The sequence below is a fragment of the Melospiza melodia genome, chromosome 3 (assembly GCF_035770615.1).
Source record: "Melospiza melodia melodia isolate bMelMel2 chromosome 3, bMelMel2.pri, whole genome shotgun sequence".
Taxonomy (NCBI): Eukaryota; Metazoa; Chordata; class Aves; order Passeriformes; family Passerellidae; genus Melospiza; species Melospiza melodia.
Window position 1 is genome coordinate 105,145 of NC_086196.1, and position 144,179 is coordinate 249,323.

The 144,179-nt window shown below is 39.7% G+C and overlaps 2 protein-coding genes across 3 annotated transcripts; one reads left to right on the plus strand and one right to left on the minus strand.

The window, feature by feature from the left end:
* Positions 1–33,028: 33,028 nt before the first annotated feature.
* Positions 33,029–86,076, minus strand: IBTK (inhibitor of Bruton tyrosine kinase). 2 transcript variants are annotated; one of them, XM_063150565.1, is made up of 29 exons: positions 85,938–86,076; positions 77,720–78,387; positions 74,340–74,436; positions 73,884–74,008; positions 72,937–73,047; positions 71,581–71,751; positions 70,370–70,487; positions 68,496–68,676; positions 67,027–67,150; positions 64,088–64,265; positions 63,211–63,385; positions 61,793–62,386; positions 60,353–60,439; positions 59,356–59,438; positions 59,218–59,255; positions 57,348–57,441; positions 56,859–56,960; positions 55,998–56,115; positions 54,278–54,338; positions 53,457–53,584; positions 52,032–52,144; positions 51,293–51,441; positions 50,940–51,103; positions 49,701–49,793; positions 48,428–48,580; positions 43,427–43,579; positions 36,910–36,978; positions 36,677–36,809; positions 33,029–34,396 (listed from the first exon to the last, which is right to left on the minus strand). In XM_063150565.1, exons 2-29 carry the CDS (start codon positions 78,041–78,043, stop codon positions 34,271–34,273), a joined length of 4,062 nt encoding a protein of 1,353 aa, XP_063006635.1. In that variant the 5' UTR covers positions 78,044–78,387; positions 85,938–86,076; the 3' UTR covers positions 33,029–34,270. The 2 variants fall into 2 exon arrangements, with proteins under 2 accessions (XP_063006635.1, XP_063006634.1); XM_063150564.1 differs by having other exon boundaries at positions 48,428–48,583; positions 85,938–86,075.
* A 25,392-nt stretch (positions 86,077–111,468) lies between these two features.
* Positions 111,469–118,723, plus strand: TPBG (trophoblast glycoprotein). The gene is made up of 3 exons (XM_063153553.1): positions 111,469–111,495; positions 111,681–111,781; positions 112,193–118,723. The coding sequence occupies exons 1-3, from the start codon at positions 111,469–111,471 to the stop codon at positions 113,466–113,468; spliced, it is 1,404 nt and encodes a 467-aa protein (XP_063009623.1). The 3' UTR covers positions 113,469–118,723.
* Positions 118,724–144,179: the final 25,456 nt, after the last annotated feature.

Below are 144,179 nucleotides of genomic sequence, written 5' to 3' on the forward strand. Positions count from 1 at the left end.
CTACATCTCAGTAAAGTTGATGGAAATTCACACAACTAAGACACAAAACATTTCAACAGTAGAGTTCTCAGCTTCACATTCTTTCCTCCTGCTCTACTTGTGGGAAAATAATGGAAATCTAGCATGAGATCTAAAGTTGCACAAATGTGGAGTGGAGGCCTGGCTGCTGGGATTCAAACAGGGACATGACCCTTATAGAGATCATCATAAGCTTATTCTGAGAAGTGAGGGATATTGTGGTATAGCTCTGACACATCTGATGACAATTCAGAGCCACCAGAGATTCTGACTCAGTTCTCACCACAACTGCCACGCCTGGATGGCATCCAGCAAAACAGATTAGCACTTGAAAACTAGTTGCTAGAGATGTAGGTGGGTAGCAGATCACAGTTCCCACCTCAGAAGAAACTTCGTCTTTGGAAAAGAATTAGTAATTTTATATCTCCAAATTACATCTGCATGTGTCCCAAGTGTAAACAATGCTGCATACTGGGACTTCCACATAAAAATTGTGCAACTTCTTTGCTAGCCCTCTGTCATGAATGCACCAACACAGAATTAAGCAACAAGAGCAGCAGACCAGGGGTGTACCAAACAACCAGACACTGTCTGTCCATCCGCCTAAGACACGATCACTCTCAGAAGGTCTGACAGTTCAGATTTCCAAGGAAAACATAAGAAAAGGCGTGGGTGATTTAATAGCTGTGACTTTTCCTTCTGAGTAATGGTCCAATTCAGTGGTTCTTTCAAAATGAAGAATCTTTCCATTGATGACAACAGATGTTGACCATCACGCCCTGAGAAAGAGATGGTGAAACTTCTTGGTCTCTGTGACTACACTGGTTTTAAGAAACAGCCCAGTTTCCTTTTTTGGCAAGCCTTGACTTGTGCACTGTTGCTTGGTGCTAACAGTTTGCCATGGCTGCTGAGAAGGGGACCAGCCCTCACTGCAGGTCTCTACAAATTTTGTAAACCAGCTGATTGCTGTTCAGGACATGGAGGCAAACACTGTGCAGCATTTCAAGGAAAGGAGGTCACAGAAAGAAACTAGGGCTCTAAAAAAATGAAATGAAAGTAAAGAAAAGTGATTGCAAATAACAGAGTTGATTGATGAAGTCACTTTAAGTAAAGATCCTGCTAAGAGTCAGAGCTGTCCCTTACTAAAACCAACAAGATGTTTTTACATAAACCTGGTAATCAAAGGCTACACAAAAGTTGGATTTCCTGACTCAGATTTTGCACCACACTTTGCACCTCCCTTCCATACCCCATCTGCCTCTCTTTTCTCCCACAAAAGAGTATTCCTGTCCAAATTATTTATCAGGAATTATCCTGGGCCATAACATGCCTGTATCATATCGGAGTACTACTGAGACACATGTTGGTCACTAGTGACCAAAATCATGCCTGAGAGCATGCTGGCAGTCCAAAGATCAAAGGACAATTCCCTAACCTCTGCCCCAGGACTCCCCTCACCTGCTCATAGAGAAATAAGCAGGAAAAAACGGGGGGAAAAGCCTTGTGAAACCAAGTGCTCCTTACTTGTCACCATTGGGTGTTAAACTGTACTGCTGTCTGCACTTCAGGAGGTTTCCAGTTTCACCTCAGCTTTGGCTTGAGGCACCAGTTCATTCATTCTGAAGCTGTTTTAATGTGGAATGAGAATATAAAAACCAAACAACGTGTTCACACCTTTAAAATTTTGCTAAATAAAATAATAATCAATTCTCTCATACCCAGTAAGGAAGGATCACACCAAAAATGTGCACTTGGCCAAAAGACCCCTTGGGGACACAGATTAAGGCTGGGCTCCTGCCTCTCAGAAGCTGTGCAGCCAGGAACAGTGTGGTGGCATCCCCAACTCTAAGTTTGCTAGCCAGAGTCTTTAACCAGCTGTTTGAGATATTTGAGAAAAGACACAGCTAGCAGGCTGCTAGAAATTACATACTTTATCTTATGACAATAAGGTCCGTTTTGAAATTTTGCTCTGAGTATTTCTGTGGGAATAACAAGGAAAGACAAGCATTGTGAAGACAAAAGAGCACTGGAGTTTCCATTTCCATAGCACTTTATAAAAGCTGTGATTCTATATGGTCACTTTTTGAAAACAGTTTTAAAGGAAAGGAAAGTTTCCAAAGCAAATGTAGTGGCCATGTTCCAAACAGAGGAAGCAAGGAGATTTCAACTTACATTTGAAATTTACAACTCTACACTAAGCTTTGGCACAACTTAGAGCTGCTTTTTCGCTGGAATCACCAGCTTGGAGGTTCCTTGGTTGTTGGTTTGATTTTTCTTTCATGTGATGCTCAAGTCCCCTCCTGACACAGTAATTTCACCTTTCTATTCCTTGGAATCTGCTCTGAAGAGAATATGTTCATTATAGAAAATGACAGACCTGAAACTTGACAATTTTGGGAAAAGAATTAAAGATTAGTGTCAAGATCAAGTGAACTTTCAGGACAGAAGGAGTACCCTGCTACTTGACATGACTTACCATGAACTGCTGCTTCCACATTGTTTGGATGCTGGCATTTGTTCAGCTGAGTTTGATCTGTTATCACAGCTGGCTGTCAGCCTGCTGCAGCTGCTCCTTCTTGACCTTTCACTTGCAGTATATTTTCTCCCCAAAATCTGTTAGGAGGCACAGGGCTGGGCAGCACTTCCCTGGGGATGACAAATGTCATTGGCAGGGCCTTCAACACCTGCAAGAGGGATCCTTCCTAGTATGATGTACATTAGCAGAGTTCTACACAGCAGAGCAAAAGGAGTGAAGAGGAAAATATCTACTGTTTCAGGTTGCAGCTCTGTCATCTAAAAAATTGAGAAGAAAGCAACAACTGGAGAAACCTCGAAAGCAGCTACTAGAAAACAACAAGGGACAAAGATGACACTGACAGGGCCTATGGGAATGCAGTATTTCCCAACAAATAACTAATTAACAACAGCTTGGTATGGTGGAAGGGAGAGAAATTTGGACTGCAATGCTACTGAGAAAGTCTCTCTTTTTTCCTTCTCCTCTTTCTGTCTGTCTCTTCCCTTTCTGCACCTTAAGGCTCCTCTCTCCCTGGTAACTGCAGGGTAGCTCACAGCTGATGCCTTCAGAAAGGAGGGTTCTTTACTATTGAAACAGATCATCTCTGGTCCTTATTGTGACTGGAATATAAATCACATGTTACAACCAATGGAATGTCATCACATCTCTCTCAGGGAGAGGGAGTAGTAATTCACTCTGTAAAATCCAGCCTTACCAATAGCTAAGGTCAAAAATCAAATCAGTCTTCTGAGGGTACCACAGCATATCCCATTTTGATCTCTGTAGGGGAACTAAAGCAAAACAATATATGCCTGTCAGTTTCTGGGCTCCTTGTTTTGGAGGGCTCCTAAGGTGACTCAGTGAGGTAGCAACAAGTCAGTGCCCCACACACCAGGGATTAGGGCATGGGCGCCAGAGAACACACTTACCTGCACACATTGGCATTTTGTGACAGAATCTCAGTTAAACAGTGAACAAATGTCAAATGTTAAATAATCCCTCAATTTCAAAAGGAAAAATTGCTATGAGCAGTTGCAACCTCTTATGTCAGAATTAACCACATCTTGAAGAGTTCCTCCCCAGGTGCCACAATCACTCAAGAAAGGATCCTTAGACCCCAGTCACATCTCCACCAGGAAGGCCAAGAGCAGATCCACTACAAGGGGCAGGATGGGGCTGCAGTGGGCTCAGCCAAGACACTGCTGCAGCAGGCTGCTCTGTAGCTGTGGGGCTACAGACTGTCCTGACCAGACATCCTGGTTAGCCCAGGAAATCCAAGAATTCCAGATGGGGACAGGGGTGACACAGAGAGAGCCATGCTGCAGCTTAGGGGAGGGTGAGGCTGATAGTCCCAACAGAAATGCAGCTTCAGTGGAAGGGGGGGAATCTGCCGACACATCCTCATCCCTCATTGCTCCCCAACCCTTTAACGGTGCCCACTCAAAGCTTCACAGCTTTTGGGGGAGAATCCTGAATGTTCTCTCTTTGCATTTTTATTGTTAAACATGCTAAATATTCTTCATGTGTTTTGAAAAGCTAACACATTTTCTAGCCCAGCCCATCAAGCTGCAAAATTAGATGATGTTGAGCTTTGAACTCATGTCAGTGATGCACCCCTTCATTTACAGTCATAGCTGGGGAGACAGATGCTGTCATACATGTGTGCTCAAGATGCTTCTGCACAGAACTGAAATGCAAGCATCACAGTTTGTGCCTTTTTTTGCCTCCTTTTTTCCAAGCACAGTCAGATACTAGATTAGGAGAAGAAAATTATTTAATTCTATAAAATTTGTATTGAGTTGCAGGGAAACAAGTCAATCCAGGCAGCAATGTAGATATATTTAACTTCTATTTATCCAGCCATCAGTATTCTGTTCTTGCTGTTGAAGCACTCCTCTAAATATTAGGTATCTAATGAACTTGTGCCTCTTTAGTGACATCAACATATTGAAAACTTGTAGATTTGAATTCACTGCCATATGCTTTTCTCTTATAGCTTTTGCAATTTGATAATATTACTCAAAATGTTCAGTGAGAGAAGGGGACAGTTTTGGGGAAGAAGAAGGTGTAGGGGTGAGTTACATATATTAATATGTATATATTCAACGAGGCTTCATTTCTGAGCATTCTGTCTGTAATTCAGCAAGACAGCCAAGAGCATTGCAACCCAGCAATACGAGGGAACATGTATGCTTAGAATTAGATGCAGACATAAAAAGCTTCCAGAACTGGAACACATAGCATCTGTTCCACTCTAAGTCCCCTAAACAATGAAATTCAGGAAGCAAAAATGCATTTTGTAGTTTATGGTTCTTTTTCTGTCAGCATTCCAGGAGCAAAAGCAAAGAATAACTGTGGGAAAGAACAAGTGCTTAAAAGCCTCTTCAGAAAGGATATTTAGTCCTTAAAGAAAAATATATATTAAAAATAATCCCCATCATTCCAGCATTTCACAATACACATCTCTTGGTCATTTGCATTAAATATAGTGTTCTGAAAAGCTCAAAGAATCACATGACTGTGAGATTGGGAGAAAAAGGCATTTATATGGTTATACAAAAAAAAAAAAAAAAAAAAAGCCGTTTATTTTATATCTTGGGACCACATCCTTGGCTTTATTCAATTCCAAGGTTTTTAAATACAGTGTATGGAAAAACTAGAGATATGGTTTATCAAAATTCATATATTTTCACAAGCTGGATACACGTCTTAGAGTTGTAGGAGAACCATAATTCAGAGTAAAGAAAGGAGCTGAAAAATGCTGTTTGAAAATTATGCACTTTTTATACCATTCATAGTTATAGTGGAGCCCTAGTTTAATAGAAATACTACCTAAAAAAATTTAAAAACCAAACCAATAAACTTCACCTTAGAAACAGCAAAAGATTTTCTTTAATAATTTATCTGAAGCCTGCTACACAAAGTTAAATTTTCAGAGCAGCAAAATCACAGAGAGGGTGTTACTTTAAAGAATTTCTACAGGAAATTCAAAGCAAAAGCTGTGTGCCTCTAAGTATACTATGAGTTTCCTGGCATTTGCTTGTCTGGTGCCAACAAGAAAGCTTAGGAATGCCACTATTCCAAGAGAACTGGCTAGAAAGCGTCTCATTTTTCCAAGGCAATAAATCCTCTCCAGCATATCAGATAAGAGAGAGGTCTTTCTCTTGACATGCAGACCTATCTGTTCTCATCCAAGTGGTGAGCTGGAAATCTGAAGACATCCATTTACTCTAGGCCAAGAGTCCATAGAATTCCAAGAAATCTCTCTGGAGCTTACCTCAGAAACAGAATACCAAAGCAGAACAAAGAAAATAATTAGGAATTTGCTTTGCCAACAAATACAACATCTCTTTATTCTGCAGCTAACACAATCTCCCTTCCTATTGGCAGCATGCACAGAGTGAGAGAATATGAACAATATGAAGGATTAAAGATAAATTTGGAATTTTTTCCTTTGATTAAACAATGCTTGACTCCCTTTCTGAAACCAAACAAATATAAGAGCTAGTGGCAATGACCATGGGGAAATTCTGTTGAGCTCCCAGCCCCCTTTTTTTCTAGAAATACTGAATGCACATGATAATAACATCACAAAAATCTCATAAGCAAGCTGGAAAAAAATGAAACTTTCCTCTTACGAAGATGAACACCATCTTGGCTCCTTTAAGTTGCCCCCACTCAATCATTTCCCTCCTAATTTCTTCCTCTTCTTCATATTTCCAATGTAATTTGGATTTTATGTAGTCCATTAACAATAACAAGAAATATGCCCAAAAGGTTTGCAAACAAAAACTCCCCTGGACTTTGGTCTGAATCTTGACCTCTCTCAACTCCACCATCATGCTCAAACAATTCATCCATCATGGCCTGAAATGTGCATGGACAGACAAATGGGATTGCAAGAGCTCACAAGAGGAGAAAAGCAAAACGGCTGACAGACAAACACTGGACAGTTTCTCCCCTGAAAGAGTTAGCTGGAAAGAAAAGGCAAAGGTAAACACCATCCATCAGGCCTTCTCATTAAATGAGAGCTCCTCTTGTCACACAGTGGTCTCACCCATCTGAGCTAAATGCACAAATTTAACTGTCTTCAAAGTCCTACAGCAATTGGTTTTGTTTTATCTGTGCTACTTACTACTGACAATCTATGTTCCATTACAAGATCCCTGGGAGAAGAAATCCCCATTCTGAAAAAATAGGCATAAAGACCAACAATGCTGAGGGTAAATGGCATTTTTTTCTAGTTCCAGAGGAGCCACAGCACTGCAATCCCCATCCAGGGTAAAAGTGAAATAGTCAGGTTTGAAGCATACCTCAAATTTCCATAGGAAACCAGAGAGTAGAGCAAAGAATTAAATTCAGTATCAAGTGAATAAATTTCATTCAGGACTCAGGTCAGCTCTGTCTGACCAGCATGTCTTGTTTCCTTGAGTTCAAAACCCAGTTTGATTATACCACAGAATCTGCCAGAGAAGCCCTTCATTCTATTTGCAGTATCCACACAGTGGATGGGATACATTTGACTAAATAAACTTTCTCAATCAACCTAAACTCAAAGAACTCTTTCATGAAGATAAGGCAGACTTCAAAACCCATCCCAATAAAATTCAGCCCCAAAGAGTGGACTCTGGGATCATTCATTTTATGGTCAGTAATATCTGGTTTTGGCTTTAGATGAAATTATCTCATCTGAACACTCATCTAAAGAACTGCACTGACATTCCAGAAGTCTGTGAACAAGATTATTTTATGGAGTTCAGTAGCAGACAGTGCAGAACTGTGGGTGCCTTGGGAGAGGCAATCCCAGCTCAGCACACACCTAAGGTTACACACATGGATAGAACTGCTGAAATTGGTGGCTTTATCTGAGTGTTTACTTATTTAACTTTCAAGTGGGTGCAGGCCAGAGCAAGAACAAACAGTGAAATCTTGATGTGTTGTAATCACCAAAGGTCCCACTGAAGTCAGCGCTGTAAAGATGCCATCTGTGGCAGCAAGAATTACAGCCAGCAATTCCTGCAGACTTGGGAAGCTCTCCTTAGTGCTGCTTTCTGGTCTGTGCCAGCAGTACTGAGCACATGCTTTTGTTTCATTGCTTAACTTCTTTTTCTATTTTCCTCCCCAATAACAGAACAGATCTGAGACATATAATTTGCATTACTGCATATTCAGGGATTTTTCTGGCATTATGAAGAAAGTAATGCAGTCTATATATATTGCCCACCCAGGGATTTTCTGGAGTTCTGAAGAAAGTCATGCAATCTATATTAAAAAACTCTTTCATTAGGTACATGGTGTTGTTACCTTATGTTTGCCATGAGATTCTAGAACAAATCTGAATAGTTGCAGTGACTCAGATGCTCACTGTTACCTTCTCCCCTCCTGGAGGAGGGGAGATCTCCCAGAATGTGTGCAACGTTGCCATCTGTCTCCCTGCCCTCTCTGCCTGCTGATAACTCGCAAACACCATAAGTACTACATCCATTTTAACAGACAGGGAAACTTTTCTAAAAAGTTTCACATAGCACGGCAGATATTGCTGGAGGGCACATCAGGTCCATCACGTCCAGGAGAGACCCCTCAGCATATAGGGTTCTTTTCTTATTTATTCCCTGATAACAATTTTCTTGGTGTCACAGGTTCAATTTCAGAATCTAGTGAGGCTCCAATATCTGCTGGGCAAGGCACTCTTGCATCTTAAGACTCAACAGTCTCAAAAATCATTTAGTGGTACACTTGGTAATGAACACAATTCTGCAAACCCACTAGACATCAGTGTGCCAAAACTATTCAGATGGCTTGTCCACAGCCTGGTGAACAGACACAGTGACAAGGGTGTCTGGGTAGCCCATATTTTGCATTCAGGGACATCCCTACAGAGATTTGGCTTAAACTGCATTCCAGGCACTGACTGCATAGCCAAGGAAAACACAGCTTCAGAGAGCTATTGTTCCTTTTCACTTGATTTATTTCAAAGTATGCATACATGCATACAAAACTCAGCAGATAGCTCCAACCATATATCTTTTCATCTGTGGTCAAGCAAAAAAAGACAAGATCCCTATGGTGCAGAAGGCACAGACAAGTATCACAAGATATTTTTCCACTGGAGCAACCGTCATCATCTACCACAAGCAAAAAATGGTGATGCCAAAAGCATCACACAGATGCAACTTTCCAAGTAGCCTCATAATCTTCTAAACTTAAACATTTTCTAATAAGGAAGAAAAATTTATTCCATTGTCAGTCTCAATCATTGACTTCAAAAGAATATGACAGTCCAGGAATGAAAAATAGGCAGCAGCTTCTAATGATTCACAGCAGCTAACCAGTCTAAAACTTAAAGCCCTGGGTTTGGGTGCTTGTAATTGTCTGCCAATTCTTGCTTTCCAGTAAAAGAAGATATTTTCCATGGTATGTAGGAGATGTATAGTGTCAAGGCCCACATACAAGCATAAAGTTATAGAACCGACTGGGTTGGAAGGGATCTTAAAGATCATCTACTTCCAAACCCTCTGCTGTGGGCAGGGACGTCTTCTGCTGGACCAAGTCGCTCAAAGCCCCATCCAACCTGGCTCTGAGCACTTCCAGGGATGGAGCATCTCACACTCATTCCTGCCATTGTTAAACATTTCAGCAACCATTTCCCCATTTCCTCTCTAAATTGTTTCCTTCCATAGAGGAATAGGAATCCTGAGAGTAGCACAAACCACCTTACATAGTGCTAGGGTATGTGTGCAATTGTAAACACAAGGCGAGAAGTACAAAAAGCGATAAGAGTGCTAAACATGTCAAAGCAATGCATCTGTAACTCGTGTGGAAGCACCATCCCAGCACAGGCTGAGTTGTCCTCCCTGCTCCCATTGCTCTTCTGTGGGAGCCAGAGGTCTCAGAGAGAACACAACAGAGCCTCTCACAGTCTCCATTGTTCAACCCATTTCTCCTCTCTGGATTCGCTCCCTCTTTAATCTGCTGATAGCTGTTTTGACACAGAGTAGTATTTCACTTCAAACCCCTTCTCAGTGCTTCAGTGGCCAAAGCATGGTGGTGCATCAATATAAATCAAGGGAGATAAGCTGAGAGTTGTTAAGAGCTACAGCTGACATCTGACACCCTCAACAGCTCAACAATTCACACATAAACAATAGCCACATTTCCTGGTTTTATGTTTTCATAAGTTAATGAAAAGAGATAGGTTTCCCATGAGAGGTGCTGGAGCTCCCCGCAGCATTATTTACCCTTCTTTCAAAAGCACGATCGTTGCCAGCGGAAATTACTCAGAATGCAGTAAAACATGTTTTTCTAACAAAATGAAGTCCAAATCCTGCTTCCTGGACCAACATGAACTTTCCAATAGAGGACAATAAAGCTACCTCTCAGACCAGGAAAAACATTTTTCGGGCCTTTTTCTGAACCATCCAAGAGCGGTAAATTAATATGTAGAGACAAACATTTCACCTCATTATGCTTTGGTTTATGGGGAACTGGGATGGTGCATGCACAGGAAGATTCTTTAATGATCTCAGGTTGATACTGAACAGACCACGCTGAAAAGCTTTTTCTGATTCACTAATCCCAATCAAGTAGTGATGCTACAAATATCTTTCAACAAAAACACCCACATCTTTGTCAGTGCTTGCAAAAAAATTAGCTATAGATCACACTAACATAGATATACCATAAAAAAAAAAACAAAATTAGGAAGCAATTTTTCTTTCCTGTATATTTTTAAAGTGTGTACAAGAGGGGTTTTGTGGCTTAAACAGGCAAAAGACAATTTTTCTTTCTAATCTGTCTGCCTCTATACTGTGGAGATCATTTCCAACTTTATCATTTCATGTCTGCACTAGAAAATTTTACCAGTTTTTGTACTGCAGGGTCTGAGTGGGATGATCTATTTCTTTCTTAAGTGACAAAATTGTATTGGTTTTTCAATTCCTCCACAAGAAGGAAATTACTTTAGTAAAGTATTCCTCAAGTGTATGCTTACAATGCCATGAACTTCTGCAGGCAAAATTTTTATGTTGTCATCATAAAATATGTTTACCTTATATGAGTTCAGCATTCTGGTTAGAGACAAATCTTTTCTGATGAGATTATGAGGCCACTAAAACTTTTCTTATGCATGAATTTTGACACTGTTTTTAAACAGAAACTTATTTCTGTTCAAATGGGCTCTTTATGGAGCATTTTCTCATATTATGATTGCAGATATTTGAACCCAGCAAGCAATAAAAAACTAAGAATGTTTAGCTCTTCTCACGTACCTTCAAAAAAAGACAAAGTTTTAGATTACCCATTTTTTTAATTTTAAAATCCTAAACAACCAAAATCATAGGCAGTCTCTGACAGTAATAAGGACCAAACATGGAAGACTGGGGATGACTGTTTTTTTCCTGCTGTGCAAATATTACTTGTTTAAAAGTCAAAAACAATAGCCAGAAATGGTTGCTGGGTATTTAATAGACCATCATTACTCTTCTTCAGAAAAGAACCCCAACATAATAAACAAACACATCTCAATAAGAAGTGTTTCACACCAAGGTCATTGCCTGATGTCCCAGACTCTCGGGCACCAAAGCCCACGGCCACCAGCAGACCTGGGAGGGCAGAGCAAACAGAGCTTTTGCACCACGATAAAAGCTGATGACTGAACAAAAATGGTGTGTGATTTTTCAAAGGCCAGATGAAGTGTTTTATGCAGATGACAACTCTGACCTGGACTTCTACCCTCTAAATTGTTTGACTTGTGTTTTAAAAGTTTGCACGTAGATGCAGACAGATGAAACAGGTGAGTTTACTTACATAAATACCCACAAGCATTTCTGACATTACTAACTCTTGAAAATTCCAGAGAAAATCTAGTTCTTCAAAAGTTATGGTCTCTACTCACAGTTTCACTAAGTCTCTTCAGCCAGCAATCATGGTGACAAACAAATTCTTGCTCTCTGCAGACAACTTGCAGTGAGTCCTGATGGGAATTTTTGTTACCACAAAGCATTTTTGGCACAATGGGTAAAGTTTTTCAAGCATCAAGATGGACCACTTGTTGTGTGCAGGTTGAGCACTTGGAGTTTTCAGAGGGTTTTGTGCTGAATGTGGGCTGAAATGGTGATGCAGAGTCCTCTAGCCATGCACATGTACCGTACAGCAGCACCCTGGCCCAGACACCATCCCAGCTGCACTTGATAGGCTCAAAGTCTGTCATGGCTCTGACTGCTCTGATAAGCAGCTCAGCTGCTCTTCCTTTGCCATGGAACCTTTTGCAGTCTAGAAACTAAATAAAAATAATAAACAAATAGAAAGAAAAAAAGTAATTGTTTACCTCAGAGTAACTGAGACTCTAAGATGAGGTGTTAGACTCTACCTTTGAGGGCTTATTCAGTTCAGGTAACAAAGATTAGGCTGCTTTTGCACTGCCCAGAGGAGTGTCCTGCCCTATAAGAACACCTGACCTGCTCCTATTCCTTGCAGATTCAAGGAGCCCAGAGGCACAAGGATTTAAAACCAGGAAAGGTTACTAATCCACCCAAACAAAAGCTGCTGAGAAAGCCTGCTTGCTGTAGGTTGAGTAGCCCTCCTGTATCCCTTCAGCAGTTGCCCACATGGACCCGACCTACCAGCTCTTGTAACACCTAATCAACACCTGCAGGACTCCTTAAACATGATCTCCTGAAATGGGCACCCAATCCACAGGGAACACCAGGCCACGTGGGAAGCATTCAAAATACGAATCAAGACCCACACAAGTGCTTTAGAAATTTCAGGAATTCACTTGTTTTTCAAACCAATCAACTGATGCTCTACAAAGGATGCATTTTTAATGTGTTTGTTTTGCCTGATGATTTCAATTTGCTACGATGTTCAGAAAATCTAGAAAACATCCGTTTCAGAGCCATCCAACCTCCAAAATGGAGCTTCCCCTCATCTTTAATTTGATGTCTTCCTGTGCCATGGCCTCTCACTGCTGGTATGTCTTCAGATGGAAAGGTTTTAGGTCTTGGGTGCTGACAGATAGACTGGGTGGTTGAAGAAAGCCTATCCCCTTATTTGAAAAACATTTTAAAGAATTTCCCTTTTACTAAAGATATTACTTAACATATAGACCTAGGTCTAAATTTAAAAGATATAATATGTAGAATATTGAAATAATTTTTACAGCATCATGATCAGAAGAAAGTTCACATAAATGAGAAATGTACTAATTAGTGGACACAAATGAGCTGTATAAACTAAGAGATGCTGCATACCACAATTGCACTGAATGGCAATGTGATCTAATTTAAGAACAAAACCAGCATGAGTCTTCCAGGTTTGAGGTCCCAGGTGAGAGTTTGAATATCTTCCATGACAAATAGCCTGTAACAACTCCAGTAATTGTGTTTAAATAATTTTCCAACAATGAGCTTGGAGGTTTAAAATGTTCTCTATTTTACTGCACAGACTTGCTATACATGTTAAGGAATACAGAAGTAGATAAAAATGAGGACAAACTTAAAACAATAACAATGAATAAATGGGATCTACTTACTAAAAGAAAAGGATATCCAAATTACAGAAAGATTCCAATAAATCAAACCATATACTCCTTGAAAGAGAATTTTACTGTCTCAATGGTGCTAACCTTTCAATGCCCAGTTAGCCATCACTTCATCAAAATTTCAAGTAGGAGAATTACTGGCGTGCTCAGGCTGTCTTCATATTTCCTAGTATTTTCTCATTAATGTTAATATGCCATTAGAACATTGTGCACTTGAATTAGTGACTCATGACATTAGACATAGCCCTATGGCAATCAAGAGCCACAAATGTCTCGTAGCACACTTCAGTAGCAGTGCTCTGTAAAATATCCTTTGCCTCTGAAATTCATTACTTCCTCAGCAATCTCATTAAAATGTCAATTTTTAGAGGTGCCTGCAGCAATGCAGGCAGAGCACAAGCCCTTCTTCCACAGGTTACTTCCCAGTGCTGTTGTTAGCATTCAGTGGTGGAGCTGGCTGGTAGGGAGAAAAGCTCTGACATCTTGTCATGTTGCATCAGTCACTGCTGATACAAACTGGTGAATAACCTAGGACACAGCCAGAACTTCTGCAGAGAATGGCAAAACATCAAAACGACAGCAAGGTCATTACTGAGGGACACTCATTTTATAGTGTGTTTTACTTAATAACACTGACAGCAGGTAGTTATTTTAAATGGAATTGAAGTAACAGTTTCTTGGTGTCAGCTGAAAATGAGACATTGTAGGAATCCCAGCTTATGAAAAAGGAAGCAAACAACCAAGTTTAAGACACCTTCGATGGAAGATGCAAAATGAAAAAATTCCTTTGATGGAGGAAGAAGAATGCAGAGATATCTCCAGTTCCACATGACACTAACAAGTATTGAGCACTACAATCAGTGTGGAAAGGAGATTAGAAAATGTTATCTGCACATCTGCCAGTTGCACACCTTTCCCCAGGCTCTACTAGTTTTTGTTTATATAGAAATATTCTTTTTCCTTCTGTGCTGATTACATTAGTGTTATTAACAGTAGTGTTGTTCTGTAATCATTGCACTCATTCACCCAACTGCAAAGCACCAACTTCCTGCACACACAGAGACTTCCCCACACAGCACCAAATCTGATAAGGAAATAAAAGAGATCCTTAAATTGCCTGTGCCTTCAAAGTAATCTGGGAGCCATGAATTGTGCAGGAAAAATTGAAGAACAGATTAATAACTCTAATTACAAAATGGAGATTATCCTTAAATGTTTCAATCTGAATGGGTAATTAACTGAGATAATGGTTGCAAATACATATTCTGAAGTGTTCTTACCTTTCATGTTCAAGTAAGGTTAATATCCTTAAGGAAGAAATGTCCTCAAAGCATGCTTACCATATTAACTCAGTCTTCCCCACACCAATGTGAAGTTCTTCTTCTCACCCAACTCTTCAAGCAATAGATTCCCTACAATGATTTTGCTTGTTGGTTTTCTGCTGCATGAGTTTCAGCAAGATTAATCTGACTTCAAAGCAGGCAGTGCTCTCTCAGTACTCATTTGCATCGAGTTTTGTAGTGTAGAAATAAAGTTATGCTGCATAGCTTGCTTGAACATTAGTCTTCCATCAGCCATTTGACAAAGACTGAAAATAAACTCTGGTTAAGAAATTTAAAAAAAAAGACAAACAACAAAACAAACAGTTCACAAACACAACTGCCTTACATGGGCATGACCCAGTTTTTTTATTTTTTCCCAAATGCACATGTTAATAAAGACCAACAAAATTTACTGAGAGGATATTGCCTTTTTTATGTTAGTAGGATAGCTAGACTGGGAACTGCACATCTCATCTCAGCAGCCCAGGGGAACCAACCCTGCCTTCAGACCTGCCCCTTATCCATGGGATATTTTCTTATTCTGTTATTTTCTTACTCAGAATTATGGCTTTAAGTCAATGTGGCATGAAACATTCCAGAAATTTGACTGTATCTTCAGACCTGAACTTGGTTACTCCTGCTCACAGCTACTGATGAGGGCACTAGGTACATCCTAGGTTACCTGAGATGTATCAAGGACAAATCCATTCTTACCTGGAAACTTTCCCACCCACTCCACACTTCTGAGAAACAGAATCATCAGCAGGCACAGAGAGGCTGCTGCCCACCTTGAGTTCACAGCTGGGGACTAATTGGCATAAACACACCCAGAAGGTGTTGTCACTCCCTTTGGCAGTAAAAGCAAAGAGCCCCAGACACCCAGGCTGCTCCATATGCTCTTTGTGGCAAGCTGAGCGCTGCAAACCCCAGCTATGCACCAGCCAGAGAGGAGCTGAGCAGGGAAAGAGTCATAACGTGCTTTGGCTTCCAGCTGCTCCCCTACAGGCTGACATTTCTTAAGTAGGTGTGCATTTTGTGAAATAACACCCTGAGGCACTCAGAGGAGCAGGAGGTTGTTTTCCAGAGCAGCCACCACCGGTCCCTGTATGCACCACAAAATTGCTGTAAGCCTCACTGTTTCACATGACTGCCTCAGACTTGGTAAAAACCCTTTGGTTATATTAAACATGAAGATATTGAACATACCTGCTGGGAGACTGGAGGTGTGAGATATGAGATACAGCAAGCAGAAAGGAGGGACCTTTAAAAATTATGTTGTTTTTTGTCTCTAAAACACATTTCTGGAAGCACAACAAGGAAGAAATAGTTACTGTAATGGTAAGATGACAAGAAATGGTAAGAGAAAAGGCATCACATAGGAAGGTGACGGGAAAAAAGATATAGCAGGAAGGAAAATGAGGAAATACAGCAAGAACTCAGACTGGAAGGAACAGCCAGAAATTTTGATTCCAGAGGCAACGTTCATGGTCAGGCTACAGCAGTAATAGGTTTGAAATGTATTTAGGATGTGTTCAGCCACAAAGATCAAAACCACTTTGCCAGCTTTCTTTCCAGCAGTTCCTAATGCCAGTACACAGAGCCTTATCCCTGCACTAGGCTTCTACAGCCACCCACATCTTAACCACTGGACTGTCTGAGACCTTTCCTTACATGATTTAGAGGGCATGCCCATGAATTGAGGCTGCACCTTTTACCACTGGTCAGGTGTTAACTGGGTTGGTGGTTTTTGAGGGGCGTGTGTGTGTGAAATGGGGAGGGATAAAGAGGGAAAGTACAGCCACAGGGTCTTGCTCTCGGCTGCCTTGTCTGAGCCAGTTTCTATTGCAGTTTCCAGACCAAGAACTCACTGTTTGTTCGTGGTCTGTGGAAACCTAACTTGTGAAAGGCTTTTAGGCTCTCCTCCTCATTTCCACTAGCTAAATTGCCATGAAAAGCAGTCATGTTATGCAGGGATTTTCACCTTTGGCATTTCTGAGATGTCTAGCCTTCTTGTTTTTAACATTTCTGCCCTGTGTCAGCAAGTGGTGTGGCTTCAGGACACAATCTGTGTAGTCATGATTAGCAGAGAAAAAGTCCTGTGGAGCTGTGAACTGTGAGGCCAAGAAGCAAGTGTGATCCACTGCTGGTTTGGAAAAGTCCAAGAGAAAGTGAAATTAAAAGAAAATTCTGATTTCTCAACTCTACTGGAATGTGTCAGTGGTGCTGGCACAGAGAGATTCAAACCCTTCAGAGACCCCTGCTCTGGCCCCAGCCTCAGAATCTTCTTCACCTCCAAATTCACAACTGAGCCTCACTGGTATAGGCTCCTGATTCAGAGGTCCACTAAATCTCTCAGGAGCAGGAGGCAAAAAGATATGACTGGACACCAGGGAAAACCACACCTACACCATTCTTCACAAATATCTTCAGCACTTAGAATCTAAATAAACCTTTCCAGAACTGTTGGTGGGTCCAACTCTCGCAATAAGGGGAAAACAATAGATCTGCAAAGTGCAGATGTTCTTAGAGGGACGTTGCAAGCTCAGCTGTAGTGGAGGTAAGTGGGGTGACAGGACAAGAGGTCTAAAGGCAGAAAGGAAGTTTCCTCAAGGCAAAGAGGATGTTTTTACTGTAGATTTTGCTTTTTATTCAAAACTGATTCGTTTTGTGCATGCCTTATCCATAGAGCAATGCAACATTCCACTGCCCTGTCAGACTTCTAAACATCCTCCTTCATTGCAGTGTCCCCTCACCCACCATGAGATCAAGCACAGGTGGATTGCATTACTCTGGGCTGATACTGATGGTACATGTGGTAAAATCTGAGCCTGTGCACTAAATTCATGTGCTACACTCTCTGTCTCACAATGGGGTCCAGCCCAAGCAGTGTCAAGCTGAAACATTGCATTTCTCTGGTGCCCTGCTCAACATTGCTCTTGCTTTTCTCAAGAGATGCCAGTTTCTTTCTTTCACTTAAGCTTCATTTTTGAACCTTCTTAGTGACACTCAAAAGAGGGGGTTGGGGGGATAAAATAAAATCTGCCACAGTTACTTTGACTGAGTTAACTATAACTACTAGTGAGTAGAAAAAACTTGGGAAACCATCACCACAAGAAATACACTTAAACTAAAAATATTACAGTACAGTTTCATTGGGTCTTGATCTGGGTTTCACAGAAATTTCTCTTTTATTGTTTTTTTTTTCAATAAAAGGTCACTAGAAAGTCAGCTATTATCTACAAACTCTAAGTGATTTTGTGATTTCTTACCAAAACAGTCTCATGCCCTCTGTTTTACTCAGGTGAAAAGAATTTAAACTGGAACCCACAGCTACCACACCTAATTATGAGGTTCAGCACTGCAGAACACTTCCCATAGAATGGCTTCATTTCTGCTTCTGTAGATGACTTGACACAAAAGAAAGCGCTAAGAAGCTGTCCAAAAATTAATTCTGAGCAACTAAGGGGTGTGGGAACACTTTATGAAGAGGATCAGGGCTAAAGAGACTATGTAGTTACTACAAATTGTGGCTTGCACATCCATACTGCTCTTGTAGTAGTAGTTTTCTCCACTGAAAATCAGGCATTATGTCCTATACTTCTCCTTCTGATTGACAAGAAAAAAGCACCTGGTTCCTGCTTCAGTTACTGAACTGAAATCACAGTTATCCTTTTTTAAGAACATAATGGGGTTTTTAAAAAGGATGTTTTTTGCAAATTCACACAGGCATAGTAGAGTTAATACATAATTTTCATCGAGACAATGCCAAGCTCTAACTACTTTAAATGCCCCTTTAAATAAATAGATGAAAATTAAAAGCCACTTCCAGAAATAAACTGAAATAATTAAAGTAATTTCTGACCATGCTTAAGGAAAAATAATTTCCAAGCAGTAAAAATTGATAGTCAAATCTTGCTATCCAGCCATGGCACTTGAGATTTATGTTTTGATGTCTATTAGTTCTGTAATTGTTTTCCCTCCAAGCATTCATTTCTGGAGATTTGGTAGCTCTCTGGAGTTGTTATTAATTACTCTAAAATAATTTGTTCTGAAAAAATTGCTAGTGTTCTTAATAAGTGGCAGGTCTGAATGCTTACCTGCATGATTCATGAACATCAAACTAATCACAGCTCATCACTAAAAATACTAAAACTTCATTGCAGTAATTACAGCCTTTAATGCAGAACATTTCATATAACTGTCTTTTTATATAAAGGTCTCAGTTTCATACAGATGTCAGCTGTGGCAGAAAGTGCTCCCTTTTTAGGAGGGTATGATCATGATTTCAGGTGAACTACTCTGCAAGAGGCTGTCTGCACAAGAAGTGGAAGAAATGGCTTGGATGGGAACCCAGATCACCTTATCCTGAGTGGGGATTAGTTACACCTGCCTTCATTCAGCCTATTCTTAAAGACATCAGTGATTAAGACTGCCTAGGGAAGTCATGGCAAGGCTTCATCATACTTATTATCACAAGGATTTTTCAAGTGTTTAAGCTGAGTCCTCAATGGTCCAGCTGCATGGTGCATTTCTATTTCTTTGTAAGATCCACTACTATTATTTTCTTGAGGCTAAAAAACCCCTTTTTTTTTCCCAGACCTCCTTCAGTGGTGGTATTTTCTACATGTGAAATAAGTTTTCAGGGGAAATGTGTCCACGTCATCCAGAAACCTGCACAGGAAAGCAAGTCCAGCCCACTTTTGCAGGCAGAGACAGAGCAGGAGGTGCTCCAAAAGCCCCTGTGACCTCTGGCTGCAACAGGCAGCCTCTGTGTGTGCAGCTAGTGCATAACTCTGCACATTGATGTAAAATCAGACATAAACGGGCAAAAATAAAAGCCACAGTGCGAATGAGAGATTAACCAAGGAAACAGTGATGATGAGAAAGTTGGGATGATGACGGGATTTTTGTACATGTCAACAAATCAGATGAGAAAAGCAGGGAAACGATCTACCTCAGCATTTGGTTATACTGCAATGTCTGTGGAGTGCTGCAGCAAATCACAGCACACAAATATTCACGTTTCAAAGAAGACTTCAAGAAGAAAAGAATAAAAAAATCCAGACATGTTTAATAAAGAGCTCTTAAATAACTAAAAAGATGAAAATCGTCATAGGAATCCCGCACATTTAGTTCACAAAGTTACTCAGTTACATCCTCTGGGATTATAAATACGTTGAGGCCCCGCATACAAAGCAAATGATTGGAAGCTGAAGCTAAAATTCAGAGATAACCAAGATTCCAACTCAACTCACAAGTGTAAAACTGTTCAGAGTGTTTTACTGGACTTTACTGGGTCTGTCAGTTGCCTTTTGAATAGTAGACTGTGCATTAAATGTCAAGGACTGGCACTTAGATCAGGATTTGATTAAGTTAATATTGCAATCTCAAAACTTGCTGAGTTTCAAAATTCTTAATTCACAGGGTTATTTTCAATCCTCAATTTTAATATAAAGCAGTTTCCTTTGCTCAGAACAGAAAAGGAATGTAAGAATATGAAGTGAAATTACTTTATGTAGTAAAGCCCACAAGGAGAGACAGCCCATCAGACTTCCCCGTGCACTGTCTGTCCCTGCCCATGGCACGGCCAGACAGAAATGTTCCTGAGACAGAAACGCACTGCTGAGCTTCCCACAGCAAGCTCTACACATGCTCCTCACAAAAATTCAGCTCCTCTGAAATGATGTGTCAGCTTACACAGGACAGGATAAAGGAGACACGCTTGGTACTGGAGGCTTTCTGCTGGAAGTAGCTGAAACACTTTTATTTTCCTGGTCTGGCAGAGCCCCTCTATTGATTTACCTTATCCTTCTCAAGTCTTGTTGATTTCTCTGAATCTGATTTCACAGATATTTAATTAAGCTTCTTTAAAACACTAGCACTAACTGTTGAAAACTCATATGTGAGATAGTACATTAAAAGGTATCAGATAAGGGGAAATCCCAGGTGTGTATGAAATGGCTTTTAGTGTCCAAATGTGCTGGCTAACAATTATCAACACACTGTGGGAACAGAAAACTGTAACCAGAGAAGTTTCTGACCACAGTTTTACAGGCCCCTGTAGAAGCACTGAAAGATTGTAAACTTCAATCCCATTTCTAAATTGTATTGAAAAAAACCCTTAATCTGGGCTAAAAAAGAAAATTGTTTGCATCTGGAAATAATAAGAAGGCTAGAAAAAAAAGGAGTGTGATAGTGGCTCCCTGGTGAAGCAAAGTTGCATAAAGATTTAGACTGCAAAAACAGACATAAAACCAGGTGCTACAAATATTGCAAAGAAATGCATAAATGAAATATAACCAGTGAGAACCTGTTAGTAGATCAGATTCTTGTTTACAAATAGGTGAACTTTAAAGGGAAGATGTATAACAAGTAGTGTTCCCCTAGATAAAGAGAGGTACCATGCAATTGCACTAAAAAGAGAGAAAGAGATTGGTAGAGGGAAGCAAAGTGCAGTGGAGCAAGGAGCAGCAATTAAAAATTGGTACAAGACAATGCCAGGGCATTTAAATGAAACAGAATATTGTGGGGAGTGAGGGAGAGGAATCCTGGGAACTTTCCAAAAGTATTTAAAGCTGCAGAAAAATGGCATGTGTGAATGACATTTTGAACAGGGTTATCAAGACGTCGAAGGAAGCCCACAATAATATTTTGTCAAGCTAAAAAAAAGTTACAGGCTTGTGTAACTACCCAGTTTCCAGAGATGAACAGATGGCACTAGTAACAGAAAAGGAAAAGGCAACAGCTGAAATGAAAGCACAGAAAGATGCAAACTCTAGCAAACAGTAGAGACTTGCACAGACCTGAGAAACAAGCTTGTACACAAACAAGAACACTAAAGAGAAGGGGGCATGCAAGTGATACAGAAAATAAACCAGCACACAGTCAATAGCAAATGTACAAGATACAGAAAAAATAAAATTAGAAAAGCAGTGATGTCGTGTAGAAAACTCAGTGGAAAAACCTTATGCACAGAATCATCATGTCAGGGGTTTCAGGAACAAATTCAACTGCTGATAACTTTGAGATTTCTCACAGATGACATTATTGAAACACAGTAAGTAAAAAGTAAATGTTAGTCATACCCCACAAAAAAAACCCCCAACAAACAAAAAAAGACAGCAGTGAATGAGCAAGAAAACAGAAACCAAAGAGAAAATCAACACTTTTTTTCCCCATGCTAAAGTGTGCACTAAAATAATGCAAATTAAACCTATAATAAGATAAGTCTGGGAACTTTACTATAAACAGCACTTAGACTGATGAAAAGGGGAAAAGATTGAAATTTCACATAGGGAGGAAAAGCCACAGCTTCTGAATTAAAAAAATGTATATGATAACTAAACCTGAGACATACACTAAAACTAAGACATAGGTAAACAAATAAAATTGTATAAAACCAGCTTATTTACAAGTCAGATACAGTATATAAGTGACACATTGTCTATCATTGACTCCAAAGAGGCTACTACATTATCAGAGCAATAATCTAGGGTACAAAACCTCCTAATATTTTCTCAAAAACCTCCAAGTACATCTGCCACCTGAGACAACAAATGGAGTAAGCTTCTACAGGATACTGTCTCAGCACACTGCAGCTTGAGTGTTGATGGGAGCTGGAAGCCAGCCACCACATCCTGAAAAATAAAGCATGAATGAAGAGGCAATCAGCATACAGCATGAGATCAGCCAGGCAGAGCAGAAATACCACTCCAGGAAAAGGCAGTGAGCTGCTGGATTGCACATCAGCTTCATTATCAAGAGATGGTCAAGAAATACTTGGAAAGAACATCTTGAAATAAATGCCCTCTTGACAAGAGCCAGCCGGAACTTTAAAGAGTAGGTAAAAACTAGTAGCAGAGGATATTAGAGGATAATAGCCAATGAGTAGAGGGGGGTTTTTGGGTTTGCTTTTTTTTCCCTTTTTTCACTTAGCTGGTTAGGGGGTTGTGGGAGTTTTGGGGTGTTTTTTTTCATTCTGTTTCATTTTTAAATGAAAAATATCACAGTCCAAACAGGTACTTCACTACAGTGACTGAGAGGTGGATAGCTAATTGCTGAGACAATGGCCTTGCTATGTGAAAACACATCCACTGAACAAGAACTTTGACCTCACAATCAAACAGAAAACTTCTGTTTTTTCTCCATCTCAACTAATGGAGAATTTTAAGGCAGGCACTAAAAAGACACAGGGAAAAAAAGCAGAGGTTTCAAAGTGGGCATAATTATTATTCTGCCAGACTGACCCTGCCAGAGAGGAATTCCTCTCTGTGCCCATAAAGACAAGAAACACAGAGAAAAGCTGAGTCAGGTTGAAAGCATCACTTAAAAGATGACTGGATCATCAAAAACAAAAGGGTTGTCAAAAGTCTGAGCCACTGTCAGCGGGAAAGCTATTTCCGAAAAGTCAGAATTGCCAAATTCAGCCCATGACACTGGGTTAAGTGGTCATGGTACTTGCAGAAGTCAAGTTAAGAGCCAAAGAGATAATGACAGCTCATAGCACTAGCAGCAGGATTTAGATTTTAGAGTTACTAGTTCCAGAGAATTTTTTACAGGTTAAAAAAAAGAAAAAAATATTGAAAACAGAGGCAAAAATAAAAAAGGAAAAAAAAAATTAAAAGGAAAAAAGAAAGCAGAGAAAAGAAAACAAAAAGAAAAAAGAAAAACAGAAGTATTTTATGAGCAAGAAGCTGTGTGGGGTTGAGCTGGTAACCAGGATTAAACCATGACACAAACGTATCAACAAGTCAGCTAATCTACTCTAACAGATGTCCTGATTCTTAAATTTACATCTCAAACAAATATGACAGAGGGAAAAGTGATGCAGTCTCCCTGAACAGGCACTAGGATCTTACATAAAGAAACTGAAAACAACTTTCAGGACTTTTTACTTGGTCAGAACAACAAGTGTGAAAGAAGAAGCAGGACCAGGACGCTGCACTCTTGTGTCTCACTCCTGTCTCACACAAAATAGGAGGAAGCCAAAAGACTCTCTGTGACAATTTATCTGTTTGAAATGCTTTTATCCACAGGGAATGGAGGTAATTTTGCCTGAAACTTCCTCAGCTCATTAGGAAGCATTTCCTACCATAGAAGTGAATATGTGAAGGTGCATGAGAAGGAACTTGGTTCCTGACTTCAGTCAGCTCTCCATCCCCCCCTTCACTGCTTACATTCCTGTACCTCCACAGCACTGTCTAGAAGCTACTGTAACCTCCATGGCATGCATAAAGAGCATTAGATGGTTTAATGAGAAAATAATCCTTGCTTTTTGTTTTCTTTTTTCTTTTAAAGCAAGCTTTCTGGTACTATACAGTTAGTATTTGCCATGAAATACCATCATAAAACCTTAAAACAGCCCTTGGTAATGTTACTACTGCGAGACCATGTTTCAGTTAGTTTAACACATAACACATTAAAATAAACACAACCTGGTTTGGGGTTTTTTCCTCCCTTTCAGCCTGACCCAAAATATGCTAACCTGATAGGAGGAGGCCAGGAGTGTTGCAAAGGCTCCGGCTCAATACATTGCCTCTACAGCCACAGCTGCACCACCACAGGAGAGCACATGAAGAAGCAGCCATACTTTCTGGAGATATTCAAGGCACAGATACTTTTGGGAAAACAGGGCTGGCAAACTGATAAAGTCTGATAAAGTCTGGGAAGCCACAAGGGAAATACTCTACGTGAACAGCTCAACAGGACATAGGATTCTATAACATTTTCCAGTTCTTTCTCACAGTTGGACTTCACAAAACCTAAGACTTACTTTCTCTCCCTGTGAACTGCTCAGCAAGGTTAAAAGGGATTCAGCATCCAGTAAGTGAAATAATTCATCATTATGCTGTCAGCAGTAGAATCCAAAAGAGATGTTAATAAAAAAGAGAGCAAGAGTAAAAAAGCCAGTTCTTGAGTCTGTTGGATATCAGCATACTGCTTCAGAGTCCAAGGCAGCATTACAAGCATCCAACTCTGAACACTTCTAATAAGTTAAAGAAATATTACATTCCTATTCATAAAATCTTCCTTCTTCCAAAATGGACATTGATTGATGTCCTTAATAAATAAAAGATCATCAACTTTTATTCTATGATAAATCTTTCAAATTGCCATGTGTTTGCACTTTTCTGCTCTACCCACTGCAACTCCCCCAGCTGCTATGAGATATTAGCAATATTTCAAGAATGAAAACATGGAAATGTTCTTGTTCCTTCCCAAATGCCAGAACTGACAAAAATGAAACAGAAAGTGACATTTTCAACAGTTTTTACCTGATCCCATCATCCTTGCTGAAAATATGTGTCCAAATAATAATGCACAGCACTCTACTCCTACTTGAGTTAACCTAATTTTTTCTTTGACTGAAGTAGAAAGGGACCTTTCATATGCCAGTCCACAGTTCCTAACCATATTAAATGTCTCTACTTCTCATTTCTCATCTGTAACTTCACTTGGGGTAGGGGCTGGTGGTGGATGGAGCAATGGGTATGACAAAAAAACCCAAAACCAGCTCCAACAAACAGGCCATGAAAAACCCAATCACATAACCCAAAGAAACCCTGAACCATACGTCATAGTTGTTAATATCTGGCCATGATAAGCAGTCCACAATTGTTTACAGGACCAAATTAAAGAGCAGATATGCAAGTTTGTTGTTTCCACATAGCCACATGCCTACAGTTGGGGCAGGTCATGATTCTTGCATGCAAAAACTTTGTGAAGCAGTAGTCTAAATCAGAGAGATTTGCATAGAATTATTTTGCAAAAACATTTCGTTTTTGAAAATATTCTTCAGCTTTGTACCCTGAGATACAAAGCTAAAGCAAACAGATTTACAGTCCTTCAGGAGGACCCAGCTAGACTAAGACAAAAATAAAAAAGCAGCAATGAGTTTAAATGTGATAAGGCAAAGCATTGATTTTCAGTCCACTACATTGCTCCTTTCAAAGGCATCCACAACAATCCTTGCATTGGCTACACAGGGAGATAAGGCTCCTGTGCTTTCCTTGCCTGAAAATAGTTGATGCAAAAATTGTCCTTTCAGAGTTCTTTATCACCAGTATAAACATCTTACCATAGTACCAGTAAGAAGTCCTATCCAAAGTAGATTGCCTGCAACAGTTCATAGATTCATTTTCTTTCCTATTTAAAAAATAAGCTTTAAAAGCTTGCTGGATTTTCATATTTCTGTCCCTGCAGTAAAGCTTCTGAGAATCTGGTCAAGACCTCGCTGCAACAACAGAATCACAGCTGTTGTTGTTATTGTATTGTATTTCATGTTTCTCGAGTCCCATACTATTGTTATGATATTCTTAAAGTCCAGACCTTCTAGCTGGTTTTCTACCATGCAGCTCCTCTCTGCTGTGCAGTTCCTCATGGCTTCACAGGGGCTCCTCCTGGGCTCTCAACCCACCCCCTTTTATCCCAGTTATCTTTGCAAGCCACAGCTGCTGCCCAACTAAGGGCTTCACAGCTGCGGCTCATTTAGAGCAACTAGGACCCACTTATCCAATACGTAGGACTCTCACTACACACAGCAATAGCAGTGAATATATTAGTTAGACAATTAATGAGTAATCTGCTTCAAACTATTGTTTAAGGATAATTCTGACCATGCTGACACTCCCTATCAACAATGCCTTTAGGTAAAGCTGAGAAAGACACAAATGCGGATGTGGGGGAGGTGGTGAACAGAGAAATCTCCTTTCCCACTAATGAAACAACTGAAACAAGTAAACAAAGACACCACCAGTAAGTGAACTCTGACAGCTTTTGTCACCTAACATCTCAGTAACACAGAAGCGTGGAGGCAGGTAGGTGGTGAGGCCTGAGATGGATACAGCCAGAAAAGATCTCTTTCACCCATCAGTGATGTCTCATCCAAACCAAAGGGAAGGAAAAGGCAAGAGGGTTCACACCCTAAATGGGGAGAAATGGAAACACTCCTGAGCAATTGAAAAGGAGACAGTGGTACTCAGACTAATGGTATTGGTTATATTCTACTTAACCTGTTCTCCTGGGTCACACAATATCCTGAGTTGGAAGTGACCCACAAGGACCCTCAAATCCAGCTCTTCAATGGTTGATACAAACCCACAACCTTGGTGTCAATAGCACCCACTGAGCTAATCTCAGCAATCAAATGGTGTTTGTCCCCAAATTTAGGGCCCATCCACTTCAAAGATCCCACTGTTTGATGTTTGAACAGGGCCCTTGGACAGTCAAAAGGGAAAGCCTGTCCCCTAAATATTCCTACACAGTACAAAGGCATGGACATTCAATTTTCTCTTGGTGAGATAATTAGTTTGCCAAAAGGGAACCCCAGGCTACAGATGTGACTCGTCTGATTTCCAGCTCTGATTTCCAGTGTGACAGAAAGGTAGTAGGAGAAGTCTGCCTTATGCTGACCTCTCCAAAACAGGACAAGAGAAAGAGGCTGGAGGCCTCAATTCTTGTTTTGATACAAACAAAAGCATTTTTTATTATCCAGCCTACAATAAAAATGAAATTTAAAAAATCAAATAATAATTCCCACAAAGGTCACAGCAGCATCCAACACACTTGGAAACAGAAGCCAAATGAGAGGTTCACCTGGAGGTTCCTGGGTGGTGGGGCAGAGTGCACTGTCAGCTTGCACGACACCAAACTGGGGAGAGTGACTGATACACCAGAGGCTGTGCTGCCCTCCAGAGGGACCTCCACAGGCTGACAGGCACCTCATGAACAACACAGTACTGCACAAACAGCTACAGAAAAAAATTCATTGTCAAGATTATGGTGTGGAGGAGAAAATAGTTTGTTGTCATATGATCAAAAACAAGGAAACAATAAAAGTCTTGGTAACTTGCACTTCCAACTCCTTTTTGTACTTAGCCCAATTTGCTGAAGATACTGAAATCTGCAGAGGCCTGCTGCACAGGCACAGAAACACCCAAGCGTTCTGCAAGGTGTTATAGTGCTAGTAAAGATTTTCTGTGGAATCTTGCAACATCTTGCAAAAAGACATTTTGTGCTCTAACAAAAGTTTGCACCAGGTCACCAGTTAGGTTTATTTTTCAATGGGCTTAAAATCTGTTGCCATGTGCCACAGTAGCACATAAATCTTTCCATCTCCTTGTCCACCAAAGATTTATCAATACTAGACCTTCAGTTATTACTGCTCATTCTGAAGCTGCTAAGGAGCAGGGAGAAAAAAAACTAAGTAAATCCTGGGTTTATTTTTTTTAGGAAAGAAGATGTCGAAAACTAAAAGATGAGAATGAATAAAAGGTAGCTCAAAAAATTGCAGCTTGCAACTTACAATGGGTGTTCAGCAAAATTTCAGCCAAAACCTCATTTTTGATGCCATCAATGAGAAAAGAGTGTCCTGGGAGTGGAATTTCCACCTCTGCTTGTGGTGCAAGCCTGTTCTTGCAGCAGCTGCACTTGTTTCATAGAGAGGGTCAGAGAAAGAGAGGAACAAATCTTGGCTGAAAGGCATTCAGCCTTTCAGCATTTAGCCTACATAGCTGATTCCAGAAGAGCTACAGGCTCCACATGGGACAAGAAAGGGACAAACTTCCAGATTCTCCTTCAGGACATGACCATAATGTACTGCTTAGCCTTAGACTAACCAGCTTCCTACTTGCCTGTTGACAGCCACCACCTGGAAGCTGGATAAGAGTCCACAGTCAGTGTGCCTCACAAATACAGTGAGACGTAATCGTTAACATTTGCAAAGCACATAGATAAAGTTCAGATGAAAAGGTTCACTACCACTGAGTACGCAGAGATGGAGGGAAGAGATAACATATTACCTGTATTTGATGAATGGTGCAATATAATTCAATTCTACAACCATGAGCAAATACAGCTATGCACACGTGCATGCACACACATTCTCCTTCAGGCCACATGCTAGCAACTGTTTGTGTAACACAAAGATGAGATCCTGGAAACCCTGCTGCACTCACAGCCCAATTCCATCTTTGCAGTATGCATGAACATGGGCAGGGTGTCTTGTCAACATCTTAAAATACACATAGTGGGAAAAGGACTTAGATTTTGCACATTTTTCCCTCCTATTGCAACAGAGGCAGTATAGAGAAGGTCAGGTGAACAAAAATATCTGTATATGTGTATACAGAAAAGAGAAAAATAACTTGAATACATACTTTATGCCTTTTTTTTTTTGCTAACGTATCAGTTGTTCCCAGTATTGTGTCACCAAATGGCATAAGCACAGCTCTCATCACCAAGTGCTGTGTTGTCATCTACGACCTCTGCAGAAATGGTGGGGTCCCCTTCAGTACAAACTTACAACAGTAGATAAAAAATTGGCCTAGAAGCCCAGTGACACTGAAGGCAGTCACAGCTGATGAATCATGAAGACTGCAGAGAGAGGAGCAGGAGGCAGGAGCAAGCAGCTCCCACGGCCTCATCGCCGGCAGCACGGGGGCTGCAGCCGCGCTCGCGCAGCAGGCACAGCGGCTGTGCTCAGAGCAAAGGGCACCTGCACCCTCCCAGCCACCCACCTACAGCACAGGCAGCTATTTCCTTCTAGTCAGGCTACACTGCCTGGCATATTCCTACAGAATTACAGAGTGGCAAAATGACTGCGTGAAGAAGAAAGACCCCTCTTCTACTTTAATGGCATGCAGTCTGAGGAGACAAATCTGAAAACAGCTTACTCCTGTGAGAAATTAGTTGAGAATCCAGGCTTGGGTGTTGTGCTCTCCCTATCTTCCTGAAACAAACTTTAAAATAATATAGAAGGGAGAAAAGAAGAGGAAAAAAATAGAAATCTTACAGTAATGAGAATTATATAAAAACGTCTGTATCCATTTTTCCCTGCTCATGTTCTTATTTGAGAATTATTAATGAAAATTTATGAGAATTATTAATGAAAAATTATGACTATTAAGGAGAGAACTGATTCCGTTTTCCCTCAGCTGTACATTTTTGCTTGAGAGCAAATGCAGGAGATCTATTTAAGTCTGCTGTGAGGTCAACTTGCCTTTGTTTGTTTGCTTGCTTATCTGTTTTTCATACATCCTTTATGCAAATGAAACAGGAAAAAATCCCCCAAGCATATCCCTGCTTTTAACAATTATATTTCCGTCATTATCGGAAAACTTCATGCATGATTTGGAGAATTGACCCCAAACATTAGAAATATGTGTTTTAAAACAACTTTGTAGATCTACAAAGAATTCATTAAATCTAGATCAAGGAGTGTGATGATCTTTCCTAAACCACCACTTGACTCAAACTTTTCTATCTCCCTGGATCAGTTTCCTCCAAGAAAACTGCAGTTGAGCAAGCACATTGTTCTCCCACTCCGTCAGATTATGAATCCTCTTGAGTGGCCTAATTTTGACTGGGTATTTCCTTCTCCAAGACGAGCCACACAAAGAAAATGCACTCAGCACAAAGCTAATGCTTTTGACAGACTCACGGTGTTTCCTGAAAACATGAACCAAGGAATTTTCCTCCCTCTTTGCAAAGGTTGAGACATGCCAATTCAGGCACCTTCACGTGCTCTGAAAGGAGGTGCAGAAGACCCAGCCCAGGCAGGCACCAGGACCTGGAGAGAACTCCCCTGCAGAGCCCTCAGAAGCCACTCCAGAATTGTCATGCTGCCCTTGCTTGACTGCCCAATTCTTTACTGTCTGTGACCTCAGCTCAGTCACCACTCACCAAGGCCCAATTTCATGCTTCAGGCCTGAGCTGAAATCTACACATTGTATAGAAACAGAACACTCAGTCACTTGAATCACAGGAAATAAAGCATACTTTAAACAACACCTTGATAAACCAGAGTGCATTCTTCAAAGCTGATCTAAAGAGCAGACTTTTAACTATTAGTATTGCCAGTCCTTATCTGAAGACATTGCAAATGTTTTCTCTTTTCTCATGTTATTCAGGTGCCACAAAATAAGGGGATAAAAGATAGGTCACGCTAAAGAAATAGTATACTATGTGAGAAATAAAAACAGAAATCAATATAGAGAATGAAAGAGGAATAGAAATAAAGATAAATAGAGAAATAGAGAAGGAAAAACAAAACCAGAAAAACAGAACAACAGAAAGAAAAACCGAAGAACAGAAAAACAGGGAAAAATAGAAAAACAGAAAAGAGAACAGAAGGCAGAACTGTTGCTAGAACAACAGGCACATCACCTGAGGAGTATCTTCATTTCCAGCACATTCTTCACATCCAGCTTCCTTTCCTCCAAGCAGAGTTTACAAGTGCTGAAGGACTAGTGTAATGAGTGTCCCATGCAGGTATCTGAAAGCTGCTATAAAAATGCCATTTTTTTGGTTCCGTGATACACACTGTAGTTCAGGAAGAATTTTACTGGAAAGCAAAAACTTTCTAGGTAGAGTTTGTGTCAGATACCACTCTTGTGAGCAAGAAACATCTCACACAAGCCACTAGAGGGATTCCCTAAACTCACAAGAACTTCTCTGCTGCATCATTGCTAAAACCCTTTCACTTCAAACTCAGATTGCATGTTTGTGGATTTGCTGGCCTTCTGCAATTAATGAAGATTTTTTTCTCAAGGTTAGACACCTGAAACACTACAAAAATAGTCCCTTCTCTCTTGGCATTTCTCAGGTCTGTCACATCTAGAGCCTTTACAGGAGGGATTCATTTTGTATGCCTCAACATCTCACCATTTTCCAGCACATCAGGCCATAGAGAAAACCTTTCCCTTCAGTTTAAGTACCTGGCACTTTAGTGGAGTTCTACAAACTTTTCTTGGAGTGAGAATGGATGGAATACATTCCGAGATCATTTGATACCTTAACTGACAGCTCCTGTTACTACAAAGTGTCTCTGGTGACACCCTGCAAGTCAAGGATTAAGAGCTTAAATTACTTTATTCCTGTGTAAATCTTTTACCTTTATATTTAGAATATGATCTAACACACCAGTGTTCTGTTCTGACTTGTCTTTACATCAGGGCTAGCAATTGTTTGGGTAAGGAGGAGAGTCCAGGTTGCCAAGGAGCTGCAGAACATCATTTCAATGGCAGAACAATCAATGAACACAATCAAGCTGAACACTGTCAAAACAGCTCAGAGTCTCTTTTTATATTGTTAAAAAAAAAAAAAAAAAAAGGAGGGCAGGCATGGGGACAAAAAAATGGACACATTTGAAGTTCAAAAGTGTTCATTTTAAAACATGCAGCTAAAATAATCTATCACCACCCACAAATGATGCTAACCACAGGGTGGGGGATGGGAAATTCAGTTAAAAAATATACAGTAGGAAGGTATCATCAAGATTCATAACAAAAGCTAAATTAGGAAATTCAGTAATTTTTTTGTCAATTCTGTCCTGTGAAAGGTTGCACAATCAGTCCTAATATGGAAATTGCATTCAACAATACTGTCAGATTAGTCACTAAAAACAACCTCTACCCTTGAGGAACAAAAGTAGCAAAGATTCTACACCTGACTGAAGTCTCTCATTTTACTTACAGTGCAGAAGAGTTATGCATCCCTCAAATGCCTTGACACAGTAACAGCAAGTCCTGAAGGTAGCACAGTATTATTAAAATTTTAAATTGTTTTTTTTCCCTCCATTTGAAGGAGGAAAATTCGCAAGTTTTATTTATCCCTCTATTTTTTAAGAAGTTACTGAAGTTGGGAATAATGAATGATGAAGGAGAAAAGACAAAATGCTTATTCAAGGAAACCTATTTGAGAGGATGGTTCATTTGTCTTTGAGATAAAAAAAATACTTGAGTAGAATCCTTTTGTTAAAGTTGTATTTCTTACACTAAATAGCTGCAATACATCTCCTTTAACTTATAAATCTATATGTGAAATATTGTTCTTTACTGCAAACTCTGATGTGCTGCATTATGTTCACCAGAACCTGGGAATTGAACCGTGGTTTTGTGCAAGTTAAAGGAGTTAACAAGCCCAGAAATGACAAAATGTAATGAGAGCTGAATTCATGTCTGGAGTAAAAAAAAAAGGCCACAAAGTTGGGCATCTGAGCTAGAAAATGACGGTTTTCTGTGACACATTTTAGCCTTAACAAAGTTGTTCAATCACAGCAGTTTAGTGTTCTCAACTCCAGAAGAGTGGTACACTGATCATTCTTCACTTTTGTTTATGAATATTACATATAACCAGTGATGATGCCTAAACAAACTGTGACAATAAAACCTCAACTTGAAAGCAGTCAAGCTCTTTGGCATGGTGGAAACATCAACCCTCTTAAAATTTCAGGATAATTTTCAATGGCATATTTTGAAAAAAAAAAAAAAGCAAATTAGCAAATTTACAGCAATTTTACACTTGATAATAAATTAGTTCCCACCTGGAAAAGCCTGCTGCTTCTATAGCTATTTCTCACAGTACACAAGCTTTCTTTTAAACCAGAGGATAGTTTCAGCAGGCCCTAAGGCCCTTTACTGCACCAAGTAAAGCCTTTAATGCAAGTATTACCATCAGTTTAGTGAATGAATTACCAGTAGAATTCAAAACAGAATCAAAACCTACATCTTTCCTGGCCTGTGTAGCTTCAAAATGTCTGCAGTTCTTGTTTCAGACACAGAAGAAATATTTATCAATTACTCTAGTTACCTAAATAATTGATTATATATAGACAGCATATAAAAGTACACTAACTTTGTATAAATCAAGATTTTATGGTTTATTGGTTTTTTTTTACAATTTTTGTGGGGGATATTTTTGGTGTAGCTTGACCTGAAATCATTAAGACATATCTACATCACTTTTTTCAAGATTCTTTTATCACACAGTGATCAATTTTTTACATTCATTTTCTGTAGATCTCTCCATTCCAGTTTTCCAGAGTTCATGAGTACTGACATTACTGAGGAAGCACAAGTTCAAACACACCTATACAAACAAGACAAACTAGACAAAATATTGCAGATAAGGCTACTATTTTTTTCTTTTTTTTAATATCTATAAATTTGTTTCAACCAGGCACAGAGAACTTTGGAACACAATATTGAAAGCCGTCTATGATAATCTTTGCAGCTCAGGTATTTGCAGATTTCCCAGTCAAGCACTCGCCCCTACAGCTTCAACAACGTATACACTGATCTTTGATTTCCTCAGCACTGCAAGTGAATCATCCCCAAACACAGTGGTTCTAAAACCATACCATATTTACCAGAGTTAGACTACAGAAGGGCTAATAAATGGCACCACATCCTCTTGAGCTGTGTGCTTTACTTCAAGACAGAGCTGGCTGCTGTGAGGCAGGGCTCACTCACAGCAGTGACAAACATGCACAGCTGAGCCAAGCACAGGCCATGGCTGGGCACAGCCTGGGGCACAACAGGGAAACGTGCTGGCCACAGCAACCAGGGAACCAGGACTTGCACACATCGCTTAACCAAAACTGCATTGTCAAACTATACTTTTACATGAAGTTCAAGCACAAACTTTTTCCCAATATTCCCAATTTGCAAGAAAGGTCTGAAGGACACACCCCCAAACTGTAAAGGTGTTTAATTCTGCACATTCAATTCCACGTTAAATCACAAAATAAACACTCGCTTTTCACCTGTTAATTTAACAAAAAACCCTTATAATTTAAGATTAGCAAATACATTCCCATCTACAGCCTCATGTACCATTACTAATTATAGGTGTCATTAAAGAAATGCTGTCAAAACATACATACAATAGATACTGTGGGTAAAGGACACAGTGAACACATTATTTCATTCTCTCTAACAAATAGCTAGTGATTATGGGCAGTGTTTTAATGCTGATGTTAAAAATTACACGATTCTTATTCTTCCAGTCCTGTATTACTTGTAAGAAGAATTACAATTTCAAAAGTGCACATACAGCTGTGAGAACTGTGGGAGGGAGGACTGTGAAGAGTACAAATTAGTGCTTGTTCCACATGGGTGCTGCTATAGGTCCCTGTGGAGCCCTTTCAACAGTCACAAATTCTTCAGGGTTGTCAAAAGCTTCATAGTGGACTAGTAAGTCTTGAATAGCACACTCCTCAATCTGGAAGGGAAAAAAGAGCATGTATGTCAGTGTCAAGTCTACATTTACTTTACTGGTCCTGAATGCATCACACCTCCTAATCAGGAGGGAGTAGTAGATGATACATTCTTCAGACAGCTTGAAGAAACCTCATGTTTTCAGGCCCTGCTCCTCCATAGGAAACTTGAGGCACCTTGATATCTGCTGGAAAGGCAAGAGAGCTGGACACAAACACTCTAAGATACCTCCCCATTGGTGAAAAATTCTTAACACAGATGATGAAGGAGGTGATCAAGGGAGACATTCTGATGGATCTCATATTCCCCAAAAAAAAAAAAAGGACTGGTCAGGGATGCGAAGGTTGAGGGCAGCCTTGGCTGCAATGACAATGAGATGCTGGAGTTCAGGATTCTGAAAGCTGGGAACAAGAGAAATAGCAAAAAACTTGAGACTTTAGAAGAGAAGACTGTGAAGGCATCTGCTTAGAAAAATTAATGGGATTTGGCCCCAGAAAGAAGAAAGTTCCAGGATTGCTGGTTGACTTAAAAGATCACCCCTGCCAAGCTCAAGAACAGGCCATGCCAATGAGCTTCCTAGCCAAACAAGAATGGCAGGAGGACCGCACAGCTGAAAAGAAGAGCTCCTGACAAAACCCAAACAAAAAAGGAAGCCTACAAGATGTGGAAGCAGAAAAAAGTCACACAGAAGGAGAACAGAGACACTATGTGACCACAAAGGACAAGAATTAAGAAAGTTAAAGGCCTTCTGTGGTGAAAACTGGCAAGGAATATGAAAGGCAGCAAAACAGGCTTCTACTGCAAAAAAAGACAACATGGATCCACTACTGAATGAAAAAGACATGGAAAAGGCTGGGGACCTTCATCTTGGTCTTAGGTGTAAAGATCATGTCACTAGCAATGCCAGGTCCTGGAGATCAGAACCAGGCAAAAGGACTGCAAGACCACTCTCAGAAAAACCTTTGAAAAATTGTTGCAATAAGGGCTGATTCCTGAGGACTAGGAATCAAGTGTCATTCCTCCCTTTAAGAAGGGCAAGGGAATCTGAATGACCACTAGGTGCTTCCTGGGAAAATGGTACAGCTTAAGTATTAACTAAGAGTTTAAGCGGACAAGCTTAAGAACACACCTCATAAATGCAACGTGAGACAGACAAAACTGGCAGAACTGGTGATCTCAAAGAGGGTGTGACCAGTGGCACAAAGTCCACCACACCAACACTGAGATTAGGACCAGTACTGTTTAACATCTTCATCAATTACCCATCAATTACACACAGTGCACCCTCAGCAAGCTTGCAAGCAGTAGAGAATGGGAAGGAGTGGTTGATATACCAGACAGCTGCACTGCCTGAGAGACTCAGACAAAGCTGAAAAAATGGGCTACAAAGAATCTCATGAAGTTCAAGAAAGGGAAACATGAAGTCCAGCTCTTGGGAAGAAAAACCCCAGACACCAGTACACACTGGGAGCTGACAAGTTGGAAAGCAGCCTGGCATAAAAGGAGCTGGGGTCCTGAGGGACCATTTAGCCTTTTAGCCAGCACTGCTCTCATACTGCAAAGAAGGGTGACAGCCTCCTGTGCTCTATGAAGGACAGCACTGCCAGAAAAATGAGGTGACACTTTCCCTCTACCTAGCACTGGCAAGACACACTTGAAATGCTGGGTCCACTTCTTGAGCTCCCAGTATGAGATGGCATAAAAATGATTAAGAGTCCAGTGCATCTGACACTGAGGAGATGCCGAGCACACTGCACTTGTTTAACATGGATAAAAGAAGGCTTAGAGTGATCATATCAAAGTGTATAAGTACCTGCTAGGAGAGAATAAAGACAACTGACCCATGCTCCTCTAAGTGGTACTCAAAGACAGGAGAAGAGGCAATGGGCACAGACTGAAAACAGAAAATTGCATTTAAAAATCTTTTTTCATGTGAGGGTGGTCCCTGGAACAGGTTTCCTAGAGAGGCCATTAGTCTTCATCCTTGCAGATAATCAAAGGCTGTCTGGCTTTGAGGAACATGCTCTAAACCTCCTCTGAGCAGGGGTTTGGATCAGACAATTTCCAGGGGTTCATTCCAAACTCAACCATTCTCTGAAGCTGCAAATACATTTATCACATTTATCAGCCATTTTGACTTTAACAGACCTTATCAAATAGCAGTGTGAAGTTATCATTAAATTATATTTGCTATCACTATGTAAATGACATGTACTAATACATAATTAATAGCCATTGGAAACTCCTTGTGTTACTTTAGAGCAGCAGTAACTTAGCACTTTACCTGGATCAACGCCAAAGGTTTTTCTCTGCTCCTAATGAGAGCAGCTTCCTGCTGGAGCTCCTCCTCTACAATAGCTGAGAACATGACAGGTGCTGTCACAGGAGAGCTGGCTGGTGATGCTGTTGACCAAGGACTGCAAAAAAAGAAAAACCAAACAACATTATGAGGCAACATCAAGGTCAGCACAACACACAGTAAAAAAGTTCCAGGACACACGCCACTACCAAACTTACTTATGACTCTCCAGCTGTGGAGAATCCAGAACATGGTCTTCCGGACCTGGATTACTTCTAGTGTTGCACCTGGAGAGAGGTAGAAAAGGAAAGAAAAAGTCATTGGCAGAGCATTCTCCTACATCACATTGTGAAATACAAAACTGCAGTAGGAAATCACAACAAATGTGTAGGATTTTTACAGAGGAAAGGCATTAGCATGTAATGTGGAATTTGTTTTTAAGTGTAATACCGAGACTGAAAAAGACACTGATTCTCATTTCTAACTACCAGACCCTAACAGAATTTCATCTTGGGCATTAATTCTGGCATTTCCTAACATTTGAGGATTTGATAAAAGGAGTTCTATTTCTGATTATTTTTAAAAAAAAAGCTCTTTTGCTTTTTTACATGTCAATTAGCCAACTGAGTTATGCACTAACAGCAGTACCCATAAAAGTTAGCAATTAATATGAATGAACAAAAAATTCAAGTTTAAAAGATAAAGAATCAAGATAAAAAACTGAACTGTCCTGCATTCAAAGTAAGTGGTTCATGCAAAAGAGTCAGTGCTACAATCTCACTAGAGTAAATTCTTTGAGTGCAAACCCAGAAATTAGGAAATTTCTGTACACATCCTGTAACCACCTCTCACATTCACAAGAACAGCATAAAACTAAAATTAACAGAATAGAAAAAAAAAATCTTGAAATATTTATGTAGTTCCTGACAGGAAGGTATTTTATTCAGTAGCAAAATGTTAACCTCACAACAAAAAGAAGCTCACATTTGTTACACTGTATTCATTAAGAGACAAGTGTATGTGTCAGAAAAATCCTACGCCAGTAGGAAGAGAGGGCCCTATTCTCATGATTTAATACCTATCTTTGACAGAATAGTTTTGCAATTTCCAGAACCTTAAAAAAGTATTACAGCATAAAGTGACATGCTGGCAAACATTTTTTGAATTATTCTATGACACTGCAAACAACTCTTAGGGTGTTGCTGTTTAAATAAATCACTCTCAATTTTCTTTAATGCTTTGATAATCCTTTGTAAGTGACCACAAGCTCTTGGATAAAACAGAAAAAAAAAAAATCTATAGAAAGTTAAGAGAATTCCAGTAACAACCAAGTTCTCTGTCTGAAATATTTTCCCCAGAACACAATTCCAATGATAACAAAAAACATGATTCCTACCACTAAGTAGTAAGGGCAAGATCTCAAAAAAATCTGAAATACAACATCCATCATCAAAAACGGATTTAAATTAATCGTGTTGAGCTTTTTGTCACAAAACATAATTTTTTCCCACAAAACAAACAATGCACATTGCCAGGTCATGCATCCTTGTTCTCAGTCTGAAAAATATGAACTGAGTAAATGGGACTACAAGATGGGTGGAAAATGGTCTGGAAATGGATTAGCTGTACAAAGTCCAACTGGAAACTAAGTACTAGTGGGGGTCCTCAGGGACTGGTACTGGAACCAATCCTGTTAAGCATCTTTGGTAGAACAGAATAGAACAGAACAGACCCTCAGCAGGCCACAGCTGGCTGGGGAGAGGTTGGGGATGGTGCATATTCTGGATGTCAGGCTGCCTTTCAGAAGCCCTCAAGAGGCTGGAAAAATGGGCAACTGGGAACCAATGAATTTCAAAGGCAAGAGCAAGGTCCTGTATTGGGAAAAGAACAGCCCCATGAGGCAGTACTGGCCAGGACTGACTGGCTAGAAAGCAGCAGAGAGAAAGCAGAACCTGCAGAGTCCTGGCTGACACTAAGTGGAAGATGTTACCAGCCAGTGCCTCTGCAGCAGAGAAAGCCACCTGTGCGCTGGGCTGTGCTAGCTATACTGCAGCAAGGCAGGCAGAGGAAGTTGTATTTCTTCCTCTACATACAGAGTATCATCCTCAATTTTGGCTCCACAATAGAAGAAGGATGCTGTTAGGTTGGGACAGGTCCAGAATTTGGAAGAACGTGTTTTCTTAATCCTAAAGTGAGGCACTTAACTGCAGGACAGAGAAAGATGAAGCAAGAATCTTCTTAGAAGAGCACAATGATAGATTAAGAGGCAACATACAAAAGAGGTAGAATAGTAAATCTTACACAGATAAAAGGAAAAATAAAAATACCATACAGAGATGATTATCCACTGAAACATGCTGCCCAAAGAGTCTGGGGTATTTTCTTGGAAGCAGTCACAACTCAACCAGGCCACGTCCTGCGTAACATGATCTAGTTTCACTTATTTTGAGCAGGAGGCTAAACTACAGAATCAAAATTATTCTGTGATTTCAAAGCAGGGCACTATTTTTCTGCTGCATCCAGCTCTGAGGTTCTCAGCACAAAAACCACATGGACTTTGCTGCAAGTCCAGAGGAGGCCACCAAGAAAATTAGAGGTATGGAGCACCTCTCCATCCAGGGAAAAGCTGAGAGAATTGGTTTGTTCAGCCTGGAAAAGAGAAGGCTTCAGAGTGACCTAATTATTGCCTTCTAATACACGAAGGAACCCTGAAAGAAAGATGGACAGGGATTTTTTACAAGCACATGTAATGTCAGGACAAGGCTTCAAACTGAAAGAGTGCAGGTCTAGTCTAGATTAGGAGGAACTTCTTCACTGTGAAGGTGGTGAGGCACTGGAACAGGTCTTCCTCTAGGGAAGCTGTGGATGCCCCATCCCTGCAAGTGTTCAAGGCTTTTACTGCACTTAAAGGTAACATTGAAAAACAGAAAAGAACCAAAGAAAAGGAAGACAAAGAGGAGATGAAGGCAACCTTCTGTGCTTTTATACTGACGTTAAATGTCAATTTCATCTCTTTTTCCACCTGCTTTTATAATACTCACATTCCAGCACATTTGACAGTATCTGATTTGACAGCTACACTATAAATGAACCCAACTGGATTGCTACACTTAACAAATGTGCCGACTTCTACACAAACAAACAAGACAAAAAACCCAAATAACAAGTAAAAAATCACCTGAGCAGGAATTTCCCAAAACTGGAATTAATAGTTCCAGCATCACAGTATGCTCTAGCGATCAATTAAAACATAAGTAAATACCTATATCATCTCCCTCAGTTAAAGTCAATGGGGCTTTAAAATGTAGGAAGAAGTCCAGGTATTTTGAAGCTGTTTGTACATACGTACATCTGTGTTCCTTGCTAACTCAGTCCAGATATTAAATCAACTGCAGATATTTCAACATCCTAAATTAGTTCCTCAGCTGGCATCAAAATGACTAGAAATGGAATACACAGGAAATGTGAAGCTAGCATATACAGAAAAATGGAAAAAGAGCCACAAAAACATAGAACTTGGAAATCTGGAAGTCTTAGAAATTAAGACTGATGCAGACACATAAATGGTTCTGCATGGAAATAAACCAGCCAAGTATCATCAGTACTGAACCAACCTGATTAACTCAGCTGGCTGAACTTGCCATGACTCTTGTGCAGCCACCAAAATGTCCCAGCCCTGAGCCCCCTAGTGTTTCTGGAGTATTTGTTCATGAGACGCCAAGTCAGGTTTGGTGCCTCCCTGATCTAATAACTGCTCTCAGAAAAAGAACACAAAGCCTGGTCTCCTGCAGAACCCTCCTGGGTTTTGCTGTACCATTTGAGTCATGAGCTACATATTAGCTCATTATTAGCCATGACAGAACTAGGCCATTCCCACACGAAGCTGCAAACACTTGTTTCCACTAAGACGCTTCCCTGCTCCCTGGAGTAACACCGTGAACATAACTCAGGCGGCCACAACTGAGTTAAGTCATGTCAGCCCCATGCTTTGAGCTTGGACTGGGAGCTACACATGCACAGCATAACTCCTAAGGCTGAGGTGCCCCTGGAAACAACACAGCCACATCCACATGCCCCAGCTCTTGGAATGATCTGCCTCTGGATTAAATGCAGTTCAAACCACCACAATTCATGACATGGTTTACCTAAAAAAAAAAAAAGATCTGTACTGCAAAAATTGGCAAGTGACAGCACATAGAAGAATGCTTATGTCACCATCCAAAATACCCTCATCCAGAGATATAAGAAACTGTCATTTTAATTAGTGCACAGTTTATCCAAAGGAGAAAGACAAAGCAGGAACATAATGACATGCAAGTATCTTCAGTGTCCCATCACCAAGTCTCACATGAACAGATGAGGATTGCTTATCTCTATGTTTGTGTAATTTCCTCCCCTTTAAAAGGAAGGGGTAAGGGTGCAGATGATTAATCTTCACATAAATAGCCCTTAAATGCCTCAGGTAAAAAATCAGAGCCTACTCTGACAAAATTGTACAGTCAAAAAAATTACCTCAAACTAGAAACTCCACTCCTAAGTTTCAGACGGAGGAACTAGTCACCTAGGCTCTTCATACCTACTAGGAAAAAAAGGCATCTTCACAGACAATTCAAAAACAACCTGAAATGGCTTTGGAGGCACCTTCTCTTCAAAGTGATGATAGTCAATTTAGCCATCTACTAGTTTTCCACTAGCTTAATGTATCATTTTCAGACATTTAATGTATTAAGCCTGCATTCAGCTAAAATAGTCCACTTTGTGAGCATGCAGACAGGCCAGAGTGCACTGACAAGACAGAGCAATGCAAAAGGAAAAGAAATGACTTTATGAAGATTACAGAGCTGTTGTGACAAAGCTAATAATAGCATCCAGTGCAAATTCTCTTATTACCAGCCCCTGGCATCTCCCATATAATGAAAAGTTTTATTATTGTCCTAGCAACAAAATGAACAATACCTGTTCTGCAAATTTGTGTTTCATGTCCCCACACTTCCACTCACCACAGTAACTTCATCTTTATCAATCTGTTCCTGAGGAATGCCTCCCCTTCACACACACTCCAAATGCCTCCTACCTCTCTTCTCAACACTATCCCACACACAATGTTCCTACATTTCCATCCTCATTTTATTCTTTATATAGCAGTGAAACATGTACTACTTCTGTCCTAGGGAAACACCAGTTTTTATACAAGCTGAATAACCAAAAGCAAGATCCAGAAGAACTTTCTTTTCCTCACAGAGGAGTCAGTTACTGGAAGACAATGGAATGGGAGTTCATAAAAAAACCAGCCAGAAAATGACACAGCTCCTTGTGCACCAACAGCTCTGCAAACTTCTCCCTCAGCACGGCTGTGTAAATTTGAGTCAGATTGCTCTGAAGTTGTGTTGTAAGAAGAGTTGTGTGAAGGATTACAGAAGCTCCCTCTCTTTATGCAAGAGCTTCACTTAAGCTCAGTCCCTCAGGCCTTTCTTGAGCTATGCTGCAGCTATGGCCAAGCCCAGCTTTGCTGTTCCTGATCCTGACTTGATTTGCAGGTTTGACGTCAACCTTGCCTGATCCCAATGCACCTGTCTGTGCTCACTGCCACAGAGCCTGCCCTGCTCAGCTCCCTCTGGCACACTGGGGTGTGCCTTTGCCAGGGAAGCCACCAGCCAGTTGTGCTGTCACACTTGGGTTCCCTACCACTGTGGGTCAGCTGCTCTGCAGTGCTTCCAGACAGTAGGTGACAGAGTCTCAAAGATTTTCAGGCTCTCTGTTTTGTAAATATATTTTAAACATCTAGCATTCAAAGTTACTAATGATAGGGGGAGGAGATGCAGGTGGGTGGGCAGTTCAGTCATACAGACCTTCAAGAATAAGGCTGAGATTCTCTCCTCAGCTTAAGCAGTTATTTTAACCCAGAAAAGAGATTCCATTGGAGGTAGCAAGAGGATGCATGGCTAGAACATTTTGACCAAAGAGCAATATTGTCTAATAACTAGATATTATTCACACATGCCTTATTTTGTCCTCAGAACTGTAGTTATAACTACAGTTCTGAGGACTGTAGTTATACAGTCCTATATATACTACTATATATACTTAGAACAGTAATTATAACACACTGACATAACCAGTGCATCGATGTTTCTGTAAGCCTGCCTAATCCATGAAAAACTGCAGTTAAACAATAAAGTCATCTTATAAGAAAACTCAGATTAGGAAATGCCAGAACTGTGTTTGAATAAACTAGTTTTATCCACTCAGTGGTTACACAAAAATACTTCTTAGCAAAATATTTCATGAATGGCATATCTGAATGCTCATGAATATCTAATTACTGCAGAGGTTAGAAAAAACTGGTTTATCATTTGATACATAGATACATAAGCAAACAAATTCAGATATGTTTTGTTTGGAGCCCGAAGTTTTTATATACATACATACATACATACATACATATATATATACACACATATATATACATATATATTTAAATATATATAAACATGTATCCATCTATATGGATACAAACACTTTGAAACTGAAACCAAGTATTAGCAGTGGCATTAAATTGTTCAAGCCTTTAAGCTTTCTATTCTTTATAGGATTTCATTCATAAAATCTTATTAACAAAATCATCAGAAGAATGCTCTTTTTAAATTACAATTTTATTCTTATTTCAGCAGAATTCAACAGGTCATTGTGCATTCTTGTACAATGGCTGACAAATCATCAAAAATGTATTCTTACCTTATGGTGTTTTGGACAGATGAATCCTCAGATCCTTTATATCCACATCTTTTAATACCGGTACCAGGTGAATTATTCACATTCATACATTTTTCTTCTTCCATCACAAGATCACGAAATGACTTTGGCAAAGCAGAATGTAATGAAGATGACCTTTTCAAAAACAAAAATGAAACAAAATCATTGCACTTGATACTTTCACTTTCCCAGATCCCACATTATTCCATTATTCAGATAGCAAAGAGGCCTTTCTACTTAAATATACAAATAAAAATACATTTATTACTAAAAATACATGGTTACTTTGGTTTTGTATACCACCATTATCCTCCTAGACCCCATCTGTTACAGTAAGTCATTTTGGGTCATATAGATAAAGAACAGGAAATAAATATCTATGAGAAGAGAGGAAGCCAGTAGTTCTGAAATGTCATTAGAATTAAAAAAAAAAAAAAATCAAACCTCACTCCTCCACCTATTCCCCCCACCTCATCTTTTCATAAATTAATTCTTTTTTTCATAGATAGCTTCTCTTAGACAAGCTGCACCTTTTCTAACAGGGCTAGTCCTTGAAAAGTATTTTCATAAATCACAATGCTCCAGGTACTGTTGGTCTAACACAGGCAGTTTACCACCATAAAAGTCAAGTACACCTGATCTTTTCTTCCCAAGATACTGAATGGTTTACTCATACCTGCTTGAGGCTCTATAAACCCTTAATCCACAGTGAAATTCAAAAAAACCGATATCCTCAATTTTCTTTTACTTGTCCAAGCACAAGTTACTGAATTAGAGCCTGCATATTCTTTCAAAAATAAACCAGTAAGAAAACATGGCAATTTAGCATCATAGGTATCATGACCACTTTCTAAACCCAAAACCTCTTTATTTACAGAACCCAAGGCAGTTACCATGAGTCCTTCTCTTACCTATCAAGGCTGTGAAATTAATTCTTCATAAGCACTACAGAAGTAAAACAAGCTTTTTATACAATGACAATTGTTTGTGCAACTGCCATAAGAAGAGCAGCATCCCATGTCAAAGACTTTAAAGCTACATCTGGGTGGGACACAATTTAAGGTAACAAAGACAAGGGAATTTTAAAAGCACAACATTGTATCTGAAATGTTACAACAAAAGCACCTGAAATCTATGCATGATGTGTGGTGTTAGACCACCCTGGCTTAAGTCTGGATCCTTTTCTTTTATTTAAATATTGGATAAGCAACACAGAAGACACAGAAAGCAGAATAGGAACCTCCAGATACAGGGGCTCAGAGTCATTTTGCACATCCTCTATTCCTACCACCAGCTGGCACACAGAAGTTCAGGCAAGTGTTTGACCAGAACTCCCCCAAAACTATTATACTGAGTAGGCATATGGTCCATGGGATCCGCTGTCACAGAAGCTGCTTCTGCTAGTAACATTTTAAGTAGCCTACTTTGATTTGATTTATCCATTTCCATAAAAATTCTGTACTGCAATCAGATCCACTTGCAACAGAGAGCCAAAAACAAAAAACCAACCCACAAACAACATCTCCCAAAAAAATCAACTGAGTCATTCTCAGTTTGTGAACCTATCCAAAACAATTATTTGAGGCTTAAAATGATTTGTTTGAAAGGTGGTACAAAATTTTCCACGTAACAACTCTAAATTTTAGCTTGTCCTGTCTGATACATTGACATTTTTATCTAATTTGCAAAATTAGAAAAACTAGTTTATACTTTAAAAAAACCATAGAGTATGACTATGGTTCTCTAAGATGTAACTGCAAACCATCAAAGCATGGAGTTCCAGCTGCTGATGTTAAGTATAAGCTGTCAAACCAACAACCTAGACATCAGGATCACAATTGTTAATTCTCAAGAGAGATTTCAAATTTCTTCATGCCTCTGGTCTTGAAAAGCCATAGACTCTCCTGAGCTTAAAAAAGGCAAAAACAAGTAAGCAACACTCCCAATTCCTTGATCAAAGTAGGTTTAGAGAACTAATAAAGTCAACATGCAATTAACTTTAGACATTTTTTCACAGTATTACTAGAGCAGCATTTTATTTTTCCCTTCTAATTTTCAGTTCTCTTCAAAGGAAGAAAGAAAGGTTCAGTTTCCAAAAAACTGTGAAACTGGAGGTTTCTCTTGGTGGAAAAGGTAGGGCACAGTGTATAACAGACTTTCAGTCAACCCAAAAAAAGCCAGAAGGTCCCACACCCTTCTGGCAAGTGTGCTTCACTGTGTTCAACATCCAAGTTGAATATCTGATTTCACTGGAACACAAGTTCTATGGGTTTGACTATATTGCAAGTGTGGAAAGCTCAATCGACTGCCAAATGCAGTCGATTAACAGTCCACTGTGAATTTACAGACTAACTGCAAATACAACATTAGCGCAGATGAGTAATAACCATTCTACCTTACACACAAAAGTACTCTGAATAACTAGCAGGGACAATCGAATAATTGATCGCTTGCCTAAAGCAGCTTGACGTTTATTCAATAAATGCTTTCTTCCAGCAGTGAGGCCTAATTATAAAATTTCATAGAACTCCCACTGGTTCTGCGCTTGAACTCTTGAGCTACCAGCATTTTCCAGATCGGCAGTCAGAGGAACGCAGGAGGAACGAGTGGAATCACGCACGGTGACCATATGAGCGTTAGATTGGATTCCATCCTCCTGAAATATACCCTAGCCTTTCCACCTAAGATGGTTTGTGTAACACAGTAGGCCCAGCTCTTTCCAAAACCTGTTTAATCAGAACCTTAAGAGCACAATATACTTTTTGGAGACATTTATCAAGGGATATTCAAAAATCAGTCTTTATTTGCTTTTTAAAAACAAGGAAGAATTCATAGGCAGTTTGCAGTTTAAATAACACTCTATAGGTAAAGAATTATCTATCAGAGAGTAGACGAATAGTATGAATAAGTCAAACTATTCAGGCACAAACTGCCTTTCTTAAATCTATGCTGGCTAGACCTGACCATCCGGTTGTCCTGCACATGCCATGTTAGGCACTAAGGATGATCTGCCCCATGAGCCTCCTGGAGCTGAGCTCAGGCTGACAGAATGTAGTCCCCACATTCTCCACCCAATCCTTCTTTAGATGGGTGTAATATTGGCTCACCTCCAGACATCAGGCCCTCTCTATTTGACCAGGGCTGCTGGTAAATGATTTAAAGTGGTTCAGTGGTCACCTGTGACCAGCTCCCCTGGTACCCTTGGGTTGCTCCCATCCAGCCCCATGGACCTGTGTGTGTCTAAGAGTGTAGCCTATCATTCTCCTTGGATTATGGGGGATTCATTCTAGCCCATGGGGCTGAGTACCTGGAGAATGACTCAACTTACTAATAAAGACTAAGGCAAAGAAGACATCAGCTGCCTCAGGATTTCCTTCATACTTAGTCATTGCAAATGATAAAAGGATGGAGATTCTCCTTCACCTTCATTTTATTTCTATAAACAATTTTGTCTTTATTTCTTAGAATTTTTATATTTAATTGTCTTTATGGATAATTACAGCATTAGTGGTGAGATTACAAACAGTAGATAGAGTATCCCTTTTTTAATAAAGGATAGAATGACTCAGTGTTTACTCTGCTCATCAACATGTGATTCAACCATCAGTTTCTCCTAGTAAATTCTAAGCCTCAGAGCTGTAACAGCCCTGTGACACCTCCATTAGCTAAGGCAAATAATTAACCTGCTGCTTGACCTGCAAAATCACCTGCGTAAAGCAGGTAGTATGTTCTTCAAAGCATTTGAGAGGAGCAGTTTTAAGGATACAAATTCATCCACTCACTAGATTTCAGAAGATGAATCTTGCAAACCTTGTTTCTCCTTTTGTCAAGGTCTCAATTATTGTTCAGAGATCAGGAAAAGTCTGAATCCTTAAACGCAAACCAACTCATTTGTCTTTCCTGTTAAAAATAAAATTGTGGGCTTTGCCTAATATCATAACAGAACAAATTTAAGAGATTGGGGGAGTAAATGAGACCCTAAATTTCAGTATTAGGTGTACATGGATGAAAATCAATTCAGAAGAGAGAAAGCTTAAGAGTGATTGTGATGGGTATGCTGAAACCTTTGCTCCCACTGAGGTACAACCAAATAAGCTACAGGGAGAGGAGACTGACAATTCTTCTAGGGTAACAGTACAAATATAATCTGCAACAAAAGTCTAGACCTTCTTGAACAGGGAAAACTGGAAAAATGGCCACATTTACTTAAATGAACTTTAAATGAACATTTACTTCATGCATAGAGCATGCAAATAGGTTTATTCCTGAGATAATTAAACCCATTAAATTTACATAGTTTGAAACTTCTACGTGTTTTGGTTATGCTTTTATCCAATACCAATAGTAAAAGTGAAGAACAAAGCATAACTTGGGCTAGCACCTTATTATATTTGTTATAAACCTAATTCACTGAACAGATGATAAACTATTTTTGCATTAGTTACTATGATATAAACTCAAACTTCTAAATTGTATGTGATCAGCATTCAAAGTCATTTTAAGCCCCTATGCATCCTTCCACCATAAAAACTGTTAGAAGCATCCAATGCTCCCTCCAGCTCCAAGACACCTAGATAACTTTGTTATCCCTAATTTGGGTCAGTTTTCTCTAGTCCAAAGTCATTCCAGACCTTCCCCCAGGAAGGGCTAACATTTTCCTTTGGTTTGACAGAGAAAAAGCACCATCCATAATGGTTTTCAATAACTTCTTCCTAACTAAGTTTTGGAGCTAGTTCTTCTTCTTCTATGGTTTACTTCAGCACCATCTGCAAATACAACATTGTACACAGGAAAGCACCAGATGGGGTGCAGTCTTCTGACTCAGAGCAAAATTTCAAAGAACTGTTAAACTGCAACCACTGCACTTCCCTACTCCCTTTGCATTTCTAGATTACTTCCAAATGTAGATTCAAATAGATCAGTCTGCCTATTCAATGTAAAACTCTCCAAAGAAAAAGAATTGATATTTGATTTATAACATACCACACATTCCCTAGTTTTGCAACTTTTGTGGGTGGAGGTGGTGCAGTCACTAGAGTGGTAGGCTCTGGGCTGCTAGCTGATCCATTATCTTTTGCTGCCAGGGCAATCATTTTCCTTTGCTTCTGAGAAAGCTTGATTCCATGAGACACCATTCTGCTGTGAATGGACATTGCAAAGAAAGAATTTGTAAGATCTATGTCCTTTGAGATGACTCACCTTTAATCCTGCAAATTAAACTGAGAAATAACTTGTTCCCTAAAAATACTTTGCTTAGAGTGCCAAAAGGCAAGGGGGAAACAAGGGCTCAGATGGCTAGGAAGCAAAAAAAAAAAAGAGGATCAATTAATATCAAGAGTCACAGAAAGAAAACATCACAGAAATATTCTTCACATAGATGTCCATAAATGAAAACATGCAGAGTAGGAATCAAGTCACCAAAAGGGGACTACCACCAGATGAAGACTACTTTCTAATCTTGTCATTTTTTTAGAGATTTTCAAGCTTTGCTCCCTTAAACCGAAAATATTCATACATTAAAAAAATGTATACAATAGCATAGAGCCATTTCTTCTATCTGCAACAATACTCCTTTTCTAACCTATTTGGATTCTTCAGTCTTGGCTGTTTTGTTTGCAGTTTCTGAATCTATCCAGCAAGCCTTTACCAGGTTCCATGAGTACTGTCCTAAGTCTCCTTTATAAGAAAGCCACACCTCAAAGGTCATGAGAGTCACCTCCTCTCCTCTTCCATACGTTGCCACTTAAACAACACTAGCTTTAACACACTGCCTTGTAATGAAGCACATTTATCTCCGTGTCTTTTGGGATGCTTCTGCAAGGAGGAACCCCACTTGCTTCTGTCTGAAGACTTGTTAATATTAAGACATGGTTTCTGGGAGAGGTCAGAGAATGCAAGACAAGAAATGAGCTTCTCAAATCCAGTACTCGTGCACAAGTAATTTCCAAAGTCCAAGGGCAAGAATTAATTCTTTTTGGTCAGAAACAGAAAGGCTCATCAGGACAGGCCACTTATTTAAGATACTAGCTTACTTGTTCTTTTGCAGTAGTTGACAAAGTAAGACTAGAGTAAAATAAAGGAATTCATTTTGTATGCTCAAAGAAAAACAATATAATGAAGTAAACAAAGCTGTTTAAAAGCAAATAGCACAACTTTTCTCCTGCTTTTTTTTAAACTGAAAGGCCTAAACCACTAAGGAAATTCATAACAACTTAGGCCTATCACACTTTTTTATAGATTTTGGTTTTTTACCAACCTTGAATTTGCCTTTGGCGTGGTTCCACATTTCTGCATACTTTCTTCAATTTCCATGATGGTTCTCAGATCCATAGCGGGAGGGCTGGCAGGACTAAATGAAAAATAAAAAGTTACCTTACAAGACACTGATTTTTATTTACATTCCACAGTTCCAGCCTTCACTGAAATCCTCTAAATCATACATAGGATTGGTAACTGGTTGTATAATTTATGTCTGTTTCCTCAATTATGGCAAACCTCAAATAAAATGTTTCTGACAAGACTTTTATAAATATATACATATTCAAGAGCACACTATAAAAATACTTTCAAGACTCATTATAGTATGAAACAAAAAGATGTGAACTATGATTACCTTAAAAAAATTAGAGCCCTAAAATTTAGATACCTAACACTATGATTACTTCAAAAAAATTAGACAGCTAAATAAGGATACTTATTTAGTAGTGAAATGCTCATGCTAAGTTATAGAGAGGCACTGCTTGCAGCTCTGAATGTTAGATTAGATCTCTTTTGAGTGCAGGATTAAAATTATTTCACATGATAAACAAAATAGTTTTTGCAGTCAGAGTGCTACACAAACATCAGTAACATTCTTAAACTTTAGATATCAGTCTCTTTTTCATACATGACCTAACTTTAAACTTCCACAGAAATAAGCATGAATTAAATCTAAACATTCCCAAGCTCTACGAAAACTATAAATTAAAATGTGTGTACTTAAAAGGTATCTGTAAAGTAAGCTGCAATTCAACTCAATTCAGGGACAGGCTTTGGAATAAAATATAATCAGCACTTCCTCCATCTCTCCTTACACACAAAAAACAATACTCATTATACCAAGTGTACCAGTTAAACCTGTGGTGTTGATTTTTACAGCCCTTGTAAGTCTAAAGGCCTAAAATATGTCAAAGTACAGTGGAGATTCTAAAGGCTTCAGGCATGGTACGATTCTACAAAAAACTCTCCTGTATTTTCACAGTATTAACCAAGTAGGTGTTATAAAAACAGATATTAGAAGTACGGAGTGGAAGCAATTAAGAAAAAAGAATTATATATATATATAGCATTGTTTTTCTCAATTAATAATTACAAAATATTCTCCTTTTATTTAATTACCAAGATCTTGAGTTCATGTGTACAATCATTTTGAAGAGCAAATAGCTTTTTAGTCTACACAGACCATTGTTAGCTTTCACTACCAAGTGTAAACCAGCAACTGTAAGTATTACTGCACCTGAAACTGGTTGCTACCCAATTGGGAGGGCTTGCAGAGCTGTGTCTGGCACTGGGAATGGACTGTGGAACAGACTGCATCACTGCTGATGCTCCCTTGTATGACTTCATCTCCTTGTTAGGGTGAGAGGGTTTCACACCCGGACTGCATACTTTGTCCTTCATCTAAAGATCAGGCAGAAAATAGTTGAATAAACACTGCAAACACTAAATTTTATTTTCTTAATCAAATAAACTACAACTCTTCAAAGTCATCTACTCCATTGTACAACAGGTTCACAGAAAGACTCTAAAATAAAAACTCTGCTTTTGATGGACTAGATAAACAAAAAAATTGCTTAGAGGAAATCCAACCTCAGTCCTCTCTGGATGAAATCCTTTTGTGAAGTCAGGGGACTGCAAATCTCTGGGACTACTCACTCCTGCATAACTACCTTCAGAGTCAGATGTTAAGAGTTCTGGAAGTGAGTCTACTGAGTTAGCTTTATCCAGTTTTACTGAGCCTAGAAATACAAAAAGATAGTAGAACTATTAAATCATAAGAGCCAGACTAAACAATGCTTAACAAACACAAAAATTATTAACACCATATGATGAATATAAAGCAATCAGAAGTTTACCTAGTCCAGAATACCAGCCCGTGGTAAGTAAAAGCAAATTTTTTGCTATCCTAAATATTTTTTCAGACTAACATTACTCCTAGTTTTCTTCTTTTGTCTCAGAATATACAAATAACAACACTTTTCCTTTAAATTCTTCTACCATCTTCTCAATAAAAAGTGAATAATTTATTCTTTATGTTTCAGAAAAAAAACCTCCACAACAGAAATGTTCCAATTACTAAAACCACATAAGAAAACGTGTATTATCTTTATTTGATAAAATACATGCATTTAGCTGAACTTGGGTACAATGACAAACACCCTTTCAAAAAAACCCTTATCTTAAGAATTCACTATTTAAATTCAACTATAGTGTTCATTAGAAAAGAAATAATCTTTCTAAGATTTCCTTCTTGAAATACAGACATTGCATAGCATATTACACTGTATGCTCTGTTTTTATACCTGAAAGGAATCTCTTTCCCACTGACCTGTGGAGGCCGGACTCTGAATAATATCTGACAGATTATATCCTCCAGAGCTGTCAGACCGTTTTCTTGGCTTCTTTTTTGCCTTAGTTTTTGCTTTTTTGAAAAGGGCTTCCCTAATAGGAAAAAGACCAAAAAACCCACAGCATGCATTAAAGCCAAAGAAACTGAGAACTCCCCGTGTCAACGTCACCTTTCTCAGTCAGCAGCAGCAGTTATACTTCAAACAGTAGTACCTCACCTCAGCAGCCTGCACTTCCTGCCTGCTCCTCTCTGCTTATGCACTGGCACAACCATTTCATAAATGACTTTGGGGGAAAAGAAGAATCCAGGAGGAAAAGAAAAAAACTCTTTCCAATCTAGATCTAGCCTCTGGACTATTACACTGCACACAGACTTCTGCTGAGACAGTGGAAGATACAGCTGCTGCACAGGCTGGCACTGCCACCTAGGTCAGATTAAACCTGCTACATATCACAGCAACTGACATAAAGCAAATTACATACAATTCTCCACTTTTTTCTCTCTTGCTTTCTCCTAAATGCTATTAGGAAGAGTGAAATCAAATTAAAAAAGGCATCTTTCATTTTAACAAAACTACTAGATATTCAGAATTACATGAAATGCAGCTACATATTCAGAATTATATGAAATGCAGCTACAGTGCACTATTTCAAAGTTTCTTTAAGCAGATTTTTGTTAAGTAACTATATAGCTACTTAACCACTGCTGCAGCACTACCATACTTGGGGTGTCTATTTTTCAATCCTTGGACTACCCAATTCCCTAGATGGTACCACCCTGCCTTGAAAAACACTGGAAGGTTTAAAGTTGAATATAAAACATCCTCTCAGTTGCCTTGATCTACTAGCTCTTACCTACACTAGTTTATTCAGTGCAACACGTACTCAGAACAGTACACAATATTTCAGGCGAGGTTTCCTCTGCAGGCTGACGTTTTATCACACTATTTGGAAGCCTGTTACCAAGCCATTCTATCGTACTACAAAGTGCTGTATTTCACTTGACAAGTCTGTGATAGTTCTTAATATCAAGAAAATTAGATTATCACATTTTTTCATACAGATCTATAGTACATTCAAGTCTGTTTTTTCTTTTGATCTCTCCTAATGCAGTGAAGTACAATGAACTGCACAGCTGGTCTCACACATATACAGATACTCTCATCACATGCACAACCCCCAAACACTGCTGTGAATGCTCATTTTGCAACCTTTACTCATACGCCATTTATAAGCTGAAAGTGCTCTGCTGCAGTTTTGCAACATTTTCAAAGACTTAAGGAAACTGATAATGGTCTTTGAAATCTCATTTCTTAATCTTTCAATTCTGAACTTAAACACAGTCAGGCACCAATACCACACACAGTTCATGTAGTAAAAATATTGATGAAAAACAAACACTTACTGAGAATTTTGTTCTGTATTCATTTCTTCCCTCAAAAAGACAAAGTTCTCTCCATCTACAGGCTCAAAAGAACTTATATCAGGTCCATCTGGATATGGAGTAATTACTCTCCTGACCATAGCTGGAATCTGTAGTTGAAGAAGTTGTTACATTAAGTTTCACTGAAGTTGTATGCTAGCAAATTTATGTAAAGGGCCAAAACTGTTCATCATTTAAAATCCTTTCACAAAACAGGTAATTAATTACCTAACAAGCTTATAAACTTAAGTTATATCTTTAAGCAAAATTGGAGAAGTATCTTAAGTGACAGACACAAAATGCCTATGTTTCATCTATTGTTAACTTATGGCAAAAAAAAGCTTAAAGATTTTGCAAGCATTTATCTTTTACAGTAAGAGAATACTGGATTATAATGGGTCTTGGCTTTCACCATTGCATTACAGTTCAATTTTCACATTATTCTTCTTACTGATTTTAACATCTATATGATCACCCTGAACATTTTAGCTTCCTTCTAAGTAAGGGATGTTCTTTTCCCTAGGTTTTGCTTACACTGTTCCAAGCAACAACTGTTAATTACAGAACATTAATATGTTTCATGTGTATAACTAATTAATTTAAAAGACACAACACTGCAGCAGCAGTAGCTAGTGAATAATGAAATATAGACTCCTTGAGAGTGATAATAGCAGAAGACAACTTTATCTTTTGAGTCAGATGTTCCATTTCAGCCTGTCACCTACAGACTCTTCAGGTACGTATTTATCACATCCATTCTCATTTTACACCTAATCAGCTTACACTCAAGTTGTACAACTTACCATTTTCCTGTAATAAACAGAAAGATCCTTCACAACTTCATCACTTAAGACTTCCAGAGTCCTAAAATAAAAAAATATATATTTTTATCCTTAAATATCACAGTCATCTTAGCAACTTATAAAAAAAAATCACATTAATTAAAAATTCAGATTAACATTTTGGATTAATCTCACCTACAGGTATTATCATCTATTCATGGCAGTCAGAGTCTAAAGGAAGACACTGAACACAAAATAAAAACTAATCAATACCTTTGTTGTAGGGTAGGATTAAACACACAACCTTCCCACCTACCTTCACCTAAGATCACAGCCAAAACAGACCAATATAGTTAAGTTACCAAGAACTGGTAGCTTTACCTATTTCTGCACACCGTCCTCCTGACATGTATCTAAATACTCCAAATCTGTGTAAATTCTCCATAAAAGTCAAACACAACACACAACACAGACATTTATGCCAATAAATAATACTACAGCAACAAACTTGACTCAACAGAACTGTCTTGTCCATGTGAGTAGTTCTCCTTGCAAAAAGCCGTCAGGAGTTAATTCTGTTTCTCAAGGTCTCTCAAATTAAAACCCTTTCTACCCAACACTAACATTTTCAGATTTTCATTAAAATGTAGCCAGACTCCTAATTGTAATAAGAAAATTACATGTAGGCTTAAGAGGAAACTAGTCTGAATTCCAGGTAATATTTAAGGCAACATTACTATATTTTTACTCTTCTCTCCAAAATCAAAGGTTAGAATGTTTATATTTTATAGAGAGGGGAAGAGGGAAATTGCTAATATGAATGAACTTCTGCATCTGGGATGCAAGGGAAGCCACTGCGTGACGTGGCAATGAAATGCTGGCATCCTGAACTGTTTCAGACCTCAAAGAACTTCTCTAAGTGAAAAGAAGTCTGACAAAAAGGACAGAGAGAACTCACAATTGAGATTTTTTTTGGCTTGGTTTTTTGGTGTTTTTCTTAAGGTTTTGCTAGAAAAGAACTTCATTCAGTGCTGATAAGGTTTGCTCTGAGAAGATGATATGTACTTAGGAAACAACTTGACGGCCTGTCCAAATGCATCAAGAGAAGGAAGGCCAGAGCACACCTTCAGCTTCTCAGAACTTTAGAACCACTGTGGAAAGCAAGGATAATAAATAAATTTGTTCAGCTCTCACTGCAGACATTAAAGCAAAAAGACTACCAGAGGACAGGCCCATCCTCTTTGGAAAATGAAGCAGCTATTTAGTACACCTGCTTAAAACAAATCAAATATTCATTGTTAACAACCATGTTTTTAAAAAAAAAATCCACCCAAACAAACAGTCCTAAAACAAACAAAAAATCCCCACAATAATCCCCATCCCCCCAAAAAACAACCTCCAAATGAACGGAAAAGCCCCACAGCAGCTTTATGCATCTTCAAAAATGCTTTTAAAACCCCAGAAAAGACTAGACCTAATGTTAAAGCCCACTGAATTCCAGAGAGGTTCTTCATGCCAGACTGTAACATATGGTTTTGTATTACAGAACTGGTACAGTATGTACAGAGATTTAACTAGCTTCTCTCTCCCTAACTGACAAAAATGAGACTACCTTTAAGCTAGAAGCATTCAGCTGCATTTTAACATTAAACTGTCCATATTAGTTATTCCAATCCTTTTACCTTTTGGGGCTTTTTAGATTTTACAACTAGTACATGAATATATTTGCATTTCTGCTTACCTTGCTTCAAGCAAAGCTGCCATATTGAGTCCTATGAACTGCAAGCAGGACAATTTTAGCTGTTCAGCATTATACATTGCTGAGAACTCCAACAGCTCAGCAGCATTCTTTAAGGTCACTGCAGAAACAAAAACCAACAAACTATATTAGATAATTGGCTGTAGTATCAAGGAGCCATTTTAAGACTTATTGTGCAGCATGATCTAGTTATTGAAACATATCTTATACTTCCCATTCCTAGAAAAAATGCTAATGCTCCAATGGCCATAAACAATAGGGAGCTCCATGTTATTTGTGGCAGCTTGTATGCCATGGCTGCTGCACAGAACTAAAAAGCCCCGCCTACAAACAGATCAGTTTCAAAATATTAAAACCCAGCAGTCCACAAAAAAAAGGAAAAAGAAAGATAAAAATAGTAAGTTTCATAAATAGCATAAACAGTTGTTAAACGTCCAAATGCTCCAATTTAGCACAGATAAAGAAAAAATAAGGCGGGCGAGTGAAAGAGGAGAGAGGGAACACTAAATACAAGGACAGAAATAGAAACAGAATTCATTTTATCATATTTTAAAGAAAAGAAATTTCATTTCAATGAAATGAAGATTTCATTTGGTTTAGATTTTTTTTGTTTTTTCTTTTTTACTTTTTTTTATTAAAGAGCATGAGCATAAGTAATGGAAGATCATGCTAACTTAGAATATTGCTCAGACTAAAGAAGCAAGTATTAGCAGATGTGCAATGAACATCAAAATGTAATCACCTGAAAGGAAGATACACAAATCCTGTGCTGCAAAAGGCAAGAACATCTAAAAATAGCAATTTTGTTCTCTAACCCTTTACAATACATATGGAAGGACTCACATTTTTCTGCAATGGCTACTTCACAGATTTCTTTGAGTCTGGATACAAGAAGCTGGTCTGCTACCACAAGAACATTACATATGAATTCCACATTTTGAGAATCTGGAAAACAAAGCATCATATAAACACTGGGGGCAAATCAAAAGCAACTATAAAAGAGACAGCTTCAATGAAATTTTACCAAACCACAAATATAATGGCTTCGCAAATTTTGATGGGATTTTCACAACACAAGAAATAGCTTAGAAGAGTACCAGCAATCCACTTTTTGAAGCAACAGAAGGAGGGAAAAGGAAAACTGCAGTTTGACAAAATAAAGAAAAGGTAAAACAAGGCCTGGGGTACTGCTATTCCCTCAAACTCCAAAGAAAGAGTCAAGAATTTTGATTTTTTTAAACGTAACTCCAACACAAGCATATTAAGTTTTGAATTTCTATTTTAAAAATATAAAAATTGCAAGAGTTACAGTTGAAAATATATTAAAGGCACCTTTGATGGCAAGAGCTTCATCTGTATACAAGTAATCCACAATTATCTGTAGTATGTCAGAATGGATGGGCATTTCCAGAGCTGAACAGGTAGCCTAAAAAGCAGAAATATTTAAAGAAAAAAAAAAAAAAGAAGAAATAGAAAGAATAAGAGAGGCTGACTACTTGGAATAAAATGCAAAATTAAGACAGTACCTATATTAAGAAAATAACTCAGATTGAAGGTGACATTTTCAACATCAATTACTTAAGCATTAGTACAAAATCTGTCCAAGTTTCTCAATCAAGAATTGATTGTAGCAAAGCAACTAAAATCTGTTCAAACTTCTGAATAAATACCCATGAAACAGTTTCATGTTTGATCACTTCGATCATCTACTCTAACAATCCTCCTTGACTACATTACTTTACCAACAATTGCCTAAAAGTAGAACTACAGGAACCCTCTATGCAAGTACTGAACTGCTTTCCTTTCAAGGTCAAAAGAGCTAATGAAATCATGAGTTCCCAAATAACAATAATACTGAAGTAATCACTACTGTTAATACCTCTGAAAACAAGGTCCTCATCAAGTCCTCCATTTGGACCATCCTAACCATTAAGATAAAGCTTTTGTAAGAGCAAAAATTGGCCACTAAACCATACAACTGTCACCATCTGTGTTTATTCAACATCATTGCTAAACAATTTTGGTTTACTTCAGCTGGTACCCAAGTAAAGCTTCATACTAAAATATTTACTTTGCTTTAGAACACACTACTGGTACTGACATATTTTCCTTCTAAAGGTTAAAAATCTCTTACAGACATTAAGGTTTTTATATAACATCTACAGCCCTTGCTTCATAAAATATTTACTTATTAATTTAGGTTGATTTAGGTTGACTTACAAAATAATAGACAACTTATGAACTATATACTACTGATATACAAAACCATTATACAAATGGACATTCAACACTCAAAAAAAAACCCCTTAAATCCTTAATTTGTTGCAAATATGTTTTCTCAGGGATGACTTGGGAAAAGGCAGCACAGTAACCTGGAGGACAGGTGAAGTTCTGTTTCACAGCAGAACAGAACTGCCTACTTCACTTAAGTACTGAATGTTCTTAATGTATTGCCAGAAAACTAGAAATTTAAGGAACTCCTGCACACTGCTTTAGTTCTTAGTCTCAGAAAAATGCTTCTCCATTTAGACCACTCTTCTCTTTCCATAAACATTATCAATAGTGCTCAGGTAGTTAAACAGAGACATTTGTTGGAATTACAATGTCCAGGAACAACCAGGGCATTGACAAACAGCAGGCAAATAGGAACCAAGACAAATTAAAGATCTACACCTTTTGAAACAGCAGTTGGTGACTAAGTAGAATAGTCCCTGATATCCTCTATTTCATTTAACAGCAAAAGTCAGCTGGAGTTCTACACACTGACCCTCAATCCTGTTCTCTCTTGCACTCAGTACACATGACAAGCTATTCCAATCTGCATACTATTTAAATTGTACAATCTTTTACAGAAAGAAAATGAAAATTCATCCAAAGCAGTATCCCATAAGAACAGTCCAGTCAATGGTTTTTAAAAATCCATGAACTAGTTCAAACTAGAAACCCCTAAAATAAAAGCAGTAATTTCCTTCGATATACAGTATTACATTTGCTATTCTCATTTAATACACAATCTCAATAGTACAAATACAGTGTAACCAAAAATGTGGCTTGTGGGTTTTTTCCTTGCAAATAGAATCAAAGAATCCAACCCTTTCTTTCACCTAGCATTTAGGATATGTTATTATAGGAAAAACTGAAAAGCTGTCCCTTATTTGATGCAAAAAAAAAGTACCATCACACATGGTTTTGGCAAACTTACCTCAATCCATGAGCTGCTTAACATGCTGTGAAAATAATCTGTAAAGAAAGGCATTTCAGTTCAAGATGCAATAAAATGACAGTTAAAAAAGACAATATAACTTATGTTATATAAAGATATAAAAATACACACACATACCAAGTCTTGCACAAAGTACACACTTATGACACGGGAATTCCTTTCCATCTAAAGATTTCAGGGTCACATCGCAGAGGTATGAACTAGAAGATATTTAATAGCATCAGAACTGTGACTATTCAGATTTACAACTATTACAAGTTGTAAACTCTACAATTAAATGATAACTTTAGCAAGTTAGGATTTATCCTTTGAAATAACACACACCTGACCTTTAATAATACCACAGAACATGAACCCAGAAGAACAGGCACTATACTTTCCAGGGAGAATTTCTTTGTCCAAAGTTAAGCTTTAAAAATTCCATCTGAAATATTTCCTTCAAAACTCAGTCAATTGCTGTTTCAAAAATGCTATGATTAAATAAATTAATTATGGCTTATTTTCATCAATCTTAAATGGTCTTAAATGGTTAAGTTACCTATTTCTTCAAGATCAGGAGGTAGCATAGGCTTTGATGATGCATTTTAGGAATGAAGCCCAATTCTGAGAAACCAGCTACTGTCATGCAATGTTGCTTTTCCTATATAGACAGACTATTCAGGACTTTGGGTATAAGTAACTCGATCACATCAATAAAATTAAAAAAAAAATCACTTTGCTAAAAGCAAATTAGAAAGCATTTGCTTATTTCCAATCCATGTATTCTTGTTGTTACAGAAAGCAGATTTACATAAGTCAAATTGCTTTTGACTGGATTATCCATTACATTTCTCCTGGCATTAGCACTCAATGACACAGTTAATCCACAGAACACCTTAAGGAACAGTAAAAAGAAACAAGGATATATCACACGTAATCTATCCCCAGTTACTGATCTACAGATCAAGTCTATAAATATCTACAGAGAACTTCCAAACCTGAGTTACTCTGACAGAGACAATTGCTCACCAGAAGTTAAAAGGCAGTTGGATCAACTTCAGCCCTTACTTAACATATAAAGAGATGACATAAGAGGAAGATAGTGGGGCAGGGAAAGTTGATTTCAAAAAATTACCATTTCTTCTGATTTAACTTTGGTTTGTTCCCATTCTTCTTGTTGACAATGTTAATTTTTCCATTTTCTAATCTGACTCCATCCAACCTGCAAATTATTACCATTGGTAATAGGCAACACAATTAGTATACAGTTCAAACCATTAAGAACAGTTTCACAAAGTAACAGTACTTCAGTGGGCTCATATTGTGAACATGAAAACGAATCATCATACAAAAATAGAAGCCAGTTGTTACTTTAAAGGTCTTCAAGGAAGATGCAAAATGTAACTGACATTCTTTCCTCACCTTAGATATGTATTTATTATCTATTTATTATCTGAGATGAAACCTATACTGTATAGTTAATGCCAAAGTTCAATACTGCAGAGTCAAAAACCAGAAGGTTAAATACGTATCAGTACCAGCCAATAAACTGAGCAAAGACAGTGGCTGGGATTCAGCACAGGCTTTTTTAGCATCCTAATTCATAAAGGAGGCTTGTGAATGGGATGGTAAAGACTCAGGAGTGCTGCTGGGGGATTACAAAGTAATACACCTTTAAAGCAAAGTACTTTACCACAGAAATATTACTTAGGAACTCAGTTTTAGCAGCAGCCTCACATCTTGGCTGTGTATGCAAGAAGTTCAGTAAGAAAACTGAAAAAGTTCATATCCCTCTTTAGAAGAGACAAATGCAGGGGGGAAAAAAAAACCAAACTGATTAATGCAGTTCTACAGAGACATCTGATCTCAATTCCATTTGTTTCAGTATGTAACATAAAAATTACATCACTTGAGCAAGAATTTAAATTTGCTTTGTGGTGTTTTACACTAAACACATTTGCTGTCTTGTGAAAAAACTGCTAGACTACAGACCACAGTATAGAAATTATGCAGTTCAAAATTCAGTTAGATCAGTTGTCTCTAACATAACCAGTACTGATGTTTTACAACAGTCTTTCTGGAAAGCCAGATGATTTATCCCAGATATCAAATCTCACAGAGCTCATGTCTTAGAGGATACTGTCATGGTTTAACTCATCTGGCTAAAGACCACACAGTCCCTCATTCACTCACTCTGCCCTCACCACCCACCAGTGGAATGGGGGAGAAAACTGGGGAAAAAATAGTATAATTGTGGGTTGAGATAGGCAGTTTTAATAGGGCAGAAGAAGAATGGAACATAGTAGTAATGCTAACAGAATGAGCAGATACAAACCAAGTGATGCCCAAATAGTGATGCAATAGCTCACCACCCACCAACCTGAAACTCCTATATGTACTGGAAATAAGCCCAGTCAGTTCCTAAGCAGCATCCCCTCATCATCTACCCCTAGTTTCTATTCTAACATCAGTGTCTTAATTTTCACTATTGTCATAAAAACTGAAGTTAGATCAGCTTACATAATAAAACTACAGGGCGAGGTTGTCAAATAGAAACGCATTTCCTTTCACCTACCTTCCACTTAAATTGCTGAGCCCAAACTTCTTTGCTGCACTTTGCAACATTTTAATGAGGTTAGCTTCATCACCAGCTTTGCCTTTTTTAGATTTGCTCTTCTGTTTTTCATTTATAACTTGCACTTGATTATTTCTATAAATCTCAAATGCAGACTTTCCATTGACATTTTCATCAAAGCTCATTTTGCTGAGATTCGAAATTAAAGTATCTTGATATTCGTCTGATTTTTCTTTATATGAGATTTTTGGCTTATAACCTTGAGTCAAAAGATCACAAGTATCAGTGTATATGAACTGCAGAAGGTATGCAAACAGATCTGGATGGACCTTCTCAATTACATAGAGATCACATCCAACAGCATCCTCATCTTTTCGGTAGATGTCTGGAGTGTCTAGCTGGCTGTCACTGGAAAGAAAGAGCTTCCTGAAGAAGTCGGAGCGTACGGCCAAGATGTATTTGTGCACGGGGTACATTCTCGTGCCAATCTGAAAAGTCACATCATGGATGCTGTCCATTTCATCTGTTTCATCCAACAGTTTGCCAAAATCCATTCCAAAACTTGACAGTGACACACTTGGAATTTCATAGAGACTAAAACAAAATTAAATCCATAATCAAACACTATTTTAATCCTTCATCACATTTTACATAGTATGTTTAATGACGAGAACAATGATGTTTTCATTTGGTTTCTTTGTTTCTTACATTGCTGCACTGCTCAACATTTCTTGTCCTGTTCTTTACAAGAATAACTAATAATATGGTATTTAGGCAATTAAACTACATAAAGAAGACTCGTCGAGCTTCAGTGTATTTATAGTATATAATATTTTGCCTTTATACAGTACCAGTAGTATCAGAACTATCTTACCTTCAGCTCATTTTTCCAATGTGAAAACACAGAAATGTGCTTGCTATACTTCATATTACAAACTAAAGCAATAAGGGAAAAAAGCTAATGTTCAGCTATTTATCACAAATGTTGGAAACTATTATGAGAGCATAAGAAACATGGCCCAGTATTCTATTTATTTATTTCACTTTATACATTTCTTTCCAACCAAACAAAAATTCACCCATCACTTTTACTTAAAAGCTGATTATTGGTGATTACTGAAGGGGTAAATTTCTACAGTATTTAGAACTCAGAGTGTATTAGGAAATACATGGCAAATGCTTGCCTTAAACACTTCAGATAAGACATCAATAATGTGTATTATTATGCAAATACATAGGCTTAGGCCTTTAGATAACTTCAACATAATAACTAACAAAGTACTATTCTCTAGCAGTATGGATAACTGTATTTACTGTGACTTCTGCATGAGCCAAAAAACTGTTTGGAAAAGAAATGTTCAATCACAATCACACACAAAAAAAAGGAAAAATTACAGCTGTTGCTATCTTAAATATACCTGGTTTTAGGATCTGACTGTAATACAGCAAAATTGCAGCCGCTAGGATCAGTGGCAATACTGACAGCTCGGTGGACAAAAGTCAGCTTCTGAAGTCGAATTCTTTCATACACGCTGGTTGTATCATGTTCACAAGCCACATCACATGAAGGATGCTGAAGGCTTGATACAGGTTCTGTTAAAAGAAAAAAAACCAGAAAGTGAATACACATCATAGAAAGATCCTGCTCATTAAAATACAACTAATACAACAAAAAGGCAAGACTATGACATTGGTATGTCCATTGATGGAGTAACTGAATAAGGCTAAACCATCCTGAAATTTCAGCTTGCTTATTTACAGAACATATAGGAGGAGAGCTGACAATTTCAGTTAAAATTTTGTCCTGTATGAGACAGATACATTCCTTGCAGAAAAACAAACCATAAGGACCTACTTTCAGTAATATGAGCCAAGCTAATAAGGTGGAAGTTGCTTCGGACCTTGAATTGTGCCCAGATAAGGGACTGGGAAACAGGTTTCACAGACTTAGCAGAGCAAGCAAGTATATGTTCCTTCCCTTGCTCAGTAACAATTCTCTTCAGACTGATCATCTAATATGTGACAAGATCATTACACTAGATCATTATGCTACTACTATTCTCCAGAAGTATTTTTTTTCCCAGAAATCTCCACCTAAAGGTATACTGAAGGGTGCAAAGTCAATCTTAGTATTACTGAGGAAGGAGTCCAGCAGCAGTCAATGCTAAAATCTGTCAGTCACAGAGGAAAGAACAAACTTGCCACATAATAATACTATTAGAGATTGTAAAGATTCAATTAAACTTTTTTACTGATTTAAAAGTACTTAAAAACCACTAAGAAATCATGGCTAACCTTTCTTTTCTGAGTTTTTTTTCCCTTCTTCCAGCCACTTCCCTGTGAAGGCTTCACCATCATGTGTCACAAACATGATTTCATTCCCATTCAAGGCAACATCAGACATGAAGACTTGCCGGCCATACACCCAACGACACTGCTTCATGGAGTTGTTAGATGACTTCCAGCAAAACACCTATAATATCAAATTTTTCAAGAAAAGGAAAATCTTCATGTCATTTAAAAGCAGTTACATATTACACATTACTTTTTAAACACAAGAACATATAAAAGGAGAAAGACATTAAAAATTTTAGGATGAAGTGTTACGAGCATCTATTAGAGAGAATCCACAAGTAAAACAAGGAAAATCTATCATGCTATCAAGATCCATTTGCTCATGAAGAGCATCTGAAAACCTTCTCTAAATACTGAAATATCTTCACAGCAGTCAAGCATAGGACAAGTTTTATGGACATCTTGACAAGGAGAGTAAAAGGTGTCAAGTCAAGAAACAAGTTTTATCTAGTTCTTAATTTACAGATTTGTCCAGCTGGTTTGCTTGTAAATTAGACAAAATTCAAAGCTAGCACACTGGAAATTTAAATCATTTTCCTGTTAATTGCTTGACAAAAATCTCAAATTTCTCTGCACCAGTCTAGGTTTGAAATGAAGATCATGACCAAACACCAACTTCAAACCCCTCAGGAATATGAAGCACTGCATGCACAGCAAGACCCCAAGAAGGTACACTGTACATGTCTGAAAGACAGCCCCAAGCAAGGTGAAGTCAGAATGTGGCATCAGCAGTGCTAAAGTCAGGCCTTCGTTTTCTACCACTGAAGGACTGAAGGACCTGCACAGGTCTGTTAGCACCCACATAAGGAAGGGGCAGAAGAACTTGAGTAACCTATTTCATTTCCCCTGCCTTGAGCCCTAAGAATTAGAGAATGTTGAAACTGAAAGAGATCTGCGGAGGTTGTCTAGTCCAACCCTCTGCTCAAGCAGGACTACCCAGAGCCAGCTGCCCAGGAACACGTCCAGACAGCTTTTCAGTATTTCCAAGGATAGTGATCTCACAACCTTAACTGAGAACCTTTGGCAGTGCTGAACCACCCTCAGTGCTTCCCGATATTCAGATGGAGCCTGCCCTATTTCAGTTTGTGCCCACTGCCTCTGGTCCTGGATCTGGGCAGCACTGAAAACAGCCTGGCTCTATCTTCTTTACATCTTCTCTTCAAGTATGTATATACAAGATTCCCTTTATGACATTTATTTTCTAGGTTAAACAGTACTCCCTTCAAGAAAACGCAATCAAGCCAAACCAGGAAGCACTGATTCAGTAAACCCAAGTGTTAAGATGCCATCCCTCTCCTTATTCAATAATTTATAATGCCTGAAAGCACTGAAGATCCCAATACTTGTCAGTATTCAACACGGAAAGATATGAAATGCACATGGACATTCTTCCTCTGGTGCAGGAAGATCAAGTAATTCCTTACTGCTAAAGCTGTGTCCCAAAGATACTGAAGGGGCACTACCAATACTACAGATGCTAGAGGCTACACCTCACATGATCAAATACTGAATTGAAATTTTATCATCTCTGAGACAACTAATGACCTAATGAAAAGTTAAGATCATTTCAAAACATTATTCAGCCAAATGCGAGGGAAGAAAAGGAAATGACCACATTGCTCCTTATTTTGATATGCAAGCACCTTTTTCAACATTCTTTAAGAAGGCATTTCAGCAGGAAAAGCTTCTTTGTAAACACCACTAGATGGCAGTGAAGGTTGAGATCTCTCAGTGAGCAGATCGAAAAAAGGGATTTAGTAGGGTCCTGTAAAGCAGCACTTAAATAGTAAGGGAAAAAAAAATAGTGAATGGGGTGACATCAGACTGGTCACCTGTCATTTACTGGGGTTGCTCCACAGGGCTCCTCAGCCCTGTTCTCTTCAGTATCTTCATAAGTGACTTAGAGGCAGGACTGAGAGAGATACTGAGCAAGTTCACAGATGATACAGAACTGGGAGGAGCTGCTAGCTCCCTCCAGGGCAGGGAAGCCCTGCAGAGACCTTGACAAATTAAAAGCTGGGCAACCATCAACCACATGAATTCAACAAGAGAACGCGCTGGATTCTGGACCTGGGATGGGCAGCCCTGGATGTATGGACAGAGTGGGGAATGAGATACTGGAAAGCAGCACAGGGGAGTCCTGGTCAATGGCAAGTTAAACATGAGCCAGCCCTGGCAGCCAGGAGGGCCAACCCTGTCCTGGGGGCATCAGGCACAGCATCACCAGCTGGGCAAGGGAGGGGATTGTCCTGCTCTGCTCTGTTCTGGGGCAGCCTCACCTCCAGTACTGGGGGCAGTTCTGGGCACCACAATGTAAGAAAGACATTAAACTATCAGAGAGCGTCCAAGGAGGGCAACAAAGATGGGGAAGGGCCTTGAGGGGAAGCTGTGTGAGGAGCAGCTGAGGGCACTGGGTCTGTTCAGCCTGGAGGAGACTGAGGGGAGACCTCACTGCAGTGACAGCTTCCTTGTGAGGGGAAGGGGAGGGGCAGGCACTGATCTCTGCTCAGTGGTGACAGTGACAGGACCCAAGGGAATGGCCTGAGTTGTATCAGGGGAGGTTTACAGCAAAAAGATCCTTCACCCAGAGGATGGCTGGGCACTGGAAGAGGCTCCCCAGAGGAGAGGTCACAGCAACCATGACAGAGTCTAAGAAGCATTTGGACAATGCTCTTAGGCACCTGGTGTGACTCTTGGGGATGGCGCTGTTTAGGGCCAGGAGCTGGACCTGGCAATTCTTGTGGGTCCCTTTCAACTCAGCATATTCTATGATTCTGTGAAATTCGTTACTTTCTATGCATGACTTTGTCCTGTCTAACATTTAAAGTTTAATTAATCACTATGCAGCCTGCTATATAATTATAATTATAACAACTTACCCTTCCAGCTTCATCCAGTGCCAGAATGCAAGTCTTTTGACCCCCATTTTCTTTAAGATGCTGGGTATCTACTTTATATTCCAAATATCCTCCACTGACAAGAACTTTTTTAAGGTTCAGCTGTCTGAAAGAACACAAGAAGTTAAATTAGTACCTCCGTATTGGGTACCTCATGTTGGTTCTATGACAGTTACCTTTTTATTTTACACAAGCAGTAAAAAAGTAAAGCTGAGGCAGTGACACTGAAAAATTACTTATGTTTAGTTTAATTCTACTGGTTCTATTAACATAGTTGCTAATATTACAGCAGACTATAACTTTTCTTTTGTTTTTAAGTATATCAGATTGTATATCTGTAAGTTCTTCACAAAATTACAGATTTTGTGAACAATCTGTAATTCTTCACAAATGGAGAATTACATTTGTGAAGAATTGTAATGAGTGAAATTCATTACATGAATTACATTTCATGAATGTCACTCATTCCATGAGTGAAAATCAGTAGATTATGTAGCTTTGATTTCATCATTACAAAAATTTGTTCAGCTGTTTGTATTAAAACATCTATCCTGTCCCAGCAGGTCACTTCTCAAGGGTTTGCTAGGTCTTGGTTTTTAGCTGATCAAAACCATATTCATTATCTTTTTTCAGTTGCTTAGCATAAGAACACAGGACACAGCATTAAGGTTCTTCAAGTGCCAACATCTTCACTTACAGCTATGTAGAAATTAAGTATAAAGCAATCATTAAGCTGTAATATGTCAATAAATACTGTCAGAATTTGAAGCGAAGCTGAAAAACTAGGGGGGAGTTATGTGGGCAAAATCAAATCTAAAAAAAATCTATTCTAATCTGCCATTGCAAACTAAATAAAAGAGGATAGGATTAAATATTTTCCTAAATTCATGAGTCAAGAATCCAGCTTCTTCAACAGGTTTTACACCCTGGTTTTAGCATATGTACCAGAGGATTTCACAACGCCCTCCTTGCAACCTAAATTACTTTTTATAATGTACTATATCTACACATTAATTAGGAAATTCAGACCCCAAATCACTGATTCAAAATCATAACAACATAAATAAATAGACTTGCAGATCTTCAACATCTCTACCAAGACGCACTTAGACAAAATCAGAGTAACAGGGGAAGAAAAATACCAGTTTCAATGTCTTTAAATTTACGGCACATAATATTTCCTCCTAATGTGTTTCTTTAAATATCTTTGGTAAACAGTAAGTGGCACCTTAGCCTCTTGTAAAAAAAAAAAAACTAAAGAACAAATGAAGAAACAAACAAAAATGATAGCCCTAGTTCATATGAAAGAACTACCAATGAAGAAATTACAGGGCATCACTGTATTTTCTGTACTTTATGCACAAAAATCTTGAAAATAGCTTGCAAGTATACAACTACAGTGAAATTTTCCCCTATTGTTCTTCATGACAAATTAGAAAAGTAACACATACTTGGAAGCTATCTTTTTGCACTGATAGTCTGCAAGTAAATAAATATCTCCTCTTTCAGAAACACATACTGTAGCACCATCACTTGCAGAGACCAGGGACACAGAGATGTCTTTATGGTGTAGAGCAGAGACCTGGCGAGGTGCAGTTACACATTTTTCTCCATTAGGATCCAGCAGATAACCTAGAAAATACAACACACTCAAAAGATTATTTGTCATTCCACACATTGTGCATTTAAAGGATAATTTATGACACTACTTTGAAGAACCTTTAAATTCCAGGAGATTTTTTAGGTAGTTGGATAACTTGTCTCTAAAATATTTAGGCAGATGAGACCCACCACACCTACTTGTTACCTCACTACAAACACCTGAAAACCAAGACCTGATACATAAAAATGAAGTAAGGCATATTCAATAGGGAAGCTATTTAATGTGGTGGTACTGCTTCGATTCCAAAAAAAAGAGTATTTACTTGATCATACAAAAATTCAAAATAGTAGAACTACCATAACACTGGCATAAACTACAGATTATTTTGGACACTGGAATACAAAAAAAATAAGCTTGTCTAAAATATTACTGTAACTGCAGGTAAGCAAGAAGGCAGCAGTTACATGAAACAGAAAAGGTTGGAGCTGTAATGCAATATCTCTGAAAACAAACCAAACAGGTCATTGCTGCTCTGTTGCAACAAGAAACCTAACATCAGGAATCTCATACATGGCATAATCCTGATTTTTGATTCTTGGCATCACAGAGCAGAGCACAGATACCAAGAAACAAGCAGCAGAGCTGCCTCTACAGCTGGCAGCAACCCTGCCACAGGACAATGTAGGGCTATGCTCAAACATCTGACGGGGGCAACGTTTACCACCACCTACCATGGTGCCCAGCTGACACAGATAATATCACTTAAGATTCAATTACTGTCTCTCTATGGTACTGCTCTAGGCCACATGCTAGCCAGAACAATCCCAAAAACATAAGCAACCATAAAGAAAGCTTATTTGATGGGTGCTTATAAAAAAAAGGCAAAAAACCCCAAGAAGACACTCATTACTAAGGTATTTCTCAGACAAAGAAAAGATTTTTCACATACCTTTGACACCTTAACACAGAAATACAAAACTACCTGGAACCTGAGGCCAGAACTGATTAAGTACCAGAGATAGCAAATAGTTTTGTCTGCCCATAGACCCAAAACTGCAAAAATGCAAATCTAAATCAATATAGCAATACCTGTTTATTAAAAAAGATAAAAGCAATTAAAATGCCCCATTCATACAAAAAATCAAGTTCACTAGTTGGTAATATATTTTTAAAAGGTTCTTTCTTGATTTCAGAATAAGAAAAAGTTAACTGAAGATTCTGGTAATGGTATTGCTGAAAAAATTCTAGATATAGGCAAGTATTTAACTTTAACTTAAAAAGTTAGTATGGAAAAAGTTATCAGAAGCATGTTTACAGTGCTTCATGAAAGAAGGACATAGGCAGGAGAGCTCAAGGCTAATTTATAGTTTATTAAAGGCAATGCCAGCCAGATTGCTGGAAGGAGACGAGCTTGCCTTGGAGTAATTTCCAACACAGCAACATTCCATTTCCTCAAAGTCTCCAGTGGCAGGACCACACAAGATACATGGAAGGTAAAAAGCTCCTGTCATCTCTAAATGCGAAAGAAATTGGTAGGAATGAAAAATATTCTTTGAAAGAAGTGTGAAAGGATGATGTCATCAGATTGGTTAAAAAAAACAAACAACAAGAGAGAGAGAAAAAAGCTTCATCCAGGCTTCTGTTCTCAGAAGCAGATGATAGGTTAAGCATGAACAACATCTTTCAATGGCTGGGTTTACTGTCAGAATGCTTCTACCTTACCTAGTTGGCCGCCATTCAGCCCCATGGTATACACTGCTTCCTTAGTCCATAGCACAGTATGGAATCTGCCTGCAGCCACTCCAATCACCATTCTACCTTTCAGGTTTTTTGCCTGAACCTAAGCACAAATCCAAAGTACATCTTAATATTAAGTAGCAACAGGTGATTTTCACATGTACAAACTTCTGACAACATTTAACTCCTAAAGTCACTAAGAATGAAGCACTAATATCAATCCACATACAGTCTAATAAATCAGATTATTCCAGAAGTTTGTCAAGTGGGGTACTATTGCACGAATGAAAAAAAGAACAAAACTTTTTGTAATAGCTAATCAGAACTAGAATCAAGTCTCCTTAGGCTGTCTTCATATGTAAGATGTTGAACAAGACTGAACAGGACATCAATAGCACAGCCACAAAAGACTCAGGTGCTGCAAAATGTCAACTAGAAGTTTAAACTTGCAAGTCCTAATGGCCTAAACACACCGCAGAACACTACACTACTAATTCCACACTTCACATTTAACTTAAGTTTTCCATATTAAGATGATAAAATCATAGCAAATACTGTGGATATAGAGTTGTCATTACACTACTGAAGAACACACAGTACCCCAAACCACTATCCTGTTGCATTTTAGCCAATCATTCTTTTTGACACTAATAGTGTCATGTTGCTCTACTTCAGATGAAGTTAAAGCTTCTTTACTTACAAAAAAGAAAAACAGACATTAGGCATAGAAATATAGTTAAGCTGCTGATGCCCATACCCCCTCTTCCCTGTCACTACTCTTGCCAAAGCACCGACTCCAGTGCTTCCAGCAAAGGATGTAATGCTCCAACCCTGAGATCCATCATCCAGTGATCCAAAGGAGTTCAGACCATGATTCTCAAGTGATACATATCTATTCATACTTTAGCTACAGAACAATTTGGGGAAGAGGGAAGAAAAGGGTTTTGGCAGTTGTACCTTGTATCACACTACAAATTTTGGTCTTGTTCAGGTTACAACTCAGACATTTATCAGGATACAGTTAAGATCTGAGATGTCTGATAACACAGAATCAAGATTTATCTGAACTCACATTAAACTTTGCTGTTCTGAAAAAGCTTAGTGGTTATTTTTATAATCTTCACATTTTACTTTCTTTTAAGATAAACCAAAACAGCAACACCAAACATTTAAGCTTTGATTGATGTTATTTTTACCTGTCTTGGAACACTGCAATTAGAAGGAGGAGGAAGAATACCCAATTGATGGAAAGTATTCAAACCAAATGTGTAAACATATCCATCTTCTGTTAGAACAACAGTATGATCCTTAGCTGCAGCTATCTGGGAGCACTGATGACCAGTTAAGCCTTCAACAAGTCTTGGAACCTGAATCAGGAAAAAAAAGAGTTGATACAAAAGCATGTTGTTTTGTTATTAACCAGTGGCCATCCATGAAACTAAAGTTACACCAACAGAAAGTCATGACCAAATATTGAAATAAAGATAAAATGCATTTGAGCACACAACACACTCATTAACATAACAAGCACATCCAGTGCAGTAAGATTAACTACTTTCATTTGAAATGCTATCATGGAAATGTCCTTTTCTATGACGAGAGATGAATTTTAAACCACCTGCTCTGGAATTAGGTTGGAAACTACATCTTCAGGACAGCTGAACAAATATTAACTATCACGTGGTATTTTAAGTACCACAAACACTAAAGCTATCTCCCTCCAACACAGGATAATCCTGATGAAATTTCACAGAATAAGGAAGCAGTTCTGTATCTTTGAGTCTCGATGCACTCTAACATGACTTCTCCTTTATTCAACCACGTAACATCACAATTTTGAAAAGTAATTTGAAAAAAAAATCCTAATTCAACAGAATTACTTTCTTTTAAAAAAAGTAAGAAAATGTGAGCTCCAGCCTCCACTATAGCATTCAGCAACAGAATATCAAGTTCTACCAGATACTCAATATTAGAAATTTTTAAAATTGACTATGCTGCAAGATAAATGCATGCTACAAGGTAGGATAAGATGCTTAAGTCTAAGAATTGTATTGTTATCATATTTAGTCCTCTCAAATTTTAGTTTTGTGCATTGCAGCAATATACTATTCAAATGAAAATGACTTTTCAATTAAGTTGCATAAGTCTAGTAAAAAACAACCCTACCAGCCCTCTTCCTGCCACTACAGCTTGCCAGCACTGTACTGCTGTTCCTCTGCCAAAAAGCCCAGACAAAAAACATTTGCTTCCTCTTATCTAGCATCAGCTGGCCTTTAAATCAACTCAGTCATAACACAAGTTTGACCACAGCATCTAGCTATCTGAAGTTAAACTATAATTAAATGCACACTTCTCTACTCTCTGCCACCTCACTATTAGCACTGGGAAAGCTTTCCTGTTACTTAGTGGGAAGCAAGGAGATTGGTTTGAAATGAATAGCAAAATCATTTTGAAAGTACACTGACAGAAACTCTAATTCCCTTTTTAGCCTTGCTGCTAGAAATAAAAGAAACATCATAGCAGACTACAAGGAGTAATACAAGACAGCATACCAAGCAGGTTTGCTCATCACCATGACCCAAGCGCCCTCCTTGTCCATGTCCACATGTATACACTTGGCCTTTGTGGGAAAGGAACACAGAGTGGAATTTGCAGAGCACCACCTGATAAAAGAGCAAAAAATGCATGGGAAGAGGCAACATAGGACAGATTAATTTTTCTGGATAATCTGAAAACACCTGCCATAAGTACTTTGTGAAGAAGTTCTGCTTTAAACTATATCCATGAAAATACAAGTAGGATAGTGGTATTAAATCATAGGACACATAAAATACTTTCTTTAAACATATTATGTACTGCCTTAAGCTACTTGAAGAGATCAACAGTTTCAGTTTATTAAAATAAGATCAAGCATGGCCCCACAGGCTAACAGAAACTCGAAAGACTGAATTTTAAGGTCCACGGTGCTGCCTCAGAAATGCCAAAGAAAACATGTGAAGACTGCAGCACAGATTGTCTGCCCTGAATGTTTGCTCAAGTTGTACTTTAAACTTTCAAATATTCTCAAACTGAAGTCACAAGAAGTTATTAGAGACATGTGCTTAACAGCATATGCTGCTTTGAACACAAGATGAATTTTAATTCAACAAGTACCAAGCACATTTATTATTCCACTTCAGTTCAAAGTGTGACTGCAGTCACACAGGAAGTCAGCAGCTCAAAACAGTTACAGAAGTTTCTGAATGTATTTAATGACACACAAGCCATATATCCAAAGTAAATAATACAGAAACCCCTGTTCTCCCCAGAAAACAGAGAACCACAATTTCAGTGATGGTGAATGGGGGTGCAGGGAGGTAAGGAGGTGGGCAGAGAGGGGAAGGCACCAAGAACTGTTTTTCCATGGAAATCTTCAATGTTTGATAACTCCCCTTGCTCACTTTTTCCCCCTTGCACACCCCTCCCCAGGAGAAGTGCCTATGTAATACATGAGGAATACCTGTTTAATGTACACGCCATTCCGAGGAAAAAGGTCCACCAATTCAGGATGATGTCTACCCTGCTGACCACCATGGCCCAAAGTAAAATTTATATTGTTTCCCCAGGTGTAGACTTCTGTGGGATCTGTAATGAAAAAATCCTCTCTGGTAAATGTATCAGTATTGTGCACATTGACTTCAAAAAACAGCAATTGCTATTTTTATCTAAAAATTTAAGAGGAAATTTTTTTAACCTAAAACTAAACTTTAAAAACAGTTAGTATTATAAGAAGTAAGGTACCATGACAAAATATTCCAATAATATTGTACAGATGATCAACACTAGCATCAGGCATCTCACAATTTATGAAGTCACAATTAAAAATAGAAAACATTGTATAAACTGGTGCATTCATTAATACATTGTTGAAACAGATCTCATTGCAAAATACAAATTAGACTATTTTATTTCTTACCAGTTTTCTTGAACACCACATGGATAGGCCTATCTTTCATCACAAGATCCAGGGCTGATAAGCCTTCTTTATCCTGAACATACAGACTAACACCATGCTGAAAGAGGAGAGGAGAAGAACTGAAGTTAATTTTAACTGCATAGCTTAATGTAAACCAGGTAAACCTTTTAAGGAGCAAATCATATCTTTAATTGAAGTTTAATACTGATAAAAGAAAATTTTCAGATTCAAGTAAACTGTATGCAAATCTAAAATAAACCAAGAACATTGCAAATCTGTTCTACCATGTATACATCTTGTTGATATATTAACATGGATTTTATTGTCTCAACACTGACTGTATAATAAACTGTAACCAGCAAAACACAAAGGAAACAGATGTGAAGATAAAGCACTGACATCTAGGAATGGCAAGTTTTCACCAAAAATTAATTTACCAGCTTCAAAGGATGCATGTTCTTAAACTGGCATTCTACAGAATCAGTTTTGACAAGCTAGACAAGTGACAAAATAAAAAATAAAATATTATTACTTTGAAAACAAGCAAGGAACAGAGTTTCATGGTTGCTGAGAAAAGGCAAGAGGACACAAACAGCCAGGAAAGAGAGAAAGGGAGAATTAGGGAAGGTTCAGAGGCACAAAGCATGCACAGGTCATTCTTTCAGAACTTAGACAGACACAGACAATCTCTGTAAATACCATTTTCTCAATAAAAAAGACTGCTGCTACAGCAGCATTGATCTTAGGAAGGAAGTCAAGTTCCATCAATCACCTCCCAAAAGGGGACTCCAGATGTCCTCAAACAGAATCCAATAGCCAACTCAGCTGTACCTGCATCCCTTGTACCTGAGGTCATGGCTAATACAAAGGATACCTTGGAAAACCTCACACTTAAGAGGCAAACACACGAAATACAACTTTTTCTGAGAAAAACATTCCCCAGAAGAACAACAGCACACATTCTCCAAATTATAAAGACAACCCTAGTGCAACAGGGCTGGGATTAATTCACCATATAATAGAAAAGACTGACCTATTTTTATGACCTAACAGACAGCTGGATATTCTTCATTTCTGGAAGTTGTTTTAAATGTTCACAAGCAGACAGAGGCTGTAGGGATATTCACATGGTTGGAATTTGTGAAAACAAACTCCAACTGCTGCATGGCAAATCTTGTAGTTAGATAGAACCTCAGAATAAGCCAAGAACACCTCCAGCCCACAGCAGAAGTCTGTCATCCACACTAGTTTAGGAATCCAGAGGCTCATTCTGGAGCTAGTACTGTTTAACATCTTGACTTATAACCTGGATGATAGGCTAGAGTGCTGCTCCCTCAGCAAAGGTGATGACAGGAGAGCAGGAGGAGTGGCTGATAAGTCAGAGGGTTATGCTGACATTCAAAGGGACTTTGACAAGCTAGAGCAACAGGAAGAGGAACCATATAAAGTTCAACAAAGGGAAATGCAAATCCTGGCCCTGGGGAAGAACAACCCGGTGAACTGGTACAGCTGGAGGCTGAATGACTAGCAAGCACCTTAGCAGAAAAGGACTTAGGGACTCTTGCAGACCACCAGATGACCACAAGCCAGCAGGCTCAGAGTTAAGAATGCTGAAAGCATCCAGGGCTGCAGGCAGGAGTGTTGCCAGCAAGCATTACTCAGCACTGGAGTGCTGGATTCAGGTCTGGACTCCCAGACAGATAAGGACACACAGGAGCAAGCTCAGCAAAAGACCATGAAGATAATGACTGGGGCATCTGACACTGAAAGAGTAGCTGAGAGAGCTGGCATGCTTAGCCTAGAGGAGGTTTGGGATGGGGGAGGGGGACAGCATGCCTTATCATACATAATAAATACCTAATTGGAGGTTAGAGGTAGGGCTGACAATGATATCCAGTGACAGAAAAAGTGGCAACGGGCACAAACTAACATGTAAGAAATCCTGTTTAAATCTAAAACACACTTTTACTGCACTGATAGTAAAACACTGGAACAGAAATGTCTGATGTGCTGCTCAAAATCCAACCAGACCTAGCCCTGGTCTGCTCTAGCTGACCTTGCCTGAGCATGGGGGCTAGATTAGGCAATCTTAGATCTCCTTCTATCTCACCTATTTCATAATTCCATTCTATAATCAGTTTCTGTTGTTGCTATAATACCTTAAGAACACATCCTTTTCATAACACAGTACAGCAGACAGACTTCAGTTAAGGAACTAGAGGAGAGAGCATCCTCCATGAACCGTTTTGTGCTGCTTCTTAGAAGAATATCAGCAGAGCTGGCTAGCAAAAAAATCTCATTCACTTCTGTAACTCACAGAAAAGTAAAGACATTGGGGAAAGGCTGTACAGGCCTCCTGTAAACAAATATCAAAGATACAGATATACACACATGCACTAGAGGACTGAAAACGTTTTCATATGTCACGTGCACAGTTTCCACTTTTCTAGAGAACAGAATCATATGTACAATGCTTATAAAAACACATACGTTTTTCAAGTTGAATGAAAACTTCCCCACTCTGTAAGGGGACAGCACATGAAATAAATATTTAACAGTTATCAGACCCTACCAGATCCACCATCTTTCTATTTAAAGTCTTGTAGGAAGCAGAGAGTTACATCTACAAATGGCTAGTCACTGTAATTTTAAAAGACTGCATTCAAAATGGAACATTCTCTGCCTTAAAAGGTTTCTTTTTAAAAAACACTGAACCACAAATATTTCATTTTTTTCACATGGTTAAAGAGACTCTGAACATCTCAAACAAACATCTCTTCTCTTTGCTGTACTTGCAAAAGGAGGAACAGAAGGAAGATTAATTAAAAATATATACAACTTGCTAATTGGATGGGAAGAAACAATAGTTGTAAGAAAGGAATAAGGGGGACTGAGCAAAAGCCCTGGTTTAAAATACTAATGAAATGGAGTCACTTAATAGAATACTCCATATCTTTAATTGTTTATCTCTTAAATATATGATCAATTTCTAATTATAGCTCCATTTAATTTTCCCTTATTTTTTATGTTCTCTAACATCAATTGATACAATTACTGCAGGTCTATTTTCAGAGTATCTTTAGTCTGACCACTCTCTGTTTGTAAGATCCTGAGCCTGATATCATCTACATAAACAAGCCTTCAAGGAAGTCCACAATTAATCAGGGATCCTTTCTCAGTACTGATTTCTGCATGGGCAAAGGCAGACATCTGTGTTAACAGAGACAACCTTCAAGTAAATCAATGCACTGCAATTTGAGCACAGTATTAAGACAAGCCTCAGGAGGCTTCCAGTCAAGTTTAAAAATACACTTTTACAAAAGCAATAAAACTCTAAAAATGGTAGGTGCCAAGGAAAATTACAGCTGCAAGTCACTCACCTTCAGTAATGACAAAACACAATCAATGTATCCATAAAATATGCTTCTGTGCAAAGCTGTCCATCCAGACTCCTTGTCTTTTGCCAAGAGATCCACTCCTTTGGTCTCAGCCAACCAGTCCAGCACACCTTTTTTGCCACAGGACGAAGCGAGATGTATAACGTTTCTACCAAAGGCATCTTTGATAGTTGCAGCATTGTAGCAGTAAGAAGAGAGGAAGGCCTTGATCTGGCCTTCACTTCCTCTGGTAACTACAGAAATAACATCCAGAGCATGCTGTAGAGATCGACACTTTGAAGTGCACTCTGGCATGTAAGAATTCATCTTCAGTGCTAAAGCTGCTCTTCTCCTTAAGGGGAACAACCCTTAAGTGTATCAAGGCACTCCAATTCAGTACACAACACAGTGCCTTAGAAAAATTGTAATTCCAAGGATGTAAATCCAAGCTTATTGAGCTGCCATTAGAAATCTTTGCACTGTTATGTTTGGCACTTGATCCAAATAAATATTTATAAATATATATTTTTAGAAGTCTTATTTCACCATCTTATATAACAAATAATCTTGTCCATAGAAAATTCCAAAAGTGAACTACCTCTAGCGTGCAGAGGGGGATTCCCCCTCCACACTACCTTATTCTTCTAAAACTCCATAATTGCAAGGGAGACCTGAAAGAGAGCAAACCAGAACAGATTAGTAAACAAAAGTCTTTTACCCCTGCAACTGTACTGATTTAACTGCATATCAAACTAGCAAGTACAGGACAAGACAATGTGACAAGGGCTAACTGACCTGCCCCATGCCATCTGAGCTTATACTCAGACATTCAATCAGATTAAAATAGCATTACTCCCTTCCCCACCCCAGCCTCCAAAGGCACCTCCTACCTTTCTTTGACATGTTGTTTAGGCCACAAAGTAAACTAGTTTGCTTTCCCACCCTGAGAATCCTCATGATCCTGACTGTTTAGTGTCAAATTGTATCATTACTTTGTCATCAGAAACTAAGAACTGAACTAAAAGACTGGGGGGGTGGAAGCCATCCACCAGAAAATCCCCTCAGCTGCTGAGTACACCATTGCTAACAGAGGCATTGTTAGTAACGTGGCAGAAGGAAGGAGAGACCACCAATCTTCACAGCCACTGCAATAAAAGGCTTGTGTCCCACTTTCTCTTCCCTGGCCCCAACACCTTTCCATGTCCCTGGCAATTCTACTCTGCAGAATCAATAGGAAGGCTCCCCTCCACCACTCCCAGAGCTGCTCACAAAGGTGGGATGGAGGATGGCACCAAAGCAAATAAAAGCAGCTTGTACAAGAGACATGAACTCAGGCTGTTAGCACTCATGCAGGGCTAAGGTCTAAAGCTCCTGAAACAGGCAAGAAGAAAAGAGGTCTAACTTGGAAGGGGTAAGGGATAAAGAAGAAGAAAAAGGAAGCAAAAATAAGAATAATTCTTCATGAAAATATATATTTACAGTCTGGGGCATCCAGCTCTTCTGCTTAGCTGTGCATACTTATCTTTAACATATACATCTTTCTCTGGCACCCCTCTTCTCAAAAGTAAAGGAGGCCTGACAGAAACACTCACCTGGCCTACGAAATGTCTGCAGTTATAGTCAGAAGTGTCACAAGATGTGCAGACTTCAGTACAAAAATCACACACAAACTCAGAAAGCAGAAAAAGTGAACTACATACATCACTATGCACAACACCCCCAAAAATCACTCTTCAGCCTTCCAGATATGTTTCAAACTGAGTGAAACAGTATTCAGTTCAAGTTTTTGTTTGGTATGCAAAACGTAATTTAAAGTTGTTCTACCCACAATTAAAATATTCCAAGAGAAGCTGAGCAATGCCATCCTGAAAGCTAAAAAAGAACAAACTAAAAATGTTAACAAGCCCTCAGAGTGGGGAATGGGGGGGGGGGGGGGGGGGGGGGATAAGACAGGGATAAGAAACACCAAAAAGAAAACCAACAAAACACAAAAGTCTCCCATCCTACTCAGCTTAGCAGTCATTATAAATGTTCACATTCTACTCCTTGACTCCAACCCCATCAAAAAGGTTGAGCTTAGCTTCCACTGCTTTTCGGCCACTAAATCTAAAACCATATTTTCTTAATAACTTTATTTGCAAAGACACATCAGAAAAATATGATTTTGTCTGGAAAAGAGAGATCCCAGTCCTCCTCCTGTTTTAAGAATCAAGATTTCCATAAAGCTGCAAGCAATCAGCTTAGAGCAAACATTAGCAATAGAATCTAAACTTTCAAGAAAAAAAAATCTAGTCCAGAGTATTCATTTAAATATCTCATAACCACGCCTCCAACAATTACTTTTCAACCTCATTCAGAAGGGTTACAATACTCAGAATGCAAATCTATGGACCAGAAGTTGTTCAGTGTATACCTTCAAAACAAGTTCAAAGAGCAGGCAAATGGAAAAGAAAACAAAAATCATTTTTATGCACTACAATTTAGTCCTTCATCACTGACCAGGGGTAGCACCAGGAAATCTTTACAAGACTTGAACTCACCACAACTGTTCAGCTTACATTTGTCACAGCAAGCTTTAGTTCAGTCTACAGGGCATTTTCCAAACAACATACAAACTTCTGCAGTAACACTAGAAATTTATCATATATATGTGTGGACTTTTGTCCTCTGACCTTCTCAAGCCTCAGATTGTAAGGAGAAGTAAATCACTATAACAGGTTTGGAAAAAAGCTCTGATTTCAAGAATACAACCTGACTTCTTGTTCCAATGAATCGAAGTGTGATAGGTAACTATTAGCACACTCAGACTGCCAGCACATCAAACACTCTTCTAAAACTAATAATTAAAAACAAAACACCCTCATGAAAAAACAGACCAAAACAAAAAATCTACAAAAAACCCCAAACATTTCAAGATCTACAGGAAAAAATGTATCACATTTCACCAACATGATACTAGGCAACAGAATTATGTCATGGAAGAAGTAAAAATTTTATGCATGCCTTGTAAAGCACATCTTAAATACAGCTCATTATTTAAGCATTACTATTGTTGCTACACAGGAAAATAAAGGTAATGATAAAAACAACATTAAGAAAAATCACTCAGGGGAGACATAAGGTTGACTAATCTGTTAAACTGGTATGAAATGGCACCACCACCCAAGAAAGAAGTCCTGCTGCCCCCTGTGTCATACCTTCCTTTGTGCAGATCCACACCTATCTAAGGCACCGAATCGCATGAGAAAATGATCCAGAAGAAAGCAAATCCTGAGATTTGTGCCATTAAAAGAAAAGAACAGAGGCCACACAAAAACTTATTGAAGGCACCTGAGCTCCAGCCTACCAAACACCAAAATAATGTGAATAACAAATCAAGTATTAAAAGAATAAAAAGCCTGTTAGTAAACAGAAATATAAGCCTGCCTATCATACACTAACTCCATCACAGTGACATTTACTTCAGCTATGTGAAACCTGACCCTGCTGAATTATTTCTTTATAAGTCATTCCAACCCAGCCTTTCTTTACTGTAAACATTACAAAACTAAATATGGCATTAGTATATTGATATATATATATACACCTTGAGCTCAAGACAGAAGGCTGTAGATCAAGTTTTCACTTAAGGCTGTCACACTGGCAACAAACACTGTCACATTAAAACAAAATCTGGAAAAAGGTGATCATCAAACCTGACTGTTCCACAAAGGAAGTCCTTAAGAGAAACCTTAAAACTTTCAAATTGTGAATTGAAGCTCAGGCCAGTGTGAAAGCATTTCCACTATGAAATGCTTACTTTTAGTATATGGAGTCCCAGCTGAACAGTGAGCACCTAAAACAAGCACAAAACAGGAAGCACCAACATTTTTTAAATTTTGAATTAAGATGATCTGGAACATGGTGCCATTTTGATTATCTGTCTCCACTTTTATTTGCAGATATTTCTGTGGGCTTCTCAGCATGAATCACATCCATGTTACAATACCAGTGTCTTCTTAATGTTGTAATTATTAAAAGACATAAAAAGCTAAAGAAAGTTATAATATTTTTAACACTTTTATGATACAGTAAGCATTATCTGGAATTCAAATTATTTTTAAAAATTGATTCCTAATTAACGTTATAGAAAAAAGTCATAAAAAATGAAGGAATTAGAGCAGCATTCAAAGTATCCCAAAGATATTTTATTTCAGCAGCAAGTGGGTTTCTAGCCCTCAGAGACACGAGCTATTTATTATACATGTTCACAGCCCAGGAAAATTTAAAAGATTGGAACCAATTTGGAAGCAATTCTTTAGTAGCAAGAAAGTGTTTGTGGTATCTCACCTCCTGCAAGTGGGTAGGTAGGGCTGTCTGACTCAGCTCTCCCCGTCAGGGGAGGCAAGGCACCACTGCACCAGAGCTGTCAGACACCCTCCCAGAAGGAAGGTGTCACATGCATCATCTGACCCTATGGAGGCAGAACTCCTACAGCTCAACAGCAGCTCCGCACCCACTCTGCTTGTCTCAAAAATCTGTTTCTCTCAGGAAGCCACTACAAGAATCAAAGCTGTCACACCTCTCCTGAGTATGAAGTGAACAAAGACTCTACAAATACCTTAGTGACTAAGGATGATAGTGATAGATTTCATTTCCTGCAAACAGCAGACATAAAATCTCAACATTTGGGAAAAGCAGAGCTGGCAGAAGCCTCCCACTGTGAAGTTCCAGAAACCTCTCTCCGTGTACCATATTTGCTATCAATGCATCCCCAATTTTCTCTTTTTCCAGAAAGCATTTCCACAGAGGTTGTGTGCTCTCAGCTCAGAGGTACAAGGAAACAGCAACCAACCCTCACCTCATGGGTGGCAGTGTCAATGTATGTCTCTAGCATTCAGTCTGATTTGATACTAGAACTGCCATCTGTGGTCCTTTCAATTCTTCCTGAAAGCCTACACTCAGGTGTTAGAGCTACCAAAACCTGGCTGACATGGATGTGGGTACTGGTACCAAGATAGTGGCTGGTAGCTGCTGTTGAGCCTTTTTTCATTTAATACAGACAATGGTCTTACATGGAAGTGAAAGAGAACACAGAAGAGATTCAGCTACTCAGAATTCAGCACCACTCAAAGACAGATTGCTGGGTTTGCATCTTCAATGTGCACTGCATTAAAGTAACTCAACTGTCAAATTAGTCACATGGCCCTGACACCCATCCTTGGCCTGATTTACTAAAATATTTACTAATATTTCTCAAGACCTTAAAATTGGCATAACTTCATTCCACTCACTGCTTGTTTGTCAGAGTTTAATAATTTATTTTTTCAGTGTTATTAATTTTACTAAATCACACCTAAATTTTACTAATTTTACACTTAATTTTACTAAGTCACACCTAAAATGCACATGGTGAAAAATTACCTAGCTCCCCTCATTTGGTTCTCCTAAAACAGAACTAAGTTATGGTTTCTATTTTTCATATAAAAGAAGCATACAGCTTTCCTTGTCAAGCCTAACACCCTTCCTTAAAAAAAAAAAAAAAGTAAAAATAATGTGTTTTTTCTGAAGGTACTAAATTAATTTTCTTTTCCTTCTGATAATAAGTTGCAAAGTGAAATGAGACTGCCAACATCACACATTTCAGGAAGGTTAGCTCTATCCTTATAAGGGTATTGCAATATCTTAAATATTTCCAGCGCAGAATGGAAGGGGATTGTTTTTTTAAACAAGCATGCTGACATTTCTCCACGTTGGTCCATTCACATTTGTTTCATACCATCACAAAAGACCTGTAACCATAACAGCACAGAAATCCTTAAAATATTTGTACCTAAAGCAAACTTCACTAAACAGACTACTTGATTAGAAAGCTAATAAAAAACGGCTTACAGAAATAAAGCCATGGGAATTTGCTATCATGTTACCACTTTTCCAGGACTTTCTGTTGACTGTATTCTTACCTAAAGGCAACTTTCACTAACACCTATTAAAGAAACAGTTTAGAATCTGACAAAAGTGACCAGCAAATTGAGGCTAGGTAGTAATATAACAGTCTTAGCACTGGCATTAAGCAAGATATCCTCAAGGAAACACAGATGAATTCCTAGATAAACAAAGCAAGTGCACCTTTCAGGTACAGGTGGCACACAGCCTTTAAAAACAGTTAGACTACTAATTGCTGCTCAGATTACATATCCAGAGATAGTTTAACCTGTCCACAAATTCCTTGTATGTTTGTTGAAGGACAGGCAAAAATCTACACTTTCCAACCCCTTGAATACAAAATGTATTTTCTGGGGAGTAAAGTGATTGAATGTACGAGGAAAAGCAGGTAAATCTAAGCTATGCAGTAGATAAGAGTGGTTTAGCAGCCTGAAATTGCCACAAAGAGACCTTTAAAAAAGCAGCTTCTTCTCGATTATATAATAGGAGCATTGAGACACAGAAAACAAGGGTTCTGCTCTCCTCAATGCACAAAATATCAGAGTCCTGCTTCTAGTTCAGATAACAAGTTTTAAGAGAAGCAAGTAAGTAGAGAAAAACTTAGAAAGAGTCACTGGGGTTCAGAATGTTTATGGAACAACCTCTGAGTACAAGCAAATTGGATCTCTTTTCTCCTTCAGCTGTGGCTTCAGCAGACCACCCAGAGCCTCTGAATAAGGTGTCTATTACACAAAGAGGAAACATCAAAACTCCAGTCCCTTTTACTCCAGACAGTGGACAAAGCATCCTTTGTTCAAATTTCATAAAAGATTCAGATGATATGTCAGGAAGGATTTTCAAATGACAAACTGAATGCACGTGAGGCTCTCAAATCAAGCCAGACAACAAGCAAACTGCTCAAGTTATAAAAAAATGTGACCTGCCCAGAAGCAAAGCTATGAAGGAAAACCAATTTGCCTTGAAAGACACCACATTCCACCATGCCCACTACATCCCTTGGGCCACTGCTGCTCCTTTTCCTGGGATGGGGCTTCCGTGCCACCACTCAGCACAGGTACACCCCAGCACAAGTGACCTTTAGAGGCTCTCTCCAGATTTTCTGTACCTTCAACAACAACAGCATAATCCTTATCAGAGTGAGACATGCAGCAATGCAACAACCCTAATTCAGTTGCTCCTAGCTGAGCTAAGCAGCACTGCCAATTACAAGCTGACACATCTGTCAAAAAAAGACCAAAGTACCACTGGTAGCTAAATTCAGCTCCAAACGTCAGAGCACATCTATCACTTGGGAATCATTGTACATAAACAGTAAACTGTGAAATATTGTGCTGTGCTTATCTAGAAATACCAAGGACTGCTTATGCTTAATAACTTAATACTATTTAAAAAAATTAAAACAAAGTGCTATAGGCAAAAGTACAGTGAGTGCAGCTACAGTCACTTCCACAATCCATTAAGATCTTGCTTCAGGCTTTATTGAAACAGGTAATGCTGAAGGGAAGTTAAACACAACAAACCACAAGTGTGCACCAGAACTTCACCCCACTTCAAATTATGTCCGATAAATCCATCAAGGACTTTTCCATCTTGGGAAAAAGTGACGTTTTTGAATTAACTGGGAACTTCTGGTACAGTTTTACTGCAGCCTACCCACACCAGATGTTGGCGGGCGATTACTGTTTTTTGTAAACCACAAACTGTGACCAGTTTCCACAAAGACAGACAGCTACACTGACCACATAACCAAAAAAAGAGCTGTATTTCGCCTAGGAAGCCAGCATGGAAGCATCCTCTTAAGATAACTTAGGATACTTTACGAGACCGCGGCTCTCCAGTGCTTACGGTGCTGGTCTAACCCAGCAGCACTGTGAGCTGCTACCAAAAACAGACAAGCAGCACCAAGAAGGAGAGAAACACGCCAGGCTTTCCCTGAAGCCGCAGCTAAGGAAACCTGGCCAGAGGTTCCTGCCAGTGTCAGGGCGGGGGAAGGTCTGAGCGCTTCAGGGAGCCAGAGCGGGGCCAGGGGCAGGCAGAGGGGCAGGGGCCGGGCCGGCTCCCACCGGTGGCAGCGTCCACGTAGCCGAGGAGCGCCGAGACACTTATTGACACAGGAGGCCGAGCCACGAAGCCGGTCCCCTCCCATTCTACGTGGCCGGCCGTCCTTTACCCGCCCTGGCTGCCTTGCCCGGAGCTCTCCCCACTCCTTCAGCCGCCCACCGCCGCCGTCCCGACCCCTCCGCCAGGACCGTCCCCCGAGCGGCTCCCCCGCCGGACGCTCCGGCCCGCCCCTCACCAGTCGCTAGATGAATGGACTCGGGCGGGCAGGGCGGGACGCGCGCTGGGCAGCGCGGGGGCTCATCCTCAGTGACTCCGGGGCAGGGCCAGGCTAAGGCTGCAGCCGCTACCGCGACAGCTCCGCCGGCGACAGCGACGGCGACAGGCGGGGCCCGCGGCTCTCAGCGCGGCGCACCGACAGCGGCCGCCGCACCCACGAAGAAGCGAAACGCCGATTGGCCGCCGCGCCGCCGCACCTCGCGCGCCGATTGGCTGCGACTGCCGGCTGCCGCCTCGGCCCCGCCCCTCACTGCCGAGCCCGGATTGACTGACAGGCGGGGTCAGGGGGACGAGGGGGCGGGGCCCGGGCGGCTGTGGCGCTGCAGGGGTTAAACCAAGATGGCCGGCGGGGTTTGGGTTGTGACTATCGGTCCTCGTGTGGGGCAAGGGAACGGGCTGGAGTTGTCCGGAAGGGGGCAGAGTTTAGAGGCCTCCTTCTGGCAGTCCTGGCCGGAGAAGCACCGTGCCTTGCTGCGGAGGGTGGGATGGGTTTCTGGTAAGGTCACGCCTCCCTCCAGGAGGGCTCAAAAGCAAATAGTTAAATACCCAGACTGTGGGTCCCCTAAAGTAATGGGGAGAAAGCAGGGAGGGGGCTGTGCCCACTCAGACTGTGTTACACCACAGCAGCTTCTCTCTCTGACAGAGCAAATGGTCTAATGTGTCGGATATAGCTTGATTTTTTGTGGGGCTTTTGACACCGTCTCGGGGCAGTCTCGTAAGCAAAGGCGGTGTGTGCACAAGCAGTGGCACAGCCGTGAGTCCTGCGGGGCACGAGGATTGGCACAGCTGTGAGTCCTGCGGGGCACAAGGACTGGCACGGCTGCTCCTGTGAGTCCTGCGGGGCACAAGGATCGGCACAGCCGTGAGTCCTGCGGGGCACAAGGATCGGCACAGCCGTGAGTCCTGCGGGGCACGAGGATTGGCACAGCTGTGAGCCCTGCGGGGCACAAGGACTGGCACAGCCGTGAGTCCTGCGCGGCACTCCGGGAGGGCTCAGCCCTTCTTGGTGGATGTCTTGGGTGATGCAATAGGTGGCACAGATTACAAATTAAATCAGGGACAGGATTAGGGTGTGCTGTTTAAGGGCAGGAAGCTGAGCCCAAGACAAGCGGTACCCAAAGTAAAATACTGAGTAAAACAAGCACACATCAGCTTTAAAAAAATAAAAGAAATTGATGTATTTTTTTCCAAGAAAAACATTAATGATGTATTGATATTAATGTAATGGCCAGAGTTCCTATATGTTTTTTAAAGCCACAGCATTATCCCATGCTGTGTGAGCATTATGACCTTGAAAGAGCATAGCTATCTTTAATACCACAAAACAGTTGAAAAAAAAGTTATGCTCTTTAGTAGGAGTTCAATTTGGGAAAGATCCAGTATGAAAATTGTATTTAGGTGAATCCCAAGCATTTTTACCCATGCCATCTGACTCAGTTAATGTGAACCATACAATCTGCTCTATGATTTTCTCTGTATAAACATTTGGTTTGCCAGCAGACATTCACCATTATAACTAAAACTGCAAGCTACATGAAATTTATTTATGCATTATTTTCCCAGTGATAGTTTCTTAGTGCTTCAGTCACAAATAAAGGTTAGAGGTGGCCACACTCCAAGTCTGCTGCCAGCTGGCCAAAGGACAGAGATGACCATCTGGGGACATGAGGAGGTCCAAATACGGCTCAAGTCAGTTCTGAGCAGTGCTTTGTTGCATAATAACAAATTCAAGTGAATAGCCTGGACCGAATTTGGAGCAGCAAAGAGCATGATGGAAAGATGAAGAGGCTTAAAGTAGAATAATGGCTAAGATTCCATATGAAAAAAAATATAATATCTGGAAGCTGGACTGCCCCTTAGGTCCTTTATAATAAATGCTACTGTGAAGAATAGAAAACTGCAGCAAGCAACACAGAAAAGTGGGAAAAGAACAGAGTCATGAATAGAACCTGATTAGAGTCCAAGCCAGACAAAACTTTGACAGAATAACCAAAGGGTTTTAGCTATCATTTTCTATGCAAGAGTTTTATCTTTGCAGAACTTTTAATATATGCTTGGAAAAATAAGCTGTTAACAGCTTTGCCTGTTGTTTATTGTTTAGGTTTTTCTAATTTACTCCAGCCTACACAATAATAGAAATTCCTGCTATCTTGTTTGCTGTGCAAAAGCAGCAGCAAACTATTCACAGAACCAGGATGCTACAGCTTGATTTGCAGAGCTATGTTGAGATGCAAAAGTAATATTGTAAAACAAAAGTAGCTCAAACAGGGTAACTTGAGCCTCTGTTTAAATTACTTTTTTTGGTTTTGGTTTTTCTGCTGTGGAAAATTGCAACACTGTTGCATAAAATACTATTTTAAGTCTTTTGGAAAAAATTACAGATGTGGAGATGAAAAGCCAGCGAGTCACTGAAGAGGATTTTTAATTGGGCAGTCCAACAGCCATATTTGTAAGTTCCTGACACACGTAGCATGTGTCTGTCAATAAAGAACTGTTCATCTGCCTTTTTTCAGTCTGTGACGAAAAGATCTGAATTATCAGAAATAAACAAGTAATTATAGGAAAAAATATGTCTCTAACTGCTGTTTTTACTTTTTATAGAAGCTCTAGACTTTAATCCATAAAAAGGAAAGAAGAGCAACACTTAAAAAGGAAAACCAGTATACTTTGCCATCTTCAGAATTTGAGGAGGAACATCAATTTTGAGCAACTTAACTAGCCTACAGAGTGTATTTTTGTCTTTATATGCTTCTCAGCTCATTGACTGTTGAAGAATTACAAATTGACTGAGCTCTAAATGTGTGTACTCATTTAAGGTTAGGGAAGATAAATCTAGGCTATAGGGAGGACATTACCCCATTAGGCAGCTTTCTAGTGACCTATTAATCTTTTCCATCCATCCATTGTAGTCTGCACCAGACTTAGGCTACTGGAGGAATTAGAGGAGGAGATTTAAGTGACAGAAAGGGAAAAAAAAGAACTTTGTGCTTTATTCTGTCTAAAATTGATCCTGGATGTTGGGGGGAAAGAGTGTTTTGGTTTTATTTTAAGTGAGTAATCAAAAAGTTCAATCTATATATCAAAAATAAAAACAATTAATTCTTTCCTTTTTGGCTATACTAAATGTCAAGTGACAGATTTCTGTCTTCACATATCTATTTATGTGCCTTAGCTGGCCTAATTATTACCAGTGTCCTCTGGAGCCTTGAGTAATAACTGTTATTGGCAGCAGTAATACTCTGCTGAAGAAAATATTAATCAGGTTTAACTTCTGCTACTGAAAAAGTTTCTCATGATCCTTCTCTTTAATGAACTTGAAAAAAAAAAAGAGTATATGTAGAAAGCGAAGGGAGACAACCCATCCTTTGATCAGCATCGAATTCCGATTTATTGATCCCACTTACACACTTTTATAGGGGTGTTAATTAAGCTTATACATATTACAAAATCCGAGCTCATCATTTGCCACAGATTACACACCAACCCCTCCTTTTGTTTTCAATACCTGTGGTTTGTTATTGAAACCAAGATTTGTGTTCTCACCCCGACATGAAAGGTTCTCAAGGCTTCCATGTTTGTCACTTTTGCTTTCCCATACCTTATCCAAGGACAAGGTATTTACTTGTTATTGAAGACAGGCTTGAGAACTCTTGCCGTTTACAGAAATGTGCCTGGGAAACAAGCTTGAGAATTAGCTGCTTACAGCTGCCTTTTACTTTTCCCTCAGCTGTATATTTTCATGGCCTTTTTTCCTTCAAGCCGTGTCTGAGCAAAATTCTCCAACAAGTATAATATACTAGAAAATTTGTATTACAGAACTAATAGAGCAAAATTCATTGTATCACCTCTTAGAAGGGAAAGCTTGCAAAAAAAAGTGTTTCCAAATTCACTAAAACTATGTGCATCTTGATTTAACAAAGCTTATCCTCTTACTCAAACAGACTGGGTCATTAAATTCCTGATGTATAACAATCTAAGGAAAGTGTGGAGAAGTCCAAGGATCCAACAGCATGGAAATGACAATGGTGATGGATGTGGGCTTCCCAGACTGATCAATCTGCTTGAGAGTTCCCCTGTGAAGTAGGAAACAGAGAGGTGGGAGCTTCCAGGAGCTTTCTCTCAGCAAACCATGGCTCCAGAAAAGCAGCTTCTTCATTTTGCATGGCTGGACACTTTGTGTACCCGTGCCATGTCAGAAACTCCAGCATCTCCTCTTCAGCTTCCAGGATTTCCAGCTTGTCTAATTAGACCTTGGGAGCCTCTCTGATCCCCAAGGTAGATTTTTCTGTTATTGTAGTTGTCCAGGTACACAAAAAGGATAGGTTGTTATCAGTGATATGAGACGTGTGTGGTGACAATGCATTGTCCCCCATTTGTTCAGAATTCCCATATTTTTAAAAAATGTTTTGTAAAATCCTGTGATAAAGGGCCTAACATACATGAAACAAAAATTAAAATGGTATCCCACAGGTACTAAAAGAACTTTTGTGGAACCTGGTAAAGGGACAGTTACTAAAATGTAATTTTCAATAAAATCAGAGACTGCAGTATATGTAAAGTTATTGTAGTAGCATCTGTTGTGTGTGAAATATTTTGCAGAAGAGCATGATTTTAAATAAAGTGGTTGTTGGACTTTCTTTTATTTTGGGGGAAGTTTATTGTACAAGTGCAGGAAAAAATTTACTTTGTGGCCTGTCTTTCCTGCATCATTCTTATCTTACTGAATAGAAGGAGCAAGGCTGCAGATTATTTCAGAGCATCAACCCTCTGTGGAGAAGAGAGATGGACAAAAAGACAAGAGAATAAAGCCAATGTCTTGGGCTTCACACTGACTTTCCAGTGAAAATCTCAGAGTCCACATCCATGGCAAATAACACTGCTGGTCTTTGGCAGTCTCACAGAGAGGGGAGAGGAAAGATCATGGTGGCTAAGAGAAAAAGAAGATCTGGTTTTCTCTTCTGAAACTGTGGCACCAGAGAGAAACTGCCTTTCTTTCCTTATTCTGATGATGGGAAAAAAAGAGATTTTTTTTAAAAAAACTTTTTGTAAAGACTAAGTAAACATCCTGTTTATGGTACAGCTGTTTTGTTTTTTCTTTTCCCTGTCCATTTCATGCCCAGATGCAGCTATGTTGGTGCTATCCCTGAAAAAGGCATCTGACCCCCTCTCTTGCATCGAGCCCCATGCTGGCAGTAGGATCTTGCTGGGCTCAGTGTGGGTGGCAGCGGGATGCTGGAATCGTCCTGCACCGCTCGTGTCCATCCCTATAGCAACTCACTGCTCATGTGGAAGGTGTTGCTTCCGCTGCTATTTACCCAGTAAGCACGGCTGTAAATACTATGTTGGCAAAGAAAGCATGGCTTTCCTTCCATCACCTCCAGACAGGTCTCATCTAGCCTTACCTTACTTCGTTTTAGGTCTTTAGTCATAAAATGCTCTCTGGATATCAGTGTTGATAGATAAAAAAACAATCTCAAGAGAATAAAATCTCCACAGCTACTAGAGACACATCTTTGCATTTACCTTGCAGTGCCATCTACAGTCGGGAAAGTCTTGCGACACTCAGATGACGCCTCAGTGTTACTCAGTTAGCAGGCAATTCTGCAACAAAAACTGTGGCACCGCGGTTTTCTTTGCAAGTTCAGCTTGTGGAGTGCAGGCTCGGAACTCGAGGCATTTCCCTTGACCTAGTTTCAGCTGTGCCAATGGCGTGCTAAATATTGCATCAGGCAGCGGGAAGAGGATTCATACTTCCTCACTCCATGGTGAAGTCTCATGGTCTGTCTCAGCAATCTAAATTAGCACCTTTATTGGGACTGCTAAAAACAGGAACTTAACTTTTCTGTTTTAAATTGTCCCTTGTAGGAAACTTCGTGATCACTGACTCCCCAGCAAAACAGAATCAGAATGGCCTGGGTTGGAAGGAATCATAAAGGTCATCTTGTTCCAATCTCCTGTCATGGGCAGGGACACCTTCCACTAGACCAGATTGCTCAGAGCCCCATCCAACCTGGCCTTGAACACTTCCAGGGATGGGACATTCACAGATTTTCTGAGTGACCTGTCCCAGTGCCTTACCACCCTCACAGTGAAACATTTCTTCCTAATACCCAAACTAAACCTACTCTCTTTTAGTTTGAAACCATTAGACTTTTATCTACCACTCCCTGATAATCACTTTCCATCTTTCTCACAGGCCTCTTTAGGTACTGCAAGGCTACTGTAAGGCCTTCTTGGAGCTTTCTCTTCTCCAGGCTGAACAGCCCAAACTCTATCAGCTTGTGTTCTTAGGAGGGGTGGCCCTCCTGTGGACTCACTCCAAGACATCCAACATATGCCAAATTGCAGGGGGAAAAGAATAGGAAAACTGAAAATGCTCATTTTTCTTCTCACAGATAGCTCCAACCTACCCAGCTATCATTTAGCCCCACTGTAAATAGATCATACATAAATACATTGTATTTCAGACAGATTATGTCAGAAAACATATAGATTTTTTTTCCAATTAACACCTTTAAGGATTTTTTTTCTTAATAGCTTTCAACATTAAGTCTAGCAACTTTGATATAACTGTTTGAGTTTCTGCTAAGGATTCTAATAGCAGAAGTTAAGCAGCAGCATTTCTGTGAACTGCCATTGTAATAAACATATATGGAAATTATAAATTCTATTTGTTCTAGTTTCACAAAGAAGGTGCACAAGATTTGATAGATTTCATACACCATGCTGATTTCTAAATTTTAATAAAGTAATCCCAAGTTTGATGTAATTATTTCTGATTGATTTTTAATTTTGTTTATTTCTAGGTATCAAATAGGTTTCTATCTCCTCTTTTAGCATTGATTATACAGTGTGAGCATCCAGTACAACACTGCAGGTACAAAGGAGTGTTTTAGTAGTACTATAGCCCAAAAGATCATTAATGTCTCTGAGACAGCATGGATTGAGCAACAATGCTACAAAAAAACACTCAACTCTCTCCTGCTTTCCTTCCCAAATGAACAGTAAATTCAACTACCTGGCCCCATGCCCTGGGACTAAGACCTCCAAAAATGGGAGTCCAAATAATACCATTGTAGTGTATCTCACTGCACATCTTTGTAAAGAATTCTCTCAAGAATCAAGTTAGCTCCTATCCTTACATCCATTCTGAACTCCTCAGTGCTGGGCAGTCAATGATGACGTGTAGATAACATTGCTGTAGATAGTCATGACTGTCTATAGGATAGGTGTCTCTCTCTCCTCTTTTGACTGGGAAGGTAAATCTCATGTCCCAGATCGTGACTCAAGGTGATGATCCACATCTTCATGACAGTAGGCTGCAGTTTTGCAGTGTAGTGGACACACTATAAGTACAGTAGCACAAACATAAGTAAAGTGAAGCTATTTAGAAACAGGGGGAAAAAAGGGTTTTTTCCTTCTTTTCTTTTCTTTTTATGCACCCAAGTGGTTAAATAGTTCCTGTTAGCTCTGCTGGGACATTCTTCTGCTGTTCCCCAGCACAAATTCATGCTCAAATTCAAGACCTTATGCTCTTGTAGTTTGACTTGCTGCGTCAGACTAGCTTAAATACTTTCTCAGAAGATACCAATCCCCCTTTATGGTTTCATTACGCAGCAAATCTTTTCAGATGTGCAAAGGGCAAATCTTTCCCAGCAACTGAACTAAAGGCATGGACCGACCTCTTTCCCCAGAACAACATCATCTCCCCTGCAAACTGCTACATGTATTCCTCATCTATTCTGGATGGAAGAAGCCTTCAAGTCGCCCGCAGGGAGAGTTCCCAAGGTACAAATCTGTGGACCAAACACTGATCAGTTGTGAAGAGCAGGCTGCAGCTCTCTCAAGGACATCGCACGTATTATGCCACTAGATGCCACTGTCGCGACAGGTTTGGTCTTTGATCCGGCTTACTCAAAAATAAATTAAACGAATGGCAAGATATATTTTTAAGCGGTATTTTGGATAGCCTTATTCTTAAAATGTGAGGGGGAAATACAGTCTAAGAAACTAAAATTTCTAGCTAAAATGGTATACTTTCCAGAAGTAGAACCAGGGAAACATATTTTCAGACTACTGCAAGTAAATGAGTTCATGTTGTATTTAGCTGTTTAAATAGTTATGGGACTATTTAGAGACAGAATGAAATTCTGTCAGATACTTGCAAGCCTACTTGAAAGCCTACATTTTCATTACAGAATCAAAACTAGGGAGAGAAGTTGGCAAGTGAAATTTTTATTTCATTTGGCCAAGCAAAATTGTGAGTTTTTCCCTGGTTTTGCCAGTCCTCTTATCTGGGAATATATATGCTTTCCTCACTGAGCTGAAAAACTTCTATTCTTTCTCATGTCAAAGACAGCTAATAACCAACAGCCCAGAGAAAAAGAAAGTCACTGATAAGCTGGACCATTCTTTATCTTCTTTCTCCAATAATAAAGAAAATAAGATATTTCCCATTACTCTGAAGGTATAATATGGAGTAGGAGGACTCCATCCGGCTCTAAAGCAAACTTGCAATCCTATTGCTAGCTCTTGGAAACAGAAGTTATCTCTTAAACATGTGCAGTTCTCCTGACCCAGAATGTGTTCACATGGTCCCACATTTATTTGGTTTTGTAGTTACCTGAAAAGCTATCCTTGTGTTAAATATTGTTCAGCTCCTGCCCAAGCTACTTGCAGGCAGCAGGACCATTTCCAGGCTTGGATAGGTGAGCAGAACAGGGAGACTGGCCTGGAGCATCAGCTAAGAGTGACACTCTGCCGTAATTCTGATGCTGTTTTGATCAAATATGGAACTGTTTTAATTTGACATCATTTGGAAGTGAGATAAAAAGACTTGTGCTCAGAATCTATAAGTGGCAACTCAGTGAATGTTCAGTACTTTGAAAGATGAATTAAAACCTGTAGTATTTGAAATTCAAAATGATGTTAAAAATGCAAAAACATTCATTCATTCATTCTTCATTTTTAAAAGTAATTTTTACCATGCATACATCTTCCTTAGCTGTTTCTGCTTAAGAATTTGGTCAGCAGTAAACTGCTTGCAGAACATGTGGCTGCTACTTCTTGAAAAACAGTTTTATGAGCTTGCTACTTGCTGCTTTTATTTTTATTTTTTTTTAGCAGAATCAACTTTTCAGGGCAGATTATAGAGCGGATTGGATTAAGTTTTTGCTAAGCCAGTAAGTATCATCTCAGATCAGTGGCAGTAATGTAGTCCCACATCACTAGATCTATACTGAAGTGATGCGGATTTCAAAAGTATTCCTTTTTTTAATCCAAATCAGACCAGATCTTGTTTTCAGCAGAGCCTCACAAACCTGCTTGAGACCGACAGAACTGCAGCAGAGCCATGGCAATAAATGTGTAGGACAGAGGACAGGATGGAGAGGCAGGAATCTTATGGGCCAGCTATGCAAAAAGAAAGAAAATGTGGAATATACCACAGGATGTTACACAGTTCACAGAACAATTCTGACATCTTTCTTATCAGCCATAACACTGGAATAATAGCACAATAGTACCCAGACTACAAATAGGTGTTTTAGCAGAGGTATGTAACATTTCCAAGGTATATGGGAAAATATTTCAAAATCACTGTGAGAGCCAGGACACTCCAGGTTGGCTCACCATACTAGTTCTGTTCCATCCCTTCACATAATGAGAGTGTAAATGGAATAGGGAGTGACAAGATTACAGACTCCTTGTAACATTGTGTTAAAAAAAATCACAGATTAAAATGGATTTTAAAAGAAATAAGGACTGGAAGCACCTCTCAGCTATTGCTGCTGGGTATCAGTTTACTCAGCAATTACATGGTTAAGAAAACCCTGGGGGGTTTTGCCATGCTGGCTGGCTGTGGTGATGGGATCCCTGGCTATGAGACCTTGAGAGCTCATGGGGGGGACCCTGCCACTCCAGTCCCCAGCCCCATTGTGCTCTGACATTTGCTTTATCTTGAGGAAACTGCTCATTTCTCTCTGAACATACCCATTTGTATTTCAGGTATTCTTCCTTGCTCTCTCAGCTCTGTTTTTATAGAAAATAGTAGAAAGAAACAAAGATCATTTTTCATGCCAAAGCTCATTAAGCAGACTTGGTTCAGCTCCCAAGCAAAAAGAAAAGGCAAAAAAGCAATGAAGGAGCCTGTTTTTCCCTATAATTCAATAGCATCCTTAAAGAACCAACCTGTGAAAAATTATTTTTGTCTGTCTTTTAGTTGCCTTAGGAAAGAGTTTGCAGCAATGTTTCTGTCTTATGCCTTGGGCCAGCTATATGGCAGCACAACAAAATCTTTATACTCTTCTTACCAGTGCAGGCATGTTTTATACTGTGTGGCATTATGCTATCCTTTCACCAAAGCACAGAAAAACAAGGCTGGAGAAAGATACTCAGAGGTGGTATTCTGAGGTAACAGACCCATTAAGAAATTTTTAAGTGACTGGTGTTGCACAGCTGTGAAAAGGATGAGACACAAAACACAATTTCTGCAGTAAACAGGCCTAAATAGGAGGGATTTAATGATATCATGTAGTCAATGTGATGATTCACTTGTAGCAGCAAGGACATTGCTGCTACAAGCCCTCCTCAGGGTTGTTTCCTTTCTGCAGCCTACTTTTATATGACTTAAAACTTTGTATTCAGTCTTTTTCAGCATGAAAGATTACAGCCAGATTTTTCTCAACTCTGTCCAACAAAGAGCTCTGTGTTAGCAGTACAGGCACTACCCTTCCACAGCAGCATTTGCCATGTCTTGCACATAGCCAAACACCAAAGCCAGAACAGCTTTATGGAAAGGACAAGCTGAAGGGGAAGAAAATACAGAAAACTTCTTCTGTAAAAGCAGCTTCTGAAAACTAAGAAGCCTAATTTGTCAGCTGCAGTCTTTAAAGGAGTATCTCCCTTTAATAGCTAGTAAATCTCTGATCTGGGACTCAGCTGCTCGTCGCATAAAAATGGCATATGTCGCTGAACCCTCAGATGCCTCAGCACCTACAGATATTTTAAACACATAAGCACGCACAAAAGTTGTGTCCAGATGGCATAAGACTTAAACATAGTTTCTCTGTCTCCTTGGGACTTGATTATCTCCTGTCTTGCTCTTTAAATTGCTTTCACTGTTTGTATCTTCTAATTTATGTCTCTGTAAAGCATTGTCATTTTGGTAAGGTGAACTATACACACACCTGTAAGTGGCTGCATAGGATATAAAGTAGCAGAAGATTAGGTCTGTGGTTCCAATCTGTCCTGCAGAAGGAAAAACAATCTAGAGATGAAAGGATAATAGGAATTACCAGCTGCTAGGACAAAAGATAAACAAAACCATTATTCTCCCATCAGTCAAGAAAGCAGAAAAAAATTCCAGTGTGACCTCATGCACTTCATCTCAGATTGCTTTCCTCAGATCCTAAAATGTAGCTAGCTACATAATGAAAGGAAGTCCATTAGAATGTTTTAAGGAGTTTTTCCTGAAAGCACATGAACAAATGTCCTCCTGTTACCTTCAGCAGAGTGCTCAGTCACTCTGGCAAACAGCAGTAATTCATTCTATTGCACACTTACCTGGCACAGCAGGCACAGCAATGCCTACAACAACATAGCTGAAGTGCCAGGCATTTGCCTCATGCACCTGAAAAACTGGTGTGGAGGTAATTTCTTCTCTTAGTGCAAGAGAGAATGCTACCAGAGCATCTCTCGTGCTGTGAGAGGAGTACTGAAAATGTTAATGCCTCTCCATGAGGAAACCAGGCTTTCAACAGCTGCCCATTGTGCCCCTTGCACAAGGAGAGAGGAAAGCATTCCTTTGTCTCCTGGGGCACATGAGAGCCTCCCCATAAAACTACAGCTGCTGGAAAAAGTTCAGGTTTGTGACTCTGCAATGTATCTAATCAGTGCTTTTTTACCATACCTGTAGTGCTGTACATGCAGCCGTAGACATTTACAGTGATTGTGCATAGTTCAGTTCAGTTTGTGCATGTTACATATGTGCAGCTGATAAAATAATCATATATACCAGTGCTAGTCAAACTTTCTACGTGCTGCTAAACAAATGGGGCTGACTCAAAGCACTACAGATATGACCCCTTTCACAAGCCATTTTACCTCAGAATACTTTTTGTCTCCCATTAGATCTATCCCCCTTGCCAAATGATATCAACATCTTAATTCACTAAAACAATCCCAATTCTCCCTATGAAGGACTTTGATAAAAATGAAAAAAGGGGTTGGGGAAACCTTTAGAAGTTTGAAACTGTCAGCTTGTTCAAAATGTAAGTTTTGAAGCTGTCCTGTGAGAAATGATGATACTAAAAAAAAAATCCGGTTCAGCTGAGTTCATAAATCTGATGATTGCTGTGAACCATTAAGACTGAATAGATCTGCTACACTGTCTAGAGGCTGCTCTTTATGATGAGTTAAAGAAAAGCATTGGACATCTCTGGGATGCTCTACACATTATCAGAGAAGCTTTTTGACAGCTGTAGGGCTACTTTGTCCAGAAGATGAGTATCAGAGAGCCATGGAAGCTGTAGATACATTTTGGATACCAAAGTACCAAAAAAGACCATCATCATTATTAAAATGGTGTGATCTAGGAGATGCAATCTAGTAAATAACTTTAACCAGGATCCCAGAAAAGTCCAGAAATGGAAGTGAGAAACTAGTAAGGAAGATAACTGGGTTAAAAGAACTCAGCACTAACTCTGCTTGAATGGAATCAGTGCCTTCCAGAGGAAAAATGCAGGATTGTTTCTTTAAAAAACAATACATGTAATCCTTTCTTATTCATTACTTGTTTTTGTAAATTAAAATTTTCTCAAGTTGGGGAGAAATAAGCATTGCCTTATCCCAAGGATTTGTATTTTTACTACTCTTACACTCACTAACTGGCAAGTAGAAATATTTCAGTTGATACAAATGCTAGTACAGGGCTGATTTTCTTTCTGTCTCTGTATAGAGAGTGCCCAGTTTGGAGTGCAGCTCCCTTCCTGGGACTCGGCTAGGAACAGGAATGTAACATATGGAGCTGTTTGTAGAATCAGCATTGAAATTTAGTCAAGCAGCTCTTGTAATTTTAAATTTGTTCTGACCCAGCAGAGTTATTCCTGTTCTATAATTTTTATCATTACTGTAATAGGAACCATATCTGCGGTTGAAAAAATGTTACTTTAGCAAAAACGAACATGATAAAAAATGCCTCATCAAAAATTGAAAATGTTCAAAGATGTTAACTTTTTAAAAAGAAACAGTAAACAAGTCACCCAAGCTGTTGAAAAATAATGGTTTTACCTATTTTCACATTATTGTGATTTTTCAAAGACTATCTCGTAAGCAAAATAATATATTCTATAATGCACTTAGCATTGCACCCAAAATAATTTCTGCCCATTTCAACAAAGGCAGACTTTTACTTCAGCTCCATGTAATGCATCTCTGGGATTCTTAAGCTGCCAGGTGTTTTATATAACATTCTTATGGAAAAAGAAAAAAGAAAAAGTATACTCTGTTCCTATAAAAATAGCAGGTCTCATCATATTAACACAGTCAAAGCAATCTCATATGCAAAAGAAATGAAAATAGCTACAGCAGGTTGATAAGGAGCAACCAGTGTAGGAAACAAAAGAAGCCAACATAAGTGATGAATTTTGAATTTTGAATAAAATGAAAAGTTCTGATTAACTTAAAATGTACAGAGTCTGAATGCCTCATTGATTGCCAATGCTGTCTGACAGCGTGTGCAACAGCCCAACAGAACTTATCGACACAAAAACATCTCCATATTGCACAACATAACCAGGTGGGCAAATGTCACTGCCAGAGAGGAAATGGTAAAAATAAAAAGGAATCTGTGTAATGGCTGAGGTTACAGCCTAAGAAAGCCACATGCAAAGGTTTTCTCCTGCAAATCTCCCCTCTTCCCAAAGGCTGCAGTTATATGCATGGGGCCCTGCTCATTTCCAGAGAGGCAGCACAGATCCATGAGAAAGTGGTTTTGTACTAATCCAAGAATATAAACGAGCCTGAGTGTATAAATAAGAGAGGCTATATTTCCAGAACCAGAAATGTTTTATTATTGCACATAAACCACTGAGATACAGAAAGTCAGTTGTAGCCTTAACAAACTAAAAATACTCCTATCAAAATTCACTTGACATCTCAGTTTAAAAAAAGTCCAAGCCTTTAGCAAATATAATTTAAATGAAAAAAAATTTTTGTTCAATCTAGTCCAAGTTTTGACAGAAGGTTATTTTTTTAATTAATTGAATGAAAAAATAGTTCTCTTCCCCATCCAACTGAAGACCTCTCTTACATACAATTAGCAAATGCCTTGACAAATTTAGCTCTCTTTTATTTTGAAGCTCAACATTTGACCTTTTTACACTCTCAGTATTGCTTTTTACAAATTAACTTTATTTTTAGATTAAATAATTACAGCACTTTTAGTTTTCTTTCAAGAAGAAGCTACCATCAAAAATAATTATGGGATACATTTTTCCCATTGACGTTTCACTATTAAAGGCATTGCCTGAACAATTAATAAGCCTTCTTTAAGAATACATTTGGCAAGGTAAGACTTGAGATTTAATAAGCATAAATATTTTTTTTCCTTATAGATTGAGTAGAAAAATTTAGTCAATAACAAAAATTGCTAATTGGTTTTTTTTTTTCCTATTCCCAAGGAAGATATTTTGATATTTTATCTAGAACCTTTATTTTTTGAGTAGTGCTGTTCTACTTATCCAGAGTCTGCAAACAGTATATATTTACCTTGTAGAGACACCAATTGTGAATATTGAGGACAAGAATATCTCTGTAACAAGGAAATAGTTAGAAGCTCTACAAAAGTGCCCTGACTTGAGAATTTAGTAACTTACAATGAATGAAATGCCTGGAACCACTTTGGCATTTGCCAAAGTGTTGTTTTTTTCTGAATGAAGCAATTCATCATCAGACAGAACCTGAATTCATATGCTGATGGATTAATCATCAGTCTATTATCAATTAACCTGAAGAAAACAAACAAAGGACTTAAACTGAGGAAGATATGAGTTACAATTCTTTTGAAAAACCTGAAAAAATATTTGAGATAACAAAATGATTGTTCTAGCCTTCAGACTTAGTATTGCCATTGTAAATGACAAAAATAGAACCTGGGAATTGCTTTGTCCTATCTGAATGGGGAAACAGTTAAATTCTGAGCTGCAACATAAGTAACTTTGTAATCAGATAAAAACATTTCTACAGAGCTTCCACTCCGATTAAAAACATCTGCAGAGTGTCACATTACCTGTGGCTTTCAAAACTTTACATCATTTGTCTCATGTACATCTTGGTTAAAATGCTGGTCCTAGTCTTTTGTGACAGCTTTTCAAATATGTTTTCCCTCTCTCCTTACACAGGCTCATTTTCTATACTGGCCAACACTTTTTAAAAATAACTGCACACCATCCAGGGCAAATATATAAATAAGCAATGTTCCATTATTATAGAGTTATTTTTCCATTGGGTGGCCCCACTGGATTCAAGGTATGCTAAAATACTGTTTCCTGAAGGAAGAGTAAAAATAGAGGATTTTGAAACAGATCTAGCCAGCAGTAGATGTCCTGGCAGCATTATATGAAATCTTAAACTCATTAAATGAAAGAGGCCAATCTTTTTTCTCTTGTATCTTTCCAGCAGTTGACTTTGCCTTTGTTCCGATGCAGCTCTGAACTGTCAATTGGCAGCATGAGATTGGCAAAGTGAAGGCATTTCTCAAACTGATACTAAATGATGGACAAATGCCAACTGACTAGAGATTTAGCATTCATGGCATGTAGAAAATCTACCACGACTATATGTAAGCAATAAATTATGATCCTCCTAATACTTTTTGGGGTTTGGTCAAAAACACAGTGAAGAGCAAATGAATTTATCTGGTCCTTTTTTGGTTCCCCTACCACCTTGCCTGGCTGTTTCCTGGATTGCAGCAGTTCTGTAGAGGTATGTGAGTTAGCAGTTTGTCTAAGCATGTCAGAAAGAAGATGTTGACTGAAAGGAATAAATAAAATACTGAAAGTACTAAAAAGAGAGAAAATTACTTTTCTGTCACTGTAGAATGGTAAATTTAAAAAAAAAGAAGTTTTACTTGCAGCCTCAAAAATGCCAAAATGTTCTTCATCTCCCATTCCTTTGAATAGGAATATATAAATGTAACAAGCAATGCCCCTGTAGTTTTGCAAATACTAAAAACTTCCTTTTCACATTAAAATTATTATTAAATACTGAAACTGATTTCCATTCAAGAAAGCACTTATAGCTTAGTATCATTTTGTCCAGCTTAAATGCAGCATGACCTCCATGCCCACTGTGATCAATTGTCAATTATGGTAAAAAACTACCATCAGCAACATCTATATGAGAAACAAGAAAGCATCACTGAAAAGTTCAGTGCATTTTTTTTCAGTGTGACCTGAACACGATTTAACTATCTTAACTGCTTCTCAGCCATTTTCCCCAGCAGCACGTTAATTTTCAAGAATCATGTTTAGATACTTGGTATTAGCATCCCAAACTTCAGAATATTTTAACCTAGTCATAAAAAAACAGCTCTTGCCATTCTGCATCTAATTTCATGTCATAAATCTCTTCAAGCAGAAAATGCTCAGCAAGAACACCTCTGATATGTTATCTCGCATTGCTCCATTGCAGGCTGTGATGCTGCCATCTTTTCCCCACTATTCTGTGTTTCCAGTGATACATTTCTCCACTTAGGGGAACCTCTATATCTGTGTGTCCATAATGCCTTGAGGTTATACACAACTGGAAACTGTTTTTTTCCAATTACTTCTTTTATCTTACCCTTTTGTGGGTATGAATTGTAGGAAAAAGAATATGGGGACTGAGAGTCTGAGTTTGTGCTGTAGGCTGTGACTGTGCTGTCCCAAGTGTGAGTCAGAGCAGCCTCAGTAAGTTTCTGTCACCCTCAATATCCATGCAATAAATTGCAGGTATATATTGTTCACTCTCAAACTAATATTCTTTTCAAAATGTTCTATGTCCATGCCCCATTTTCTGTAGAGGCTGTCTGCACCTAGAGAAGGGAAGGAGCTTCAGAAAGCCATTTTACACCCTATAGGGCATTTTGCTCTGATATGACACAGGGAGGCCCTAATGAAACAAAGAAACCATCCAACAAAACTTTCAGAAAGATTTTGCAGGATGTATATTGTGCAAGTGCATTTCCACTTGCACAATATACATAAGCATACACGATGGTTTCTGAAGTGTATTACAAATATATGGAAATTTAAAATTAATATGTTTAACATTATATTATCTACTGAATTTTAAAGCAGGAATCTTGAATATCTTAATAAATATTTTAATTGACATATTCAGATGGCTAGAGAAAGTCATTACTAAAATTGGTTAAAAATGTAATTTCTCCCAGAAAAATGTTTAAATACTTTTTCTTGTCACTTAGTATTGTATGGAAAGATGGATCAGAAATAGATCTAAAAAAAAATGTTTTCTGTTTCTCCTTATGTTCAATACCATTCATTTTAAATTTAGTTATTTTAGAATTTTGTCCCCTTTATTCTCGTCTCTCTCTCTCCATTTTGTCACAGACTGTATTAAGACCAGACTAATTAAGGCCACAGCTTCACTTCCGTTTTTCCCATTCTTTTGACATCCTATGATTGAAATCTTTCAGAGCTAGAAAATGAAAAGGGATGGTGTAAACTTGTAACTATTTTACCTTTTTTTAAAAACTTTCCAGATACTAAGGATGCATGATTTTGTTTTTGAACTTTAGGTTGAAACAAAAGAATATTTCACAGAGAATTTTTTTCATTGTAAAATCTTCCAAGTGAAAAGAACTGGCAAACAGTACTCATGTTCATAGTACTGAAGATTTTTAAGCTCTGATTCAAAGTCCCTCAGTCACAAATCAGCAGGGTTTGGGAAAAATGTTGAAGAGTTCATGTTTGAACAGAATTTAATGACTTTCTTCAGCAATGTGTGTTGGCCACAATAAGAAACAATATGCTGGACTAGGCAGACTTTTGCTCTAATGCCATAGCAAGAATTTGGCTCTTTTTCTGGGACTGAAATTCTTTCCAGTTTACATTCAGAAATAAGAAACCTAATGGGGTAGACATCAACCTTTTACAACATTGAGCTGATAATTATAACAGACTTTGTAATGTAAAATACATTGTTTTACCCATAAAAGATACTAAAATAGTTCAGCGCAGTGACATTAACTTTCCATGGCTAGCTGGTGATGACATGTATCATGCTTCAATATTGCACTAAATCATTAAAGCTAGCATATTTTTAAGCATGCAAATTTGGCCAAAGAAAGCTGAGGTCTTTTGATCCAGACTTTAATTTTATTGGAAAAAGAATGCCAGAACAGACTACAGTTATATGTTCTACATATAATTGCAGAGGATCTTGGGTTCTTGGCTATGACATCACAAAAACAAAGAAAAAATTAAGAATGCATTCTTTAAAAACACTCCATTACCACATTAGTTTCCTTTTACCTTTTCATCTGTTACCATAGTGGACTGAGAGATAGATATAGAACTTCCAAGGTATATAAAGATTGGACTCTAGTGAGAGGTACTTGGACTGAAGTAATAGCCAGAAATTGCACAAAATCTGTAAGTGTTCACAGCCATGAACTAAGGGAATGATATTTCCAAAGTTACAAGAAGCAGTCAGGAAAAAATAAGAGTTGCCTTTCACACAGACAGATTCACGTACACCCACTGGCCATTGTGATATTTGGGACTCTTTTCAGGCATGACAGAAATGTAAGCATGTATTAGAGCCATGTGTTCACCAGTTCATTTAGCTGACTGTAGTACAGGGAACTTCTATGAATTCTGACATACTTTCTATAAAAAGGTACAGTAAACTACCACTAATTCAGTGTACTAAGGGCAGAATTCTATAGTGTAGGCCAAGTTTATTTTTTATACTAAGCATGTATTGTTGTTTCCTGAATGTCATCCAATCACCTCTACCCACCTTGAAGTAGTACAACTAGCTCCCCTCTTCTGAAACAGAGATATCTTCTGTAGCCTTTTTCCTTGGGCAAGTCTTTGCTTAAGCTTTTAAAATTTATTTTAGTCTTTCCATGTAAGTCAGCATACATCTAGCCTCCAAATCACTATTACTGCTCCTTCCTTCCTTCCTTCCTTCCTTCCTTCCTTCCTTCCTTCCTTCCTTCCTTCCTTCCTTCCTTCCTTCCTTCCTTCCTTCCTTCCTTCCTTCCTTCCTTCCTTCCTTCCTTCCTTCCTTCCTTCCTCCTTCCTTCCTTCCTTCCTTCCTTCCTTCCTTCCTTCCTTCCTTCCTTCCTTCCTTCCTTCCTTCCTTCCTTCCTTCCTTCCTTCCTTCCTTCCTTCTTTCTTCTTTCTTCTTTCTTTCTTTCTTTCTTTCTTTCTTTCTTTCTTTCTTTTTCTTCTTTTTCTTTCTTTCTTTCTTTCTTTCTTTCTTTCTTTCTTTCTTTCTTTCTTTCTTTCTTTCTTTCTTTCTTTCTTTCTTTCTTTCTTTCTTTCTTTCTTTCTTTCTTTCTTTCTTTCTTTCTTTCTTTCTTTCTCTTTCTTTCTTTCTTTCTTTCTTTCTTTCTTTCTTTCTTTTTCTTTCTTTCTCTCTTTCTCTCTTTCTCTCTTTCTTTCTTCTCCTCTTTCTCTCTTTCTCTCTTTCTTTCTTTCTTTCTTTCTCTCTTTCTTTCTTTCTTTCTCTCTTTCTCTCTTTCTTTCTCTCTTTCTCTCTTTCTCTCTTTCTCTCTTTCTTTCTCTCTTTCTTTCTCTCTTTCTTTCTCTCTTTCTCTCTTTCTTTCTCTTTCTTTTCTTTCTTTTCTTTCTTATCTACGTCTTGCCATTTTTTCCAGTCATAGGATGCCAGAATGAAATGCAGTATTTCAGGTGTAGTCATCGATACTAAAGGGGAAGGAAGGTATCTTCCTCCTCCTTTGTTGACAGAATATGCCATCTCCCCCCCAAAAAAATCACTGTATTCCTTGTTCCTCCCACCCTCATTGGGTGAATGCAATCCCTAAGAATGCATTCCTTTTAAAACATTTCAGATGTAGTAACCCAGAAAGATGCAAAGTCTTGAGCTAAAGATGGAGAAGGATGGGAAGGCAAAGAAAAACAGAGTTCAGTAGAAGAGGGTTCTATAAACCTACATGTGCCACAGTGGTCAAATGCAGGTAACAAATTATCAACCATCATAAAGGAAAAGAAGCAGGAGACTGATTCACCAAGCCTTTTAATATTGTGCGCTCAATCATACTTGTAAAGGAGAATCCTACCCAGGCAGAGAGGTTGCATTTTAAGTCTGCTTTGTCAGATCGTAAACAACAACACAATGTGTAAGACAGGGGAGAATCAAACCCCATATGTTCTCAAATCTGCTGAGCCTTTTATATGCCTTTTTGGGTTGGGTTTTTTTGTTTTGTTTTGTTTAATGGGGAATTCGTAAAATTCAACTCTTCCCTACAAAGGCTTCCAGTTTCAACAGACGAAAATGTTTTCATGAAAAAGGCTTTCCATGGAAATACTCCCAACCTGCAGTCCTCTGTGGTTAGAGCTCCCACAACCCTGAGTGCTGCACTCAGCCCCCCTTACTTTCCCGGGAAGCAAGGGCAAACTGGGAAACACCCCTGGCACCACGAGGGGCTGCAAAACCTTGGCACGGCCCTGCCTGCGGAGTGAGGAACGAGTGGGACTGTCGAGAGAAGTGTGAGGAACACATTGGCCCAAATTCCCTGCAGATCTGGGTTTCTGCTTCTCAGAGACAAAGAAGAAAGCCGTGTATTTCAGCTCTCCCTTCCTTTCTCCACTACAGCTCAGGGATGGCCCCAACCTGTGCCATCCTTTGAGACCTCTAGAGAAACTGGGACCCAGCACCTCAATGCAACATGGTGCCTTCCTTACACACTGTAAAGAAGACAATATCGCCAGTTGGCTAAAAAAGCAGGATTTTGAGTAAAGCCTCAGCTGGGAGCGACTGTGTGTAGCAAGGCAGGTCCCCATGGCCCAGAGCAATACTAATCCAACAAATAGTCTGCTCAGCCAATTTCCCAGGTTTGCCTTAGACATCTAGAGGGATATCCCAAAAGGACACAAATACACAAGATTTCTAGCTGAAGCCTACTCGTATTATCCACCCTGCATTGTGAATCAGAGTAATAAGGAGTAATCAGAAACCATGTCATTCAAGAAGGACTAAAATCAGAAAGCCTATATTGTAGAAGGAAGAGTTTTACTCACTGTAGTGATTCTCTAAGTAGAATTTATTTGGAAAATAGCCTAGGTCTAAGAACTAAACTTGCATACTTAAAATTAGAAAAATGAAAAAGAAATTACCATTTTAAAATGCATATAGGTGTATATCAAAGATAGAATAAGACATGCCTTGTTCCTGAGCAAAGAAAGAATAAAAGCATGATTGAAAATTTAGCCTGACCTGTTGAAGCATGTTAAATTCTCAGTTATATTGTGATGATCTTGTAAGCAGTTATTCAGCTTGGATCATGTTGCAGACACTCTACATGTCAGAACATGCAGAGCTGGAGTACAGGCAGAGGAATTAGCACAAAGTGCTTACCTGGAATACAGCATCTGGAATACAGCAAGTCCTCTTCCCCAATCTTTTTTCCTAGTACATTCCTGACTCCAGGTCTGGTAGCTGGTTTTGCTGGAGGAATAGCTTTTTCTCATTTGAGTAAAAGGTTTTAACAATAAAACACTACCATGAAACCTGGGGAGCAGCTGAAGAGTCCATCTTCAGTTGCAGCAGTTTTCAGCATTGCTTACATACAGATGGGGGCACTTTCTCTCCTATGGTCCCTTCTATTCCCAGCTAAGCATGCAGGAGTCTCCAGAATTTAAAACAGTGCACTGATAACCAATTAACATATTTAAAGACCCCCCAAAAAGGTTACTTTCAGCTAAAATATTTTTTCTGTTAGTTCTTGCAAACTTTATGTTTTCACAGTATTAAAAATCAACATTCTCTGTATTAAATTAACTTCCATATTTTCAATACAAAAAAATGGAAAGCATACAAGAAAATGCAAATATCTATTCCTTGAAGATTGTCTTCTCTACAGCTTCGATCCAAAACTATCACATGAATTTAAGTACACCTAAAAAGAAGACTGGAGCCTGAATGTTTATGGTTGTGAACATGGGAATGCTAAATAAAATTCAAACAAGAATTCAAGGCAACATTTGGTTACCTAAGTAGTTTTATGACACAATTAAGGATTCTGATGGTGTTTGTTCAAAGGAAGTGAAGCCTCAAGAGAAACAGGGGTCCCTTGGAGGACCTGCTGGATCTCTCTGTGTGAGGAAGCAGATGGAACTTGCAGCTTGTTCTTCCACTTTTGTGGGAAGATGTTTTTGGTAGAAGAAAAGAATTCTGGTCTCTGTACAATTGCTCACTTAGTTTATTATCTTTAGCACATTATAAATACGCTTCCAAGGTCACTTCCTATGAAGTGCTGAGTATCTTCATGCAATGTTGAGGCAATGTAGAAACATTTCACAGATGAAACAAAAATGTCCCCATTGATAAAGAAAATAAAAAATAAAAAAAAAAAGATGACCACTATTGCATGGAGTCCTACCCCAAGTTATTCCAACTCCTTGGACATCAGCTGCAGTCAGGCCACTCAAAAAGGATATCCAGCATTGTTTAGTATCTGTCCAAAGGGGCACTGAGAAGATTGTTTAGGATGGGATCCATCTCAATGAGCTTAATTAACAGCCTTAAATTTCAGTATCTAAAGAATCTTTCAGGTTTTCCTAAGGACAGTGGAGTGACATGAGCATCTACAAATGATACTTTATTCCTTTCTAAGCTGAGTCTTAAAAGGAGAATAGCAACACCAAAATGGTCAAGTAATGCAGTTATCAGAGGTTGTCCCCATGACTCTGCAGCCCCTTAGGCAGGTTTTCAGTTTGTGGAAGGTGAATTACTGGAGTACTGATTTTCAAAAGCAAGCAGATCTCATCACCGTCACACGAAGCAAGCTTTAACCTTTTGGAGAAGGAGAATCAGAGGTTTCCTTCATGATTCCAGATGGCCAGCACATCATCCAGCCTCAGCCCGGAGCAGCAGACTGAAGCATTGTCTCAACCCCCACATTGTTTAACATGAGCTTCTCAGTCAAGCCCTGGAAATATCAGCCACAGGAACAGTTTCCTAATGGTAAATTACCTTCCAGGTTGTGTCCTTTATCCAAGACAATCTATTTTTAAACCCTTACTTTAACTCAGGCAGAAGTTTTGTATAATCTTTATGCAAAAAACTATTAGATGAGATTCCATGGTCTGTGCAATGCAAATTCACAAATGAATCAATCATAACAGCCAAAACTGATCTGAAACACATCAAGGTTGGGTTTTTTTCATTTTCTGAGTATATATTACAAACACATCCAGGAAATCCACTTAGTATAGATGAATTCACCAGAAAGTACCATATTTTTTTTCAGAGTATGCCTCTGAGAAAAATTGTTTTATTTAAACAAGAGGAAAAGAAATCAGATTACAAGTTATTTTCTTCCTCTTGCAAGCTTAAGCAGGTTTAGCAGGTACAATTTGCTACTGGAATAATAGGAAAGACTAGGAAAATACTTGTTATCTATTATTTGCATTATTGCAGTACATTCAAGCACCTGTCAGTGAGCAACTTCACAGAGATGGAAAGAAAGCATATCCCCTGCCCAAAGAGCTAACCTGCTGTGAAGGACCAGAGGCACAGTCCCATCTAGACAGTCAGGAAGGGCCTGAACTGCTAGGAAAACTATGGTCAGGACAATGAGCAGATCAGTGTGATTGCTCTTAACTGTATTATTTAATTCAAAATGACATTGTATCTAAATATTTAATCAAAGGTGTTTATGTTTATGCTGATTTAGTATTTTTTCTTTGATTTATTTTTGATAATATATTCAGCTACATATCTTTAAAAGCCATCTCCTTTTGGAAACTATTTATTGATCACTGAATTTTACTGCTGTCCAATTCAGGGATGGGGGTGTTTCTTTGACTTTTTCAAAGAATTTTCATAGATTAGGAGAACAAGTCATTCTCTCACAAAATGCAAGATATCTTTACCTATCTGGTTTTTTGAGCACTATACTAAGAGGCATATCAGCAACCTCTCAACCAACTAAAATCTCATGCAGTGTGGTGCCACTCAACATTAAAGCAATAACTTCCCTAAGTTCTGGAACTTCTTGTGAGTCCAAGATCTCATTTATATCACTATTACTTCAGCCACTGCATATTTTCTTTTCTCCATAAGCTTCATGTTGTGCTGCTCCATCAGCTGGACAGCCCTTGCCTGTCACCCCAGCCCCAGACTTTGCTGCACCACTGTCAGGCTAGAGAGAGAACAATCCGACAGAAACTGGTGCTTCAATTCATTATTCTCCAGATTCTGGGGCTGATTTTATCAAGACTTCATACTGGATTCATCTCTTCATTTCCCCTATGGCTTTTGGCAGCTCTGCGATTCCTGCTGACTCTACCAAAAAAAGGAACACAGTTTATCAGGAAAGCAGGAGTGTAAGTCTGACATATGGGGAGAAGGAAATCTTGTGTAGGCAGTCAACAGAAGGATAAGGAAAACCCAAAGGAGTCATCGCCTCAAAACTTTCTGTTTCACATTGCTGAAACTGGTTATTTGTATACACTGGTGAATATTTTGTGTTAATTAGGTGTTATTTAATGATCTGAATCACTTTCTAGGGACCAGTGGCTAAATACAGCCCACATGGCAGCTCACATCATTCACGACTTCCTCAAATACCCCCACTGTAGGTTAAGGTAAGGGAGTTACTCGGTTGCAAACCAGATTATGTTACACCCGGGTTGTTCAGCGCTGCCTGTCCCTGTTCTGGGACAGCCACAGCGACTGAAGCTGCTAAGCATTTCACACGCAGACAGGTACTTACAGGCTTTTCCTCACCATAATAAAGTTTAAATCTCAGTCTTGAATTGTCGATTTGCAGGTTCGTTTCTTTTCTTTAAAATCACTACTATTATATATCTCAGGACCTCTGAAGTTCCCGGTGGGTTTAAGTGTAGTTTTGGTGTTATTTTGGTTTGGGATCTGTTTGCGGATTTTTTGGGGCTTTTTTGCTTTAGCTTTGGAGCTCACTCGGTGTATTTTGCGGCTGTTGTTGTTCCCTCCTCTCCCGAAACACGATCCCTGGGTAGGCGGGCGGGGGCAGCGGCCGCCAGCCGCCGGCTCGGCGCCCGAAACGCGCCGGGATTGCCGTGCTGCCGCCGGCCTGAGCGCGCCCAGCGTGGAAGCCGCGGGGAAGGGCGCCCCGCAGCCGCAGCCGCGGCGGGGCAGGCACAAGCGCGGCGCTGCGGGGCGGGGAGCGGAGCGCGGGGCTCTCCCTCCCAGGGGCGGGCGGGACCCGCTCCGCGCCCGGCAGCCGAGCTGAACCCCGCACGGCGCGGCTGCACATGGCGCGGCCCCCGCTCGGCGGCAAGGTGAGTCTCCGGCAGCAGCACCTGGGCCGGGGGCCGCGGGGCTCGGGACGCCGAGCGGAGCCGCTCCCGGGCCGGGCAGCGGCGGCGGCCGAGCCGGAGCGCGGGGGCGGCGGGCGGGAGCCGGGCGGGGCGCGGGCGGCGGCTCCCCCTGGCCGGGCGGCGCTTGGTTTCTCCTGCCCGCGGAGGCAGGGCCAGGCGCGGCCAGGGTGGGCGCGGGGCCGGCGGCGGGGCTGGGGGCAGACGGCGGCGAGCTGCGGCGGAGTTTGTGCCGGACGCGGGGCGGGAGGTGAGGGACGGGGTCCGGGAGCGGGCTCGGCTCCGCTGCTCTCCGCGGTGGGTTTTGGGGGCGGGAGTTGGTAGCGGCCGCGGAGCGGAGGGGAAGAGCCCCGGGGCAGGGAGGGCAGGTGGGGAGCGGCGGGACACGGTGGGCGGTGGCGGGTCAGACCCTCCTCTTCCTCTCCGCGCTCCGCCGGTGGAGTCGACGGTCGGGTGGGAAGGTGGCGGCGTGCGCTGGAAGTGGGCGAAAACTTGTTCCTCCGCGTGTTGTCCCGCTCTGCCGCGGGGCCGGAGCCACCCGGGAGAGCCGCGTATTGTCGGGAGCGGGGGGCGACACGCGGGCCGAGGGAGGGCGGGTGGGCGCGGGCACGAGGAGCCGCGCCGCCCGCCGCTGCCGTCTCCCTTTCCTGCCCTGCCGCAGGTCTCGCTGCGGGAAGCGGAGCGGAGCCAGCCCCCGAGGGGAAACGCCTGCCCCCGAAGAAGGGGCTGCCCGGAGCCGGCCCCCGCCTCGCCGCGCCGCCCGGAGTCGGAGGCGCCCGAAGGGAAAAGTTGCGTGCGGGGCCGGGCCGGGCGCGATGCCGGGGCGCGGCGCGCTCTGCCTGGGGCTGCTGCTGCCCGTCCTGCTGGGCTGCGGATCGGCACAGCCCGGCGGCTGCCCGGCCCTCTGCGAGTGCTCGGAGCCGGCCAGGACGGTGAAGTGCGTGAACAGGAACCTGACGGCGGTGCCCCCCGACCTGCCGCCCTACGTGCGCAGCCTCTTCATCACCGGCAACCCCCTGACCGACCTGCCGGCCGGCGCCTTCCCCGCCCAGCGCCTGCCCGACCTCGCTTCCCTCAACCTCAGTGGCAACCACCTGCGGACCGTGGAGGCCGGCTCCCTCGCCCTGCCCGCCCTGCGGCAGCTGGACCTCAGCGGCAACGCGCTGGTCTCCTTCAGCCCGCAGGCGTTCGGGGAGGGCGGCAGCCCGCTGGAGGAGCTGCTCCTCCGCGGGGCCCTGCGCGACCACGGCGTGCTGCTGAGCCTGGCCGCCCTGCTGCAGTCCGGGGCCCTGCGCAACCTCAGCCGCCTGGAGCTGGCCGACAACGGGCTGCTGCTGCTGCCCGCCGGCATGTTCAGCGCCCTGCCGGCCCTGCGGCTGCTGGACCTCAGCAACAACTCCCTGGTGGGCCTGCGAAATGTCTCTTTCCAGGGACTGGGCCAGCTGCAGAGCCTCAACCTGAGCGATAACTCCCTGGGCGTGCTGTGGAACAGCACCCTGGCCCAGTTCCGCAGCCTGCCCGCGCTCCGGCACATCGTCCTGCGCCACAACGCCTGGGTCTGTGACTGTGCCATCGAGGACCTGGTGGCCTGGCTTAAAGAGAGCGACCAGGTGGAGGGCAAAGAAGCCCTGACCTGTGCCTCCCCTGACAAGATGTTGGGCAAAGCCCTGCTGAAGATCAATGGCTCCGACCTGAACTGCTCCGTGCCCATAGACCTGCCCTCCCAGCTTCAGACTTCATACGTCTTCCTGGGGATAGTCTTGGCTCTCATTGGGGCCATATTCCTCCTAGTTTTGTACTTGAACCGAAAAGGAATCAAAAAGTGGATGCACAACATCAGAGATGCCTGTAGGGATCACATGGAGGGCTACCACTACAGATACGAGATCAACGCAGACCCCCGGTTAACAAACCTCAGCTCCAACTCGGATGTCTGACAAAATGCCCCGGATGCAGGGCAGTGCAAAGTACCTATGCATGAAAAGTAGACTTATGCTTTACCCTTGTGCTTGCTTCCATCTCCCCTGAAAAGTCTCAGACATGCTTGTGACTTGAGGGGGATGTGCCTCCCTGTGATGTCAAGTTAATTTTTGTTTTGAGACACTGAACTGCTGAGCATGGCGTTCAGTTGTGTGTAGGAAACAAGCTGCTACTTATTTTCCTCCTTACCTGTCTGCACTTGTGGGAAATTTTTCAAGTTGTCAAAAGAAAAAAAGGATTCTCTCTGATGATCCAAAGCCACCAGAGTTTATAAAACATTTACTAATGCAGACGCCATTCAACAAAAGCTGCCTCAACTTTTTGGGAAAAAAAAATGTTATGTTCATCTGTGCCAGTTTTGATCTTGTATATCTGAATTGAGATGCGATGATTACATTTCACAGACTATCTTGAGATTTTAAAAACCAAACAAACTCCTTTTAACAGCTCTTCAGAAGGAAATCAAATAGCAAGCATGCACAAATACTGTATAGTTTTACATGTTAGGAAATTTATGATCTCAGTAAGTCTCTTTCTATTTTGTAGTTATTTTTGATTGCAGTTTACGTGACTTGACAGAATTTTTTTATACGAACTGCATCTAAACTCCATCTAAACTCAGTCTGAACTGTTAGATTCAATAAACAGTCTTACAAGAACTGTTGTGTTTGCTGTTCAATGAGAAAAGTATGGACATCTAAGAATGTGAATAGTGCTATAATCTCCGAAGTAATAGCCCTGAAGTAGTAATATGAATAAAAGTTTATACAAATGTGTAGCTTAGAGCCATAAATGTTTGACAACTTTGTGATATATGCTAGGAGAATTACACTGAGCTTAATTACACTGAGAATTAAACGACGGGAGCAGTTTCACTTGGCACAAACCCCTCAGACTGCCCTCTGAAAGCACCTGCATAATGTCAAGACAGATGCTAGGGTCTGCCTTCCTGGGAAGGTACAAGCTAATAGAATTTTCATAAGGTCTTCTCTACCAAATTAAAAAACAAAAAAACAACCAAATTAAATTGTGGAGTACGTAAGCTAAAGAACATTTTACCTGAATGGAATGGCTTATTATAAAAAAACATACTTGTGTGTCCTGAACTAAATTAAATGCAGCTCAATCGTGCGGTCAGGAAGCTCTAGGCTTATGCATCACTACAGCAGTTATTAGATTGCTGTTCCTTTTTAAGGTCTTGGTACTTGTGAGGTTCTGTAGCGATCTACTTCCAGTAACTCGATGGAACTTTACATTTATATTTATGCATTTAACAGGTGCACTTCAGTATGGTATGTTGCTTGCTACTTGCTTGGGAATGCATTTTCTTGTAAATAGATAAAGCATGCAAAAGAACCCTTCAGAATGCCTAATTTAAGATGCAACTCTGACCACATATAGAAAGGTTAGCAAGAACCTTGCAGTGGCTGCCAATAATTAGTGCACTTTTTCTAATATATTTATGGTTTTTTAATGACAAAGAAAGTACACCAGCTGTAAAAGTGTGATGTGACTTGATATATATCAGTTTATTGGTGGAGCTTTTTCCATGGTCACTGTTACTTGAAGCTCTTGAGCATCTCTCAAATTTTATGAATTGCTGGCTAATTCCTTTTGCTTTCGAAAGTGACAGTTTTCTCATAGATGTATACATTTGGTAAGAGCTCAAATACAAAATAGTCTTTAAAGTATCAGAAAAAATATAATCTATTTTGGGCATTGGTATTATTCAAAAGTGTTTCTCATCTTGCGACTTCAGACAAAGCAAGTAGCACAATTTGCTTTTGATTCATTTTCTACTGCTTTAAATTGGATTTGTTTAACAGCAGTGATTTTTTTAATGTACTTATGTGCATTTACCCTTAAAAGTAAAAAAAGAATGGATATTAAGTACAACTATCATTTTGTAAATCAGTATATTTTGCAATTAATGTGGAATAAGTGATAGCATATTTTCCTGCTGTAATTTGAATGTATGAGCAATATCTGGATAATGGTATATTAATTAAATTTGTCAGTTCTTACAAAGCAGGCTGCCCGTCTCAATATTAGCTGCCCATATTTTAAGGATAGTGTGAAAACCCCCGTGTGAAGAACTGTTGCTGTTGCCACTATGCAGACCCTTCATGCTTGGTGTACATCAGATAGGTTATGTAAGAATTTACAGTAGCTGCGCCGTGTGCTTCGTTGTATTTGTTATCCTGGAGATTATCAACTTACACTTACCTGTGCAGTGCCAAGAGGAGTAGAGCATCATCCTTGCTTAAGATGCTCCTGTAATACAATAGATAAAATATGTGCAAACCAAGCCATTTCTTGGGCAATTTCCTGAGTTTTGTTAACAGATACTTTAACTACAGTAAAAGCAATTATCCGTGATGTGTTAATGTAACGGCCGTGTGTTTGTGGAGCTGTGTAAGGACAGGCAACGACTTTCATTGCAGTCTCTCACCAATGGAGCAAGTATTTGTATAGTGAGCAAGTGTAACTGTTGTTACTGTTACTACACATATTATTCTAAAGATTATTATTACTATTATTTTTGTATCTTAGTCAATATAATAGAAATTTATTAGAGATCTGGTGACAGCTGCTTAAAAACAATTTTTGTTGTTTGCTTACATGTGTATTTATTAGGATGTAACATTTAGCATGTGTCAGTGTTGTGTTGGATGATGTTCCCCTACAGTGTTTGACCAACAGTGAATGCTTTGGTGTTTTGTACAATGCATTATTTGATCTTCAATTCCCTTCCATAAACAGTGCTTGAAATTTGTTTTGCTGTTCTTTTACAAAATAATTAAAAGTGGTACTCAGATGACACATAAAAGTAGCTCCCACACTACTCCAGAACATGGTTAAAAACGAAACACTTAAAAAATAATTAGTTTCAACTTTCTTCTGAAGCACATTTTATAATCCTACTCTGCTTTGACACCTGGGAGTCCAATTGACTACTTCCAACTGACTGTTTCCAGAGCAGCTTATTCATTCATTCTTTGATAAAACACATGTAGTTCTAAATACCTCTAAAATATGTTTTGTATACATAAATCCCCTAAGTTCTGTGTGACATAGTTGTCACTGAAAAACATCCAGACTATAAAGTACTGGATAAATCTTCATAAAAGGCTGCACAGCTAAGAAGCAGAAAGGATAATTTTTCCAAGGTTTAGCTGCTTTGTTAAAGCTAGTTTTAGTTGTAGCAATCCCATAATTTTCTTAGAAAAATAGCACAAGTGATTAACATAGTTTTAATATATTTTATTAAAACACTTTGGATAAGTGATGTTGCCAGGTAAACAAATTCCCCCAAACCTCCTCTAACCAAGGTAGCTTTAAATTAGATATTTTTTATTTTACTAGATAATATTTATTTTACCAAGCCATAATATTGCCAGTAATTCTGACATCCAGAAATAGTTTGAAGTTTTGCAACAACTGCTCCAAATCTTTTCACTCTGGGTAATTTACTTTTTCATCACTGGTGACAGTCCCCAGTGACACGGCAGCAAGCAGAGCAGTCTGCTCAGACCCGCATTCTGTTGTTGACTGAGATGTCACTGAAAACAGGCATGGCAAATTATTCAAAATATGACTGCACTAGGATCTCAACTCTCATTATTCTTCTAGCATTTTCCCTGTGGTATACTCCAGTCTTTCTGCATCTGCATAATTTCTTTTTTGCCTCATTTTTTCAAGAAATCCATTAAAAAAAGTATCATGAATCTGCACAGGTAGAGAAATCAGTCTGACTGCACCAATATATTGAGGTTTAGCATCTTTATTTTTCTTTAAGCCTTAATGTGGAAAAGAGCCTTTGTCAAAGTGGACAGAATGAAAATTTGATATGCACTTTTTCTTTCTCTTTAGCAGCTGAATTTTCAAGAAGAACCATTCATTCTCAGCATATGATGAAGGAAAATAGCATTTGGTAAGAAAAATGTTTTGGTTTCAAGCTTCCAAAATGACATTTATATTCCATAAGAGAAAGTGTAAGGGAGAAGCTTGTGAAGGAAACAGAGATATCTCTTTGTAATGGGTCAGCACTGGAAGTCACAATGCTATGGATAGGAACAATTCCTGATTGAATCTGTCCATTACCTTCTGGTCATTTTTGTAGGTTCAGCTCAAATTTCTTCCTGTTGCTATAAATAGAAACATTTTGTCAACAAGTGCTGTCCCATCTTACAATATTTGCAGTGAAGGTGTTTCCACTGTGAGTTTCTTGTGGAATATAATAGAAGATTGAATTTAATTCAGTGCCTGCTGATTTAATAATGACCAGATCAAGCTCATAACTTAATAATCCTTTTTTTTTTTTTTTTTTTGCAAATATGCTGCTTACAAGGGCAAAAGACCTTGGCTTGAAATCAAACAATAAAAGCCCAATAAAAAAAAACAAACAAACAGAAAAAAACCACCAGGAGATAGATAGAAAGCAGAACATTTGGAGAGTGCAGCACTCATTAGGTACTTCACTCAGAAAAGAGGCAAACCACGTGGGAGCTGAGGGTCCTTTGGTGAAACAGGAGTGAGTGTACTCTGTTAACTTCCCAAGTCAATACAGCAGCAGCAGAAAAGTGATGCTTTATACCAACACAATAAACGTAAGAGCACTTCTCTCCCACATTGAAAAAAAACCCACCAAGCCTTTGGAAGGAAAAGTACAGGTTTGCAGTATAAGTATGTCCTTAAAAAGGACTTTCACTTTCTCAACTGTGTCACAATTTATGTGTTGTCACATCCTTGGAAAACCTTGCTATGCCAGAAGTCATCTGTTGCGTAGGCAAAGATTGAAATCAGTATTTGCATTCCCAATGTTAGCCTAAATAGAAAAAGCAAACTATTAAGGAAATTAAACCAGTACTTTAGACAGCATATTTGTGGTATAGTTAATAATTTAATATTTGCAATTACTTACATTTTTCAAAGTATTCACTAGATAGCTTTTCCTATCTGATGGTAGACTAGCAGAAAAACAGATTTGTGTTTCCAGTAATTATGCATGAAAGCATCTGAATAAATTAGCAATATTTCAGTACATACGGTGATGAAAATGCTAGAAATCTTGTGTTCTAGAATGTTTCAATGTTACAGAAATGTTAGATGTGCAAGAAACAGCTGTAACTTTCTGATTGAAGTTTGGTTTCCTAATTAAAAAAATATTCTTGAGGAAAACCCCAATAAAATATTTACCAGATTGCTTATACATGTTATATGTTCACTCTGTTTATTTTATTACAATAAATCCTTACACATATTGAGGTCTTTACAGTAGTAAAAGTAGTTGTATTCCTTTTAGCCCAAATTGATGGTTGGACTATGAATTTGCATGATAGTATAATGAAAAAGCAAGGTCCATATAGCTGGCCTGATTGATTTACTTAGAAAGAAATTTGGCCAGTGAATATAAGAGATTATGCTTCAATTGTATTTGTTATTACAGACATAATTTGATAGCTTTTTTTGGTTTGAATATATATGGTAGTAATTTTCAAGTTAGGTGCCAATTCTAAATTTAACAGGAATGTATTTTCATCTTCTTCATTACCATATCAGATTGTGTTTTAAAGTCTTCAAATACATATTTACATAGTGAAATATAAAGGCACTGTTATTACTGATGGAACTGTTAAGGAAAAATGCTGCTGGAACAGAGAAAACAGGTGAAAACCAGAGTGGTACAAAAAAGCATTCAATTGACAAACTTTTATTCCTGCAACTTCTTTTAATGAAATTGTTTATATTGTAACCTCATGGAAATCCAAGGGAAGAATGGCTGTTTATCTTCTCATATTTAGCTAATACAGATGTCCAAAATTTTATTAGGTAGGAGCAATCTTTTGGGGTTGTCCCAGGAGCAATAGCTGATAACTTAGTTTTGTGTCTAAATTGTTTGCTATTATTTTTTGCTAGTTCTTACAACAGCTAACACAGAAGGAAGTTTGGCTTTGCACATGGTAGATTGATCTGTCCCAAGTTTTATCGCAGAGCTGAACTGTTGTAGGATCTGGCCACAGTCTGCTTCAGGTGTTCCATTTGTTCCAGTAGAATTTCCCTTCTGCAGCATAGCCCAGGGTAGCTTTGTGTGATGCCATGGGCATGGATACAATAAAGAACTCCTTTGCCAAATGGTCATTATCAAAAGTCAAATAGACATTTCAACATAATTCACTGAATATTGCATCAAGTAATGTAGTGAAATAACAAAATAAGAAAAAAGTAACGTTTATTACCAGAATGCTGTAAGCAGTCATGAACTGACACCACATTGCAGCATTTGAGTAATTTAAGCTGCTTCTGAAGATGGAAAAAGAAAAAGGAAGAAGCTATTGCATTAACAGTTTTCTTCTTCAGGTAGGTGTCTTCATTAATTCTCATTAATAACTCATGAACAAGCAATAGCTGAATCCTACAGATAGTTACGCATTTAAATACATTTCAGTGAGGGGTTTTACTCCACTGATTTTCTTTCTGCAAAGTTCCATCTTTGCAGAGGTGGGTACTTTAGTTAGCCTGGAGAGCACTAAGAATTCTTAAACATTAGAAGACAAGAATTTTTATTTTACATGTACACAGAAGCATTTTGCATACACACACCTACATGTATAAATATATTTACATAATGTAAAATTAGTAGAGACAGAAGAAGAGTAAAATCCAAGACACACCATCTCTCCTGTCCAACATTCTGTTGGCTAGCTTAGGGGCTTTTTTTCCCCACAGATTGAAAAGGGAACCTAAGTGCCTGAAGGGAGCGGGGAATGCCTCTGAGAGGGACATAAGTCATAATTCATGTTGCAGCACACCTACTGTGACCATTAGCAGCAAGTTAACAAAAACTGCTGCTGAGTGGTCAAGATTTTCCAAAGTGTCTGCAGTCTGGGGTCCTTCTCTCAAAGTAGCTTAATGGGTCTTCGTTTACAAAAGTTCTTGAACGCCTTTTGGAAAATTACGCTTGTTTACTTTTTAAGGCAAATTGAACAAAATGCCTTTTCACAATCTTCAATGTGAAAAGGTATATGAGAGAAAATATAAATACTTACTTGTAAGAATTCCTGAAATTCCCAAGTCTTTGCTTTCTTTGTAATTTCTCAAATTGAGATCTCTGTAGCACCATCTATCCAGAATATATTTCCTCTTCCCTATCTTATTTAATCATCCCTAATTCAGATTACTTTTATCTATCAACTTTGTGGTTACAAACTTGATTACTTCACATTGATAAGCAAAGGTAGAACTCCTAGGAAACAAATCATGCATAAAATCAAATACTCAATATTTATCACCAAGCAGATTATTATTAAGGTTATATTTGTTGACAGTGTTTCATTAGGTTTTCCCTTTTGCTGTCAGTCCCTTTATGTTTAGCTTTTCAACATACTAAAAAGTTCTGTGGTAGCCCAGAAGAACTCTCTGATTCCAATTTCCAGGGACAAACAGGGAGATCTTATTTTGTGACAATAGTATTGAAAAAAACTTGCAGAAACAGTGCTTGAACTTTTCTGACAGGATAGTAAAATGTCGCTGAAAATAGCTTAGCTAACATATTCTTCATTTGTCAGAAATGCTAGATGTGCAGAAAGGGCTGGAATGCTGAATTTGTGATGCTGATGTAGATGCTGTTTAACGAGCCTGTGAGGTTTCTGTTACAAGGGCTTGTGCTACCTCTGCTCCGATTTCTCCTCCCTACAGCTCCACACCACTCTGATGTGCTCCAGCAGGACTTGGATGAGTTTAGGACATGCATTCAGCAGACTGTGTTAATTTGTTTATGTTATTATTCATATGTGAAGTCCCTTTATTTTCAAGCATATAAAGAAATACATTCTAGTACTTGTAATTTTAACATAGAAAAAACTAGCTGGCATACGTCTGGTTTCATAACTTATCTGTAAATACAAAAAAAATGCTCTGAATTTGAGCTTGCGAGGAACAGATGTCTTTCAGCAAGCTTGAGTGTAAATTCAGCAGGATTTCCAATTTAATCCAGGAAATGATGACACAGAAATTTATTGCAAGCAGAGAAATAACTCGTTCTTCATCACAGTTATGCGGACTGTGCCTTTTTCACGAAGCAGTGCAAGGTGGTTTTTTCTCCTAGGTTTCCAGGGAGACAATCACAATCCAGTAGGGGTTACTGTTGTTCTTAATAAAGCTCTCTAGATTTTGTAGTTTTAGCAATTTTTCCGATCAAAATTACATAGATAGCAGATAGGATTTGGTAAATGACACTGAGTAACGTGAATTGAAGTGACCTATTTCAAACACACACAGATGATGCAGTGTGCACCAGCTTAGAGTAGATGATACTAGTACTTTCACCAGCTAAAATCATTTTCACTGGCAGGAAAGGACTCAAAACTGAGTATTAGTCACTGTAGAGAGCTATACAAACTATCCTTAGCATTTAGCAGTTGGGACAGAATATAGTATATCCAAAAGGTTTCTTATATAGTGTGAAGCACCATGTCCAGTTCTGGGGTTTTTTGTGTACAAGTTATACCCTCATTCAAAACCTGTATGTCTGTCCATGATTTAGAAGGAAAATTGAAGTAAACAAGAACTGGTTGATGTAAATCAAATTAATAGACAAAAATCTCATCTGTCAAAATATTAATAGTTAATGATCTTATTGTTGATGAGAATTCAAGAAATGTTGGTCACAGAAATATATTTGCCTCACATATTTATTTATTGTTATACATTCAACAGTGAAAGCACATGAATTTGCAGAGGGTATATTCAGTACAAGGAGATCAATGGATAGTACATCAGTGCTACTGAGGACCCTCTCAATTTTATTTTCCATTATTCTGCCATGTGAAAGGAAGAAGTAGAAAAGGGAAAACCTTCGACAGAACAAGCTTCCTTAAGAAAGGAAGGTGGTAGAGCCAAAAATCTCCTGTAATGACTGTCCTTTTTATACTTATTGAAGAAGGATGTGGCAGCAATAGTGATGCAGTAGTAGAAGATAGTACAGGTTCTTTCATAAGTTTAAGGTTTATTTAGGTTTATTCAGGGTTTTATGTTGTTAGATCCAGAGCTAATTCATCCATTAACATTTAATCTAGATCACCAGAAAGTACCAGTGCCAGAATGTGCTATACATTTTCTTCCTGTAGTTTTTACACAGCACTCTGTGCCTTCCAGTAATGCATGAAGTGCTTGTTGTTCTCTCCTTCCCTCCCAAGGGAAGTGTGCACAATAGCTGAGGATACTGTATGCACTGTGTTGCCTTATGTTTCTGAGAGAAGGCATTAGCAAAGTAAAGCATCTTGCACTTAAAGGTGGGTTTGCTTTATGATATTCCCTAAATCCCGGACAACTAAGTTCTTTTGCAAAGCCTGCTGCTTGGAGAAAGTTTTGTCTCCCATGCAATAAGCCTTTTGTCTGATTTAGAAGAAAATGTTAGGGACATTCTTCTCCTCTTTAATTTAGTCCTAGAAGTTCATCTTTCCAAAGGAATATGATAAATACTCCTAAAATTATGTTTTGCATCAGGAAATAGAAGGTCAGCTGTGCATAAATTCAGTACCATGATGGAATCCCTATAATGGAAAATGATTGCTTAGAAACAGTGAAAAAATGAGTAAAGATCCTACCAATTAAGTAAGTTTTTAAAGTACGTCATAGTTAATAAACTCCCTCCCTAAGGATCCTGCAAAGCTCTCAAATGTGGGCATCATAGTACCCTGTGAACTTTCCTCTCTCCCCTTCCCTTCCTCTCTCCCCTCTTCTTTCTCTTTTTTTTCTCCTCTCTTCTCTCTCTCCTCTCCTGTAGCCTGTGTTGTTCTGACTGATCCGTGCCAACCATCCAGCTACAAGGACATGAATGCCATCCTCTTACATAAATAAACAATATGTGCAGCTCACAGTTGGTTTTAATATCTTTTCTACATCAGCCAAAATTTAGCATGTACTGATCTGAGCTTTGCAGTTAAGTGAGTGAAGAATACAAGGTGAGTTGGAGATGCACATGCAACTCGGTCAGCTTGTGAATTGGTCTTACTGTCTTTAAAGGATGAGGGGAAACATGTCCATACCATTTTGCTCTTCATATCTTCACTCATAATGACACAAATAATAAAATACATTTTTTGCATTTTCAGTATTTTTATGTGCATGCATTTTTATATATATACATGCATATCTACATAGTACATTTTAGAATTCTTGCATATTTTATATTTACAAAAACACAAGTTTCTTATATGCAGGCCGTGCTTTCTTCCTGGAAAACAATATTTCAGTTTTAACTCATGTGCAGGCTTTTGCAAATAACGCTAATTGAAAGATATTTATATTTTGTTTACTTTTTTAGATAAAAGAAATAGAGTCTACTAGTTTAGAACTAATTATTGCAGTAAGATTTGCAATAAACACTTTTGATAACAGGAATGATAGTTCAGGCTAGCATGGCAATTTTTAGCATCTATTAAGTCTTCTGAGTAGGTTAGAATTCTGTAACTTGTAAAACAGTCAGACAGAAGCTTATCCTGGGTGAATAGTTTAGCACAAAATACTCCCTTGCCTTCACTTTGTTTTTATTGCTCCTTCAGCATGAGGATGCTGCCAATATTTTGACACTTTTTCTCCTTAAAATCTGCATCTCTCTGACGGTATGCCTTCAGAGAAAAAGAGCAAGGGACTGGGATATTCTTGAATTTTCTTGTCAAAACACCGACAGGATAATTACCAAGAGATGATCCAATTTGTCAGCAGGAGAGTGGGTGTTTGTGCATTGTGAGAGGGTGTCACCATGGCAGGTACATTGTGCAGGTGTCACATCCTGCTTCTCTAACGTGAAAAGGTCTCCATCTTCAAACGTGTTTAGGGGAGCGAGGGCACTTCTGTGAAGGGTGGTGTAAGATCCAGTGCTGCTTTTGTCCTGGATTGCTCATTTTCTGGGCTCTAAAGGAGAGAGGCCTTCCCATTACAGCAACACCTCGCAGGTCTCCAGACCCACTGTAGTGAAGGAGGTCATGTAGGACATCCTGCGATGGCTCTTTGGTCTTTCTGCATCTGGTCTCTCTGCACTGCCAGTAAATCCTTTTGTGCCCAGTTATCCTGGCTTGGTGGCTGTTTTGTACTGGCAAAGAGAAATAAGCCAAGCTGATTACAGAGGAGGACTAGACTTCCATCCTTATTCCAAAATCACAAAATGTGTGATCCCCAGTGCGACCGGGAGCAGTCCAACAAGGAGAAAAGGAGCTTCAGGAGAAAAGGAGGTATTTCCTTAAAGTCTGGGGATAAATTGTTCTTGGCAGAGATAATTTAGATTTGGTTGGGGAGGCAGAGTTCTAGCAGTGACAGGAAAAATGTTCTAAGGTGTAATTTGTGCTAGGTACTCAAATAGCTCTCTTTGGCCAATCAGCTGCCGGTTTCCCGTTAGCACAAAGTAGTAACAGAGAGGGCTGCCTTTGAAAAAGGGAGGGAAAAGACAGGGTAATTACCCTGATTTCATTTGAAACTTTAATTTTACTAGTGGATAATGCAAAGCAGGACTTGTGATAGTGCAAAAACGGGGAGTTTATGGAGGTCAAAATGATGACTCAACAATTAAGTATTTTAAAGAAGGAATAGGTAAGTGTTCTACCTACATTAGGAACAATATTTTTAGAAACATGCTATCAGAGAATCATAGAATCACTATGGTTGGAAAAGACTTCCAAGGTTGTTGAGTCCAGCTTTTGATTAAACACCATCATGCCAACTAAACCATAGCACTGAGTGCCATGTCCAGTCCTATCCTGAATATTTCCAGGGATGGTGAACCTACAGCTTCCCTGGGGAGTGCATTCCAATGCCTGACAACACTTGCACTGAAGTAATTCTTCCTCATGTCCAACCTGGATCTGCCCTAGTGTGGCTTGAGGCCATTTCCTCCTGTCCTGTTGCTGGTTGCCTGGGAGAAGAGGCCGACAGAGCGTTAAACAGAATTATAAGGTCAGGCATGAATCTTCTGTTCTCCAGGCTAAGCACGCCCAGCTCCCTCAGCCACTCCTCACAGGACGTGCACTCCAGACCCTTCTCCAGCTCCTTTGCCCTTCTCTGGACTCCAGCACCTCAATGTCCTTCCTGTAGTGAGGGGCCCAGCACTGGGCACAGCACTGGAGCTGTGGCACCACCATTGCAGAGCACAGGGGGACAATCCCTGCCCTGCTCCTGCTGGCCAACCACTGCTGATCCAGGCCAGGGGCCACTGGCCTTCTTGGCCACCTAGGCACATTTTTTCGGTGAACTTTTTGGAGTAGGGCACACCTGTAACTCTGTTCTGTATTTCCACATTACCTGGTACACTGGTTCACAATTCTCTGTCAGGAGCATCCAAATGCTACTAGAAATAAATAATGGTAATGCTGTGCAGACTAATACACTTAACTTCCTTTCTTAGTTCTCCAATAACACACACTGCTTTAACACCACCAGCTCTTTTGGAATAGTGTAAAAAATCCCCCAAATGCCTAAGCCTCCTCCTTCAATACTTACCATGGACTAAATACTATCTTTGGGTAAAAAGTACTTAATATTATAAAAAGGCTTTGCCAGGAAAGAGATTTTTGTATGAGGAAATTTGAGACAGGCCTAAGAATTCTTAAAACAGCTAAACACTGCATGCTTAACTGGGGGAAAGACTCCAGTGTAATGCAGAGATTCCTGAGCTGGCTTAAAGTACATTGCTTTGTGTATGAGAATTCTAGCTGTGGCAATACAGAACCCTTTGCAAGAGAATTTTCCCTGCCAGAGAGACTGCCTCTTTCAAGGCTACAGCAACAACAGCAGAAAGATACCTGCTTTTTTGCCAGAACAATTCTTAAAAACAATATAAAAAAATTAACACAGGACAGATCTCTTATACAGAAATAAATGAAAAGAGACATCTTATTTAGTGAACAAGAATTAGGTTGTGAAAAGACTGCAGTGAAAGAGGATGAAATAATTTCAGATGATTTAGATTTTATTACCAGGAGCAAGTTTTCTGCTGGAATCCATGCTGCTGTGAATATCATCAGGGCTCCTTGTCAAAGCCCAAGTCTGTGCTGTCTTTTCTGGGGACAGCCAGGTGTGCCCAGTCCCTCAGCACAGCACCTGTGCTCATAGCAAATTCCTTGTGCAGGAGGACAGCCATGAACCTTATCATGAGCTTTATTTTAATAAATAAATTGATAAAAAGGTCTGTGCAAGAGAATTTGCAGAAACCTCTGAGGGATGCTGTGGCCCAGTCAGTCCTAAGGACTGTGGCTAGTTTGCTTTGAAGTGTTTGTATCAAAGTAATGTAAACACTGCACTGCTTCTCTTTCATTTATTTTCTTTCACATGCTTCCAAATGTGCTAATTTTATGCAAAGATGTCTGTTAGCTGTAACAAATATTTATCCTCTGCTGGAACTTGAGCTCTTTTGAGTACACAGCAGCCCTTGTAAGCAGGCATTTGAGGAAGGCAGGTGCTCACCTGCTCCATTCCTCTGTTTTTTTCCAGCTGGCCACCTTACATTATCCTTCTCAAAAGAGCTGAAGTTCCCCAGGTCTGTCTGTGTATGGAGTTGTAATTAATCAGCTTCAGTGGGAGCTGCGTGTGTAGTATCTGAAAGTAGCTGAGAGCTCAGAAATGTGTACCCAGTACTTCAAGCAGGTGATTTCTCTGAGCGAACTATTTATATTCCTGGCCAGCAAAATAAGCATGTCCTGAACTTCTGAGCTACTCATTCACAAAGTAATGCATTGTTTTTGCAAGGAAAAGAGCCTTAACACATTTCAGCAGGAGGTAGAGGATAGTTTTCCCAAGCATTTTGTGTCTTGTAAATTTTGACTTCGCTCCAAAGGAAAACAAGTAGATGTGCTTTCTTTGGACACTGTGCCTCTGGCTCCTTGAAATAGCTCAGCTAAATTATGCTTCTGATCATGTTGCATCAATGATGCTTTTTAATTCATGAGTTGAGAGAAAGGCTTGGAGAGACAGGTGATTGGCTTGCATCTGTTCTGAGAGCAGATTGTGATTTTTCTCATCATTTTTTAAACTCATCACTAGAAAAGATGGTTAATGCAATGAGCTGCTAAACAAAATAGTTAGACTTTATTAGTAAAAGGAGACTGGTACACTTCTCTTATGGTGTGATTTATGTCATATTTTTAGACTTTTATATCACCCAAAGGCCCTGTTAAACCCCAACTTAACTTGAACTTATCTTGAGAACACTTATCTTGTACTGCAGGTAAATATCCTTAAAAATTCCATCACCAAAGTTAATATGATTTGCTTATCAAATTATGACACAAATTTGCTTTCCATATATATTTCACATTTATATGTGTAATTATACATACAGCCCTTTAGGAAAGACTGAAATAGTTCTAGGACATTGTGACTTAGAGAACATGTAATGTATTTTGCAGTTATTTTACCTGTTGGCTCAGGAAATGGGCAAACTAATTCAAGCAACTACGAGCCCCTGCTTGCCAAGCTGTTCCCTTGGACAATTCCTTCCTGTGGCTGGAGTTTTACCCCAGATTTGCTCCTAGAGACTCATCTTTTTGCTGTCTTTTGAAGGAAGTGGCTGAACACTTAAGCAGGAGGTCTGTGGCACAGATCTTGTAGATCTGTTGGGTGAAAAGAGGAAAGGTTGGAGAATGCTCACAGGTTTTTAAGGTCATGGAGAGACATCAGCTTCCTAAATGTCTGAAGCCAAATGACTTTGCCTGGTCCATGTGCAGATCTGCAATGAAGTGAGATAGTGATTGCACTGTGATGGTGTGTAGTCACAGAGTGGCTCCAGGTGCCCTCCACGGCCTGGGAAGACAAGAATTGTCCCTTCTGGAAAGTTCCTTCAGGAAAGAACTTTTCCTCATGCGGAGAGGGAAGTGTTTGGTTCAGTCCAATAGCTCCAGTGAGCTGCTAGATCATACACTCCACAGCTTTCTGTCAGCTGGGACCTCTCCAGATTTCCAAGACTGCTCTGAAATCATTAAGAGAGCCTTTAGGATGACATCAGCCAACTCTTTGAAGATTCTTGGGTGAATCCTATCGATTTGCAGGGATCTAGCCAGGGCAGCAGGTCCCACACGGTTTCAGGATCAGCTGTTGATCATTCTCACAGCCATGAACCTCCAGCTCAGGGCACTGAGAGCCTCTTGGTCCATCATCCAGGTTGAGGACAGAGGCAAAGAATGAATTAAACACCTGTGCCCCGTCTGTGTCTGAGCTTGTGGGGGTGACCATCCTCACTCTATAATGGGCTGATGTTATTTTTACACTGCCTGTTGCCATTAATATGTTTGAAAAATCTTTTATTTTCCCCTACAGCTCAACTCCAGTTGAGCTTTGGCAATCAGCACAATTTTTGGTATAGTTATTTAGTAATGCTAAAGTTGGCCTTCTTCAGTAAAATGATCACACCATTTCTACATTGTTTATTATCCAAGAAAAAGATGCTTTTATGAAGCAGTGAAACAGTACTTCATGCTGTAAAATACAGTTCATTAAAATGCATTGTCATTGAGTTTTTCACTGGTAGTATTTGCAAAGTAATTATTAAAGGAAACTATAAAAGCTATAATTTTATTCATGTAATATGAAACTGTTATTAATCATCTATATGTTTTATTTTATACAAAGTTTGTTCATTAAACCTAACCTTAGTAAAGAAATTATACTGGGATGGAGAAATTTATCACATTTCGTTTTTCATCAGCAAGAGCTGCCTCTAGTCTGGTGACCTAAGCTTGTTTACACAAGTCACAGCTCAATGTTTAATGCAGTAATACAAACACAATATGTAGTTCCACAACTCCTTTTAAGCTCTGGCATAATTAGCTTCCATTAATTAGTTAATGAATTAGCTTTCTTTAATACCTCACCTCAGCAGTTACAAAGGTCACCTTCAGATTCAGTCAGAGGAGTTTCTGGTGGTAATTCTAAGAGATGGAAAGTGTCCTCATTAATAGCTGTAGATGTTAATTCTGAAGTTTAACAAATACTATTAAAATTTGAACAGTAGTATCAAATAACCTTTTTACCTGTCACTTTCCAAGCAGTTAAGGTTCTCCTTACCATGATCACAGCTGTATCCATGATGCATTTAAGGCCATTCTGTTCCTTATGGACTGTCATGGGCTGCAAATATCATGGCCAAAATCTGTGCTAGCCCTTTACAGTGTAATTATTTGTAGGTTTTTTGACAAAAATATCAGCATAGAGCCTAATGTGGCAGAAGTGAGAAGGAACAGGGTCTGGAGGTTGTGCTGTACAGTTAGGTCTCACATGAGGTGGAAAGCTGCCTGTTGGCTTCATATGGAAACATGGCAGTCCTGGGTTTTCCAGATGGAATATTTAGGCAGACGCATGAGTTGACTTCTTTGCTACACATGCCTCCATTTGCATGGTAGACAGGTAAGTACATAACTCTGTAGGCTCACTCAGAGTTCTCCTTTTGCTCAAGGAAGAGCTGTGGTGTCACTCTCAGTACAGCCAGAGGTAAAACATTAAGATTAACAAAAAATAAGGAATTTTTTTTAAAGTCATTTTCTATAAATGCCTGACCAATGCCTAATTGTCCTCGGCCATTTTGAAAAACCACTAGAATTTTTGTGGCTGTAAAGAGAGAGGGTCAATGATGGACCTTCAAGGAGAAGAACAGGCTCACATGTTTATGACATTTTTTTCTTTGGAAAAGAAAATAATAATGGAAAAAGATCCCTTAAGATGGAAATGGGAGCTCTCTGTAAAGGCTCTTCATGCTGATCAGCAGTGACGAGATGTAGAAAAAATACCAGTGACAGAAAGATCGCTTCATTTGCAAGTATAATTGTCTCCAAGAGAGGTGTTCATACAGCCAAAGACATTGCTCTCCTTGCCACTCATTACTGGTGGTGGGTGTAAGCAGTGTCATGATCATGCAGGTAAATGAGGAAGCAGGTAACTAACCTAAAGCACTTTGATGGTTGCCTATTGAACACTTGGCCTCCTGGGGAAGCAGCATAATACCCTGAGATGCAATATAAAACATTTATAGCCTCCCTTTCAAAAGGCTTCCAGAGGGGAAGGTTCAACTTTTCCATTTTGTTGCAGTATTTTGCTGGAAGAAACACACTGTGAAAAAAGGGGCAAGCAGAGAAAGTTAGCAGTAATTATCGTGCTTTAGGGCTTTTTGTTAGCAAATTCCTTGGTCATTTCTACAATCTGAAATATTTCAAAGCAATAACATACATAGGAAAAGCAATTGCCATTTAAAACAGGAATAAATGCTATGTTAAAAATGCTTTTCAACTTCATCATATACAGCCATCTCTGAGTTTCAAACTGAGTTCTGCAGCTAGCAGACAGACAAAGCCTCATGTTTCAAGTGTAGAGCCTACTTGACATATTCTAACAAGCCTTTAGAATATCTGATATACCTTAGTGGTAAGGAAAACATTAACTTCATTCATTTGCCAGTAAACTCTGTACTTAAACAGTTAAACATACACAGTGCATGATTTTCCCCACTTGGCATGGTAGGGTCTGTGACATGTGACAGGATATTAACTTTATTGAATTTTGTTAGAAAAAGTTAATCAAATCTAGTAACATGGTGTAAAAGTAAAAAAATAGCTGTCCTGATTTGAGAGGAAGTGAGTTTTTTGGGATGCTGTGGTCAAACCAATGCGTGCTCAGATTTGGATATTGGCACCTGGAGGACACGGATACGCCTCTGAGAGAGCGGCGGGTGGGAAGCAGAGAACGCCCAGGAAATCAAGGTTTCTCTTGGGTTCTGCTCAGTGGAGAGGTCAGACCAGCCCTGCCCGCGGCCGGGGCGGTGAGCTGGGCCCGGGGGTGGAAGGGCGGAGGGGCGCCGAGGGACAGCGGGCAGCCTCCCCACACGCCCCAGGAGAGAGGGAGAGGGGCCGTGTCTGGGCCTGTGCCACCTTGGAGCTGAGAGCGCAGCCGGCCGGGAAGGACAAAGGGCAGGTGTGGGAGAAGGGGCCCGGCAGGGCAGCCATGGCAGTTATGGACAGGCAGATCCGGAGATCTTTAACCCTTTTCTTAGATGATGCAAACCTTACAAATGCTGATCCTCCTGGAGTTGAATGAGAAGAGAGACAGAGATGAGATAAGAGGAAATGGGCCACAAGAGAAGTTGAGAAGAATCTTGGGTGGGCGGAGGTGATGGAGTGGCCTTTGGCCAGACTTTTCTTGAATAGCCATGCACAGAACCATTTTTTTCCTCTGGCACAGAGACTCCATTTAGGGGGAGGCAATGGCTTGGAGCCAAGAGAGTGCAGTGATGTTCTGTGAAGGAGTGAGTGAACTGAGGCGACGGGTGAGGAGGGTGCTGATGGTGCCCTCCGTCTCTGGGGAAGAAGAAGAAGGAGATCTCTGTTCTTGAAACCCCTCAGTCCAGGGGCTGAATCTGGGGGGGACAGGTGTCCCGAAGGTGAGACTGTGCTCTTTTTGGAACGGGACAAAGCATCCTTAAAAGTACAACCCTGGAAGCAGCTCTGGCCCATGGGCAGTGGTGAGAGCACGGGGCATGGAAGGAAGAGGTCATGTTTGCAGATGTTCTCCAGGCGGTGCCACGTGTGACAGGAAACACACGAGGTCTCAACTGTGTTTCCTGGAGAAGCCTATGGCACACGAAGGGCTCCTCTCCTCTTGATGAACTGAGAATCGATTATCTAAAGGGTGGTGATGGACTGAGAGTTGATGGTCTGAGGGGTAGATGTATTGGAAAATTGCTGCGGGGAGCAGGAATGTTTTGGAAGGTTTTCATTCTGAGTTCTGCGTGTGTTTCTTTCTATATATAGTTGTAGGTTAACAAAGTTTTTTCTTCATTCCTAAGTTGGAGCCTGCTTTGCTCTATTCCTTGTCACATCTCACAGCAGACACCAGGGAGCATATATTTTCACGGGGGTACTGGCATTGAGCCAGCCTGAAACCCTGACAATAGCCTAATAGAAAATCAAATTATTTACATTTAGTTCCATTTCATAATCCAGGCTCCTGAGGAAATAATTTTATAATCTGTCCAACTTTATGCTGAATTTTACCATCTGAAGACATGTATTTAAAAGGAACAGTTTTGAAAGAGAAATCCCATTTTAATTGCATTTTAATCCACCCACAGAGATGCTGCATGTTATTGATTTGATTAGCTGAAGGCCATTCCTTTTGCATACTCAGAAATGCAAATTTTTGAGTCTCATCAGACAATTTCACTTAGGCAAGTCAAGTATGTAGAAATATACATTGAATAGAGCAAAATCCAAAAAATCCTTTCCCTGCCTCCAGCCTGTGCTCATTCTTTCTAATAAGTTATCATTACTCTGAGCCATGTTTGCACATCCTACCTCCTTAGGGAGAAGAAGGGTCACAACAAGGAGATGTTCTAAGTGCCACTTGTCTCCATTTCTTACCAGAAATCATTTTTAATGAGCACATTCACTCGTTTCAGGGCAGTGCCCACCAAATCGCATCCCTGTGAGCCAGAACACATGGGAGTCTTTAGCAAGGGTGTGTGCCTTGTGAGCAGACCAAAAAGAGTCCTGAAAAAAGAGTTCTGCAAAAGATCCCATGATGAATTGCTAGCTGAAGTGAGCCACATTTGAAACACGAGCTGGTGTGCTTCATTATTCTGCTTGCAGCATTTGTATGGGAAAGTTCAGTAAACTAGGCTATAAAAATTTATGACCAGTGTGAATGTGGACAAAAATAGTGAGTTTATGTGTTTCCTGATGCAGATGGTGATGGACAGTAAGAGCATATAGTACTCCCAAGTACAGAAACCCACAGAGCTTTATTTAGTGTGACCTGTCACTGTGCCCCTGCACATTTCTAACAAGGCAGCAGCACTGGCTGGTACACTGCACAGTGAACTGCTTCAGCTTAAAAAATACCATAGAGGGTATTTCTTATATGCATGAATATTAACTATGGTACTCAGTGCTGCAGGGAATTGAAGTTAGAAAAGAATTTAAGTTGGAAAAATTTAAGTTAGTTTTGTTGAGAAAACTCAGCAAAGATTTAGGAAGATTTAACTGTGCTCTCCCTATAATGTTGGCTGGAGGCCCACAGTTCCCCATCCACCTTGTACTTCTCTGTCATTTTATACCCAAAAGCCCACCTTTAATTTCCTCCACAAGTTTGTAGAACCCAGCACAGGGCTGGTCCAGACAGCACAACAGTGGGAATCCTTGATCCCAGTCCAGGTGACGCAGTGAGGACGGGCTGTTGCTGCTGCTGCAGCAGGAGATTTCCTGTACAGTATTGGTCTCGCTCTTTTGGGACCAGACAGAGCCAATTAACCCTTTGGCATGTGTATTTCCATTTATGTCCTCTAACTCTTCTATACTCATCACAGGAGTGAGGTGAGTCTGCTGCTGCAGCATAAAACACGTACATTGTGTTTTCTCAGAAAAAAAAATGAAAAAAAACAAAAAAGGATTTCATCTTTCCTGAAAAGTCACGTAAGTTTTACTATCACTATTTACAATTAGGCCGATGCGGTAGTGTTCAAAGTAAATGATAAATCTCCCTTCCTGATGGCATTGCTATTTGCCCCCCAGTGACAGAAATTTTCAAGGAAAGATTTGCTGTGGTGACTGAGCAGGACATGGCGCAGGAAAGCCTTATTTTGGGTAGTGCTTCTGCTCCATCTCACACTAAATAAATCTAGCAGAGATGCATAAAAACATGTTTCTATCTGCCCGTGCCTCTAACTGAAGAAATGGACTTTGGAGACCTTACATCTCTTCTCAAGAGTCTCTGAACTCAGTCATTTTCAATAAAAAGTGTCATGGCAGTAGAGGAATTTGAAAGCACCTTAGGGCAGCCCTGGGCCTTGCTTACTGCACTATTTTTCTGTTAGGTGGTGAGTTGCCTTCCACTGGTTATTTTGAATGTATTTTGAAATAAATCCATTTTACATAAGATAAAGTACCATATTCCTCAAAATAACCTGTAAGAGTTGCAAAGCTAGTTTTGTTTGATACTGGTATGAGAAGAATCACAAACTCAGATTCAAAATGAGAAATGTATTGCTACCTGGAAATTGTTCACTGTCTTCCCACTTAGTCTGAGGACAATCTAGTTACCTTGTTCCTTTGGTTTTATAAAGAGTGTATTGATTCAAAGACTAACTAAATAAAATATCAAAGCAAAGGTAAAGCAGCCGTTGGGCAAAAGTTACAATATAACTAATACAAGTCAGAAAAAGCCATAGTAAAAGAAAAAGAAAAATGCCATTACTGGGAATTCAATAATATGGATTAAAAAACTTGACCTCTCTAAATTTGAAGATAATATGGCATATGCAATAAATTTCTATAATCTTTCAATCATTAACGTATTAAGTTTTAGGGTGGATGTTAAAGGAGAGTAGACCTGAGACAGTTCTTTGGGTTGCTCTGGGACTTTGAGAGAGAGCTTCTGAACTCCTCTGGGAGCCTAATGCTCTAATAAATGTAATTCCTGAATTATTAATCAAAAGAGCATATACTCTCATAAAATATAAGCAACAGCTGAGGAAGTGACCGGAAGACAATACCCTAGGACACCAGGAGAGTGATGCTCCGAATTTCATTGTTTGAACTGAGATATAGCTACTCTGATTCAGTAGCCTTAGAGCAATTTACTCAACTCCAAGTACTTTGCTGCACTCAGGCTGTATCCTCTATACCTAAAGCAGAAACAGTGATCCCGCCAATGGGGAACAACGTGCTCTGACTCCAAGATTCAGAAGGCTGCACAATTGCTATATTAAGCTAGGTTATATTACACTAATGCTATACTAAATTACCTACTAAAGAGATACTATACTAATGAATACTAAAGAAAAACCTGTGGCTGTCTGAGACCGTCAGGACACAGCTTTGACTCACCTGGCCAATCAATCCAAACAACCATCAGCAGAATCCAATTAACAAATCACTCTTGGTAAACAATCTCCATAACACATTCCACATGTGCCAAACAACAGGAGCAGCAAGTGAAGATAAGAATTGCTTTCTCTTTTTCTCTGAGCTTCTTACTGCCTTTCCCTGGAAAAATCCTGGGAGAGATTTGTGCCTGCTGCTCTCTGTGAAGAGAGCTGCAGCCACATGTACCCATGCTCAGGGATGGGCAAAGGGTAGCAAATACCACCCTACCTAGTTCTTTTTTAGCCAAAGAGTGATGTTTGAACAAGCAGCCTGCTCCACAGTGCTGAGAGGCTTTGCACTGAGACAAGGCACAGCTAAGGGGCCATGCCAAGCAGGGCAGTGCTTCCCAGCAGTTCCTGCAGTGCTGCTGTGGATAGCTGGGGTGTGAGCATCAGCCCAGCAGGGCAGTGCTTCCCAGCAGTTCCTGAGTGCTGCTGTGGATAGCTGGGGTGGGAGCCATCAGCCCAGCAGGGCAGTGCTTCCCAGGGCAGTGCTGCTGTGGACAGCTGGGGTGTGAGCCATCAGCCCAGCAGGGCAGTGCTTCCCAGCAGGTTCCTGCAGTGCTGCTGTGGACAGCTGGGGTGTGAGCCATGAGCCCAAGCAGGGCAGTGCTTCCCAGCAATTCCGGCAGTGCTGCTGTGGATGGCTGGGGTGGGAGCATCAGCCCAGCAGGGCAGTGGTTCCCAGGGCAGTGCTGCTGTGGATGGCTGGGGTGTGAGCCATCAGCCCAGCAGGGCAGTGCTTCCCAGCAGTTCCTGCAGTGCTGCTGTGGACAGCTGGGGTGTGAGCATCAGCCCGAGCAGGGCAGTGCTTCCCAGCAGTTCCTGCAGTGCTGCTGTGGACAGCTGGGGTGTGAGCATCAGCCCAGCAGGGCAGTGCTTCCCAGGGCAGTGCTGCTGTGGACAGCTGGGGTGTGAGCCATCAGCCCAAGCAGGGCAGTGCTTCCCAGCAGTTCCTGCAGTGCTGCTGTGGATAGCTGGGGTGTGAGCCATGAGCCCGAGCAGGGCAGTGCTTCCCAGCAGTTCCTGCAGTGCTGCTGTGGACAGCTGGGGTGTGAGCATCAGCCCAGCAGGGCGAGCTCCTGGGCGGCCTTGCCAGAGCAGCTGCAGGAGGGCAGCAAGGGCCAGGAACAGCTGCTTTGCCCAGATCTGCTGATGGGTGGGGTGTTATCAAAGGGAAGCAACCACTTGCAACTTTGATTCTGGTTATTCACCTACTTTTTCTCTCCTTTGAGCACTCTCCAGCTGTAACTGAGAAATCTCTGTCAAGAAATTGCTACCTCGAGAGACGGAGAGCTGGCTGCTATGTTAAGGAAAAACTGAATCTAGTGCCTCTTTCTGCAGGTATTGAGAAATGCCTAAAATCATAACTGTGGTCCTGAAAAACATTTCAGCATTTTACTTGTGTTTCACAGGTAGGAATAGGAGAACTGGGGTTTGTGCTGATATGCAAAAAAATTGAAGAAACGTGGGACAATAGAAACCAGATCAGTCTCCAGAAGGTAGGAAGGTAGTGATTTTTACTTGACTTATGATTGTGCAGAGGGATGGGGTGTTGCTTCTGACATCTAAAGAAACAGAGCAGAGAGATTAGAACAGACATTGTTGGTGATGTGCATTACTAATCTCTTACAGCAAGTAAGTGGAGGGAAAGAGGTAACCAAAGGCAGCAAACCTCAATTATGCTCTCTAGAAAATAATTGACTATAATATTGGAAGAAATATATCACAGGAAACAATGGTAAAGAGCTGTTTAGTTAGTTGCCTGATTAATTATTTTAATAATAAATAACATTAGATAGATTATTCTGAAAATTCAGCACAACTGCGTGGAAATTTCCCATTGTCAGTCAAAAAATGAAAGGGCAATTTCTACTCTGTTTCTATCAATCATTTTGAAATTATTTTTCCTGCTTCTCTATGCAGACAGAGAAGGGAGGTGAGATCAAATATTTCTTCAACCATTTGTATTGTCATTGTTATCATCTGGCTATTCCATACGTGTATCAACGGGGTTGGACACCTTCAGAGGATAGATGTGAGCATCTGAACTATTTCTCTCTGTGGTTACATGTCCACTGCTAAAGATTTTTGTCCAAGAGAGCAGTGCTTGTTCTCAGGCCAGACCAGGGTACAGGGTGGGTGGTGTCCTGAATGTTTGGGTCTGGCTGCTGCTGGAACAGAGTGACCATGCAGCTCTGCCCAACCATTTCACCAAGTCTTCCCTGGGTGCCCCGCTAGCACTGAGTCCTAACAGCTGCTTTTCAATGGAGAACACCTGAAATATGGCAACACCAAGTCCTGTGATCACCAGTCCAAGCATAAGCAGTAGGTTCAAGTCCTGACCATCTGTTTATTAATCAGGGAAGCAGACAGATGGAGTGACCAGTAATTTCTCTCTGTATATAATGCAGTAGAAAGAGAAGAGGTGAGGAGGAAGTAGCTGCTGCCCATTTCTCAGCCCCCTGCTTTGGAACAGTACCCAGATTTTTAAATACAGCCTTACTGCAGACATGCATCTCTTCATCATGGGGCTTTTTTAATACAGCCTTACTGCAAACACGCATCTCTTCATCATGTAAATGGAAAATAGTGCTTGACATACAGCCCCCTCATAAAAACAAACTGCTTATGCCTGTGGCTATAAATATATACACACAGAGAATTCTCTGTATCTCTTTATCTATAGATGTAGTTAAATTTCTATCTATCTAGATATTGTATTTATATCTATTGTATCTATTCTATCTATTTGTATCTATTTATCTATAGATATAGATATATCTCTGGAATTAAATCTTCCATGCTTCTGTCCTGTCTGATTGTCCTTTGCCCCCCACACTATGATGATTTCCACATCAGCAGATGCCCAGTGCTTGCTGGGATGAAGTAGCAAGATTATCATGCTTGGTATGATTTACACACATATGCTCTGGCCTGAATTAGATGGTGGAATTAATTGTCTGTTCATGGGGTTTGTTTGTTTGTTTGTTTGTTTTTGAGAGAACTAACTTTGATTCAGAAATTAGCTCAAAATTAAAAGAAAAATGCAAACCCCAAAATCCTAGTTTATATGTAGTGTTCTGCAGGCATCCAGGAATGAACTGAGGAGCTAAGTGATTTGACAGCTCAGCATTCCTCACGTGCCTCTCCATCTTCAGCCCATTTTGAAGCAGAGGTCCCTCAGAGTGACTGAGGAGGGCAGGATTTGGGTGCAGAAACCCCAGTTACAGCAAGTTCCCAATCTGAATACCAGAGTTTGTTTCAGGGTTTCAAAAATGATGTATGTGTGACATACTCTAAAAATGATCAATGGTCTCAGGGAGGTGTGGAAGCCAGAAAGGCAAACCTTGAGTTCTTCAGTGGATAAAAGCAGCACGGGTTTGCTCTGCTTCTGGCAGGGGAGGAAGGGGAAATTTCTCTATCTAATGGTACTCCTGCTGTTCCTTGTAGGACAAGTCCTCCTGAGTAGGAATTCAAAATACAGAAGCATAATTCTCAATTCTCTATGCTGTGCTAAGGAGCAGTACTTCTGGTACAAAATCATGAAGTGCACTGTCCCAGAGCAGCAGACTGGGACATACTGTCTCTGGTTCCAGTGTACGGTAGAGAGCATGACCTGCTCGAGAGGTTCAGAGAGGCTTGGGAAGGGATACCAAATCCCTAGGGCCCTGGAAGCGCAGACGTGAGCTGGCCTGGTGCCATGGCTGATGGGGAGCTGGCTCCTCTCCCTCGGCTTTCCCGGGAATTGTGTGCAAACGCCATCGTGCTGGCTGTTCAGCATTTCCACACACAGAGCTCGGCGTCCCAGCCCTGCTCCAGCCCCTGCCTGCTGCAGACAGGTGGGGGCTGACCCAGGCTGGGGCTGAGCGCTGCGCCTGCAGCCACGTGCTAGGATGGAAGGCAGCTGTGTGGTGTGAAGAGAATTCTTCTACACAGGTGTTTTTCTGAGTCAGGCATGTGAGCTCCAAAAAGCAGAGGGGCTCTCCTTCCCTGTTGTCTTATCAGGCAGGTTTGGTGCTCAGTAGGTAAGCTGCTTTCACAAATAACTCTGAAGCTCTTCACTTTCCTACTGCAGTCAAGCAAGGAGGCAGTGATTTCGTTTGCCTCCAGGACAAGGGGTTTTGGGTCCTTCTCTGCATTCCTAAATTAGCTAAAGGTAGAAATTTTGACTGCTTCAAACAATTATCTTCTTTCTCACAGCCAGTAAGAAAGAGATTTTTTTTCTCTTCTCTAGTGTTCCTCTGTGTTTGTGGCCACTTAAGTCCCAGGTTGCACTCTTTTAAACACACAAGAGGAAGAAAAATCACCATCTTAAAGAAATTTCCCACTTTGCACCTGAAAGACAATATTTTAACATTAAGCTCTGCAACATCTTCTTAGGTTTAATTCATCAAATGACTCACAAAAGCAAAAAGTGTATGATCTTTCTTTCTCTTTTCTTAGGAAAAAAATGCATTGATTTAATTGCAAAATCAAATACAAGAATAAAAGCCAACAAAAGATAGTGTTCTAATGCAGATTAGCATTCACATTTAAATATATGCAATATTCAATTACCTTTTATTGTTTGACCAAAAAAGGTGGTATCCATCTGTTATTTTGTTTATTTTTTAATGTGATAGAAGTAAAAGCTACTTTCAAAGACGTGAGGTAATGTCTATCAATAATTCACTTTCAATGGCTATAGTATTTAAAGATAATCACCCACTGGGCCATTTATTAGGCCTGACAGAGTGAATACAGTGTCAGATATCACTGAAAGGCCTGGAGGATTAAGGCACCATGCTTGCCAGTCAAACTAGTCTCCAGGACATAGTTAAACCAGGTCATAACCCTTTGCTTGAAGTTAATGCATTTAAGTCTGTTCATGCTTTGGATCATTGCCTCTCTGCCTGCAGGGAAAATAGAAGGGTTAGCTCAGCACTGGTAAAAGAATTTTATATAAATGTAGTATATCTTTTTTTTTTTTATACATCATATAACAGATACAATCTGTATCATTTGTCTATAAAACTAATACTCTGTAAAATATTGTAAAAACTAGAAGTAAAAAAAAACAAATCAGACTGGTTGAATCATTCAGTGAGGTTAGGAATTCAGTAAGCAGACACCTCTCAGCAATTACTTTAAATCCTTTAGTTATGTGCAAGAAAGAAAAAATTTTTGCTTTCAGATTCTTGAATCATATTTGCTTATATAAAAACACTCTACCTGTTTTCTGGTTTAGAGAGCACCATAAAATCAGGATGCATTTTATTCTTGTAATAGCTATGAAGTCCCTGATTTTCTGTGCATCCAAGGAAATAAAAAAAAACCCAACTCACTAATATTCTTTTTTCCCTAACTTAACACCTTGTCATATTGGGCTAACTGGTAATATATTATGATTAGAAGCAATGATGCTAAAGGAGGATAAAAATGAAAGACTGAATATTAAATGTGATCCACATGTCCAGGTCAATGCTGCTGCCTCATGTAGCAAATACTCTTTATTGGCAGCACCCACCCCTTTCCCTGATCTGGCATATCGAACCACGCACTGGTTGACAAGTGTGCATTAGTCTCGTTTAGCACTCCTTCTCCTGGAACAGCAAACAGGACAATAATTGGGTTGGGCTGTGTTTGGAGAGGACCTCCATTACTGCCCATGCTTGGCCAGAGACTCCTCCAAGCTGCCCATGCTCCTGAGGGGAGCAAAGCGCTTGGCAGCAGCAGCAGAACCATCCCTGACGCAGTGCCCCAGCCCTGCGCGCCCAGCAGCCCAGCCAGGAGGAGGAGGAGGAGGAGGAGGCTGTCACTGGTCTCCCTCCCAGCTGGTGCTGCCCCGCTGTGCCCTGCAGAGCCCCCTCCGCCACAGCATGGCTTTATCTTCCCTTTGCAGACACCGGCTCCCTGCCTCCTGGAGGGCAACAAGTTCCTGCCAGAAGCACAAAAACCATTTTATTGCCATGTCAATGTCATGAACTGCTGGAACAGAGCCATGGAAACTTCTTCTAAATGGAAACTCAAACTTTTTTTTTTTTTTTTTTTTTTTTTTAAGCAAACTGGGGGAAACTAGGTATGTACTTTGCTGCAGCAGTATGTATGGAGCTAAATGTGACCCACAGTGATGCACTGTGCGAGTAAAACAAGCCTGAATGCTTCTAGCCCAGTCTCAAAGAGGCTCAGCTTTTCTTGCTTAGGTCATACTTAGCTTAAACTCATCCATTTAATTATTAAAATGTTCCTGCTTTGGCCCAGAAAATCCCTTCTGCCCTGGAAGTAAGATCTCAGTATGTATTCTTCTTCAATTTTCACAGTCTTCCCAGAGTAAAGAAGCTGATTTTTCTTTTTCCAATAGATATAATTTACACTTATCTTAGAGCCACAACTTCTCAAATACAATAAGCATTCATTCCATCCCTTTCTAAAATACAGAATCTGAAAGAAAATATAGGTAATATCTAATATTCGAGAAAAACTGAAAAGAGAGGAATGGAACATTTGTTCTCATCAATTTTTTTGTAGAAAATCCATAAAGTCAGATTATGACATAATGTCCAGTATTATGAACTAATAAAACCCAGCCCATTATTACATGAGTGCTGCTGAAGGCAATTAGTGTGCTGGATACCTTCTTATATTTTAAATAAGGTAGCTTATTAATTAAATATAGAGAAATTTTTAAGCACTGTAACTGACTGGAGTGTCATCAAAACCAAAAAATACCTTAAAATTCAGTGAAAAAAATGCTGAAAATTTATACAAATCCTAAGTTTTTACCAGGAAAGCTGAAGCAGCAGTTAGTTGTATCTAGGTCTATAAAGTGCTGCATCCATGTGCTGCAGCACTTCAGAGGTGCTGTCTCCCAGATGGAGACTCTGCTGTCTAACAGTGCAGCTGAGCACTGCAGCCTTTTCATCACTGAATGAAGTAATCTGGGTGTTTCACAGAGGGGAAATGGAGCCAGGGAGAATTAGTTTACAGACCTGTTACACCTTTGAGATGTCTACCTTTTTGGTCAAAAATAGCTGAAATTAGCTGACAAATGAGCAATTGTAAAGCAAGAGCTGAAAAACAGATCACATAAGCCCAACTCCTTTTGGAAAGTAGGCTATGGAGGCAGAATGGACCAATGCAGTTCTTTGCATCTCTTGTACACTGAGGAAAGCAAACTCACGGTAACAAATAAATCCACAAAAAACAGCTGGTATATCTGATAGAGGGTCTCAGGAAACACAAACATACACAAATGATGTAAAATTTACAAAAATTCTCCATTACTGTTTAAGGGAGAATTTTTTTGTAAATTTTACATCATTTGTGTATGTTTTTGTTAACCACAGGGTTTTAACAAAATGACATTATTTTCAATAACAGAAACAGAGTTTTCAGGACAGAACAGGAAATATTTCAATGAAGGCAAGGTTTGAAAAGGCCAAGATGCTACTACTCTGCTTCTATGTCAGAAGGAAAGACTCCAGTAGAAAAATAGTAGGTTACACTTATCTTTGGTGCAGCTCTCAGGTAATTTCACCAGCCTTAACAGAGTGATATCTATCACCCAGGAATGTTTTCTATTTTTGGTGAAAGTGCAGAATACAGAGGGATTTGCTGTCTCTGCCTCTGTGTTTCCATTCTGGAGTCCAATTTATCCACCAGTTTAAAGCCATATGCCTAATTGTGCCCAATGTCAGTTGTGCTTTCAAGTCTTTTGCTGAGAATGGACCACTGTCTGTTTCAATGTTTGGTTAGGTGGCCATTGTGCCAGTAGTAGACAGAGAATGAATGTGTAGACTTAACAGCTGTTTTCAAATGTTTCCAAATTTGTAGCTTGGTTCACACACTGAGCCATTGTCAGATTGCTGTGCTGAGCAGAATCAGTGCAGTGTGCTTTAAATATCTAGGCTGAGACAACTACAGAAAGTGATCAGCAAATGGCATGAAGCAGATGTACAGTAGCTATAGAAACCACAGCTTACACAAAACAAATAAGCTTGGACCATTACCTACAATTTGGTTCACGTTCCTTCAACAGCACCATAACATCTGTTGTAAGGGGTCTTGTGGGGTGGGCTGAGAAAATATATTAAACACAAATATTGCTGAACAAAGAATAAAGCCATTTCAAACTTAATGGTGCTACAAGGGTATTTAAATGTACCGATAAAGAAAGTAATGAAGGATGCTGTCAGTGCCAAATAAAAACCTTAGAGAAAATTAGCTACAGCGACCTGCCTGTGGAGCAGCACACACGACATCACACTGCAACAGCAAAACAGTGTCATAATAGCTTTCAGCATCAATTAAAAAAAAACTCAAACCATTAAGAAGTTTGGCTCTTTTTTTATTACTTGATGTGTACAATATTACCCTTGAAGATTCTGGGTTTTCTCCAAAAACTGGGACTCTTTCCTCAAAAGTAGGTTTGAAATGAAGACTGGATTGCAGCTGACAGCAGTGACCACAACCTTCTTCACCTCCTTCAGGGTCTCCAAGGGTATAACAAGAAAATATCTGTCTTGTTTAAAGCAAAAAAACTTTAAAAAAAAAGAATGACAGAGAAGAAAATGTAGAAACAGACATCAGAAATAGTGAGGTATATATATTTCTATCCTAATGCACAAATTAAATTCTTACTGCTCACCCCTTTGGTTTCTGTTACTTTAATTGTAGATCCTATGTGCTGATGCCCTGGAGAGCCCTCTGATGTCAGAAAGGTGCAGACCCTAAGTCAGGTTGCTGAATCTGAAAAGAAGCATGAGAAAGCAAAGAGAATATTGGGGGATCA

Coding starts and splice junctions, on each gene's coding strand:
- IBTK (XM_063150564.1), bottom strand. CDS start 78,043: ATGAATTCTTACATGCCAGAGTGCACTTCAAAGTGTCGATCTCTACAG. Junction 64,266..67,026: donor CACTGGATGAAGCTGGAAGG/GTAAGTTGTTAT, acceptor TTGATATTATAG/GTGTTTTGCTGGAAGTCATC. Junction 48,584..49,700: donor ACGCCAAAGGCAAATTCAAG/GTTGGTAAAAAA, acceptor GTCCATTCACAG/CAGAATGGTGTCTCATGGAA.
- TPBG (XM_063153553.1), top strand. CDS start 111,469: ATGGCGCGGCCCCCGCTCGGCGGCAAG. Junction 111,496..111,680: donor GGCCCCCGCTCGGCGGCAAG/GTGAGTCTCCGG, acceptor CTGCCCGCGGAG/GCAGGGCCAGGCGCGGCCAG. Junction 111,782..112,192: donor TGCCGGACGCGGGGCGGGAG/GTGAGGGACGGG, acceptor GCCCTGCCGCAG/GTCTCGCTGCGGGAAGCGGA.